Raw genomic sequence first — 144,179 nt, forward strand, 5'->3', positions numbered from 1 at the left:
CATAAAAAAAATAAAAAAATAGAACTTCGTCCACATTAAAAAGAAAGAAAAGATCCAGAGGAGCCGAGGAGCCCCCGAGAGCCTAGTGAGGCGAGGAGGAAAGATAGGGTGAAAAGGAGGATGAGAAGGGTACCGGAGCAGAAACGCCAAACCGAAACCGAAACTACTTTGACCGAACCGGAACCATATCATGTTTCAAGCCGCCCTCTAGGAATGCTAGTTGTCACTGGTCTACCTGGGCCACTGGGTCCTACGGCAGTGTCATCTCGTTACCTTGTGTATGCTAAGCTACGCTAATATGACGCGGCGCAGCTTCATATAAGCCTTCTCTGGGAGCCTAGAATATTTTGCCTCGACCTTTCTCTTACTTTAAATTCTAAGCACAAACAAGCTAAACGGTTCTAAAAACCTTCTCGAATCTTCTACATACATAAAGAGAGGTAAAATGACACGCCGGGCCGGTAATCTAACCCGAGCCATCTGCGCGCGAACCCAGCGCGCTGCCGGCTCGGCTACGAAAGCGCGCGGCAATGTAATAATAACCGTATTAATTTAAAATATACTGTTTTAGGGGCGAAGCTCCTTAGGGTCTAGCCTTGTCCGTCCGGCGTCCGTGCTCACATCGATTGCCATCCCATCTGTCTTCTTAAAAAAAGAAAAAAAAATGTTTGCGCAGTCGACAGGAATCGAACCTGTGCGGGGAGGCCCCAACGGATTTCTAGTCCATCGCCTTAACCACTCGGCCACGACTGCGGCTGGAGTACGGGGCTCTGAGATGTGATAGTAACTCAAGAGCTGGGGATGTCATGGATAAAATGTTGCATGTAGCCGCTTAACGTTTACACAGGAGAGGGCGCTGCGGTCAAATGCGTATATAATCGCGTTAAACTTTGCATGCATTGGCTCAACGCTTATAGACGAGAAGACGCTGCGGTCAAATGCTCAACTGCGTATATAACCAAGATCGATATCATGCATTCTCATCCTGACATGGACCGTTGACTTAAGGGGTGTAGATTCTTTCCCACGGCCTCTAGCGGATAAAAGCTGATCCGCTGGAAGATTCACTGACTCTGCGATTCACCGACCATAAAGCAGTAATAATGAAGTCAAAACGCAACCCGGAACTCAGCACTACCTATGAGCAATAAAGAAAAATCAGCACCAGCAGCACTACCTAAGAACAATCAAATCAGTATTATCAGCACCACCAGAGCTTCGCCCCAATCATCATCATTCACCACGTGGAGATGCGGTCATATTTTCCGCAATCTCGCTTATATAGAAACATTTCATGCATAAAAGCTTGACCGCATTATAATTTAATGTCAGCTCCCTGGTGTCTCCGTCGCAGGAGGACTGCTTGGAGGTGGACATTGCAATACACAGTAAAACGTAAACGTTAAATTTTAATGGTGTATACGTAATGGAAATATTAATGCAGTATACCCCGGGCTAACTGGAAACATTTTCACGCTTAGCAGTCGCAAAACGATTTTTTACACACTTGTTCTAAGTGTTATCTTTTCCTGGCTTATAATTCGAACGTCTTAATTGTAGCCTAAAATAAGGTTATAGGAGGGTATCGAACATAAATTTCGTTCAGCTTCACAATGTTCTGAGCCTCAATAATTTCTCCGATGAGTGATTGAAAGTTTTTCCTGACAACAGTGCAGTTTTGTAAAGTCTACTGAGCATCCACAGTCCCTAAATGAATGCCTATATGTGAAAAATATTCTGTTTTGATGTTGTTTCGCTCTCTTAAGTTGTCATTTACACATCTTTCAGTCTCTCCTACATCGGGTTGACCATGATAGGGAAATAGAAATAAAAACGACTCCTTCTGTTCACGGGATGTTAGGTGTTCGATTTGTTTTAGTACAACCTCTACTGTGATTTAAGGCACACTTGATATTTTTGCATAAACCGGAGAGTTTGTTAGGTGTTTAAAAAACCACATCCAGATTTACACGGTTTTCTATTGTCTTGAGACTGCTTGAGATGTTATAAATGGAAGATTTAACTGCTGGTCTTTTCATGCTGTCTCCTGACCTGCCTCCTCTGCATTCGCTCTTCTTAAATATTTAAGTGGGTTTTCAGCACTAGAGGTGTGTAGATATGTGGGATATCTTGCTTGTCTTAGCCTAGATATATTTGCATCAAGGCTTACTTAGGTCGAATACAGGCAGGACTTATTAAGAGAGTTTTTAAAATATACGCTTATTATGCCCCTTTTTACAAACTTTAAATGTGCCTATTTAAGTTGAAGAAGTGGCTTCTTTTATTTTGGTTCACATGACCAACAGTCATGGCGGGGCAATAGAAAATGTCGGAGGCCTAGGAATAATAATAATAATAATAATAATAATCCTTTATTTGTATAATGCCCCAGAACAACCTATTGGTTACAGTGTGGTGGCACATAAAAAGTTTAAAAATAGAAAAAAAAGAACACCTAAAACAGTACACAATCTCAACCCCCCCCCCCCCCCCCGACATATGCTCTCGAAATTGAAACATTTCACAATCATAAACCAAAAATATGCATATCAAGTAGTCGTTTGAACGCAGCAAAATTTAAAAATATGTCTACATGAGTCGGAAATTCATTTAAGCAAATTTGCATTCTAGCCAAAGGGGACGGTCTCGTTTGGATAGATCTATAAAACACGCTTGAGTTTCTAACGACTCGGGCCGGTACATGAAAGTTCAAAGACGACACAAGATTGCTATCAATTTTCCCGTGAACCACTTTGTATAAAAATATAATGTCACGAGCAATCCTTCTTTTTGAAAGGTTCTGCAGTGAAAGTTCTCTAAGAAGGTATTCATAATCAAAATAACATTTTCTATCAAAATATCTATCATAAACAAGGCGTATAAATCGCTTCTGAACTCTTTCTATCCGTGCAGCGTCGGTCATTGTTAGCGAATCCTAAATCTCCTCCAGCCGGAAGCTCGCGAGTTATCTCTAACCGGTCTGAACAATCTTTAAAACTGGTGATAACTTTGGTCCTAGTGCTTGGGAAGTAGTTTTCGTTGATGTGCGAAGGTATTAAAAATCACCAACTTACAGAGGTTCACTTTCACCGGTTTTGAATTGTCGAGGCACTTATGCAGGAGTCTGTCATGATGTGCGGGATACATGTCACTAGGAGCTGGTGCAAATCATGACCCTATGCATACTCTCTTTTTTGGGGGCAGGTGTTACGATCCCACATAGCATAGGCAGTTTGTAAGTGAACGATGAGCAATTCAAGAAAACTGATTTAAGAAAGCCCTGAAAGTTTTGGAAGGCGATATCCCCCCAAAAAAGGAGTGCTCTTCGATACATGCTAAAAGCTGTTCTTGAGACAATGCTTGGTGTAAGCGCTCGACCTAAATGCTGCTACATTGAGAGAAGCAAGTACCGTATTTTCCGAACTATAGTCCGCACCCGGTGTATAGTCCGCAGGGGGAAATTTGGGGTCAAAAATAAAAGATTTTGCTTAGATAGCCCGCACCCCGTGCATAGCCCGCACCCGGTGCATAGTCCGCACCTGGTGCTTAGTCGACACGAAAATCTTCTCATAGACGGCACACGTTTACAAATGTCTGCTTTTAGCGCACAATAAAGCCTATAATGAATCATCATTAACATACACTTTCGTGCACAAAATTTGTCTCGTCATAATAAACGATCTTGAAAAACATAATTCCTGTATAGTCCGCATGCGTAGATAGTCCGCACAACCAGAAATTTCAACTTTTAAACATGTATAATCCGCGGACTATGGCCCGGAAAGAACGGTATATTAGTTTTTAAACATTTTCAGCGCAAAAACGCACAACGTTGGCTGTTCATTAATAGTGGTTGCATTAGAAATATGCACCAGTGAAAGGTCAGTATTATATATTCACAAAAAAAACGAAACTTCCAAACCATTCACGACTCTCTTTCGCTAAACAACTCAAATGAGGTCATAAGTTTTATCAGTAAGCATAGTGAGGACCACTCCCAAGCATTTTCTAATGATATCCAAGACTCATATTAAGCATTGCCTCGAGGACAGCTTTTAGCATCTATCAAAGACTGCAATAATACTTTTCGTGCTATCACCTTCCAAAATGCCTAGGGTTCTTATCAAAGCAGTTTTCTTGAATCGCTCACCGTTTGCTTAAAATTTACCTATACTACGCGGGATGGTGAAACTTACTTTTAAAAGGAGGGAGTATGCATCGGATCATGCATGGCACCAGTTCTTAGTTACTTTTCTCTCTCACATCATGGCAAACTCCAGCGTAAGTGCTTCGGCAGCTCAAAAGTGGCGAAAGTGTACCCCTACGTTTATGGTTTTATAATACTATTAGACATCAACAAAAATGACTTTCCAAGCATTCTGTTCAACGTTCCCACAAGTTTTCAAAACTGTTAATACTAGTTTTCAAAACCATATTGGAATAAAAATGGCAGTAACCTTAGATAATCATTGGCAAAATATCGGAAATTTCATTGGCCCAGCGTTGGAGGAGGTTGCACCCCAATATTGGGTCTAATATCGGAATCCAATCAATCCGATATTGTTTCAAATTTAGGCCAACACTGGTCCGCTGCTTGGGGCATTTCTCTGGCGTACTAGCGGTGCTAACAAAGGCTGTCCCTATTTAAGGGTAAGAATGGTAAAAATGATTCTTTCGTCTTGTAAATTGAAATCTACAACCCGCACACATTCTCTGCTAGAACTCACAGTCAAGGATAACGGGCAATAATGGCGAGATATCCACTGAGCAATAATGAGCGCGCATGTTTCTACTTGACGAAATAATCACAATTTGCTTCGTGTTACAGACCCTTCTTATAAGGTACAAGTAATTACCCACTGCACGTTCACCAGGCCTTCAGCATTAAGTTCACATATTGGGCACATAGCGGCCCAACTCTCCCCAAGGGGACAAGCTCGACCAGCGACTGTTTTAAAACAATCATTCTACAAAATACATTTATTTTGTAGTTTTTATATACTTGAAGAATGTTTGACGACATAATCCTACTTACGTTAGAAAAAACATTTGCCTCAACCGAAATATAATTAAATCCACAAGAAGAATGAAATATTATGTCGTCATTATTTGGCTCTTTTCTCCTCTCCTTTTGGCCTAAAGAAGTAATCCGAAACTCTTCTTGGCGCTCTTGCCGCATTGCACGAGTCACACATAAACTATGCAGTTTAAAGATTTGAGTCAGTCGTATACGGCATCAAGCGAAACCGCGAAAACCGAATGTCGCAATTGTTGCCCCGTCGTCACAGCCTGGCCGTCGTTGCCGTCCCATTTCGATGCTGGAGGCAAGATAAAGGTGACGCCGAGGAGGTAGTTGTGCGAAAGTTCGAAAAATCCCTTGTTGTACGCGTGAGAGAAATATAGCAAGACGAGCGAACACAAGAATACAAACAAGAACCAAAAGAAAGATGGAAAACGAGTCAGAATTTTAACGGAAATGGCCAGCTGAGCGAAAATAAACCTACACATTACAAAAAAAGGTACTCAACATAAACACCAAGAAGAATAGACGTATACGCTGCTGGACTAATGATTATGTTTTTTCTATCCTCCTCTGCCGCTATAGACCCACGATGTGTGAAACGGTTTCTCTTTTACTTCTTTTGTTTCCTCTGAATTTACGCCGAAGGAAGATTTTCTTCATTTTTTTTTTCTTGCAGCTCGTGGCAATGTCTCTAACGCAGATGTTCTCTTGAATGGTAAGGGGGTTCGGTGGCCGAATAGTGTAGCGCACACCAGCTCGGAAAACATGGAGCGAAAGCTCGCCCTGCTGAACCCAGGGATCCTGGGTTCAATTTCCACTCCTGCCCGTTTTGATCTGAATGAGCGTCGTGCAGGAGTGAGGTCGTGTATCACTATTGCGTCATGTACGTTAAAGACCCCAGTCTAGCGGTTATACCACACTGGCTAAATTTTTCATCTACAGATGGAAGACTCGTCGCCCCTTGAAGTAGACTAAGTTCTAGGGTGTATAAACACGCAGAAAACCAAATTTTGTTTCTATGGCAAGTGCCTTATGCATTTTACGTGCAAGTTTGTCTTGTTCCTTGCTAGGATGTTCCCGTCTTAGAACCCTGCTGAAGATTTTGGTTCAGCTGGCCATTTCCGTGAGCATCACGAGCCATCTAGCGCAGCTTCAGCCCGACTCAGAATTAGCGCGTAGGTGTCCGCATCCGGTCGCTTGTTGGAGTTGGGGCTCACATGTCTGGGAATCACGTCGAGCGGCCCCGTTGGTTCTTGAACTCGCGTGGTTCCAAGTGATCGTCGAGGGAAATTCCGAAAGAAAAGCATTGACACACGGGTCGATGGAAGCGGCATTGCCCAGACCTCTTCCCGTGGCACACGCTTTTCGAGCTGATTAATAGTCTAATGGTATAGTCGGCAGGTCGCTATTCAGCCTCTTGGAGCGCTCTGAAAATCCGGTGTGCATTCGACTTCTTGATGCCAGGCGCTCCAAGTATATTCGGGTGGTTTTTCCGGAGCGCTCCCGAAGCTCCGACTCTCGCCGTCCTCCGAATCGGAGCGGTTTGAGGCGCTCTGACATGGAGGTGGGAGCGCGCCAGAGATCTGGCTGCCGACCGGTCACGTGACTCCAGCCATTCCGCCGTTTTGCTTTTGGGTCGGAAGCGGACGGCGAAAACGCAGCAACTCCGCAGAAAGACGAAAAACAGCCGTCAGTCTCGACGCCGTCATCGTTGTGTTGTGCCCCAGGAATTTAGTTGAAATGTCGTTGAAACGAAGATGTTTAATGTTAGGGGTAGCACCTTCAGTGCTGCTAGCTTCGCTAGCAGACAGCGAAGCTAGCAGACAGTGACAACACCAGCAGCTTGGACGACGACGACGACGGCCGTGTTTACGAAGCGAAGTTTGGCGAGTTGTTTGACGCACCGGACGCACCTTGTACGCTGTCCAAGGTCAAGGCCTATGTTTCTATAGTGCGAACCTACTCGGACAAAGAGGTAAGAACTGCCATTTTTCAAGGATTGACGGATGGATGGATGACTGAATACTTCTGAACCCTTTAAATCCGAGCAGCAAAAGTTCCGCTAGAGAGCGGCTCGCGCCGTCTTCTAGTGGCGCAGGCCACCCTCTATCCGCTCGGCTTGCCGCTCTGAAAATTTGAGGAGCTGTCGGCTGGGCGCGCCGATTCTCTCGCTGCGGTGCGGAGCCGCTCCGGGATCTGGTAGCTCCGACTCGGATGATTGGAGCGCTCGAAAGTGACCAGCCAAATATACCATAAGACAACCTCTGTGGCCATGCAGTCAAGCCATGGACTTACCTGCCTCGAGCGCCGGTCAGAGTTGTGCACGCGCACAATTTACTTCTTCTGAAATGGCACAGAAAGTTGCCTGCGAATATAGCGACGCAGAAATGTGGGTTTCCGGTCCGGCAACACAGTGCACTTTGCTACGTTTCCACTGAAGTGCGAGGCAAGCCAGAGTTAGGCGCGCGAGCTCGTGTTTTCAACAAAGATGCTGTTCGCGTGTTCGAGCAGTGGTAGCGCTCTTCAAAGTTCGCACGCAATGAAGGTGGAACTAGAGTGCCATCATACACACGCGCGCTTTTACTTGAGTGGTCTCAGCCATTCAAGTAAAATCTCAGCCATTTTCCCGCCCAATCGTTTTTTTATGCATTTTGAAGCGCGCACAATCCGGTGTCACTCGGCTCGTGCGCGTAGCTTTGGCTAATGCCTAGACGCCATTTTACAGCTCAAGTCACGCACCGAGTGCGCCAGGGCGTCAAGCGCTGGCACATTCAGGGCAACAATGAATGTCTTCACCCTGAGACAGACAGACATGTAGGCACCCTAGGTGGAACTAGCGTTAGCGCACCGTAGCATGGGGCACAAGGAGTCAAACCTCTTCCTATTTGCTCCGAACGGCACGAGCAACGCACCGGCTTGTGTTCGTGTATAACTAATGCGTCTGAATATTCTAGCCCTCGTAAGGTATGTGCCAAATGTCTCGTATGCAGTGCGTAGTACTGTCGTAATACTCTCGTAGATGACACTAACGTTTCTACGCGCCTAATATGACTAATTTATTGAACCAAAATATATCCGAAATAATGGTTTAACAGGCTTTTAAACAGCTTTCAACCATTGACAGAAATAGGTTGTTCTGACCATAGCCTATATAGAAGAATGTTCTATATATAGAAACGATTGAAAATAGAAACCCTGTCCTGGAAGTATAGAATCTTAAGACACAACATGAAGAAACTCGTTCCTTCCCTACAACGGACACGTCAGACACCGCTTGTGCTCGAACTTCTGCTTGATGGGTAAAGTCTAAATTTTAAGCAGCAAATATACTGTGAACCAAATCCTGCCAACTTTCAGAATGCGTATCCGTCACCGATTATTGATAAAAAAAGAATTCAGCAAATTCGGCGATTCGCCTATAGCAAATTTCAAGTGGAGAAATGGACGAAAATATCCGATCGGTCGTCCACGCTTTTTGTTTTGGGACAAACTAAATAGAAAATCGAAACACAACAGAGCCAGATTCGTTCTTTGGAAGGAATATCAAATTCTGTGTGAAGATGTTTAGTCGGCTGTACAATGGGATTCCAGAAAACCAAGCAATGTGCTAATAGATGTTCACGAATCGCAAGTACTAAGGGTTTGTTAAAGGGGAGCTCCGGCCGTTTTTTGAACTACCCGAACATATTGTATTTTTTGAATACCAGGACTTTAGTCTTCACAGTATGCTACTTATTTTCTCAAAATTAAATATAGCTATTGAGAAAACCGTAAACGAAGATAATGCCGAAAGCAGCAGTAAAAATTCCGCGCGCTCTCCAATGGCGCGGCGTCACAAATGGTAGACTTTCAAGCCGTGCACGTAGTTTAAAACAAAGCATGTCGAGCAGTTTTCCAAGCTGTTCCGTAAATAGGTTTCCAATCATTCCTTTCACACCATAAAACGACTCGTAATCATTTGGGAACGTGGTTTACTGCCCACTTTGTACCAGTTTTGACGTCACCCACTAGATTGTTGCCACTAGGAGGTCCAGCTTTCCGACACACATTGAGAACGAAGCTCAGAAACATAATAATTTCGCGAGTTTTAGGTTGTTTCACAGAATTTTTGGCTGACTGGTAGAGCTATGTCTATTCGTGTATAAAGCAAATTTTGAAGCGAGTCAGCGGCCACGAAAAGTTTTTCGAGTACGCCTTTAATCCACACCAATTTGGAGCCTATGGAGCAATAGCTGGCACTGCAGAAACCAGGGGACATGGGCTGAATGCCCTCTAGTGACCGATTTGGTATGGATGAGCATTCCGCCGGAGTAGGGTTGTGCATCACTACTTTGTGATACACGTAAAACACCATAGGGTGCTGTTGTACTGCAACAACGAATTTTACTATCTACAGGTAACATTTGGGGTTTTTACGTGCCAAGCCAACAACGGATATCTGGCACGCCCAAGTGGAGGACCGAAGATTAATTTCGACAACCTAGGGATCGTTTTATGTCCAACCGAAAGCTCGGTTACATGGCGCCTTCTCCTCAACCCCTCCGTCAAATTGCGGGCACCTCGGCCGGGATTCGAACCCGCCACATGGGGATCCGTAGGCCGGTGGTTTGCCTCGGAACCACCAAGGCAGCTTAACCAATGCAGGAATAAACCAGACGGTTATCGGAGATTGACTAACATCTGACTTTTCATAGAAAGCTCAATTTAATTGGGCAAGTACCAAGTTGATAAAAATGAAGATTCAAAGACATACAAAATGTCACCCCACTTTGACTTGTACGGCATAACGCCCAGAACTACAATAAAAATGGGCTTATGAAAGCACATTTGAAAGACCTTAAATTTTTAAGAGAGGAAACCAGGCAGCAGTTGCGGGGCTTACCGCCGAATTCAGAAACCTCCCTCAAACTACACTCAAACTGAAGGGCCCCTCCACTTCCTCGAGGGCCGGCGCTGGCCAATCGCGACGGCGGATCCGTCCTCGCGATTGGCCAGCGCCGGCCCTCGCGCCTTCCTCGAGGAAGTGGAGGGGCCCTTCAGTTTGAGTGTAGTTTGAGTGAGGTTTCTGAATTCGGCGGTTAGGCTTCCTATTATTCTCCATGAAAGCATGCAACAGAAGACCCAAAACTACATCTAGGAGGGAGCAGTCTACTTCTGTATCCCTGGGCTTTTGATTAGATGTTCGACAAGGCAAAAGCAAAAAATAGAAAGCCTTCTTTATTTTTGATAAGAAGCTTAATTTAATTGGACAAGTACCAAGATCCAAAATAAAAATAGAAAACGGGAGGCCGGAAGCCGATCACCAACTCAGAATAAAGGAAATAGTCAACCAATAATATAAATATTGCTTCTACTATTCAAAACACATAATACATAATTTATAGAAACATAGTAAAATATATTAATATAAAAGAGTAATAGTGGAAGATGAATAGAGAGGTAAACAATAAAGGGGAACACACTAATCGAGAGGATGGATGAGATGAAGAAGAAAAGAAACAGTTAGTTGTTTAGAGAAAAATAGCATCTTTTGATATGTAATATAATTTAAATAAATACTTAAAACTATTTTTTAGCATTGTTGGGCTTTGTATTGTTGAGCTTAATTTTGTTGTATCGGCATTGTTGTGTTCAGTGAGGGGAGCAAGACGAACTGACCTTTTGCAATAGACGTATTGCTAAATTACCCAAGCATTAAAGGGACCATGACGGCAATTTAATTTTTTTTTTAAAGAAGGTGTTTTCGGAAGCATTGGGGTCCTGGCATGCCACACAATTTTTTCTAGTACGTTGTGACTGTACCTGCAAATAAATTTGCGAAACTGAAACAAACATTCAGATTTCTTCCCTTTTTCGCCTCTGGAAAGAGCAGGGAGCACTGTTGGCATCGGTAGGATTTAGTGCACACTCCGTGTGGTTCCCGTGGTTCGCTCTAGTGCACGGCGGTCTGTGAAGAAAACCTGGAAGAAATGGACGACAACGCCGCGCTCGCAAAGGAGTTTGAGCACCCGTTCAGCAACCTCACGCCGACTGAACGGGAGATGCTGCTAAGGACGCAGAACTCTGGATTCGCGCTTTACGAGGGCGCCCCAGACCTACCACCAACTCTTCGGTCGCCGCCTCCGAGCGGGAACTTCATGTTTTTACCCAGACTCCGGCTGACATGAAGGTGCTGCTCAAAGTTTTCTGGTCGGAAATGCAACGAACAAATCCTGACGCCGCTGTCCACAGCTCTACGCAAGACGACGGCGCGCATCCGAATGCTGCGCATTGCTGCATCGGTCGGCAGTTTATGCAAACTAACGTCGCCCGATCGACCGCACGTCTTTAGCCGACCTTTCGCGCAACCTACTACTGCACATAAACGCGGCATGATTGGTGAGACACCAGTTCGCAAAGGGAACACGAGACGACGCACGAAACCGAAACCAAAAGTCCGCCGCCCCCGGCGCTCGTATACCTCTTTTTCCTTTTTTTTTTTGTCCATGGTTGCTCGATGCTTGTTACGCGCCCGAGGTAGCAGTGCGGGATGCGTTCAACCAGTGACAAACGGAGGGATCGCTTCAGATTATGCTTTTATACACGGTATGAAACCTAGTAATTCCCAACTACAACTTCAAAATTTTCTTGAACGGGAGATGCTGCTAAGGACGCAGAACTCTGGATTCGCGCTTTACGAGGGCGCCCCAGACCTACCACCAACTCCTCGGTCGCCGCCTCCGAGCGGGAACTTCATGATAATATATCAAACGTTCAAATAAAAATTTTTCATCACATCTCACCACCGAAATTGAAACCAAGAGCGCGTCTATCGTTTGAACCAATCGCCAGACGAGGAGCCCGTTGTCGTCACGCTTCGTCGGCGCACTTTAGTTCACCTTTCTGCCGCCGCCTCGGTGGGGTCTCAGGCATCGTTCCCGGCGCTATGATTACCGCGCCTGTTTGCTCGATTGGTGCGGCACCTAAACTTTTGTTCGGGTTAGAACTCGGTCAACAGTATCTGAGACGTGCCTGACATCCATTTCAATCGTCGGATAAAACTTCAAAACTGCCTTCATGGTCCCTTTAAGGAGAATGCAGGGATTGGTGCTCCACGTTCCGCACGAGCAGTCTTCCCCGTATAAAAATTTTGAAGCAAATAACCAAAATAAAGCGTTCACGAGCGCGCGTGCAAGATGTAATTTGTTTTAGGCATTTGCTTTAGAAGACATACAACTGCTGAGGCCAGCACATACGTGCGGAGCGTGGAACACCAATCCCTGCCTTCTCCTTAAGGATTGGGTAATTTAGCAATATGTCTATTTGTAACAATAAAAGAGGAGAAAACATCTCGATGGCACATCTCATAAAGATTCCAAATCTCTTTCTAAAACACCAGTAAACTAGCAATTCATAACATTGCTCTAACCTATCTTTTTTAACACCAATATAACTGTGTTTCTAGACCTTACATAGTCCCATTTGTAAAAATTTGAAACCTTAATAGAAAATCGGATCACGAAAACAGTACACATACTCACACTAGCTGAGATTTCCCAGGCTCACGGATTTTGAGTCTGAGTTTGAGAATGTTTTCTTCCTGATAATATAGCAAAAATTCATACCTAGTTACAAAAAAAAAAAAATAAACACATTAAACTGTGTTAAATTAAAATATAATAATTAAACACACCTGGAATTCATACACATTTTGGTGGGCATTGCGATGCTCGGCCCTCGTGATTTTAATAAGCTGCAAAAGTAACTTAAATACATAGTTCACATATCCATATTAAACACGGTAAAATAAGATATACATATATTAATTAGTAATTTCTGACTCCATGTTTTTTCTTGAAATAGGAGAAAAAATATGGAGTCAGAAATTAGTAATTATTATATAAATTACTAATTATTATATTTCTCCTAAGCAGGACCATTTCAAGAAAAAAACATGGATCACCCTCGTCGTAATCTTCCAAGATTACCAAAGGACACAGACGAAGAAGGATAGAAAATCAATATTAAGAGCAATAGACTCTTCAAAACCGAGATGATTTACATAATTTACAACGCATGCCCGAATGAGATTCTAGATCCTTTCCTGGTCCCGTGGTTTTGATGCCCTCAGTTTTTCGTTAGAATTGGCTTTAATAGCATATTTCCCTTTTGGTCATTGGACCATATTTATTTATTTTTGATTGATTTAAACCTGTTATGCCATTTGGCGGTGCAGGCTGATGGATAGAATTTTTTTTATATTTCTTTATTAGCAGCGAGATGTTTTGGTGGCGCCCTCCTATGGTTCCCCCTTGTGACGTCATTACCTTGCAAACAACAAGTTCGATGGTGTTTGTAAATAGCATGGTGGAAGCTTGAAATAATTGCGCTCTCAAAGGAACACTGCCAACACCGTCAAAATGAAAGTTTTTTCATTCCTCTTATTTCCGTCGATGATAAATCCTTTTTTGACGTCATAGCCAGCGTTCGGCCAATCGTGGAAGGCCGACCACAGCGACGCTTTCGGTCGAGCACGTCGCCAATATATGCTTCTACTAAAAAATCGTAAATTGTAAATTATGTTAACACACCAAGTACTCAATTTATTTCTAGGTTTGGCTAGAATCGAGGTAAAACGGTATCATGATAATATATCAAAAATATATCTTGAAATTGAAATTCTCATTAGCAATAGAAGTTTTGAACTGTATATTTATGTATCTGAGGAAATACAATTTTGGGCGTATACCTGGAACCGATATGTTATTCAGCTACGGTGTGCAGTCATGTCTCATCAATTGACCCCATAAGTGATGACGTCACAGCATGGCGTCTGGGTCCAAACAAACCGTTGGTAGGGACGTTGCTATGGACTAATGCATGGAGACTCCACACGAGGCTAGATTTTCGCTGATAAGTAAGTAAATACTTTTTTGTACGCAACCTAACTTCTTGATATCTAATTGTGAAGATGTTCTTGTCGTCTCAGTGTCATATTGTAACGATGAAAGACATTTCTGAAGTATTCCACTCCGCTTTGCTTTGGTAGCAGACGACACGATAGATTTGCTGGCATCTGTTGCAGCGGCCGTCTTCATTGAATTGCGTCGGTAAACGAGCAACACAAGCAAGTGCATCGCCATGGCCGCAGAGGCCTCCGCAATGTGCGTTTTTTTCGTGAAGAACCTAGCTTAGTTTAGAGGGGCGAAATTTCCGCAAAATAACCACGTCATGCAGATCAGTTACGACGACGACCTGAAGTGCATACCGGCGTAGTGCAGGCCAGCATGAGAAACAAATCGTACGCCGTCGAGGTAAGTTGTTTGTTATTATTATTATTGAGGTTGTCAGGTTATTAAAATATTGCATGTCTATCGCAATTTCGCAATTTTTCTTTTTTTTTTTTGTATACATTAAATTTAGTGGATGTGCTCTTTCGGTGAAGATCTCCATCGAACCCGCGATGAGAGTGCAATCTGTAATAAACTCACGTTATATTTTTTATCCAGTTCTTCCGCATTTCGGGGTTTTCCGGAAATCGGAAGAAACTGCAAGAATCTTTCTCCACGCAATGGTTACAACCAGGTACGAAGCGCGAGTCCGCAAACAAAATTTAGGATCTCTAACGATCGCCTGAAGTACGTTTCTCACGGGTGCATTGCGATCTTTTAGCAGACGATCATCTCGATCGACGCCCGGACTTTCGATAAACCATATTTTGCATCGCACCCCACTACGAATTCTTATAAGTGTCTGAAACTCATTATATTTCAAACAAATGCAATATCGGAATATTGTCTTTATTCACCCCATTCAGACGCCGGCGCCGGCTTGGCCGGCGGGCGTGTGGCAGACGGCATTCTTCTTGAATTCGTTGTCTGCTGCAGGCATCTTGAGGACCGGAAGTTGCAGTCGTAAATATTTTCAGAAACAGGCGATTGCCGACACACTTCTGTGGAAACATATATGACATTCAAGCTTTCTATATCTGTGGTTTTTAGAAGTTTAAATCCTACTCCCGATTTTTGAACGGTCGAGTTTTCGTAGCGAAACCTAGCCACATGTATTTGTTCATAACAACGACCCTAGCAACGGTTTGTTTGGACCCATGACGTCACACCTACGGAGTCAATAGGGAATGCGCTAATATGGACACACAGCGATATGAACATCATCTTCAGGACGAACTGTGTAAATTCGTGATTTTTTGTCTAGCTATTTTAGAGAATTCCCAATATGGACATTGTATGTGTGTGTGTGTGTTTGTGTTTGTGTGTATGTGTGTGTGTGTGCGCGCGCGCGGGGAGGGTTATATTAACGGGACATGACTGTATCCTGTTATTCTAGAAATTGCTGCGCTTTAAAAACATTTATGAAACAAAAACAAGAAAAAAACTTTCTCTTCACTTGAGGCTGGAGGCTGTTATAAAGATATGTTGCGTTGTCGTTGTGCAGGTTCGTTCGGGGCGTTCTTTATTCCTTCACTTTATATTTATTTATCTTTAATCAGGTACCTACTTCTCTATCTGGCATTACAGAAGGGGGCAATACAAGCGAAATAACACATGATACAAAATGCTACTTATTAAGCGACTGAAAAATGTGTAATTAGAAGTGACCGTGCGCGATGGAAGGGAATTTTAATCACGCGTTGTCTTTGCAAAAAAAGTGTCGCGGAACGTCAACCCTAATAGGAATTTCTCTACGGTTTAAGGCAAGGTCGTTTTACGGGCGTAGAAAATACTTTTATATATTTATCTTTTTCTACAGCTGTTTTTTGGTGACAAATATCACGAAAGAAGTTTAGACACACGAGCTTTCTACGATCACCTAATATTGCGCATTTTGGCTAGTGTTTGCACTCTGTCATACTAAGTCGCGAACCATGATTTCCTAAAACAAACATTACAGCCATTTTTTTATGTGTTTCAAGTTTTTAAATAAACAATGCGGTATAAGGGCCCTAGACAACAGAGACATATTCAAGAATAGAGCGGACACGCGTAAAATAATGTGTTTATTTAAGCGAGTGATGTCGATACAAATTCATACTCAATGAATAGGTGTGTACATTGTGCCCTAACATATACCTGCCCATAGGACATACACATATCAGAATCTTCTGGGTTGGGCAATGACATCACACATTGCACAATATACATAACCTCAGTCAACCTTTGAATCACCCGAAGGCCTCAATGCAGGCAAAAATGAAAAGTGGCTCATATCACAAATTTTTTAGTTCACTTCATTACAATGCAAAAATACTTTATGGGAAAACTAATGCATGACTACATCTACATTGTATGCTGTAGTTTTAGATGGCATACGGGACAATAACCAGCTTAATGTACTCAAGATTTGCAACTGTAAAATGCGGTTCATATATTTTATTTTATGTAGTTCACTCCGTTGCAAATGTTTTGTGGAGAAACTATTGCCATGTCTACGTCTACATTGTATCAGGCTTGTCTATTCAGCCATTTAGATTCCTATGAAATTTGGGCGATCTGGAACAATGATATCTTAGTCTCCTTAGAGCTACTTCTTCTAGCAGATCACACAGTTCTGCCATCATTCCTTTAATTTTTTAAAACATCCTGCGACACTCTCCTTCGGAATCACCATCGACTGTCTCGTCATATTCTCTAATCTCAATAATAGCCAATAACAAATTGCCTTTCAAGTGCGATTTTTGCTTTCGGAAAAGCCAGAAGTCATAGAGAGCCATGTCTGGTACCCCTGAGTGACAAGGAGTTTCTGCCTGAAAGCCCTGCACGAGACGTGACGCAATGTCTGGTACATTGTTGTGAAGCTGTCAGTCACCAGCTGCCCACAACTACCATCGTTTTTTTTCTTTTCTTACGGCGTGCCTGAGACGGCGAAAAACTTCCATGTAGCATACTGTTTATTCACTGTCTGGCCTGAAGGACCCTACCTATAGCAGATCTCTTGTTTATGATTAAAAAAAATGTTGTCAAAACTACGTTCGTGTAGCTGCGACTTTTATGTGCTTTTTTGTAATGTGGAGACTTGGGTGATTTCCATTGGCTTGAGTAAGTTTTTGTGTTATGGTCACATTTCTTAATTAATGACTAATCTCAAGTTTGAACTTTTCTTAGAAACAGGGTCGTTTTGAAAGTGCTCTCTGTGGAACGGCCATGTCTACTAATTCTTTTACGTTCATCGGCAGCTATTTTTGATAGCAGCTCACGCGCACTTGAAGTTGCCAGGTTTTTTGGCGACCAAAGGCCTTCCGGAGCATGCATCCTTCTCAACAGCATGCCGACCATCTATGAAGGGTTATATGAATTGTCCCTGATAGCGTCCGCCGATAAATATTGATATATAAAGGAAAACTAGATATGTACTTATTGATCAACTCGTCCAGTCATAGTAAATCTGAAGATCACACAGCGCTTCGCCTCGTTCAGGGGCATCTTGCTGCCGACCGCTAAGGCAAAAAGAGGAATGATTTTTCACGCATGTGCAGAAGGGTCCCGTGTGACTGTCAGCCAATTGACATTGCAGCTGTGCCCCGAGTTAGCAAGATAATAAAATTGTCTGATTACTTTACGCACGTACTTCATATGTTGTACTTTTAAATGCTAGGGCACTAACTACCTGGATATAAACAAGGATTGCAAAACATGAAAACCTGCTTATGTTTACTCTATGCGTAGTGCACTTCAATGCAATACAGTAATGCTTTGTTGGAGAACAAATACCCCAACTTTCTCTACATTGTTGACTGTCATTTTAGATAACAGAAGGGGCACGAACTACCTCCCCTGATTTTGCAAAAAATGCCCCCCCCCCAAAAAAAAAGAAAAAGCTGCACATATTTTTCATTTTGTTCAGTGCACTTTATTGCAATAGGGATGCCCTTTGTGGCAAAACTTACGCCATGACTATCTCCACATTGTAGATTGTCATTTTAGATAACATTAGGAGCCGCGCGGTGCATTATGGGAAATGTCCCATTATGCACCGCGCGAGCCCCCCCCCCCCCCCCCCCGCCCCCGCGGTCACGTGAACTGGGTTGTCACGTGACCCCTCCGAGGTCACGTGACCCCTGAGGTCACTTGACCCCCAGGTCACGTGACCTCCCCGAGGTCACATGACCCCCCTCCCCCCGAGGTTACGTGACCCCCTCCCCCCGAGGTCATGTGACCCCAAGTCACATGACCCCCCGAGGTGACGTGACCCCCCGAGGGCACGTGACCCCCTCCCCGAGGTCACGTGACCCCATTCCCCGAGGTCACGTCACCCCCTCCCCCCCGAGGTCACGTAACCCCACCCCCCCGGAGGAGATTCAAGAATGAGGGGAGGAGGAGGATAAGGAGGTGAGGAAGAGGGAGGAGGGGTATACTCTCCCCTCAGTACCCTTCCATCCTCCTCCTCAAGAGCTGCGCTCTAATTCGCCGTTACAGGGAGTTGTAAACGGCTTTCACTTTTTGTCTCTTCTACGTTTTGATGTTTGTTCTTTACCCCAGCTTCAGGTGATACCAACATGGCTAAGCTTTGAGCAATTACAAAAAATAGTTTTTGTGATATCTAAGCTATTAACTTGGAAACTGAGTCTAACCGAAGAGAAAATAATTGAACAAGCAATTGATCTCAATATTTTTAATCAGAAGAAAAAGGCTCTACTTACATCAACCTCACAGTCCCACGTTGGATGCTGTAAGTAAGTTGGAGCCTCCAAGTCATAGCCTATACGTTCATAGCGAACGTATAGATATTGGATGTCGCATCATCAAGAGGAATTTGATAAAAGCCAGCATTTGCGTAAAATTTACTAAAAAACTCAGCTCGCCCAACTCACTCTCAATGTCCTCCCGACGCGGAAGCTCATAATGTTCTCGTTTTAGGTCTTGGTTTACATGATGGGAATCCATGCATATCAGTAAACGACCACTTTTTAAGCACAAAAACGAGAGGGCTCAGCAAATCTGAAGGTTCGTCGATATTGGTGATGATTCCCGCTGCTTCTATCCGCTCTAGCTCTTGCTTGAGCGGCTCTCGAAGAGCATGCGCACGCGTTTTGCAGGCTGGAGAACTGACCGTGCATCTTCCTTTAGAGTCATCCTATAGACTCGGTGCGAACATTCTAGTCCTTCAAACAACTTAGGGAACTCATTGACAATCTGCCGTTTCAGTGTCTCTGCAGTGGAGAGCTCATGCACACGTGAGACGAGCCCATAAGCTTCGCTGGCTTGAAGCCCTGAAAGAGCTTTGCCTCTTTCGACAAAAAAAAATTGACTAGTTCTTGTTTACCTTGCATTTGTATGAGCAGAGCCGCCGTGCCAAAGTGTTGAATGGCACTTCCGCCGTAGTTTGTCAGCTGCGTGTTACACGGACGCAACGTTTTGTTTTGACAGATTTTTGTGATTAAGGAAAATGGAAGCAAGTTAGCTTGAGCTCCTGTATCAACCTTGAGATGCACAGAGTGCTTTTCCAACATTCCTTTTACAAACAAATCACTCTGGCTTGACACCTCTCCTCTACTGATCTCTAGAATTTGAAAGTCATCTTGTGGCTCTTCTTCGTCTCTTGAACTTTGGTGCTCCACCTCTTGAAGTGTTTTCTTTTGCCAACAACAGGCGGCGACATGATTTTTTTTTCTGCAGATTCCACAAGTTTTACCCCCAGGCTGAGTATTTTCTCGGCTGGTGGGTGCTGTTGCAGAAACCGCATTGACGAGTTCGTCTGCGCTTCTCATCGTTGTGTTGTTGGCCTGGTTGTTTCTTGAGAACGTTTAGGATTTCGGCTTGAACACTTCTGACACCATGTTTTAGATATGAGACGTCGCTGACGTGGATTAGAACGGCAATGAAAGAATTTTATTGGATCATCGTCTTTGTCGGTCTGAACCCTTGCGCATGGCCAGGCCACTGCCAATACACCTACAATGCTGACGAATTACTTTTGAACTTTATTTGAATGTAAACAGGCTCTAACCACAAGTAATAAAGATTTTAACGTTTGAGGCCAGCTCGGCCCCTTGATCACGGGTAGTTGGCTTTGTCCTTTTCGTCGTCTTTCACAGTGCCCGGTGTTGTCGTCGCCTTTCACCCTACTTTTTGCATTTATTCTATTCCTAACCAGGTGGATATCCGCCAATATGTTTACTTTCAGAAATTTACCTGAGAATAACTTTTGAAATTTACTGTATAGCCTCCCGGTTTGTGCTTGTGCTGCTGTTACTGTGTCACCTTTGTGATCCTCCCAATTCTCATTCCTTCAACTTTTTTCTTTTCTCTTGCAAGTTATCCATTAGACAGTGACGTTAGTAAGCTGCCAACCTTTTCAAAACCATCAGTATTCTCTCTCCCTCTCTCCCTCCCTCTCTCTTTTTCTTTTGTTTGGCATTTATTTCAAAATTCAAAGCTGATGACCAAAACTACTGGTCTGGTTCAAAGCCCTCATTGAAGGCACTAACCTAGCTGTAAAATCTGATGTTCTCCAATACCAGTTGAAGCAAAATGCAAAACAGCGCACATGTTTTCACGCTAACACGGTCCCGCAGGGTACATCTCATGAATGGAGGACGCTCCTGTACTTTGGAGCCGTTTTACATGCTTCACATAAGTGCCGGCAGGGGCGCCACCACCATATATTTAGATGTAGACCTGTCTAATGCCCTTTTATACGCAAAAGTAGCAACATTCCTTGAAGGGTAGAGACTGCTATCTGGAGCGATCTAGGCAGTGATACCTTCAATGCCAGTGTGCTAAAGTGCAAAAAATAACGATAAACAAATGTGCACGGGAAAGGAGGTGTTACACACTAAACTTCATTACAGCCTCAAGGGTGTAAATGGCTTGTCCTAAAACTAGCACCCTTATTGGCGCCGCAAAACGCCCTAAGTTCGTAATTGGTAACACCCCTAAAGGAAGGCGTTAATGCAATCACCCATAAATTGATTTGTGATTCCACAGTACACATTTTTATTACGGTGTTATCACTGCAGTACGCCCTCTAAATTGGGTGTACCGCCGCCAGAAAGGGTAGAAAAAGGCGCAATGAACAGGACCCACAAAAGAGGTTGTAATAACCCCGAAGAATGCGCGGAAAAATGACCACGAATGAGCCGAAACATCCTTGGTTCACTTTTCGTTTTTCAATCAAATGTTCCACCAGGTTCTACTAATCCTCTATAGATAATTGCAACCCGGTCATCTGGCCGCCCCCCTGTTTTTACTCACTTAGATTGTGAATACCAGCTGAACTTACAGAAAAGGGTGAGGAGAGAAAGGAGGAAAAAGCATCCGATCGCTGGACTACCAACTATTTATTAACCCTCGGCTTCTTCTTCTACTGGTCTGGTGCCTGTCGTTAATAAATAGTTGGTAGTCCAGCGATCGGATGCTTTTTCCTCCTTTCTCTCCTCACCCTTTTCTGTAAGTTCAGCTGGTTTTCACAATCTAAGTATGTACAACCAACTAGCTCAGCTCCTTCCCATTGCATGTTTTTGCTCGTGCGGGAAAGTACGTGCAATTACAACCTTGCCAAAGGGCACAGCTACGTTCAATGCGCGTGCTGCACATGCTTGCACGTATGGGGCACCAGTGAGACGCCATGCTTGGAAGCCTATCCTATGCCGCCAACGCTAATCATAGCCAGTGCTGGCGGAAACGCATTACAACTAACGGCGTTACCGGCAACGTGTTACTTTTTTCGGTAACGCAGAAACGTGCTCGTAACTTTTTCATAACAGTAGCGGGTAACGTACTTACGTTACTCATTTCAAGTAACGGGAAACGTACTTACGTTACTTCCTCTTCCAAGTACTTAACACAAATTGCACTTTAATGTTTTTCTTGTTTTTAGGCACCAAGACGTGTACATTTTTTTTATTTTTCGTGCTTTTTTTAGTTTTTCTGTGAGTATTTGGGTGAAACCGTAAAAAATAAAATAATTATGTTTAGTTTCTGCATGAGCATGTTTCTTGAAATGTGGCGCTTACGCTTGCCTGTACGGTCAAAACAGTAAAACGTTTTAATGCATGATTAAAAAAGTGACGCAACCTTGTTTCCAAAATGCGCTCGTCAGTGTTCTGTTGCTTACGTTCGTTGCAGACGCGGCCGTGGTTTTTCGTCTTTAACGGCCGGAATGCTACTGTGCCAATTTCTTGGCAAAGGCCATTTTTTGTCGCCGGAGTCCGTGGAATTCTTGTGATGTGTTTGTTGAACAAGCTTCGACAAAAACTGCTCTTCGCCGTCGACGAGACGTCAGTTGAATGGGCGCAACCTTCTTTCCCGAGTGTGTTTTTGGGATGCCCGAGACGTTTTATGCATCTATCAAGGATTACATAACATCGCTTTGTACTTAGTAGGTACGCTGCAAGCATACTTCTGATAGTAGCTCTGCTTTTCTCTCAGTCTCCGCGGCTTTTTGTGTTTTAATTTATGAGTCTTTGCTTGGATGAAATCAGTGTTAATTTTATTTTATAGTTTGCTTTCCGTTTTAGAGAGAAGTATAACCTTTGTAAATATGTCGAGAATAAGCTGTGTGTAATGATATTAGTTTAATACACTTCTGGGAGTGATCGCAAAAATGTTGCTCCTCCGTGTGTGTGATTGATACGCAACAAATGATGTGCAACGTCCTATACAACAAAGACCTGCACGACATCCGGCCAATTCGGAGCAGACGCATCGTAGAGTACTCGCGCGATATTGCGAGAACACTAGGCAGGGAAAAGACTACTCTACGTCAATATCTGCTGGATATGAGACGGTGGTGGAAAACGGGACATTTGAGCGATAGTGGAACCGACTTTCGGCCGGTACTGGAACTATGCTGCCAAGTATCGCCGTGCTGCTTGGGAACGGAGATGATGACATCTGATCATCGTGTTTCAAATGCCTATTTAATTTAATTTTTCTTCTTGAGCGCGTGAAAAAGCACTTCTGTCGCACACCAGACAAATTTCAAGCTTCGGCAAGCCCCTGGACTTTCTTTGGTACTTCAGTGGCCAGCTAGAGAAGAGCTAAACTTTGGCATGCCCTGAATCTCCAAATTAGGATTTACTTCCGCAGTTATGACTCAAGTCTGGTACTTTGGCACAACTGTGGCGGTTCAGAAAAAAAGCCAAACTTTCACATGTCTGAAATACCCAAATTAGATGTTGCTTTGACAGTTAAGGCTCAAGTTTGGCACTTACTTTGGCACAACTGTGGCGGACCAGAGAAAAGTCAAACTTGGCATGTCCGAAATACCCAAATTAGGCGTTGCTTTTTCAGTTATGACTCAAGTATGGCACTTACTGCGGCACTCCTGAGGTGGACCAGAGAAAAGTCAAACTTTGGCGTGCCCTGGTATCGACCAACTAGGGCCCTATTTGGCAACGTAGTTTGGCACTGACAAGCACCTTGGAGAAAAACCTAAACCTAACTGGGCCTAAGTTAGGCCCTTACGTTTCCCACACTTTCGCCCAAGTTGGGCGTTTCTCTGCCGTGCTACCTGGGCTGTTCTTCAAGACGAGAACAAACCCATCGAATGTATAGGATGGACACATATCCGGAGTGTGCACAGACGGCGGATCATCACCACCGACGTGATATTTGTGTGTGATATAAGAATGGCCTATGCGAAGACGATAAAAGAATACCTCCTGTAACCGATTCTTTAAGAACGCACTTTCTCACAATACAAAAATGGGCTTGCGGAAGTGAAGCTTATTTCTCGATTCTTTGTTACATTCTGCCTGCCTAACACGAAAAAGTTGACGCCCTCACGACTGGTTTGATGTCCCGGTAGCGTTAAGAGGCTGCTAAATGCAGAATGTTCCTGGAGGATGAAGTGAGACTATCAGCTTTTTAGCCACCCATTATACCCACGAGACTTGGAACCAAACAAAGCACAGCATAGTATTCGCTCTGTAAAGCCCGCTCATTCTTGGCACGTACAAGTTGTACGAGCATATTGCAGGTGTCACTGATGAAGATAATGGAAGAAATCACATTTTGTGTGTCTTCAAATATGATTGACCTTACTAGTATCTTCAGTCTAATCCCTTACGGAAAGGGCATATCTGGGCTTATATATATATAAAAAATATGGTTATATAAAAAATTGGGCATATCTGGCCATATCAAGCACATCAGTTTATATTAGGCATATCTCGCCTGATATGACCAATTTTTTATAGATCTATATTCGGGTCTGGCCAAATACGGGAGTGAGGAGTGGTGCTTTCCGCCACTCCTCATTTTGGTCAACTTAATTCCCAGGAAAAGCGGGATTATCGACATTCGCTTAACGAATGACAATGAAACGTTAATGTCGACGAAACGTGTGCCCATGAAACGTGTATCCACGAGAAGGTGGCCGCAGTACGTGTTATCACAAAACGCAGGGAGAATAAAAAAATTACAGATTTCTACCTGCTGTTGTGACATGATTTTAGAATTTCGGAGACATTATTCTCCCGGCTGCCAGGAGAGAGACATGGCTTAATTCTAGAGGTAATCTGGAAGAGTACCTTTAGGAAAACGATCAATTGTCGCGAAGTAGGTTGCAGCGCATTTACGTTGATGAGACGGGACTTGAAAGGTGTAATCCGAGATATGTATAGGGCAGACCGGTTTGCCGGTCTGCCCTATATACTCCCCCCCACACGAAAAAGGGATGGTAGAAACCACCTCCTTCCTGCACTTAACAAACTGCTGTCCGTGCTTTTTGTTGCATAGGGCAGACCGGCAGGTGCCTAAATGAGCGCCTGAGAGAACACTCGCGGGAGGTGAGCGAACCCCCCGACGACTCCATGCATCCGATAGTCGTACACCGTATGACGTGCGACGGTTGTTCGCCCAGATACGAAGGTACGCGCGTATTGGGAGGACACCGGCAGAGATTCGGCAGGGAAGTCGCAGAATCGTACGCCATTAAGAGCTCGGTCACTAACGTTGCTTCGGCTTCTCTGGCCCTTTCCGACAGGGAGATGAAATTCCTCCGTCCCGAACTGGGCGGAAGGGACCAGAGGCCTTGAGGGAAGGCCGCGAATAACCCGTTTTTCCCCCCTTCCTCCCCTCCTTCTTTTCCTTCTCTGCTCCCTCCCCTGAACCTGCTCGATGGCCGTCGTTTGAACGGAGACGAAATAAATGTCGTTGAGAGTTGAAAGAGTTGTATGCGTCTGTTTTCGTCCCGAATTTGTGTTTATTCTTTCCGATTGTTTAAGTATATTTACCAACACGCTCGTTTTAATGTTAATCAAGTTTTGTGAGCTACATGCCTTGTCCTCGTCCGATGGTCGGCCAAACAGCGTTTGACCCTAACACATTCTTCCAAGCCGCCTGTTTCATCTCCAAAATGAACTTTCTGCGTTTACGACTCCGAGAACTTGGGCTGTGTTTGAGAAAGAGCAAGCCCCATCCATCGGTCGACTTGCTTCTGGGATTGCGCTCCCACAACTGGGCATCAAGCTACAGGATTATGCAGATCTCGAGGAAGGAGATATCGCAGGAGTTGCAGCTGATGAGTAGGATCCTTCCCGGCCACATGACAGCGCTCTTCGGACCGTGATTCGGCTCACACCCGTCGTACCAGTTCATCAGGCGGTCCGCTGTTCATCTCCTGGAATCTGCTTGGATCAAGATCCTGGCTGAGTACCGCGCCCTTCATCAGGGAATTCACCCGTTAAGCTGGATCCTCCTGTGAACCTCTCGCACACGCAGCTTTCACCGGACACCGTGCATCTCCTATCGCACGGACCCAAGTTTGCTCCTGACCTGCCCGGATCACGAGTGGATCAGCTGGCCTCCGTATACCAAGTCGCCGCCTCCATCCCGGAACAGGACCGTCAGGACTTCGTGGGGTCTGCAGTTAGGGCCGTGTGTGCCCACCCACCTCCTTCACCAGGCAAGTCTTTGGTGCGTGCGGCTGTAGAAGAACTCCGAAGCTCTAAGCTTAAACTACTGGAGTCGGACGAATCGGGAGTGTTCGTCATCATGGACGAGGGATGCTTTGGTGAGAAGGTGGAAACCGCCCTGGGGAAGAACTTTATAAAGTTAAAAAGACGACCCTCGGGGTCCCTCAGGTCCGAAGCTAAAGATCTTTGCATGAGTTTAAACTTGCCCTCCCTGAGGAACGCGATTGCCTCGCCAGCTAAACAGTATCTCACTGCGTTCATCTCGGCCAAGACACAAAAACCCGGTGTCCCGCTTCGCACCATTATTTCCGAAAACGGATGCTGGCAGAAGAACTTGGCCACTTTCTTTCTCGGAAACTTGTCGTCCCTGACACTCTCCCAGCCTTTCCGTGTTAGTAACTCCACTGAGTGGGTAACCCATCTTGAGACCCTGCATGACTCTCCTACACCACTAGCAATGTTTTCTTTGGACATAGAGGACATGTTCTACAGTCTAGACAGCAAGTTTCTACTCGAGTCCGTGAAAAACGCCATTCACGAACATGGAACCTGCGAATTTCAGAATTCGTCGGGAATACCTGTTAGTGGTTTCATTTCTCTCCTTGAGTTATACTTTCGCTCGACACTGGTGGAGTACGAGGGAAACGTTTACATTCAGAGGACCGGCGTATGCCGGTCCTCTGACCGGCGCTCAACCCTGGGTTGAGCGAGATTTTTCTGATGTATGTGGACTGGGCTATTAGGAGCCAAATGGAGGAGACCGCAACGGAGAGCCGGGTGTTCCGGTATGTAGATGAATATCTGGTCGTGCACCGAAAGCAGACCCGTCCCGTTTCTGTCATTGAGGCCTTCGCTTCGAGCCCCACCGGACTCTCCTTCAAGAGAGAAGACCCGTCTGAAGACCGTCTTCAATACTTGGACCTGTACCTGAAGATGCGCCCCGATGGGATATGCTGGGAGTTCAGGCAGCGCACACAAAAGCCGGTCCTGCCGTTCAGGAGTGCCCACTCCAAATCTGTAAAACGAGGTCTCGTGAAATCACTCCTAAAATCATCTGGAACAATGTCGTGCCCCCATCTCACCGCGCACAGCGTGTTACTACAGACAGAGAGGCTAAGGAGGGCAGGGTACCCTGAAGACTTAGTGGCAAATACATTAAAAAGGCTGATCATCGCCTCCCGGGCACCGCCAGCCGCTCCTGTTCCTCGCAAAAAACGTTTTGCAGTTATCCCCTACTCGCACAACACAGCACATCGCCTTAAGGGACTCGCCTCTCGCTTCGAAGTAGGGGTAGTGTTTAGCTGCAAGCAAAAGCTTCAAAAAATGTGCAGAATGGTGTCCCAATGCAACAAAAAGCACGGACAGCAGTTTGTTAAGTGCAGGAAGGAAGTGGTTTCTACCATCCCTTTTTCGTGTGGGGGGGAGTATATAGGGCAGACCGGCAGGTGCCTAAATGAGCGCCTGAGGGAACACTCGCGGGAGGTGAGCGAACCCCCCGACGACTCCATGCATCCGATAGTCGTACACCGTATGACGTGCGACGGTTGTTCGCCCAGATACGAAGGTACGCGCGTATTGGGAGGACACCGGCAGAGATTCGGCAGGGAATTCGCAGAATCGTACGCCATTAAGAGCTCGGTCACTAACGTTGCTTCGGCTTCTCTTGCCCTTTCCGACAGGGAGATGAAATTCCTCCGTCCCGAACTGGGCGGAAGGGACCAGAGGCCTTGAGGGAAGGCCGCGAATACCCCGTTTTTCCCCCCTCCTCCCCTCCTCCTTTTCTTTCTCTGCTCCCTCCCCTGAACCTGCTCAATGGCCGTCGTTTGAACGGAGACGAAATAAATGTAGTTGAGAGTTGAAAGAGTTGTATGCGTCTGTTTTAGTCCCGAATTTGTGTTTATTCTTTCCGATTGTTTAAGGACAGCACATCTTCCGACTTTCAACACACGATGAATCGCAGACGCTCGCAAACGAAAGGTTGCGATGCTGCGCGAACGGTTTTTTAAATGTGCTGCCTAGGGTACTCCGGGCGCGACGGCTTCGCCGCCGTTCGAAGGGAAAAGAATTCGGGACGACGAAGGAATTTGTGTTTATTCTTTCCGATTGTTTAAGGACAGCACATCTTCCGACTTTCAACACACGATGAATCGCAGACGCTCGCAAACGAAAGGTTGCGATGCTGCGCGAACGTTTTTTTAAATGTGCTGCTTAGGGTACTCCGGGCGCAACGGCTTCGCCGCCGTTCGAAGGGAAAAGGATTCGGGACGACGAAGTAGCGTCTTGCATCTTCAGTAAGCTAACGGTTCGTGTTTCCCCACTCAATATCGAAAGGAAACACGAACAAAATTAGTTTCACTTCTAGAATTCGCGGGAAAATTGACGGCACGTGACATAAGTACCAATTTAATTACTCGCTAAATTTAGCGGGGCGGTTACACCGATGGCGACGCCGACACCGGTCAACTCGGAAGCGGGCGCTAAGAGCTGCGATCTTCAATCCATTATTTGATTAACTCGCTTTGCGATATATGCGCTTCGCCATATTGTCAACCGTCAAACATAAAACCAAATTTTATTTTCTTTCAATCTTCAAAATGCGCAATTGATTAATTGGTCCAAATACCTAGAATAACTTAATTTTAAGGATTTTAGCAGTAGTTAACCAACTACATGAGACTCATGCAACATAGATCGATCCTTTGGCGATTACATATGACGTTTTGCTTGCAAGACCAAAACGGGGCCAAACATCATTATCAGGGGATATATTTTTACCCATATAAGTCGTGTATGGCAGTATTTGAACTTTTATACAGTAAAATAGGCTGTATTTGCACGCGTATATGGCGATATATGGCCGTATTTGTTTCGTTTTACGTTCTCTGGCGAAGAGCACAGACAGACAACCTTTCGTGCCGGAGTCAGACTGAAGACTGACCTCTCGTTTATTAAATATAAAACGAAATAAAAGAAAGGCGCCTCTGGTACGGGGCGCTCAAGTTACGCACGAAGCGGACGAACCAATGTTTATATCTGGGGCTGCGCGCGAACGCTTTTTCTCGGTCGCTTTGGACTTTGGTTTGAGCTTGCTAGCGTCGGCGCGTCGGCGACTCCATAACATCCCTCTTTTTAAGGGAGCTTCGAAGAAGTGCCGAAACGGTCTGGCTCTTTTACACATCGGCCGTGCCGAGAATGTTTGTGGGAGGTGTCGGCACACGTTTCCTCGGGCCTCGTGGTTGTTCCGGGGAACTCTTTGATGCATTGTTTTTCTTGTCGATCGGGAAAGGAATTAAATGCTTGCGATTTCTTTGGATCTCTTGACCCTCGGACGTTATCCAGTAAGATCGTGGTGTATGGGCTTTCTTCTGAACAACTCCGGTTTGCTTTAGGTCAATGACCCAAACTCGCTGTCCAGAGCCGAGTGGATCTAGTTGACGCACTCCGTGTCGCCGGTCGAAGTATTGCTTTTGTTGGTTCCTGTTTTCTTGCTCATAGCGACGCAGTTCTTTTTGGTCGGGTAGCTTTGGTTCCAGGAGCTGAGTGGCGATCGGTACGGTTGCACGCATCCTTCTCCCCATGAGAAGTTCTGTCGGACTGCATCCGTTGGGCAGAGGCGTTGAACGGTAGATCATGAGTGTCTCGTACGGATCTTCTGTTTTGCTGAGGGATCTCTTTAAGATCTTCACCGCAGCCACCGCCATCCCATTGCTCTGCGCGTAGCGAGGGCTTGTTGTGATGTGCTTAGATCCGTAGGTCTGTGAGAACTTTGTGGATGCTGAACCTGTGGTTCCCGCAAACTGAGGACCATTATCAGACATCACTACTTCTGGGATGCCATGCCTCGCAAATATCGATTTGCAGTGCATTATTACGCACGCTGCTGTGAGGCTTTCCAGTCGAGCGATTTCGGGGTAGCGAGGGTAGTAGTAGACGACGACCAGTCACCATTTTCTGTAAAGGAAGAAGAGGTCCATCGCCACTCTCTCCCACGGTCGACTAGGAAACTCTGACGGGATGAGGGGGAGCTTTCGGTTCTGGCCAGTTTTTATGCACTTTTCGCAGTTCTTGACCAGGCGCTCGATATGATCGTTTATCCTCGGCCACCACACCAATACATTTGCTCGCGCTTTGCATTTTCTATGACCATGTGTCCTTCATGAAGTTGTTGCAGGATATGTGGACGGCAGGATTCTGGTACCACTATTCTAGAACCATTCATGAGAAGGCTCTTCTGCACGGCAATGTGATGACGGTACTCGTAGTACTCTTTGAGGTCTGTTCCGAGATCTCGACGATTTGGCCAACCTCTATGGCTGTAGCTGGCGAGTCTTTGGCAAACATGGTCTTTGTTTTCTTCTGCCGTTATCCATTGGAGACTCGTTTCCGTTGCTGGTAAGGATGTCTCTATGTGTCGAATGAAGCAATCGATTTCTTCTTGCATCTCTCTGTCTTGCCGCTGTGGCAGAGGGCTTCTTGACAACGAGTCAGCTGCTTGGAGTTCCTTGCGCGGATCGTGAACAACTTCGAATGAGTAGCGCATTAAACGTATGCGCAGTCTCTGAAGCCGTGGGGTTAGGTTGCCCAATGACTTTGATCCGAACAGAGAAATGAGTGGTTTGTGGTCGGTTTCCAGTACAAAGTGCGTTCCCAAGATGTAATCTCGGAATTTTTCGCATGCCCACGTGAGTGCCAAAACTTCTTTTTTTTTTTATTTGGGCGTACCTCTTCTCTGTTTCGGTGAGTGTTCTGGACGCATAGGCGATGACGCGATATGATCCATCCTCCTGCTCTTGACGCAGCACTGCTCCCAGACCGTAGGATGACGCATCTGTTGATACAATCGAACGTTTGTTGGCGTCGTAAATTCCGAGAAAGGGGGGCTTGAGAGGATTTCCTTCCACTTTGCGAACACACTCTGCTGAGGATGATCCCACACGAAGTCCACTTTGGAACAGAGCAGTGGCGAAAGTGGATGCAGTAGGTCAGACAGGTGTGGCACAAATAGTCCTAGGTATGTCGCCATGCCCATGATGCGCTTGACTTCTTGCTTTGAAGTCGGTATGGGCATCTGTTTCACTGCATTGACGGTTGTCTCGTCTGGACGGACACCATAGCTGTCTACTTGGTGACCTAGCAACTTGTCACTCGAAAAACGCATTTATCCTCGTTTAGCGTGAGTCCTGCTGATGAGAGTCGCCTGAGGACTTCTCGCAGACGTTGCTCGTGCTGCTCGGACGATGACGCCCATATCAAGATATCGTCCATGTGGCAAAGTACTCTTTGCATTTCTTGAAGTTCTGTGATACGTCTCTGGAAGTGTTAATTCCAGTGCTGACGTGATTCCGAATGGTAGGCGATTAAAACAAAATCTTCCAAACTGAGTGATGAATGTCGTCAGGAGTCGTGACTTCTCTTCTAGAGGAATCTGCCAAAACCCAGAATTCGCGTCCAGCTTTGAGAAGATCTTGGCTCCCGCTAGCCTTCCCAGCGTGTGCTCCACTTATGGGATAGGGTGATATTCGCGCTGAATGTGTTTGTTCAGTTGTGTGAGATCAACACAAATGCGAATTTTGCCAGACGGTTTGGCGACGATGACCATCCGCGCGCACCATTCAGTAGGTTCTTCTACTGGAGAGATGACACCTTGCAACTGCATGTCTTCTAGCGCTTTCTGCGTTCCTCGATACAGCAAAAGTGGTACGCTTCTCGGTGATGCGATAGCAAACGGCGTCGCGTTAGGTTTCAGCTTGAGAACGTGAGCACCTTCGAGAGATCCCAGTCCTTGAAACAGGTGAGAGAACTCTTTCTTCGGTTCTCAAGCTTTGTTCGCAGTCATGCAGATTTCAGGGCAAAGCCGAAAGTTTTCGATTGCTGGCTTACCCAAGAGAGGTTTGCGAAGTCCTTTCACGATGTAAACTTCTTCGAGTGCTTGTTTCCCACGACAGTTGAGCTTGATCCAAGCTGATCCCATGACTTTAAGGGGTAGTCCATCGGGACCATGAAGTCGGCGTTGGGGCTCGGAGAGCTTGTGGCACTTTGCGAAGACCTTTTGAAAGATGGCAGCTGGTAACACCGTTTCATCTGCTCCAGTGTCTATTCGGAAAACAACAGGAATTTTGTCGACGAATATCTCGATGTCCCATTTTGCTGTTTGAGGAGAAGCTGCAGCTCCTACGAATCCTTGTTCGTGTACGAGGGAGCTCACGGTAGGTGAAGATTTGCAGACTGTTGCAAAATATCCCATTTTCTTACACCTGTTGCAGCCTGCTTTCTTCGCCGGACACACGCTCCCCGGGTGAGCTTCTCGACCGCACCAACGGCAGGGTTTGCCTTTTGGTTTGGGTGTCGCGGTCTTCTTAGGAGGAGTTCGAACATTTGGACGTTCAATTCCTCGCTGAGCAGGTCCTGCTGCTGTCCCATTTTTGGCTGCTACACGGTCAACGTTGGCATCCTTTTCTTTTGTCAGTCGGAGTTCCACTTGTTGCTTCTTAATCACTTCCGATTGTCGCGCCGCAGCGATGGCCTTCTGGAGGTCCAGATCAGGATTCAGTTCAAGTTTTTCTGAAGTCCTGCTGTCCCGAAGACCAACAATCAGCCTGTCGCGGATCAATTCTTCCTTCAGTGGTCCATAGTTGCCCGTAGTGGCTAATCCATGGGGAGCAGTGACGTACTCCTCGACGGTTTTCCGTCTCCAGTTGCGATCTTGTGTTGAACATGGCTCCCTCATACACCACGTTTCGACGAGGAATGAAGTAACGTTCGAAGTTCTCCATCACCTTCTCGAAATCTTGGGCCTCGGTGTCGGACAGCTTGAAGCTCTGTAAGACGTCTTCAGCTTGGGGTCCCATGATGTAAATAAGAGCGTCGACTTGGTGTGATGATCGTTGAGATGCCAGTCGTGAGGCACTGTGAAAGCGCTTGAATCTCTTCTTCCACGCCGGCCATTCGTTAGATGTTGTAAAACTGAAGGCTTCGGGTGGCGAGATGCGAAAAGTTGCCGTTACCGTTTGTTCGGTAGCACCGTTGTCGGCAGAAGTTGAGGGCTTGTTCATTGTTCCTTCGTTTGTATTCGATCCTGCGCTTTACTAATTATTAGTAGACTCGCGGAGCGATCCCGCTTCTGACACCATGTTTCGTTTTACGTTCTTTGGCGAAGCGCACACACAGACAACCTTTCGTGCCGGAGTCAGGCTGAAGACTGACCTCTCGTTTATTAAATATAAAACGAAATAAAAGAAAGGCGCCTCTGGTACGGGGCGCTCAGGTTACGCGCGAAGCGGACGAACGGATGTTTATATCTCGGGCTGCGCGCGAACGCTTGTTCTCGGTCGCTTTGGACTTTGGTTGGAGCTTGCTATTTTCGGCCCGTCGGCGACTCCATAACAGTATTTACGCACTTATAAGGCAGTATATGCCCACTTATATGGCAATATCTGGCCGTATTTGCTCCTATATATAGCGGTATATTGTAACAGACTTGTACCGTACGCATTACAAGTAATCGAATTACTTGTAATCGATTACTCTTTAGAGTAATTTTGTAATCAGTTAATTACTTTTATTAGGCAGTAATCACAAGAGTAATCTGATTACTTTTTGAAGTAATAAAATTACTTGTAACCGTTACAATTATTTGTCCACGGCCCTCCCCCCCCCCCCCCCCCGGCACACGCCTTTTTTTTTATGAAATGACAAAAATAAAATTTGGTTTTTTTTTCGATCAAAAAAAAAAAAGTTTTGGCGGAGCTGTAGGAAACGAGGTCAATCTCTTTCTATGTACAGTTTCTGTGGAATGTCCGTTTTTTTTTTTTTCTAACTGGGGCTGGGAGTGGGAAGCCCCTGGGAAGCCACAATGCGTGACAAAGGCCATTCAGGGCGAAGTTTGAGGAAGCAGAATGCAGCTTTGTGAGTCCTTCGTTCAAACTAGCCCCCTCACGCACACACACAGAAATAAAAAAAATAAAAAATCCTGCTTAGGGTACCTACTCGCAGCCCGTAGGAGAACCAGAACCGAAGAATGCCTAAAGCGGATGCAAAATATAACAAAGGCAGTTGAAATATTTCCCCATTTCCCCTACGTGGACTTTGTGACAAGCAATGTTTCGAGTTGAGAAGTGGTCGGGGCGATCTCTTCCGCTAATGGATACTACACGTGATCCGTTTCAAATCTTGGAGTTGCTGCTCTTTTGTATAACATGCGAGCTCGTCCACATGTGAATAATAAAATGAGCGACGCAAACTTTGAGCGACAACCCTTGCTCAAGCTCAACAAGATCTAGAACCCCCCCGCTCCCCCCCTCCCGCCCCCCCCCCCCTCGCACACACAGCCACACTGGCGAACGCCCAAATCATTAAACGTCTTCAAACGAATTCTAGGCTTGTGTCCGCATTGTGAAGGTGCAACGACCACGAAGAGGGAGCCAGTTTTTCTTCTTCAATACTTGTGCAAATGTGAAATATAGTTTGGAAGTAGTTCATTGTTATGAGCGCTAAATATGTCTCTTCACACAATAAAGTAATCGGAAAAGTAACGATTACTTCTTTAAGTAATGTCCAATTACTTTTGCCGTCGAGTAATCAAGTAATCTAATCGAATACTTTTTAGCCAAGAGTAATAGTAATTGTAATCGATTACTTTTTTTTAGTAACGTGTACAAGACTGTATTGTAATATTTGACTCCTTATATTATCATATATGGCCATATATAATGTATATCAGGGCCATATGTCACATTTTCGTACGGGATTTAATAAAACGACCCAGAGTTCTCCAAAACAGTCATCTCAGATTTTATTTCTGCGCGGTACGACCACGTGTATCTGAAAATAGAAAAACAAAAGAACTACAGGTATGATACCGAGTACATCGAAATACATGTTTGCGGGTGGACACCGGCTCCATCCGCTATGTCGTCTGGACTTGTAATATTTGTGTTCTCCGCACGACGCTTTTATTCCAAGCCCTCTCGGTGCACTGGGTCAGCTGGTCTCACACTTGCTGTCATTATGTCCAAACGATGCAGAGTGAGGCAATAATGGGACACTGAGTGGAAGGGCATATTCAGTTGATGATGCCCTTGAGCCAGTCCAGGTAGCTGGTCACCCTGGTGTAGATGCCCGGAAAGCCCGGAGTGGCGCAGTCCTTCCCGGACGACACCACGCCGAGCACGTAGTAGCGGCCCTCGAAAGGAAGCACCAACGGACCTCCGGAGTCGCCCTGAATGTGGGAAGGCAGAAGCAGAAATGTGCCAACGTCGGAGTAGCGAAGATTCTTCGATGTACTGATTTACTGGACCAGAATGCGTGCCTTAATAATGTAACACATCGGTGAAGGTACCTGAGCTTCGTGCATCATCTGATATACTCCGTTTCATCGGAACTTAGCAAACGACGGAGGCCATGGTCCTAGTGAGGCCATCAGCGCATCGGAGGGAGGCACGTGACTATACTATGTCTCCTTAGCTGTGCGCACTGCTGTCAAAGCCACGAGCGGGAGAAAAAGGAAGGCGGCTGTTGTAGAATGTTTGAGCGACAGGCTAATCTTTGAGGTAAAAAAACAAAAGTGAACTCTAAGACAATAAAAAAGGGTCCGGGTAGCAGCGCCATGTTTTGGCCAGTCTCCTTCTTTGTCGGCGTCTGAAGCGCTTCCTTGCTTCTGAATATCCAGTACCATAGCCTCCTCTATAGTACTGACAAAGCCTGACAGATCGCCACGAGACGCGGCCGCCGAAAGTGAAAAGATAGTGCGGATCAGAGGAGAGGCATATAACCGGCGCCCTGCTGGGTCGAGACGCCCAAGCACATTTGTCCCGAGAGATGGAATGTCCGCTCGTGCTCCTCGCGTTCTTCGCGCTACCACTTATTTTCTCATTCGGGTTTTAAAACCATGTTTCGGGTCCTTGCCGCTGCAGAAGCTGTGCGCTGAATACCAGAAATTCTCTCTGCTACAATATCCTTGCGCTCCAAATTTGCGACCGTGCACTCTATGCTTCCGTCATCGAACTGCCTGGCTTCGTGATTATAGGGGAGGCTAAGCCACTGCCAACTCGCCTGACAATCTACATTGATGAAATAATAAGTGTTCCTCCTTCTCCTCTTCTCATCGCATTTGCTTGGGTTTCGCTCTCGTGCCGTATCTTTGGTATATGCGGTGATGTGCTTCACCTCAGTTGCTTTGATTTGGTCAAAGGGGCCGCAGCGCTCGATCTTCGCCAAGTTACGATGAAACCAAGTATATGAAAAAAAACAAAAACAAATCGACGCTGCCTTGGGGAAGAGTGCGAGGTGAGTAACAGGGAGTGGAAGGCAAGGAAATCGACGCTGCCTACCCCAAACACACACCCTCAGAAAGCCAATGGAAGGCTTCGCTGGTTACGTTCAAACCGCTGAAAGAGGCCGGCACATTTCAAAACTCTGGGAAAACCACACCTTGTTCCTCTCTACTCTCCTCAGCAAAATGCTAAAAATATCGATTAGTACCACAAAATAAAAATGTTATTTCGTTCTTCTCATTGCCCGTGATGGCTGCAGTATATTGAAAATAATCTGCAGCTGAGGAACTGCTGACCCTTTCTTTATATTTGCCGCAATATCTATAGAAAGCATTAGTATAATTTGAAATCAATGCGCGACAGAACCCAAGAAAAAAATTCCGTTAGTCGATCCGACATGTATTTCCTTTACTGAGCCTGAAGGACTACAACAGTGACATCTTGTATTTTTGAACGGCATACTGAAAATCTCTAACCGTTATATTTCCGAGGATTCGAACAGCTTTGAACTAATAGTACGCACCTCGAATAAAGTTGCAGTATTTCCGTCTATATTGTTTATTTACATAAGTATAAGAGAATGTCCTGCACTTGTTTAAAAAGGCTTAATGACCCTCAGAATTAGTGAAGAAACTAATTAATGCGACCAAGGCTTGCGGGTGGGTATAGGACTCCATCAGCGGTCGTAACCAGAGAGAAGTAGCTAGAAACTTGGGTGCCCTTGAGTTCTAGAAACTTCGGGAACGCATGAGATTACAAGAAAGACAGCATACTCAGCGTGACGCTTATCTACACAAGGCGGTTCAACCTACATAAAAAGTATTGCTGTGTAACGATTGAGCCGGCAGTTTCACTCCCGAAACAATAGTATTGGGGATGGCTGTGCTCAGGCTTATATGGTTTCGATGCAAATGCCATCCCACGTCTTTTCCTATTATTGCAAATAAATTGCCAATTTGTCTTAAATTTATAGTGCAGATAGTGATATGCTTCTAAAAACGTAAATCAAAGGGCACATTGATACATTAAACCCATATTGTTCTAAAAAAATAAAAACAAATCCATTTCGAAACACCGGTCTAAACATATGCCTTTCGTGTAAGGCGTGTTAAATTATGGGGCGCTGGAGAAAACCCGCTTTCTGCGTTAAGTCCTTATTTTGAACTCTTTTTGTTCGTGTTCCGCCCATTGAGAAGCATGCGGCAAGGGCTTCAGCACGCACCTCGTATCGTTGCGCCGCAGGGTGCATCCGCATCTGAAACAAAGGGCTAACTTACCCTTATTAGACGCCAGGCGCAAAGTCTCCCGTCTGGCGCTCATCCACAATATTTATTACTTTGATATTAACCTTAAGGAGCGCCTATTTTTTTGCCTCCCCCTCATCGCATCTTTCTCAGAACCAACTTCGCAACTCACCATTACAGCTTGCCATTACATAATGGAACTCATTGCCCTACACGTTGTAAATATAACTGATAAAAATGAATTTAAAAGTACATGCGGACGTTTGTTCCACTTTTTCCAGGAATGAGTCATAGGATGGTGACCTTTTTGTTTTTCATGTGAGAAGATAGTTTAATTTCTTTTCCTGTAGCCTGGTTGGCACGATGCTCCCTGTTTGTGTACGAGTGCACTTTTTTCTTGAGTTGGTATATTTGCATTGTGTCCTGCTTTTAAGCAAATATGTGCGAAATTTATTGTTTTAATATTTTTGTCAAAAACGGGTACTGCCCCCTCACACAATGCCCGAAAGGGCGCTTTTAGGTATAATAAATAAATAAATAAATAAATAAATAAATAAAGGCCGTCTGGTTTCACCGCCGTCACTAGGGAAACAAACGCCTATTTCCCGAATGCCGTCTGCTAGCCAAAGTTTAATAGTTTTGTAATGAGCAGCCGCAGACTGTCGCCGCGGAGAACGCGTGCTGGAGGAGGGGGCGTGGGGGGTCTTTACGCTTTTTAGCAATAGAAGCACCGTCCGAAAAAGTTATTCGGCGTTCGTTGCCATGGTGACGGCGATGAGAGCAGACGGCCTTTGTGCTGCGGAAGAACACAGCGGCAAAGCGATACGATGTGCGTGCTGAAGCGCTTCCCACATGCTTTTCGATGGGCGCATAGCGAACCAAAGGAGTTCGAGATAAGGACTTAATACGCAGAAGGCTGTTTTTTTCCATCGCCTCATCATTTGACGAGCATTACACGAAAAGCAGAATTCTTTCGGCCATCCCGCGCCCTGTTTTTTAATCCGTAACATCGGTCTAACGTATCAAACTTCTAGTCAAAGTAAAAAAAAAAAAAAAAAAAGAGTGGAAGTTTTGCTATTCCTTAAAATATGCTTTGACACAACAAAGTAATCTTGGTTTTTAAACGTTAACACAACCACGCCACGTTCTAACATTTTAATAAATAGAAAACAAACCCATGCGGTTTGCTCTCAACAACATTTTTATAAAATTGAATGCGTGATACCTGGATAAAACACTGTAACTCAGCAAAAAAAATAAAATTAGGAGTTTAGGGATTTCTTAACCAAGGAATTTGAGCACAAAAAGTACCAGAAACCCTACGCCAGTCGTTTTGTAGTACAAAGCGCTAGAATATGACAGAAGTTTTAACAGTTTATTCCACGAGATGTAAGTTTTCTTATAGAGCATTTTAACGACTTATCTCCATTTGTTATATGCATACTAGAGGATCTACGATGGTTATCTATAGGGCTAGCGCCCTATATTTGTAGTCGGATTTAGTAAAATGATTTAAATAATTGCAAAATTTTGAAGCTCGACTCCTTATGTGAAATAGTTATTTTGAAATCGTTTTTGTTACACGACCATTCTGAAATTTAAATCAAGCCAATACTGAAGATCCGGTTTTTCTTAGTCCGTATGTGCTTCCTTGAAAATTTATTCGCTTTGCCTTCTGGGGTTTGTACGACAGGTTAGAGCTGAGCAAGGTGGGTCATATCTTTGGATAGAACCTTTCTTTTTAGGTGTTCAGCCGGTCCTATCCATAAGGTGCTTGTGCATACAAACATATTTTCGAACTAAGTGTGAAGGTATATACCTCACTAAATTTAGCGATATTTTCGTTTAATGCATTCTTGTAACATATGTAACTCTCCAAATCGGTTTATTTGTTTGAGGTATCTCAGTAACAAACGTACCGATCAAATATCCGAAATCAACTACAATATTCATAGTGTTTAGTTCACTTCTCGCCGTTCTAGCATTTGTTTTCTTTTGAGAGATTTTCACAACATCCTCTCCCTACCAGCGCAGAAAGCCTGAATTCATTGTTTATAAATATTTGAAATAAGGAAAGGGGGGCTATTCACCCAGAAAAAATGTTTTTGGGAAGGCCAACTGCGTTTTATGACGTGTATCTTGAGTTCAGTTTTCTCAATTTAAAAAAAAAAATGTTCTTGGAACATTTTACCTCAAAGCTAGAAGCGATGCCATCATTCAGCTTTCCGGAGTGAGCTCGGAGAGCGCAGGGATTGGCCTTGCGGGTACTACGCGGCAGAGTACACTCGGGCTGGGGACATTTTTAGGGCCAGAGCTACCAAGCAAGCTACGCTTAGAGTACCGACACTTCCCCAATTGCCTCGAAGGCGGCACCATTTTGTTACCAATTGCAGGGTGGGCTCAATAAATCACTAATGTTAAACAGCGCACAAAACGCCGGCGGAATAGAAAAGGACTGTAGAACGAAAGAGCTAGTCCTTTTTTCTTCCGCCGACGTTTTGTGAGCTGTTTAATATTAGTGATGAACCGGCTAGCTCAATTTTACTAGGACTCAATAAAACTTTTCTTTTTTTTCAAAAATCTAGAAATGGCGCGTGCAATGTCGTTCACGCTCTTCCTGGCTCCCGTAACGTGGTCACGTGAAACTGACGAGAGTGAGAATTAAAGAGAGGGATAGCAGGTCACTTGCTCGCCTGCCGCTTTCCAACGGCCACCGATTACTTCCTCGATTCCTTCGTCTGCTACAACCGGCTCTGTACAGATAGTTCTCGTTATTCTTTTTTAGCGCAGCAGACGGTGCTGCACACTTTTTAGCACATTCAACGGGTCTATGGGGAAAGTTACGATTCGAAAATGCGACGTTCTGAGCTATAGATGCGAAGTTAGAAAGCACAAACAATATCGTATCGCGGTCTAATTTAACATTTCTCATGAACGGATAAGTGCTTCGTGCGGTATCGGATAAGATACCGGTAAGTGTATCAACGATTTGAGGCAACAAGCCGACTGAAGTGCCGTTATACTCTGAAGCGGTGCCTATTTGGTGCTTTCAATGTAGGGGCGTATGAGTTGGTGAGAAGGGCGACTGGCGACGCCAGGCTTACTTGGCAGGAGTCCTTCTTGCCGTTGGCGTCTCCCGCGCACAGCTGAGTCTTCTCGATGGGCAGGTGTCTCTCGTACGCCTTCCGGCACTCGGCCTCCTCCCAGATGGGAATCTGGGCTTCCCGGAGCACGCTGCTGCCTTCCCCGGCTGTGTGGAGAAAAAGAAAAAAGCGCGTTGCACTCAACGTGTCTTCTATACAATCACAGCTCTATAGTCCCTGCTTAAGGAAAGGAGGGAGTGGTGAGTTACACAGCTCCTGTAATGACTGTGCAACCACTGCGAGCACCTGCTGATGAGACGGCCGCAGAATGAATCACAAACGAAATATTGCGAACATAATCAGCCACGCCTTGCGTTTAATTAAGCTGGCACTGATTATAGCTATACATCACCGGTGCTCATTTCGCACCAAAAACAAACGGGAGGCGTAAGCGATGAAAATTTTCCCGTCACCACCAAAAATACCCTCGAAGGCGTTGCATGGTCAAGTCATTAACGAATTAGAACAAGAAGTAAATGATCACGATGAAAAACTAAAGCACAAAAAGACGAGGACCGGGACAGGAACGCAACACAGAGGAGAGACAAGCCCTAGATCACAACTCAAATGTCCGTTGAAACGAAGAATGAATTGTGAACATGCGGCTGGCTCGACGAAAAAAACACCGCCACAAAAGGCGAGGCAAGGACATAAATCGTATTCACCATTCTTAAAAAGAAGTAGACAGGAATGTGCGACAGGCTTGGGAGAAGAACTACCGGCAAGAGGCGCGCGGCAACGACTTCAACCACTCTCAGGACTCTTTAAAAGAAGAAATTGACGTGCCAGTTTGCGACAGAGTGGGCTGGCTAAAACAGCGGTCTCCCAAAATGGAGATTCTAAACGCTTCAAATACTTATCTTGTGCGTTAGTTTGCGTATCGACCTAATGCAGTAGTTTTATTTAAGCAAGGTACACGAGAGAAGGTCCTATAATGCAATAGAAGGTGACCCTCACCATAGACTAGGGAGAGAGATTATATTCCGCAAACCTATCATTAAACACCGTTCAGTTTGACCGAAATAAGGTCTACCACAGGAAAGGGAGATTTTATATAAGTGGACCCATGTTTCTTTAAGCATGTGTGTTTTGAAGCGTTTTCTGCTTTAGTTCAAACCTTAGGACCAATTTGCCTAATTGTTTAGAGGGCGTAAAGCACTAAGGGGACACCATACCGATTGGCGACCTGTTTAATATTATGGGAATTCTTATGTAAGTACGGCATGACCACCATCCTTCTAATCTCGGCATCTCGCTTGGTTTTTTAGGCCCCTTTATTTGAGGATATCATCACTTCTGTTAAAACCTGAGACGTACAACCAGATGATATTTGTCGTCCAATCTGAGCGTCAAAACTGGCTTTCATAGCATAAAAACCGGACTTATTTAGTGCCCATGATAGGCAGGAAGTAGGTATGACATGATAGGCAGGAAGTAGGTATGACCCTTTTTACGACATTAGATTGTGGGAATGTGTAATGTAGGATAACTTTTTCCCAATAGGGTGACAAGGACCAGCAGAGGTGATTAGATACCGGAGATATTGAAAGAAAAAAATTGCGAAATTCCCCCGTTTTGGGTTCTTCCAAAATAAATGAAAATTCAAAACCAATGCTCGAAAAAATGTTCAAACATTACGAACTACATTGTTTTCTGGGGATCCTTTGTAAATTAGTAGGGAGTCATCTACATATCGAAACACATTTGCAAGTAGCGTGAAATGAATGAGGAAATCAATAGAGCGGACAACCTTTGAAAAAAATAGTTCACTAAACGATCAGTTTACATCTAAAAGACAAGAAACACACCTATAAAAATAAACATTATTTTTTTAAAGCATGAAATACTTTTTAACGCTACCCCGAATCCCCAAATGTTGTCCGTCCGTCCGTGAATTTTCCGCTAAATTCAGCGGGAAAAATGTTGTCACGTGACGTCACCTGACGTGAGGTGACCTATACACGCAGGGAAAGCTGCACGTTACCTATATGTCTACTTAGCTTCTGCGCTAAATTTAGCGGGAAAATTCACACCTTGTGGCCAAAATACCAACTTAGTCTCTCTGCTAAATTGAGAGAGAAATTGACGTAATGTCACCCAACACCTGTTTCTTTACCAAATAAATTTAGCAGGAAAATCCACGTTTTGTGATCTAGACCAATTTCCTCGCTTTATTTAGCGGGAGAATCGGACGTCACGTGACCTATACAACCGTTCAGTTTCCTCGCTAAATTTAGATGGGAAAATATACATCGCGTGACAAACCAGTTCCCTCGCCAAGTCTCTATAACGCATTTCATGAATTATAGGACTTTGAAGATAAAGGTCGCTGACAATATTTTGCAATATCGTTTACGAGAGTCGAGTATTTGCGAATCGTATGTTCCGATATCAATCACACTGTTCTTGCTTGTAGACAAAAAGAAAAAAACAAACAAAAAACGACAACTATCACCGTAATTATGGATCACAGTTATTCGAAACGTAATTGGAAACATTCTCTCATTCATTAAATTGACATTGATTTCTAGCTTTGTGCCGGTGATGATTATATTTTATGGCATGTAACACTAATGCAGCTGAAATCCAAAATAAGCTTTACAGCGTATAAGAGGACCATTAGGTAGGGTTAAGGTTGTTACAAAGTACTTTCGAGGAAAAACAGCCTATCCATTTTGGTTTTCACTTTCCCTTCCCAAAACGAAAGAGCACGAAAATACGCATGTGTCACAAAACGAAACAATTGCCAAACCGAAACCGTAGTGGCATTGTTGCTGAAAGAATACACACGCAAGGATAACGCACGTTTGCGGTCGGTCACATGGAAATACTAGTCTTAATGCGTATTCACTGGTGTTTGTCACCGAGCTCACTATCACCTACATTTAACGCACTCTTTCGCAGATCCTAATTTTTTTTTTTGTGCCGCGTTTCCCAATTACGGTGGGTTATGGAAGAACAAATAAGCACACTACTGAAAAAGTATTAAGACACGAAATACTATAACGTCTTTGTACTATAATCCCAAGCAAAGCCCGGAGAATAACTAAAAATCCTGAAGATATAATGACAGAACGAGCGGGTTGGTTGGGATAATTAAACTTGAGGAAGAAAACGTCTTCTTCCTCAAGTTTAATGATCAAGATATTTGCCCTTGTTCCAACCTTTCGTACTCTCAAGGCGAGCAGGCGCACCACATATCACTGAACTGCCAGTATTCTCTTTATCGATATAAATCTTAAAAATCGTAAGTTCAAGCTTTAAAAACTTCGAAAACACTTATTACAGAATTTTGTGCGCGCCATACTCACCGCATTTTGAGTTGCGTTACACATTAAAAAAATTGAAGCCGTGCGCAGACCTACAATCCTAGCTCCTTCCTGTTTTTATTAATTTTTTTGTTTCTAAATGTGTATACGACCGCAGTATGGTTCTTAGTTTTCCCGTGTCCGGAAACGAAGTAAGTGTTAGCCTTAGCGTGCTTCTTAGGCCAGACATTTATCTGATCCATTTACAAGAAATTGATTAAAAGCATAATCTTACAAGGAAAACCTGTCAGCTTATTTTTAATATTGATTTCTGATAGTTTTACAGCAATGTGCGACGTCACGTTTCCACTGTAGAGCTGCTGCGAATGCAGTGCATGCGTAGGCGCTTTAATGCACCTGAACAATGCGAGTGTGCTCTACCCACACTTGGGGCTAGGAAACGCGGACATTTCGCAGGCAGCGTGTTGGCTTTAGTCATTTTTTGTTGATACAGAAAGTGTATACATACTAATATAGATACAGGTTACTCCAACATATTACACAGTGAGTTATCAAGTATTTTTGTCTTGCAGTCTGCATAACTAGGTTGTTAAATCTCGCAGCAACGTCCAGCAGTGGAGTCCTGTGCGCTGATAGAGGTGTCAGCTAAACTAAGTCGCGGAAATTCACATAGATGCTCCTTTTAGGCGCTGTACCCGGCTCTACTCAAAAGTTGTGTCGGATGAATGAATGAATGGATGCAAATGGCTGAACCCCTTAAATCAGGCGGCGGCTCGCGTCACCCAGCCACTGTTTTTAATACCTATGTAGACGGTTATTAATACCAGGGCTAGCTTTATAATCTTCTGGATATTGGAGCCTGTACACAGTGATTCCAAATGTTCATTAAAGCTGTAATATTTGTGCCGTATATAACCTTGTCAAACTTCAAAGCATATGTCTATTTCTATAAAAAAAAAAGAAAAGAATTTAATTCAGCAGAATTGACCGACTCGAAGGCGGGTGCCGACGCACACTTCGGAGGTTACCGAGGATTGCATTTGTGACGCCACCTCCCGATAGGCGTAGCGAGAAGGTGACGCCGTCATCTACTTTCGACCGAGAGTGTCGTTTGCTTGCTGAACCTATCGGGATATGATACCACAAGGCCTCGACATTGCAAAATAACGCTAACCAGCATTTTACGAGATCAGATAAAGTATTTCTAAGCTCGATCTTCGCAGCTCTCCAGTTGGATTTGGATAAACAAGGTCAAGGTTAGATTAACATTTGGATAAAAAGGTTGGATAAACATCTGGATAACACCAGAGCCACGACACTAGAGCGCCGAGGGAAACCGCAAGACAGGGGAACGCCGCAAGAGTAGAGGACAGGAGAGTAGAGCGCCTTGGCAGGAGAGCACGTCTCATTAGAGTACCCGCCATGTGAGCGCGTTTGTGCGCTGCTGGAACGATAGATATTGGGGTCTAATGGCAGCCAAGAAACATACAAAACGCGTGTTCACAACGTAAGAGAAAAACTCAATGGAGGAAACCTCCCCGGAGTAATGCACACTGCGAAATTGGCTGATGAGGAGGAAGCTTGCCGCCCTTTTGACGAAAGCGGAAAAAGGCACACGCAAAGCATTGGAAATGCGCCAGAACTCAATGTTCGTCCTATTAAATTAACGGCGAAATACTCGAAGAATTTGACCGAGCTATGCATGTGACCTACCGGCGAGCGCAGTAACATATACAATCGGTCAATATAGTTATTGCGTTATTGTTCGTGTGACGACTACTTTTAAGACCCAATAATCATTTGAGCGAATTAAGTGCGCACTGAATTGAGCTAAAAGCAGCCTTGTGCGACAAATTAAGCTGGGCGAAGTGGCACAAGTGTGTTAAACATGCGGTGTGCCTCAGCACCGTATAATGACTTTGATTTTATGATGTTATCTCTCTTAACTCAATACATTAGCGCGTAGTTGTCATTGCTGCCACTCTTACTGTGTGTTTTTGTTTAAATTGTTCGCTACTTTCTTTATTGAGTCAATTCTACTTTTCATTTTCGGCCCCCAGAAACAAAAATAGGGTTTATATAAATTTGGGAAAAACAAAAAATCGGTTTGGCGATGAGCTTTGTTCCAGGAATGCAATTTTTCTTCATTATTGAGAGTAAGGCTACAGGAGCCTACCGTGTTCGCAGGTGTTACGTAATTATCCTGTATTATTCTGGCAAATGTGGGCAAAACGTCGAATTTCACACGCGCTAGAAATCAATTCGTTCGTTCCTAGGATTAATGATGAACTATGAAGCTACACTCGCATATTGTGGACTGTAGGCTCTCACGTAACAGTTAATTCAATGTATAACAATGCAGTTACTACAGACGGGGATTCGATAACTCAACGTTCTCCCACTGGAAAAGGTTTTAGTCACTGCACCTGCGCGCCTGCCGTCGGCGCTCTCGTGTTGTGCTAAAGCCCCTCTATCCTGGGAAACGTGGCGTCACTCATTGTTGTGGAAATGCTCGAGACACGTGCCGGACGCCACTTCTGGAAAGAACGTGGCGTAGGAAATCTAGCTAATCTAGCTTAGTGCTGCGCTGTGCCGACATGATATTCCCAAGGGCTGCACGTTGCGCATGCCTCGGGCATCGACGCACCTTGCACTACCTTTGAAACATAAAGGGGCTTTAGTGCTTTGCGCTCTTGCGGCGACCTCCCCTGTGTGAGTATAGTTGAGCCAGGCTAGGACCAGTACGCCTAAGCAAAGTCATGGACATTTCATCCCGATATTATTTCCTGGCACCTTTAAAGGAACCGTGAAACGATTTGGCATGATTTTACTGACTAAATCTTCGGCCGAAAAACCCAGTACAGCTTTTTGCTATCTGGATTATGAAACTGGAAATCTATCTGGATTCTACTGAATTTCAGGTTTTCAGAATTCGTTCCTTTATGTACAACCTAAATTTCAGGTTTCCAGAAAAAAAATTCCAGTTCAACAGGGTGTCACAAAAAAAATTTACACGGTCTTTATTACCGCAAAAATCAACTGGGCATCGCCGAACGCTCATTCTCCGCCCAAACGTAGCGCTAGAGGTCACAACCAGATGTCAAAGTTTCAGCCCGATCCGATAACTTAATCAAAAGTTAGAAGTGATTTTCTGAAAATTTCAATGGGAAAATGGCGTCCGACGGAGATTTCAAACACACGGGGCTCTATGGCACCTGAAACCGAAAACGAGCAGAAATGGGCTCCTTTTTCCCATTGAAATTTTCAGAGAATCACTTATAACTTTTGATTAAGTTTTCGGATCGGGCTGAAACTTTGGCATCTGGTTGTAACCTCTAGCTCTACCTTTGGGCGGAGAATGAGCGTTCGGCAATGCCTAGTTTATTTTTGCGGTAAAAAACCGTGTACATTTTCTTTTGTGACACCCTGTATATTCCAGATAGTTAAAATTATACTGTGTTTCTCGTTACTGTATCATTTATGGCAATAAAATAAAAGTTGTAGGCGAGATTATGAAGTATAAATAATAATTTGTAGCATAAAATTTTGTCAAATAAAAGCGAACTATATCCTATACCCTCTCCCTCGAACGATCACAACGATTCTGATTGTATAAATGTGTGGATAAATAAATGGTCTGGCACAATTTTTTGTAATTTCTTGCACGACCTAAAAAAGGAACCGAAACATCTACAGTATCGAAATCTTTTTTCCTCTAGTTTTCTTTGCACGTCAGTTGAGTTTAGCTTCCGTATTGGATACGGAAGCTAAACTATGCGCGCAAATGATAAAATTGTAGATGATAACTCTCGACGGAAATGACCGAGTTCGATCACTGGTTGCATAAGCCGCAGCGTCAACGAGAGCAAGAAAGGTTTCTTTATTTACCCTCGATAAATTGTATTAGCAATTTATATTACTTTGTTTCCTAGGTTTTTTCGTTCCCAGCCGGAATGTGAAGCTACCATTCTGTATTGAGTAATCGTCACTCGTCAGCGGCCGGTTGCGGCGCCGAACCGCTACAGCCTTCGTCGGGCGAGTTCTCGTTTTTCCGCGTGGTCGTCGCGGCGTACGGAACAAGACCCATATTTTCGCCATACCAAAACATTTTAAGCTGCCCTTCATTCAGCTGCGACGTATCCGTAGCCATGGCGTCGATCGCACAAGCGTCGCAAGCCAACGAGTCCTACGAAGCAATCTGAGTTCATAGAAACCTTAGTAGGGTGACGTCGTTTCGACATTACTGCGTCAATACGTCGATGCGAAAATGTCGTTTACACTCAACGCGACAATTGACTGACGCGGCTCCCTCATTCGGCAGGGAAAACTTCCGTTTCCGGAAGAAATGTAAACTTTACATCACGGCCACGTGGTTTGAGATGTTGGTGGCTGAGTCCGGCCGAGTCGAGGAGGAAAGCAGACGTGAGTTTCAATGTTTTGCTTTTGGCGGAAATTTATAAGCGATAAAACGAAAACGAATAGCTGCTCCGAGTTCCATGAACATTGCAGATTAACTGGGTTCTTCATTTGGAAAAAGAGGGAAAATCATTCCCTCTTTCTCTTTAAGGAGAAACGCTCTCAGAACGATGACGTGTTATCGGGATGTATGGATTACGCATTCAGAGGACGTTTGAAATTCCGACACACTTCCTGGTTGCCAGACTACTAGTAGTGCTGGCTAGATTGGCTTCGCCTAGCCCTCTTGTCAACGCCTAGCCGCGCATGGTCGCGTACAAAACTCTCCCATAGCGTCGCGGAGAGGCTTCATGACCAGTAGCGTATTGAAGGAGTCCGGTTTAACTCTGTGAAGCGTTTTCAGAGGTGTAATACTGTTCATACCTCAGCTAAAAGTTTAAATAAAACCCGAAGCCCTCACGGTCTTAGATACGGTGCAGTACATTATCAGAGAAAGGGGGGGGGGGGGGGGGGAGAGAGCAGGCGTTGAATACGTTGCATCATATCGCAGTTAAAAGAAGAAAAAAAAAGAAGAAACACTGACACTCACTAAATTGCGTGGCTCCCCAGCCGACGATGAACCCGTGGTATCCGGTCACATCCTTCTTGGAGATTTCCCCGAAAGGCAGGCACACGGGCTGCACGAACTGGTTGAAGGAGACCTCCTTGCTCAGCTCGAGCACAGCTACGTCGTTGCTGTATGTACGGCGATCATAGCTGGGATGCCTGTGCACCGCGTTTACATCCACGTCAATGGGAAGAGTGTTGTCGTCTGCCGACGAGAGGTCGTGGTCGCCCAGACGCACGCTGAAGAGCCGCGCCGGAAGCCTGGACAAAAAAAAGGCGACCTTAGATTCAGCCCACGGGTTCCAATAAGCCGCCTTTATTTCTCATCGGAGTTTAAGAACAGACTCTGATGCGCCAATGTTTCAATGAATTTTTTATAACGTATTCTGAATTTCATTTTTTTTGGTTGGTTGGTTTCGATAAAGTTTCAACCTTAATTTATGGGTGTATTTACCATGTCATTTTCTTACGCAATCACTTCAAAGCGCTTGTTTTTTTACATGAAATACGCGAAAATGGTGAATAATGTTACCTATTATGATACAAGGACTTTGGTGTGACCTACTTAGTAGCACACAAAGGTCACATCGAACACGCATGATTGTGCGTTGGAAAATATAATCATGCGTGTTTTTTAATAAACAATCCAGTTAAAAGATGCGCTCAGTTGTCGTCTCGTTCTTTGAGTCGCTTATTATTCTTACGACAAAAAGGCGATGGCGGTCAACGTACTTTGTGGCGCGCACACCGACGCTGACGCAATGCGCGGCCGTCAGGATGTGCTTGGGGGAAACTAAGGCGCCTCCGCAGCCGATCTTGCCCTTGTCACTTGTCTTCAGGTAGATGGCTGCCTGTGCAAAACAAAGGCAGCGCTTAGCAGCCATCTTGTGATCTGGATATTTATTTAAACACTCAACGTGTCGTGGGTTTTCAAACTTAGCTCTTACCCCTACTAAAAAAAATTATGAACCACACCTCCCATAACACATAATAGCCGATACAATAATCGTATGAGCCATAACATATATTTTTCCCACCAAAGAACAAACAAGGGAATTTCATGTCTGGAAATGGCTGTCTTCTTTACCGTTCCTGTCAAATGGGACATACGTGTCATCGTCTTCATCTGCCTTTGTTCATTCTCGAATTAGCGATATTTTCTTTCCATGGATGTGGCACAGAGCAGCCGACGACAGTTTGCGTTTATATGAAATAATAGCTGAAAACACAAAAATAGACTACATTGAACCATTTAAAGTTATCAAATTTACTAATAAATCTACTTAATTTATATTAGTTTTCGCGTTACCTTCGCTGGAAAATTTTAGTTAGGAGTCGTATGGTTTGCATATAATTTTCGCTAAGGGACAGCCTCCCGTAACAATATTTTTTTTAATTATTCCTCGTACATTACAGAATTAAGGCGAAAACTTTCATTCAGGCAAAATAACGAGTGTGCGCTTCTCTGGTATAGGTAACTATTTTTCATTCATATGAAAATTGTTCAAAATGCATTTGAACCCTTAGTTGGATTGTCGTCAATTTATGACGAGACATAAATAAATAATTTGCGTCTATAACAGCAAAAATTCGTGAAGCGTTTTTGTTAAAGATCTGCAGCATGCCCAGTGCAACGTGATCGCAAGTGCGTAACAGTAGACGCGGATAACAATCTAAGCCTGGGAAGTGCTGCTTTTAGTCACGATGACCGAAAAAGCAGCGCGAGCTTTAACATTCCGTACTCTCAATCTGCGGTGCATCCTACTTGAGCGCTGAACGTCAACTACTGTATGGAGAAAATATATTGAGAAATAAATATCAGAACTTAGAGAGTGCCAGGAAGCTTGTTAGGAAATGACATAGACGAGAGAAAAAAAATTGACAAAAAAACACGGAATCTCCCTTCGTCTTCCCCATGTCAGGGTTCACAAACAAACATGTCGTCTAAGGAAAACCTGTTTTGGGGAGTTCGCCTTCACATCTGGTGAGCACCACTCAGAAGCGGGGGAAATAAAGCTGTTTCCGGATGGCACTTATACCGTTAACAAAATACAATCTAACGAATACAAATTTGAACTACAGTATAAATCCAAGCGAACTTTTTTTGGTTAAATATTTTCTACGTAGTTATCGCTATAACATGAAAAATTTCCGTACTATTTTATATCACTCAAGTTTTGCACACAAGCAGGCAAGATTCCGGTCACTCTAGACGTAAGTAAACGAAGGCTCCCTATTAAAACACAGCGTACACAAACAGTGTAGTGTGAAGCTACAGTGGCTTAAAGGGGGTAGTGTAACGAACGAAACCGGAGAAGCGGCACAGCGTTGGAAGACAGCCGCGGGTGGAGCTGGCACTTGCAGTACCGTCGTTCCGCCTATGGCTCCGGCTTAGCCGTTTGGTCAGTTTGGCTCCGGCCAGCTCTGGCCGATTCGCAGCTGTTGACTACACTGTCGTCTGCTAGTTTCACATTTTTATCCGCCTTCAAACACAAATCATGTCCTTGGAAGTTCACTAGAAACAAACGATTGTTTTTGAAGTATTTATATTAGTTATGAAGCGTGTTAGGGTACCTCTATCTGCCGGCCGATTGAGGCATCCTAATAGAGCTGCGGATCGAAGCGCCACCTACACCGTCTTCCAAGTAGCGGCCGTTCCCGACGCATGGTGGAGGCTACGCGGTAACTACACTACCCCCTTTAAGTCACCGTAGTGAAGCGGTCTTAACGGGTATGGGTGCCGATAGCAGGTAAGAAGGGGAAGTGTATTAAACGTTTCAGTGCAACTTGCAACATCGGGCCACTGTACCCCCGAATATTAAGGGATGTGCACTGCAGCACTGGAATGCAGGAAGGTTTCCTCGAGGGCCACTAGAGGTCCGAGGACACTCTAAAGATTTAAGATATCACGCTCCCTGAGTATCATGAGGCGTATCTCACTCGAATGGACATTTGGGTTAGTTGGTATACGTTCATAATAAAAAACAGCGCAAAATGCAGATCTGTGTCCTCGTGTTTAGCACTGGTTTTTTTTATTATAAACTTATCTCATTCATCACAGTTATTCGCAGATGCCTGCATTATCCGTGGTACTATCACTGTAGCACGAACTCTACATATCCGGATAAATATTAACGTTGTTCTTGCCAACAGTCCGTATTTTTGTTTTAGTCAGTTTTAGTTACCTTTGTGTAGGACGCGCTTGACATACTACTACTATGATTTGTGTCAGAAGGGAGAGAAAAGCACGCACTCAGCCAAGCTAGGCTAACTAGTAGAGATTGCAGACTAAACGACGATTGCACTTCTGCGAGGAATGCATTTCCAGTTGTAAAAAAAAAACAAAAAAAAAACAAAGAAAAAGTAAAAAAAAAATAAAAAAATTTGCACGTGCACTCGTTTTAAATTAATCTCGCAACTCTAGCATCCCCGATCAATCATGCGCCGAAAGAGTGAAGGAGAGGAGAAGAGGAGAGCGCGCAAGAACGTCAGAACACCGAGCTCTGATTGGAACGATTTGAGGGTAGATATAAAGCTAGCTGGCTTCGTCATCTCTGCACTTGACGAACGCGCTCGAATGCGAAAGTCAAAATGCCCGACGCCTCCGTTCCGCGTGCTTACGCGTTCGACGGGGGCAGGGCAGACAAAGGCAATTATATTTAATTATATCCAGTAATCAATGCAGCCGGAGCTCGGCGTCCCGGCGTTCTGACGTCCCCGGGCTCTCTTTTTTCTGCTCCTCTCCCGTAGTTTCTCGACTCATAGGCACTGAAAGAGTAGGAACGGCTCGGAGGTGCTTCAGTTTCAGCGCGTGCTTTTTGGCTTCGGTGACAGATTTCGTGAGCTTGGATCTTACACGCGCAGCGAAGGCACGGCGCAAGGCAAGGGGCGCCTGCTAGGGTTCGGGCGTTTGAAAGGGACGCCTTGCGGTTCTACCCTTGTCAATAAATATTGCTAGCACACTTGGTTTCCGAGACACTTCCGTACAGCCGCAGTGTTCCCCGACAGATAGGAGAATCGACGAACCATCCAAGGCCAGGCCCCCACTTCCGAGATTTTTCCACCGACGATACGGGAGTTGCTGATGTTCGAGATTCCACAGCCTGCAAACGTATTGAGAGAAGGAGGAGATCGGATCGAAACATTAACGGCACATACATTTCCTAGACAGCGGACAATGTTGAAAACCGGCGTGCCGCCTGCGGGTGAGAGGCATTTTGAAAAGCAGCCGTCGGAGGAAGATCTGCATTCCGGTTGCTTAATTGTACCACGACCAGCCGCGGACATTGCTGACCTTTACCTCGCGCCCGAAAACGGCGTACCTCGCCGTATTTTTCGTATATTCATTCACGTGCACACGTGTTGCAGTACGCATAACTTCATCTTCGTGGCTTTATCAGACAAAGGTATTGAAGGCGAACCCAAACTGCGTCGAAACAACGGAGGTGGCAGAATAAGACGACTTAGCAGTGATAGCCAAGTGAAAGGCTGTGTGGAAAGCCTGAAGTCTCGACGTTAGTCTTGGGGCTGGACCTCCTCAAAGTTTATTGAAGTCGAAAACAAACACACACACACACACACCGCGTTGGTGCGCACCGAAACGTACTCCGATCACCGGTACGTTTAGCTTCATTGTTGCCACTTGGTTTGTTTACCCCCTGAGTGTTTACAGTCTAATAAAGTCACGAGAGCAGTAGCAATAGTAGTAGTAGTAGTAGTAGTAGCAGTAGTAGTAGTAGTAGTAGTAGTAGTAGTAGTAGTAGTAGTAGTAGTAGTAATAATAATAATAATATTTAATGTCGAGGGTACATGACGAGAGTCCAATGTTTGTGATTGGTGAAACCAACCAAGGACTTGTAGGAAGGGAACCAGTATTCAAAATTAGCAGAGTAGAGGGTAGCACATAAGCACGTGCATGCACAAAATATGCACGTACGGACACACATAAACAGAGACGCAGATGGCCATGTCTCGCCACAGTGGAGTGGAGAAGTTGAAGTTTGCTGCTAGAGTAGTGGCAGCTTGAATAGAACTGCAAACATACATAAACAGACAGTCAAATAATGACGCTCTATAGAATTTGGTTATAGCTCAGTGTGAGACGGAGGAGTTGTCAAGGTCAGTATGTATGCGCATTGGTGAAGAAAGTCCACACAAGCACTGAATTGTTTATCACAACATATATAAAAATAAAAGCATCGATTAGTACGTTTAGTACGTTTAGTTCGTCATGTTAGTTCGCACGGTCACATGAAGCAAAATTAAACAAAAGCAATGGCGCAAACCAAACTATTTTTTAAGGAATGTGGATGCGGAAGTGTTAATGTCGAACAGGTCAAGGCCAGCAAGGACTTGTAAGATCAGGCCCAGTTTTATGGCAGAAAAACAAATTGCTAAGTGAAAGCAAAAAATTAGGGTGTTTACAGAATTCAAAGATTAGCCCCACAATGAAAAAGTGTACAGCAAGTTGGAGACAAATTTTACCATATGAAACTAAGTTGAATATGACACAGGGGCGCACGCACATTACCAGATGCAGAGCGCCAGGATAAAGAGAGATGCGCTTGTCGGAGATGTGGATGAGAGAGTTTCACATCGTTATTTGAGAACAAAAACTCTCTCTCACACACACTCACGCATTTTCACTTCCTACTGTGACGCAGTCTTGAGAAACAAATCTTACACACATGCTCACATCCTACTCCGATGCGGACTTAATAATTCTTAGAGGTTTTCCCTAAATAGTTAAATGTTAATTTGAGGGGAAAAAAACACAGATACGCAAGTTCACCAGAAAAGGGACAGTCAGTACAGGAACGAAAAACAAAAAGTTAATATATTTGAAATTCCGAATCCGTTTAGACCATTCAATATGCTCGTCTGTAAAAATAACAATAAACAAGGTGAAAATAATGAATCCGGAGCAGGATTGGAAATGTTTGGCGCATAGAATGCGCGCAAACTTTCACCATCACGAGTTCTCGTTTTCGGAATTTGGAAACGGGGAACTGCTCGAATCTCAGGATGTGGGGCGGATGTGATTTGAAACCCGCTCTCTCAGAAGTGTTTCCAGATGACAGTTTGCACAAATAAACGACGGCAATTCGAGAGAGGCGACCAAGTTTTCACTTGATGAGTATTATGTGCGGCAAGCAGTACTGTTTAGAATACATCTAAAATTGCGGTCGATCCCTGCGTGCCATAAGCGAGAACAATTGGAGAAGACAGTATTGCCATACCACAGTATGCTATATACTGCGGCATGCCTGATATTTCTTCTTGTACTTAAGAGTTACGAAACAATTTATATTAGTCTCTAGACAAGAAACGATTCTCGACCGTTGACATAAGTGCGACATATGTGTGCTCCACGATAAATCACCAAGTGGTGCCAAGATATTTCATGGAGCTAATATTATAAACGGCTTCACAATTGGTGCATATAATAATAATAATAATAATAATAATAATTAGTCCAGGAGAAACATAAGGATAAAAGTGCCCGCCAATCCACACACACGTATACTTTTACTGCGTCACTGCACATGTCTATCATTCCAGGAAAACTACCGGCGAGGAACGCTGCGGCGAAGTGCGAGGTAAAATTAAGGGAGTTCTGTTATTGGTCAAGGTACGATGGAGGAAACCCAAACTCATTTCTTCGCTCACAAGTGTTTCCCATAATGCCCCTCAACAAGTGGGGTCGCTACGGTTTTCCACATTGTCCATTTGTGTCCAGTTAGTGCCGACGCTCTTGTGTTTTGAGTTGTTTTCACGGAGTCATATGGACGTGCTTGTTTGTATGGTGGAGCTATTATATTCATTTAATCAAGCTGAGCGCTTTCGGGCTCATATGAAAGTTTCTTCACAACTAGAATGTTTGTTCATCACTAAAATGTGTTCACCACAAAATGTTTAACATGATTGTAAACCTGAGACTGGGGCAGAAAAGAGAACACAACAGAAGGTAGTAAAAGAGGAGGCAACGTCTCAACGAAGGTAGTAAAGGAGGAGGCAACGTCTCAATGAAACTCAGGTTTACAATCATGTTCAACTTACACCAGCTCGCCTGCACTCTGACTGTTTTTACAAAATAATTGCTTGTTTACCACTCCATGTTTGTTCACTAATAAATGGAGAGCAATCAAGTCGAACCAGAAGTGACAGTAATCAGGAGTTTATATAACATTATTCGGGCAGTAAAACCTGTAGCATGATCATTTATGTTGATCCTTCTTAGCCATCGCTCAACGGGCTCCGCGTTTCTGCTGTAATGCGATCCCGTGCATCAGTCATAAAGTTGCCTAGACAAAATCTTAGATTACGAGACAAGACTTCCCTTCCTTATGAGCCAGTGAGTAGCCGCAGGATAGAAGACTGAAAATCTCAAGCAGTCCGGTCAAAGACGTTTCATGTGATTTATAAAATTCGCTGTAGATAAAACGTAACTAAATCCGTCACGTTGCATTTTCGACGCTGCTTGACTGGCGCCTTCTGTTCAGCGCTAAACGCGGTCTGAGTTGTGTTAAAATCAAGCGCACATTGAAAGGGTGCCCTTTTTTGCCCACAATGTGTGAATAAGTTAAATCGATAACTGTAGCACATTTTCCCAATGCGGGCAAAGCGGTGCCGTCACAAACCTGAGGAATGTAGGCGACAATAGCATTTTGCCGCACTGCGCGAACGTCCTAAAGCTATCGCTTACACTTCTAGGCACATTTACAGAAAAACCTGTGCCGAAGCAGGCGAAGGCGCTGGCTTTCCCTGGGTTTTTGAGTGGATTAAAGTTGACGTTCAGCGATGAGCGGACAGGGGGACGCATGGAGAGAAACGAGGCAAAGCTCTGCGGGAAACGTGGGCAGAAGGTGACCAGTTTTGGCAGAACATATTTTATTTTTCGAGTTGCGTTTGAGGGGTAGAGATACTACAGTGAAATCGAACTCGGTGGAAGTTTCTAAAACTCTGCAACATTACGCGTCGGAACTGGAAGATGCCAAAGTGGGATTTCGTTTAACGCAAGTAGTGTTTGCAAACACTTATTTTTAACTTATCGTTACCAGGTGACGGTTCCTTGTGGTCGCGCCCATATCGACGGGTCGCCGGGGCTTTTTGCTCATTCTTCTTTGCGCGGCGCGTCCAATGCGAACATCCAACTTCTTTTTATTCACGTCATCAAGGAAGGGAATAATATATTTTTTTTTATTTTGCCACTGCGATGACAGACAACAAACACCGACACCGAAATTTCTAAAAAGTATCACAGGTAAAACTATCGCTTTAAGGGAGCTGTGAAATGCCATTGGATGCACCTCCGGTCAAGGCGTAAGGAACAATAAAAAGAGACGATGAAAAAGTAAGTTCAAGAAACATTGTTGAAGACTTCCATCTTTAAGAAAATTGGGAAAGGTTGGCACACTCTCCATGTCCATATCAGATTGAACGCACCATATGAGATTGGAACGCCCTCCCTTACAATATATTCATAGCCCCTAATTTTAATAAAGCACTTGATGATCATCCATCCTTTTTAGGTATTGCCATTGTGCTCTTGTGTTGTGAATATTTTTGAACATATGTTGTACAAACTTTTTTCCCCGTTGATTGTTAGTTATGAGAGTGTTAATTACTAAACATTATGAAAGCCATGTGTAATGATGGTTTACAAAAGGTAAGGGCGCAAACGAGCTGGTGGTGGTTAAACATTTCGACAAAAACCCCGAGACTTTGTGTCGAGTGTTGTGTTTTTGAGACTTTGTGTTTTTCCGTCCCTTTTTGTCCCAGTCTCGGGGTTTTTGTCGAAATGGTTTACAAGTCTTTTGTACCCCACACCTGCAAGGGCCAATCAAAAAGCCTGCAGTATATAATAAATAAATAAAATAAAATAAAATGCCATGTACACAGAATAAGTTATAGCCGGATACAAATTAAAGATGCGCGAAATAAATTACACCACGTATCAGCCACGGTACTGAATCTCACCAAGGAGGTTATAATGGGCAGGAGGTGGCGTCCCTATCCCCAATGCATGGAGCGAAGTGTAACGGAAGTAGGCGTGGCCACGAGCCTCAACGAGCATTTCTCGACGAATGGGAAGCCTAGTGAGTGGGCGCCGCCATTAATTTCGGTGCAAACAACCGCGTTGCGATGACATTTCCGTGGCAACACGACTGTGTGCTCCGAAAGTAATGTCGGCACCCACTGTTATTTGAAACAGCGCTTAACGGGAGACTTTTAAACCGGTATGGTCGGAATTGGATGAGATTATTATAAACGAACGCCTGGTTGCCCAGCAGAAAGTAAGTGACCAGAATTGAGACGCTCTAGACGACGCACCGTGAAGGACTGGCGGTGCGCAACGCATGTTTTAATAAACAGCAGCAGCAGATCGCACGAGCGCGCATGCAAGCCAGGAGCGCACAGAACAACGGACTCGCGTCCAGTTCTGACTTCGCTCGCACATAATGTGGAACTAAGTATAAACACTCACGCTGCAAAGCATTTGCATCGTGGACGCCCACGGCGGACGCCGACCGCATCGAAAGCTAGCCTCGTGAAGCACACGCCGGAGCAGATGAGAAAGAAGACGAACCGCCCGTGCGCTACCCCACGGCCTCGGAACGGGTGCGCAAGGCAGTCTGGGATTAAACGCCTCTTCCGGCTTCACTCAGGCTGACGTGATGCCGGGCCCTGTCTGTTTAAACGTCCTTGGAATCGCACGCTGACCAACAAGGAAAGGCAGTAGCCATGTTGAGTTACGTGACGCCGAGGCTCGTAGAAGAGCTGCATGTCGCAGGAGGGAACGCGAGGCGTGGGCCCGGTACTCAGTTAAACGGCCTTCTCGGTCAAAGGTATCTTTTGTCAGCAACCTGCTTGTATTGTTCTGTTTTGAGAGTGATGACTCTGCATTCATTTCTACAGACTTCAGCGCGTCGGGGAGGCTCGCATTGAACTATTTGCGTATTGTGGAGGAACACTGGCTGGCAGTAAAGAGGGTGTGGGTGGATTTTCTAGCGCGTTCTGAACATGTACTGGATTATAGCCAATACTTTCACTTACCTCCTGGTAGGAAGCTCGGGTAGTTCTTAATGGGTTTGGGTGGCTCGAGCGGCTTGATAGCGGCGCCAGAGTTACCGGCCGCCTTGGGGGCTATGAAGGTGAACGGCGGAGGTTCGGGTGCAGCGGAGGGCGATGTGGGCGCGGGCGTGGTGGTGGTGAACAGCTGGGCAAAAGGCTTGCCCTCCTGTGAGGTCGTGGGGCAGCACAGCTTGGGCTTGTTTCTCCGAAAGCCGCATACGTATCGGCGTAGCACCGTCTGGTTTGTGATGACGTTGTCCAGAGTTGGGCAGGACCCCGTCAGCACGCAGCTGCCTTCCTCCTTGAATGGGGTCTGACAGTCTGTGGGTGGAAAGACGGAGGCCATTGAGACATCTCAGGCCTATTGTATGTGGTCTATGTGCGCGTTTCTTGGTTGTCCCTGAGATGAACGATGAAACAGGGAAAGGAAATATTGCTGACGCATCGTAATTGCCGATGAGTTCGCTCACGACCCGAATGCCCTCCAATTCTATGTGATAAGGCGAAAAATAAATGTTGGAGAAAATGCTACTCTTCTGCGAGCGGAAGAGTAATAGTAGTATAAGAAGTACAGCATACAAAAAATGGACGGCTTTTGCAGAAAAGCGTCCACCCATTTTATTAAAAGTTGGCCGGCACGACCGGGCAGAACGGGCTAAGGGTAAAAATTAAACAACTGAAATATTGCGCATGCGGGACACGACAATTTTTAAATTAATATGTATATATACATATATATATATGCACGCCAGGAAAGCGCACTTGAGGTGGTTGTTTGGAGTTGTAAAACATATTATTCATAAACATCGTGGACGTTTCGGCCTGAGAACGACCTTTTTTAAGACCCATCAATTTTGGAATAACACATTTTAGACACTACATAATTTGCCAGAATATTGGGGAGGGATCTAAATCAACTTATACAGTCATAATGAGCTTTTAATCTCTAGAATAAGCTGTACACTACAATTAAACTAGGCACTATCCGTAGTGGCAATATATGAAACAGATTATTCGACTGAGCAACCTGCAGTTTCCAAGTTATGAAATACGTTAAGATGGTGGATGGACCTTGTAACTGCAAGTTAGCGCTCGTCCTGTGTCCTACTTATTCTTTGTCCCGTCTTTTTTGCTCAACTTTTTTACCATGTACACATCATCATCCTGAAATTTTTGCACGAGATTAGCGGTCTAAGGTAGAATGAAAAAGTACTATGGCAAATTGTTCGAAGCGTGACGTTTCCGTGTTATGGCCAAATTTGTTTATTAAATACATGAGCGGTTATGGTAGTGCTGCCGTAACCCGCTAAGAGTTGGCGCAAGCATACGATGGCACATACTTCTGGGGATGTAAAAAGTTGTCATTCCCTTTTGCAGAAAAACTATGTTTTTTATTACTTCCTACAAAACACCAGCTCAGAGTTGAACCGCCTTGCCGATTCATCGCCTTCTTTAAAGACTTCTCATCCTCCTAGACCGCAATAACTGAACACCTCTCTAAGCTTGCACTCCTTATTTTTTATATTTGGTTTGTTTGTTTGATCATTATACTCCTTGTTTATGCATTTCTAATACCATGTACCAACTCTCTTTGTAACGCTGCTGGGGGCTTATCGGTATCATAATAAAGAAATAAACACGAGCGTGGTCTGCATTTTATTGTCTGCCGCCTTTCGCTGCATTTACCTCACTGTAGACCTTTCAACATCTCGGGCAAAAGCAAAGAGGTCATCGCATATCTATGTTTATCCATTGGTATTTTTAGAAGGAGGGTGTTAAGTATGAGCAAACATGCATCGATTGGAAGAGACGTTTCAAAGCGCTTATTATGTAGATGTATTTATGTCATTATTATTGTGCAGTGCCTAATTTTGACTGCAATAAAAGGACTGAAGCAGTGGGCTCCTGTTTGAAGGTACACAATACCAGTACTTTTCAGTTACCACCATAATAATCCCCTTTCAGCTACTCAAGATTCTCCTTAGGCGCTATACTGAATATTTTACCATCTATCTGTTTTAGAATGCTGCTGCCGAGTCGTACCTGACCGAGATGTTTTTTTTTTCACTTTTAGAAGAATCCTTGCATTCTGAGCCCCGACTCGAGCATTAAACATGAATTTAAGGGGAATTTTCGTCGCATTAGCGCTGCGCGGTAAATGCTCCGGGGAGCTTTGATTGCATTGTGCCTGTCTTGAGTAGGTCAAACTTCGTTAGCAGCCAGTGTTGCCGAATAAACGCAAATCTCGCTTGTTGGAATAGTCCAGGAGGTGGTCTGAAAAGATCGCCTTTCACTGTGGACCCGGAATTTCAGAGTGGTTCAATCCAATGTCTGGAATATGCGTTCGACAACTCGAGGAACTAATGATTTATGTGCGGCTGTGCTGTCAAGCAGTTCTAAAGACGGGCCGTGTTATCACGCGGTGCATGTACCGCAAGCGGCCGTGATTTTGTTCTGAGTAGATGTAAGCTGGAAACCCCACTTTACGGCGCTGGTAGCCTTTCATTACTGTTACAAGTGAATAGCGTGCCCTGTTTAGCGAGATTGTTTTAGAGTAACCCTATATAGGTAACTTATGAAGTTCTTCCCGTGGTTGTTTCTATACTGCTCTAGGTCTCAAGGTTGTGCAGCCCCTCCGGCGAGTGAAATTCAACATTTCTCGGGAGCGTTTTGCTTGCGCGTTATTCCGCTTTTTTATGTATCTCGCGGACGCTAATGTGGCAATATGTTATTGGTTGGTAAATATTTTCAGACAAAAGACAACAAGAAAAAAGAGACTAAATAAAAAAAAAGATCTTATTGTCTTGATCGTAAACAGATGCTGACGCTCCCCTGTAAATGATTGTGAATCGTGGTTGAGTGAACGCTGCAGTGGTGCTTTATGTTCGATGCAGGCATTATATTGGAGCGTCTTAAGGGCGCGCCTGCGCCTCCTAACCGAAATAAACAGGCCTATTTAAGCCCTCTCACTGAAGCGACCAAATTATTTACAGAAATGCCCCTCTCCACGATCCCCCTCCCTCCCTTCCCACGGTTACTGGGCCAGTAATCTGGGTGAGACACCGCATGACGAAACAGCAGGTCGTCTGTTTTGAAGAATGTGCACAGGAAACGCGAAAGAACGCCGAGTGCACCACCTGTAAGCAATATGGCAAAGTATTGTCGCGAATGTAGAAAGTAAGCTATATCATAACTGGTCCTCCAAGTAAGCATAATCACCTGACAACAGCCTTACTTTTTGACAGCATATCTCGTTTTCTGCTTTTCTACAAATGCATGCAGAACAGCACAAAGCTTAGTCAGTCTTTATTTAAAATAAGACACAGTTTCGGTAAAACTAGGCTAGTTGTGACCCACTTGGAAACAGAAAACAAAATGCATTTCTTTTTTACTAAATAATAATACCCAGATTTTCCCTTGAAGGTGATTTCAATGAGTCTTCTTTTCGCTCGAAAAACTTAGTTGCGGTGAAAAGACGCCATCGCTGAGGGACCCCAATAAATATAAATGTCCCCCAAAATGACCTGGTTGTCCGCTGTTAAAGGGATGCTTCGCTTGAATCCTGGTAACGGAGCCAGATCTTGAGTCTCTTGCTTATCTGAGCCTGAGTCCAAGCAAGTAAATATTGCACGAGTGAAGTTGGCTAAATATGAATAACCAAACAGGTGTGTTCTTGCAGTTTGCATGTGACATATAGTACAGTTAAACACCAAATTTCCTCAAAGGGTCGGCGTTGCCTTTTCCCTTAAAACAACACAAAACAAACAAAATAATTACGTTACGTAAGGTGACCTTCCGGAATTGGTGTGTAGAGGTCATGTTAGGTGCCCCACTGAGCGCAATGAGAACACGCCGTTAGATAAGGATGCAGGCCAGTGGTACCATGCATTGGGTGGTGTGGGAATTCAGCAATGGCGAAGGAGCAGCTTGCGGATTGCCAAGGTTAGGAATATCGACCGGATAAAAGAGCATCTGTCTTTGACTGTGACTGTATACGTTATGAGCACGTGTTCGCTAACAATACATGTCGCTTATCGCGCGCGCAAAAAAAGTCAAGAACTTACTTCCACTCGTCTGTTGTGCCACAGCTTGATGCGCCAGGAACACAGCCAACACCATAACATAAGTTGCCATCTGAAACAAATAGGGCATCGTGAAAGACAGCTGTAACTTTCTGAGCCAATTTAAAATGTGCCTTCGCAGGTAGTTATTTTATGAAAGAGGTATACTTAGTACTACCTTATTTAAGTAATTTAGTGAATGATCCTATATTTCAGTGATAATCTGCATAACATGTTCCACAACAACACTACGGGTCGTTTGGTGAAAGTGAGACTTGGCAGAATCTCTGATGTGCTTCATTGAAAAAAAAAAGAAGCTGCCAATAATGATATTCCCAGTGGAAGCAAGAAGAAACGGAAGAATGCAAGCCCAGTTCGGTTTCCCGTCTGAAGGATAAGCTGCGGACGGGAAGGGAACGGCTGCCTGAAAGGAAGAGATATGACAGCAGGTGAGTTCCTTTAGGGGGATGGTACTACAAAGTATAGGTGCTAGAATTGCAGTTGATATGCAAAATGTTTGCTTAAAAAAGCAGCTTGTTTTATGGACCAGAAAAATTAATTAATTATAACCGCGGAGTCCTTTGATTCCGTTTTAAATTATACCTACTGCCGTAGAGAGGTTAATAACTTTGTAGATGCTTTACCGCAAGCACGGGCTTTTGCCCTCCATCGGGTTTTGGCCAAACGTGCGACCAGGTGTTATCTAAGGGAGAAGCTCCATCTCGAGAAACCATCTATACGCTACTTAAACTGTCACCAACTGTAGTTATTAAAATTGAATTTATTGTCAAAAGTTAGGTTTACCTAATACAAATATATAAAAAGCGGTTCCTAAATTGTATCCGCCCATAGAAGTTTGGGCCGTCGCATGTTTGCGCCATAATGCCGCGCGCGAAGCTGGCCAAGCAGGCAGCGCGCTTGTGGCAATATGGCGCAAGCATGCGGCGGCAAAAACTTCTGTGGGCGGATACATTTTGGGAACCGCATTTATATTTAGAGGGTTATGACTACCCTCATATAGAAGGACATGTAATTAATACAAATATATGACAAAACACCTTAACGTTTCACTTTTGAACAATTTGCCATGTGACTGGTTTAATATATTTGATATGCCATATTTTTTGTGACGAAATTTCAAGATGATAACTCAAGTCCTTGAACCGAAAAGTGTTTTAGGTTTGCCACCACGGATAGTATCTTAGTTGTTCGAAGTATAATGCGTTTTTACACCAACATACTCGATATTATTTTACGTTTTAAGTAAAATCCTTTTCCATTACATGTCGAAAATCGTGGTTCCTACCATGTTTCTTTACATGCATAAAACATTTTGAGAGGCCGCTCTGTCAAATTTTTGACAAACAGCCCAGTTTATACGCACGAAATTTAAAGATGCAACGAAACAAAACATTCTCAATTCAGATATTGTTACCCAAAAGAATCACTAACGTGCAGAGTACCTTCAGTTTTTCATCAATTTATTCGCTTGGGTTTCTGGGACTGATTTGCCAAACCAGGTGACTCTCAAGCGGATTCCTAGATGGTGTATTTATGGTGATAAATCAATCTACATGCTCCAAGCATCCAAAAAACCCGAAATTACACTCATGAAGGCACTTGACCTACTACCAAAACTGGTAACGGACAGGAGACGCTAATAAACGATGCGGCAGAAATGAACCGGAATCAAGTTCTACTCGACAATTAAATTGAAGCCCTGCTTAAGAAATTCACTGCGATTGAAACAGAAATACCTTTTTTTTTTTTTTTTAATAAGCTTCAAAGGTGATATGCACGAAATAGGTGCCCTCTTAACCAGTCTATGAGCGAACGTTGCTGCGGTCTCCTCTAGACTGGATGACTTGAAAAATAGATCAAGAAGAAACAATTTGTTGATTTTATGAATCATTGAGGAACCTAATGAAACATGGTCACGTTCTGAATTAAAAGTAAGTGAGTTCGGTCAAAAGAACCTAGAGGAGACCTTGGCAAAGAACAACATGGAACGTGCTCATAGGCTAGGCCGCACAAATCTAGAAAAGCCAAGACCATTTATTGTTAATTTCTCATCCTTGAAAGTCAAGCAGCGCATTCTATCCCAAGGATTCCAACTCTTAAACAGTGTCTTTCTAGTCGGCGAAAATGTTTCGGACAAGACCAGACTTGAACGCAAGCAGCTGTTGGAGCAGGCAAAATCTCAGGAAAGGCCATATAAGCTACGTTCCAATAAGCTCAGCATTTAAGGGGCCATGCAAGGACTTTTCTACTGGTTTTTAATTTCCACCGAACCTGAGCGCACTGAACGTAGTAGCTTAGTGAAACTTTTCTTTTGTCGAAATTCGCTTTATTTTAAAAGTTATAGGCTAATTAAAATTACAAAAACAAGCAAAAAATAACCTCCCTCATGACGTCCTTGGTTGCTTGAGTGGCCGTGAACTAGAGGAGGGATAGTAAGCTCAGCGAGCGCTCACGGCTGCCACACTGCGTGTCGACGACGCGAGAGGGCGCCACTAAAGCGTGTTCTCGATAGGCTGTATACAGCGGGCAGCCGGAGCGGCTCTCATTGCATTTTCTGCGCGATTAAACAATAATTCGGCATGACACTTCATTGGCCACAAACGACACCAAACACGGGGTAAAGATCAGTTCAGAACGGGAGCCACTTCGCGCTGCCGTACCGCGAAAGGGCCAAAATGCAAGACGAAGCAACTCGCTGAAGGCCTTCGGAACGCTTGGAGCCGGTCGGATTTTCCTGTCCGTAAACGACCGCAGCGCCGCCGTGTGCATCCGGGATCTTTCCGTGTCGGCGCCTGATCCCACTACTCTTTTCTAGTATGCGCCGCCTTTTCCACCGCTTGGTGGCGGGTATGTCGACGGGTCATTTCTTGTGTCCGTACTTTATAAACTGCATTTGTTTCTTTTCTGATCTAAAATACTGAACAAAAACCTCTATTATAAATAATTTAAACGGTTCGCGTCACTTATGTTTTGTATTTCGACTAAAAAGAAGCTTTTAGCGGCTCTGACCAGTAGTAAACCTAGGACCTAAGACGTCACATTTCGCGCGCTTTCGGTACCGCGGGTTTCCCCCGTCGGTGGAGGAGGTTTCGCGTCGTCCGATTAAAATATGACGCACTGGTATTTAGTTACTCTCTCCGTTCCCGCTGGCTTGCCCGAACCCTAAGAGACGTGGAAACTGCAAAAAAGGTAGACGCTTAAACATGATTGCAGGGCCCCTTTAATGGGGGAGTCTAGATTTATGCTAACACCGAAGGATGCGTAAAAGAAAAAAATGCCTAGCAGCTACCGTTTTAAACTTGGTATACGATAAGAACCACGCGCGAAATTACAATTATGATTATAAATTGTTGTAGTTTCAAAAAATAAGTGGAAGAGTTTGCCGATCTTATCGCCCTGACAAAACCGAGTGTTGTCATTGGTACGGAGTCCTCACTGGATGACACCATTCGTGATACTGAAGTTTTTCCTTTCGGTTATGTTGTGTACCGCCGAGACGGAAATGTGCATGGTGGAGGAGTTTTCGTGTTAGTTCATGAATTCCTTCAAACCTTTCAGATCAGAGTGAATGGTTTGAGATGTGAATCTGTATGGTGTAAGATTACTACAGAAAATGGAGAATGTATTACTGTCGGTTCTTTCTAAAAACCTTCTGGTCGTTACGAACGCGCAATGTTTTTTTTTTTTCCATTTGATGTTCTGTCAACCATAGACACAGCCAATCAGGTGCTTGGTGGCGATTTAAACTTCCCAGATTTGGAATGGGCAGGTGGTCAACCCGCAACGTTGAATACCGCTAGGTCATATAAAACGTTCCTCAAGTTTGTCTCGAGTTCTGATTTTCACCAGAATCTATCTTTCCCCACAAGGTTAGGTACAACAAGGGCGACAACTTTAAACTTGCTTTACTTAAAAAAAGAAAAAAAAAATCTCAGCAAAACGACCCTCTTGCATTTTCCCCACAATTCCAATGCGAGGGAGAGAGGGTGCCTGGGGACTCGTCCTTGGTGCGAGGTACCATAATTACACACCCAGTCCCCTGCTCGTCTCGGCTTCCCCCTCCCCTCGCGTCGGCTTCGAGTGAAGGTCGGTAAACGGGGAAGCGAGAACTTCCCTGTTGCTTTATAGCAACAGGGAAGTTCTAATATTAACTGTCTCTAGCCTTCCTGGAATTAGTGATCATCAAGTCGTAGTTGAACGAATAACCAATATATTTGAAATCAACAGGCCATATTTACCTAGGAAAGTCTTCATTTATGAGCGCGGCAACTATGACGGTATTTAAAATAACCTATGTGGCTATTTTTCTGAGTTTAGAGAGCTCTCTTACCAACTCTACTTGGAATCTCTTTGGAAGCTTTTCAGAAATAAAGTAAACTTCTTAGTCAACGTATTCAATCCTTCCAAAGTACTCGGTTGCAGGCGACGTACAAACAAGCCGTGGGTGAATGGGGTATTACGCAGACTTGGACGTAGTTCAACTACTCTACTCAAACTACTGTAGTTTAACTACCTTTTCGAGTAACTTGGTAACTTTCAATTACAACTTGATTTGGGTAATTAGTAGTTTAACTTAACTACTGTTTTCAGGTAACTTCTACTCAAATTACTAACTGCTATCGAAATTATATAGTCCTAATTTTGCCCATCACGAAAGTTTGAGCGCAGAAATGAATAAGACGCCGGCAGATGAAGTGGCATTCCCGAAGAAGGGGCCCCCTTGTTCGGGGAGGCGTCCTTGGGCCAAGGTGGCGACGAGCAGCCAAAACATAACACCGGCACACACGAACGCAGGAAGAGATGCTTAACAAACCTTGGTCAGGTATTGACCTAATCCGGTAATGCACGCAGGCGCCGCGTTTCCAGCTGCAATCGTAAAAGACGGGTACCCGAGAGTTGTTGTTTTCGTGTTGCCTGTCTTTAGTGAGTTCTGACTCAAGCGGTAGGTTCCACGGGAGGGCCACTGGAATGACCTCGCAGCTGGGCGCCTGTTCCCATGGTCGCCTTGTCGTCAGCGCATACGCCTTTGCAAAGCCGGACTCCCCCGCTCACAAGCCCTGGTACGGATAATCTGTTCATGGTAGCGCGTTTCCGCTTCCAGCTGCAACTGTATACGAGCGACGATGCTTGTTCACGTAATCCTTTGCGTCCTTCCGACCATCCATGCCTGGGAGACCTCCTCTTTGTTAAAAACGATTTACTTAATTGTCAGGCGTGTCAGGCACGTCAGAATATTGTAGTCGGCGGCGAGTATTGCGAGTTACCCTTGGGAGATCCTTTTGTTGGACCTGGCGTCAGCGGCGAAGTATACTTCGGTTCCATCTTCTGTTAAACCAAAACAATTCTTTTTTCTGCAGTAGCGTAGCACTAGCACTACAACGGGACGCGCAGTCGCCCGGATGATCTCATCGTCGTGGCGCGAGACTTGAACCCTTGACGGTCTGGTGCACTTGCTCTGCGTACTCTCAGAACGACGTCGGAATAAATAGGGGCCAGTCATAACAATCTCAACTTGACGAAGAAAAATGAAAAAAGGAGGAAAGTTTGTTAAAAAAGACCCTCTACCCGAGGCAAACCTCACATGTTTCGTCATGAGCACCTAAGATGCCGACACTCGCTTACCTGACCCTGCACAGCCTGTTTCTCAAATTCAACGCTGCCGTTCCATCCAGCCCGTCGGTGGAACGTCTATTTAGCTTGGCTGGGGACGTCTTTAGAAGGAAAAGGGGAAAACTTTCATATCAAGAACTTTGAAGAACTGCGAGCGAATAAACTATTTTGGCGAAAACGCAAGCCAGAAATAGACTGCATTTACTTTAGGCTCGCAGGGTTTTTCATTGATCGAAACTGTTGTTCATTTTGCTACCACAAAAATATTAAAAAGTAACTTCGAAAGTAACTTCAAAGTAACTCGCTACTTTTTACAGTAGTTAGTAGTTTACTGAATTACTATTACAAATGCGTAATTTCTACTCTACTCCAATTACTTTTGGCGTCGATACTCAGTAACTTAACTTAACTACCTTTTCTGAGTAATTTGTACATGTCTGGTATTACGTTCCTTGGTTAAAAAGAAGACGCATGCATACCTGAGATATTGATGAAAGAATGACTCATTTTCACGTTTACAATTAGCCGAAATAAATAAACAATTCAAAACCAAATCGGATGAATGCAGGCTAAAATTGAATTCGCCTCTTGATGAAAAACTGAGAAAAACACCGAAAAAGTTTTGTAAATATGTTAAATAGCAAAAATAAGACCTCAATCGGCATTCCTCCTATTAGTGATTGCGGACAACTTGTAAGTAAAGAAGGAAAGAAAGCCACACTCTTCAATATTTATTACCATTCCGTATTTTCATCATCTCACCAAGGGTTCCTTGAAAAAAAAATGGATGAAATCGAAACTTCTTACGACGGAATACTACATTTGATGAACGGATTACAGGTCAACAAAGCAATTTGTCTCCACGGTATACCCGATCTTTTTCTCACATCATGCTCTGGCATCATCCCATCAGATTTAAAAGTCCTCCTTAAAAAGTCTATATAATGCCCATATATAAAAGCGGTCCAAAAGACCAGGTCCAAGATTACAGAGACATTTCCCCCCTTTGGACGTGCTGCAAAGTAATGAAACACATTATTTACAGCAACATTTTCAATCACCTCGGAAAAAACTGATATCTTGCTACTGCACAACATATATTTATTTAGAAAATCATTTTCCTGCGCCACGCCGTTGCTTGAGTTCTATCATGACCTTGCAACTTCATTTGACGAAGGGCTACACGTAGATTGCGTTTTTCTTGATTTTCAAAGAGCATTCGACACAGTACCTCACGCGTTCATTGTCCATAAGCTAGCTACGTTAAACGTTCCATGCAACATCCTTACATGGCTCAGCAATTACCTATATTAAAGAAAGCAATCCGTTTAAATCAGCGGCAAAATCTCTCGTGATGTTGGCGTTACGTCCGGAGTAACACGGTGGTAGGTATTGGGACCACTTTTATTCTTAATTTCCAGCAATTATATCATTAACTCCGTACAATCAAAAATACGCCTTTATGCTGATGACTGCATACTTTACTATGAAATTTATAACACATCCAATCGCTTTTCTTAGCGGAAGGATCTCTGTCGTATTTCCGCCTGGTGCGAAACATGGGGAATGATTTTGAGCATAATCAAGTGTAATCATGCATGTTTGACACGCAAGACCCATCCCGTCTCCTTCAAACGCATCATCAGCGGAATGTCTTTACCAACTGTGTCTGAAGTCAAATACCTAGGTGTATATTTTACAAAACACCTTTCGTGGGCCAAGCACGGGGACTACACAACCCCAAAACCAACCAGAATGGTGAACTTTATTAGACGTAACTTTAAGGATTGTCCCAAGCTCACCAAACGAACACTGTATCCAAGCTATATTAGAGCGATTGTTGAGTACGCCTGTTTCTCCTGGGGTTGCCACCAGGCCTATCTTGTCGACAAGCTAGAGGCAGTTCAAAATAAAGCAGCAGGTTTTATATCGGGTAATCATAACTTTGTATCAAGTGAGACTCAACTAAAAATACGATAAGGATAGATAACTGGGCGAGTTGGTGAGAGTTCATGTTGAAAAAACAGCGCGACTAAGACGAGGACACAGAGACGAAGAGAACACAAGACAAAGCGCTGACTATCAACTGGTTTGTATTACACACTAAGGAAGAATGACAATGATATGAAAAACATGGAGTCAAATGTTCGCGCGCTTGCTTGGCGCCTCGTGAAATATGTCCCTTTCTTCTTTTTTCCCCGATCGTAGATTGGTCTTCTTCCTTCTTTCCACGGGAGCTTTTGTCACCCTGAATCCAAAAACTTCATCTCGCTGGGAGTTAGAGTCACCGATGGTTGGCTCACACACGAACTGTTGTTCTTCGTGATGTGGTAAGCTTCTATCATTTCTCGACATGTTTGGTCGCGGTGTTGAAACAATATACTGGTGTTTTCGAAGCGTGGTTCGCAACCGCAATCTCTGCAATGTATCGCTAGATGGGAATTAGCGGTGCCCTTCAAGGAGCTATGGTGCTCTCTTAGTCTGATGTTTAAGCACCGGCCAGTCTGCCCGATATACCAGTGCCCACAAGAGAAGGGAATGCGGTAAACCACGCCTTTTACACACGACACGAACTGCATCCCATGCTTTACCTTACATGTGTTATATTCTGATCTTGCTTTACCCTCCTTGCGTGCACGTACAGCAGAACATAATCTACTTAGTTTGTTTTGAGCTGAAAAAACAACGTTCACTTCGTATCTGGACGCGACTTTTTTAAGTCCGTGTGAAATGCGGTGAAGATAAGGAATGACTGAAACTTTCTTTTTTTCTTTTTTAACTGGTTCTTCTAGCATGGAATTGGAACTATTCTTTACGATTTTTATTAAACTATCGCATGCTGATGAAATAATCGAGTCTGGGTATCCTGAATCCCTAATCCTTTGAATTTGGGAAGTGAAGCTAACGCCCATTGTGTGAACACATGATTTTGTTAAGGCGGATTTCAAACAAGAATACACTATCCCTCTTTTGACGAGTTTCGAATGTGCTGACTGGTAGTTTAGCAAACTCTTTGATGTTCTAGGATGATACAACCAACAAATGTTGGTTGTATCATCCAACATTTGTTGGATAAAACCAACAAACAACAAACGCAACACTTGGCAACACGCCATCTCGGGATATTTACAAAAACAACGAAATTCCCTTTCAATCGTTGACCCTTTACGCATCCCCAACTCCAAGGTTGTTATCGAATTTCTAAGAGACAGCAATCTAGAGGGGTGCACAGCATTCAGCATTGATGTAGAGGACTTATACTACTCTTTGCCTCATGATGACCTCATGGTAAGCGTTCAAGAGTGCATTTTGGAGTATAACAACGAAACTAAGTTTAGAACGCAATGCGGAATAACAGTTGAACATTTCCTTGAACTATTATCCATGTATTTAAAATCTACTTTTATAGCGTGGGAGGAGAAAGTGTTCATTCAAAAGTCAGGTGTTTGTATAGGGTCGAGAGTAGCGCCTGTACTGAGCGATATTTTCCTCGGGAAGATAGGCAGAGCTCTAGTTCAAAAATTGAAAAATCACACCATTAAGATCTTTAGGTATGTTGATGATTTTTTGGTATTTGTTGAAGACTCCAATTGTGAAAAAACACTAGAATACGTCCTTAAAGTATTCCATGAGCTTGGCCAAGGCCTTAGGTTCACTTATGAGACCCCAAAAGAGAGTCGAATTCAATTTTTAGATCTCCTCGTTGAATTTAAAATAGAACACATTTGTTGGTTGTATCATCCTAGAACATCAAAGAGTTTGCTAAACTACCAGTCAGCACATTCGAAACTCGTCAAAAGAGGGATGGTGTATTCTTGTTTGAAATCCGCCTTAACAAAATCATGTGTTCACACAATGGGCGTTAGCTTCACTTCCCAAATTCAAAGGATTAGGGATTCAGGATACCCAGACTCGATTATTTCATCAGCATGCGATAGTTTAATAAAAATCGTAAAGAATAGTTCCAATTCCATGCTAGAAGAACTAGTTAAAAAAGAAAAAAAGAAAGTTTCAGTCATTCCTTATCTTCACCGCATTTCACACGGACTTAAAAAAGTCGCGTCCAGATACGAAGTGAACGTTGTTTTTTCAGCTCAAAACAAACTAAGTAGATTATGTTCTGCTGTACGTGCACGCAAGGAGGGTAAAGCAAGATCAGAATATAACACATGTAAGGTAAAGCATGGGATGCAGTTCGTGTCGTGTGTAAAAGGCGTGGTTTACCGCATTCCCTTCTCTTGTGGGCACTGGTATATCGGGCAGACTGGCCGGTGCTTAAACATCAGACTAAGAGAGCACCATAGCTCCTTGAAGGGCACCGCTAATTCCCATCTAGCGATACATTGCAGAGATTGCGGTTGCGAACCACGCTTCGAAAACACCAGTATATTGTTTCAACACCGCGACCAAACATGTCGAGAAATGATAGAAGCCTACCACATCACGAAGAACAACAGTTCGTGTGTGAGCCAACCATCGGTGACTCTAACTCCCAGCGAGATGAAGTTTTTGGATTCAGGGTGACAAAAGCTCCCGTGGAAAGAAAGAAGAAGACCAATCTACGATCGGGGAAAAAAGAAGAAAGGGACATATTTCACGAGGCGCCAAGCAAGCGCGCGAACATTTGACTCCATGTTTTTCATATCATTGTCATTCTTCCTTAGTGTGTAATACAAACCAGTTGATAGTCAGCGCTTTGTCTTGTGTTCTCTTCGTCTCTGTGTCCTCGTCTTAGTCGCGCTGTTTTTTCAACATAAAAATACGACTTGATGTAATTCCATTATCCCAGAGAAGGTGGTCAATGTGGTCAAAATTTGATCACAGCACTTTTAATAATTATTTCGGCATTGACAAATATAAGTACATGCTCCCTGCCAACTACTCATTAGGAAGGCATGATCACTCCGAAAGAGTGCAAGAGTATAAATGTAGAGCGGATGTGTGATACTCCTTATTTTCATGCACAGCAAGCACCCGAAATTCGCTGCAAGAGGAAATAATTGCTACAACTTCTAGTACTTCATTCTTCAACCATGTGTCAAATGATGCTTCATAGACCTAAAACCAACTGATTTTATTGTTTTCATGTTCGGCCTCGCGCATTTTGTACTTTTGCTTAAATATTTGTGTGCCTCTTCCTCGCACAAATGCCTTTTTGAGGCGATGCGATGTATTCTGAATGAACAAATACACCCAGTTATTTTCTTTCACTATAAGAGTCTCCGTCATTAGACATAACATGCTTTCTTTGGAACTTACTACTGACCCATCTTTAATAAGTTCTTTGTGTCCTTTCGATGGCATTTGCGAACACTAAGATTTTCATTGCTTTATAAATATTAAGAAACCGAAATTAGTGGGCATGAAAAAAAAACAATTGTTTAGTATGGGGAACTATGACATGATAAATTCTAAGCTCTTGGACTATACTTCGTTACTTTTAATAAGGAGTTTAATTATCATAATTTCAACGAAAATTGGACACAGTTGAAAGACAAACTATCTGACACTATCGAACGTTACATCACGTCCACAACTATTCCAGCTATTACTTCTAAGCAGTGGTTTAACCTTTCACTCCGTCGCCTATCGAACAAAATGTTAATCAACAACCCAGGTAAATTTTGGATTGTTACTCGTCAAAAACCCTTTTCAGACATCAAGCTAGTTTGTAGTTGTGGGGAATATATTCTGATTGATGAGTCTACGAATGTTCTTAACAGTGTATTTTTAATGTCTTCCTTGTATCCCAGTCAATAACTGTGGCCCCTTTAGTAACTTCTAATGTTTTTTCCTGCGGATCCTATTGTCCTTGACTTAAATGGCAAAATCAACAATCTAAAATCACTAAACTCTCGTCATCGTGTGCAATAGATAATATTAATAACGAAATGTTAATGAATACCAAACTTTCATCCCAACGGTTCCTCACTAAGCGTTTTCAGCAGTTCCTAGAAACAAAATTGGAACCCTCCGATTTAAAAACTGGCAAGGTTATACGAGTGTGCATGTCCGGCAGTAAATTCTTTTCACTAAATTACCGCCCGATATTACTTGCATGCATTTGCAGAAACCTCCTGGAGCACATTATCTACAAACACCTTATTAACTTCCTGGAATCCTGCGAATTCTCGACAAACGCACAGCATTGCTTCCGGAAAAAATCATTAGTCAACTTCTCCTTTTTATTAACGACTTGTTTAAAACTCATGACTCTGGCCTTCCTACTGAAGCCGTTTTCCTTGACTTCGCTAAAGCATTCCACAAGGTCCCTTATAGTCGTTCATTGTTTAAACTCTCTTTACTAAAAATAAATATCCAAGTTTTAATATGAATTGAATTTTTTTTGCCATCGCTATTAATTTGTTTTCTGCTAAAAACATTGTTTCCTCCTTTGCTTCAGTTGCTCCCGGTGTTTCGCTGGGAACTGTCCAGGCCGTCTGCTTCGTTTAAATTATATTAACGACCTCGCTCTTCAACTCTCGTTAACCACTCATCTTTTTTCTGATGATTGTGTTATTTACCCACCAATAAAACCTCCCAACTTTCATCGTATTCTACAGTATGATATTAAAAAAAAAATTGTTGACTGGTGTTGTGCCTGGCAAATATATTCGGACGTTACCAACGGCATGCATCAATCTATCTTTTACGAGCTTCTATCCATAACTTCATTAGCAATAAACGGCGTTTCCCTTCAGAATGCTAGTTATTATGAAATATAAGTGTGCATTTAACGGTGAACCTATCCTGCAATGTTAATATTAATAAAACATTTTCGTCTGAGGTAAAAACACTTTCCTGCGACGGATACAACCAATCACTTGGTTACATCCGTCGTAATCCTAAATTTGTCGCTTCTCACCCAAAAACAACTTCTTTGTATTCCTGTTGTTCGTCATAAAGTAGAATATGCTTAATGTATATGGTACCCTCACCAATCTGGGCTAACTAATGCAATCGAAGCAGTTCAAAATCGGGCTGCTCGCTTTCCGATTGCTTCCGTCTTTTAAGTGTTGATCCGATATAATCACAACTAACCCTTGACGATGTTTCGTGGTGTCATAAATTTCCCGGCTTTGCCTTCATAGAGTTTATTATTCTGCACCTAAGAACGGTAAGAGTTTCTTCTTAGCCCTCCCAGCTATATTTTAGCAAGACCCGAAAACTTTTTCAAGGTTTCGCGGCCCAAGACTACCTTTACAGCATTTAAGAAAAGAGACTGGAAGTACTCTAGCCAACTGGTTTAAATTTCCCGACGTTTCGCGGCCTGCTCGGTCGCTTGTTCACGAATGACTTATTTGGCTGGCAGATTTTGCCGAAAACCAGGCAGATTTTGCCGAACTGTTTACTTTTCATCCACAACATTTCAACATTCTCTCCTTCCCGCTACCATTAGGGACTGGAATGGCCTACCCTGTGGCATTGTCACCATCCACGATAACACCAAGTTTCGCATCGCACTAACCACCGACTCCCCTCTCTAATGCCCCTAGGGTAGCTGAGTGTATTTGATAATAAATAAAAATAAATAAGTATACTTGAGTCCCACTAGTGCAAAGAAGCTTGTGTAAAGTTAAAGAAAATATTTCAAGCGCATATAGTAGCCCTTCAAGAATTATTCAGGAAGAAAGGAGCGTGAAAAACACAACCTTTCTAAAGCTGTCGCTGACATCGGTGTCAAGTCGCTAGCCCCTGTTAAATAAGAAAGAACCAAGTCAAATCTAATCCAGAATCTTCGGCTTTACCGTGGCTCTAGACTTTACCAAGTTATGCTGAAACTCCGTTCGGAATTTTCTGAACAAAACGTCCAGTTAAAGTGTATATTAAGAATAGTTTTAATATGTAACGTATGCGTTTAAAATATTGTAATTTAAATGTACTTTGTATTTTATCGGTGCGGTCTGCGCGTCAGCCCTGTCTGTCAACCATAGGTGTACATATTAAAAAGTATACCTTTAAAGTATCATTAGTAAATTAAACATAAACATTAGGCGCACTTCACGAAGTGCTTTATAAAAGTACAAAACTAGTACACTTTTAGTGATAATTTTTGCCAAAGGCGACACGTTATGAAGGTGTACTAAAATAAGAAGGAAAATCTGAAAAATGTGGCTCTAACCAAATCTCAAAGGGAAACCCAACGTTCCGAAATCAGCTCGGTTTCTTCTTTAAGTGTGACTGAGAGCACGCGGAACAGCTGCAGCTTCTAACCTCAACGTCTTCACGAAAGATATGTAAAAAATGAGAAAACCTAAAAATCATATTTTTAGTTATGGAGACGGTCACCCTCTTCAGCCTTCCTGTCAGGTCGCGGAGGTCATGTGCGTACAGAAAGGGCAAGGCTCCCAGGCCTGTTTAGGTTTCCTTGTATACGCTGGCTTTGCCACGACTCCCAAAAATACATTTTTCGGATATTTGGCTGTTTGTCAACCACGTGCGCGTTCGCGAAGTCATTGCAATGGTCTAGGGTATCTCAATATTAGTACGCACAATTCGCGCGACAAGGTACATACACGGGAAAGAAAGAGAAGTCAGGACAATGCGCTTTTAACCAACTTTTAACAAACTTTAACCAAAACCAACTAACCAAAGTTTAACCAACTAGGCCATCAAATTCTTTTGCTATCGCAACACTCAACGTCGCTGCGCTCATTGTTGAACTTCCGCACGTCGTTCTTGTGTTGGCGGATTCACTCAGGAAAGTTCTTCGCCTCGCGGATGTAGGTTGCGGGGCACTCTGCGCATGAAAGAGTGTGAACCACGCCCTGTGCTCTTTCTCCTGCCAGATCTTTAGATCTTGGCCTGAACCTTTACACTGTGACGGGAGCTTGTGGGTAACTAAAATTCCTTCTGTTCCCAGCACTCACGCCTGCGCTGCGCTGGTCCCCTTTGGCGTAAACACAGAAAAGAAAAGGTATATTCTTACACACCTGGTTGCATATAATACACCCCAAAACTTCAGTTCAACCTACACCGGACTTAAGTTGAACCGACGTTAACAACTTTCACGAGCAGCTTGATAGCCGAGTTGTCAAACTTATTAGAATAGCTGCTGTACGAGTGACTGATCGCAAAACGTAATGCGGAGGGCAAGTTCGTCTGCTTTCTGCGCAGGGGGTAGCGGTGACGTCAGAACACCGAGCCCTGATTGGCTCATCGCGACCCCCTATCTGAGCGTCGTCTGCTCCTTTGCAACGTCGTCTGCTCGCAACGTCGTCTGCGTCTGTCTTGCCTTTCCTGCGACTTTCGGAAGCGCAGAGGCCAGATTCACGAAACGATCTTACGCCAAAAATGTGCGTAAGACTAAGCTTAAGAACAAATTCGTATTCACGAAACAAAATTTTCGTAAGTTTTGCGCAGGTTACGACGAAATCCTACGACAGCTCCGAAGCTGTCTTACGCACTTCTTACGATCAAACCAGCATGGCCGACAGCGTCGCGGCCGCGACGACCAACGGACGTTTATTTTTCTACGTGCGCTTCTCACGCGTCCCGACTTCAAGCAGCTAGAAAAAAGTAAAAAGTACTTGAAACAGAACAAGAACGCTGGATCCACAAACACCCGGGAAAAGCTCCAACGGCCACGATTCCACCGAACGCGACCAAGCGAGCTCGGCAGTTAAGCCTAGCAGGCACTCCGCGACTCGGCGACCGTCTGCCGACGACCGGCTGGCGTGCTGAATGGAATATGCCCGCGCGACCCTTGCCCTTCCCGTATTATACTTTGATCGCTGACCTCAATTTTAGATTAAGAGGTCAATTTCTTCCTCTTGTTATCTCCTTGTTTCCCGAGGCAACGGTGACTCTCGCCGGTGAAAATGCAGTGAATCTCCGACAGACGCAGGAAAGGTAAAGCAGCCATCGCTTTGGCTAGCAGACGTAAAGCAGACGACGTTGACTGCGCCAACCCGCCGACGCCGTTAAAGAATGAGGGGTCTCGCCGCACACGAAAGGAGGGAAAAAGTATGTACACGCTCACCTCTCGGTTCTTGGCAAACAAACCTCGGCGCCTCGGGACACCTCGCCAGTGAGTCCTTTGACTTCCCCCCTTGATGCGCGTCTGCTAGTTGGGAGACAAAAACAACGTACCGCTCGAGTTATTTCGTCTGCCCTCTCTGAAAGGCGAAGTCGAGCTCGCTCGTAAAGACCTGCACTTTCGAAAGTCGCAGGAAAGGTAAGACAGACGCAGACGACGTTGCGAGCAGACGACGTTGCAAAGGAGCAGACGACGCTCAGATAGGGGGTCGCGATCAGCCAATCAGGGCTCGGCGTTCTGACGTCACCGCTACTTCCTTTCTCATGCGCAGAAGACAAAAATGAGCCCACTTGCGAGGCGTACTGGGGTTCTCTCGGCCGTACAGCCAAACCTCAATGTTTCTGTAGCCTTTTTACGTAGTTTAGTCTTTTAAAATGTCATATCCTACCGTCATCAAGCCTGTCGCAAAAGTTGGGACCTTCACTGGGCTGTACGTTGAACTGAAGCTTTGGGTTGTCTTATTTGTGTGGCAAGAGGTGTAATCGCTACACCCTTTTTTAGAGTGTAGGGGACAATGATGCGCGCGACTCGGTGGGGCTGTCTTCTTTTAGTGGCTTCTGGTTTTCTTTGGCGAGACCTTGGTGTTGGGCGATGCGTTTAATAAAGCTACTAGAGCAGTGGTTTTCAAATAAGGGTTCGGAGACCATGTAGGGTCCGCGAAGGTATTCTAGGGGTCCGCGGAGCCCTGTTTAATCAGTGAGGCGCCGCAAGAAAGGTTGTGCTCTTTCGGATTGAGACGAAACGTCCCAATTTTGGCTGAGGTTTCTCGTATGTATGTCGATGAGACAAGTCTACTTCAGACTAGTTCTTATTTGTATACATTTACTAAATAATTATAATAAATAACCCATATCGTTCGCTTTCCCTCACCACGAACAGGGCCTTCCATCTTCTCCGCCGATTCATAAGGGAACCCCAAAGCATAAATGGTTGGGAACCACTGTACTTCTAAGTAACCATTTTTCTTCAGGTTTACAATTTTGGTCTCCTCCTTTTTATTGGTTTCTGACGACGAGATAGTCGTTGCCCTACGCAGGAGTGTCAATACCACTGACGCCTTATAACTCGTTGGGTATTTGTTTTTTAATTTTCACAACTAGTATACCTTATTTTTGGAAGACGACGAGGTTAGATGCTTCTGCTGCTCCACCTGCATTTATTCACCCTCAAGGAAGAAACCGAGCTGGTTTCAAAACGTCGGGTTTCCTTTCGAGATTTGGTTGGAGCTACCATTTTTGGACTTTAATTGTTACCCAACCAGACAGATGTTTGCCGAACATGCGTACTTTTAAATAAAAAGAGTGTTAAAAAAGACTGATGTCGCTGCCCTCCTTTACCTCTGTGACTCAAAATATATATTTGTTGCTACGCTAAAAGGTATGTTTCGGTTATTTGGCTGATGAGGATCTTGGATTAAAACAGCGCGAAAAGACAGGGAAAAAGTTAAGACGAGACAAACGACAACGCCGGCTATCAATTGAAAGTTTCTTTTCACCACGACCGTTTGACAGCGCTGCGTCGAGAAGCGAAAGCGAGTGGCTGGTGCATCTGTGGTTCGTATGAAACTTGGAATCCAATTCAAGGATCAGCTTGGTACGCAAACATAAGAAGCAGGGATGTCCTGCTTCCTCGCAGCCGCAACGCAGTAAAACGCGGTGAAACTCTCTCAAACATACTGCGTGTAAGGGTGTTTACACTTCGGTGGCAGCTTCTCTTTTCTAGCAGACTGCAGCGCAGTCAAACGAACTAAAACGCAAATGTGCGTATCGGCCTTTATATCGCATGGTGCTTGGAACGCTACTCCGATTAGTTTGTTTAGCGTCATGTGCCTCCCACACATCAAACTGGTCCCTAAGTAAAGTAACAGAGGTCGGAGTGTCGCGCTGTCGGATGTCGCAGTTATAACGGATCGGTGCGGATGTTCATGGGAAAAAAAAAACACACACACACACCAGCGAACGCGATTGTCGCTTTCATCGCGGCATTCACACTCCTGTCTGCTGAAGCTTACGTAGACTGTCCTGCTGGAAAAGACCTGAAGCAGAACAGGCATCTGCCATGTTCACCATTATTGTTGTGACATCGCCAGGATAGCGGGCGCGAGGAGCATGAGACTCGCATTACATAATCAGCCGAAAACGGAGTGAGCGCTTTTCAAAACTCGGTAAACGCAGCGGTCGGAGAGGCGTTCCAGGCACCACGGTGGCTTCAGTAATACAGACAAAGTGGAGTGACGCCAGTTCGCCAAAACACTTGGCTTGGGCGCATTACATAAGAAACGACAGCGCGCTGATTCATATTTCTTCTTTAGAAATAAAGTAAGTATTTCTTTCCTTGTAATTTCTAATCATAACTGCTTAATCTAATTTACTATCGTCCAAACTGATGTTTCCAGGGCATCATTTGACAATTTTATGTTTTATTGAATACAAAAAATAGGTTTCATTGATTATTTTTGAGTCCGCGCAAGGCCCTAACTTACTATTTAGATTAACAATTCAAAATCTCCATGCCATCTGTCTCGAATAAAGTTTTGCACTTGTCTTATATAATACGAAAATTCTAACTTAACTCAGAATTTATGAAACCTTGTTTTCTTTCAGGCAAGGGGATTTTTCCAGAGTGCACAACACAAATAAGATCAACTTGCCTCAAGAAACCTCAAGTCTTCATAGTGTTCTTTTATTGTCGCCACTGAAATGAATGTACATATGTGCTAGCTGCGCATACACTCTAACAAAAGCCCGTGCGTCTGCTTTCCCGCACAACACTCGGAGAGCCTATCACCGCAACTTATGGAGAGAGCTCAGCAAATGACAGTTGCGAAACATTTGTTTAGACCAAAAAACGCAGTCTGAGTTGTGACATTAAGCAATGCAAGCGTGACGTTTTGCATTGCTTAATGTCACAACTCAGACTGCGTTGTTTGGTCTAAACATATGTTTTGGCAGTGTCATTCGCTGAGCAGCATCCATAAGCTGCGGTGATTGGCTCTTCGAGTTTTGTGCGTGAAAGTAGACGCAGAAACTTTTTTTAGAGTGTAGGACTAACTGTAGAACCGTGAGATGGAAAAAGGCGTGGTACTCTTTACTGTAAATTTCACTCTAGTAATAGCTTCAAAGCAGAGCTTTCCATTTAGCTTCACCTTAAGTTAGGGCATATCCGACGCTAGGAGCCGATGAGATCAATCAAGCACCGTCAAGAGCGTTTTAGCGTTCGTCATCTTTAATGCGCGTTCTATTATCTGATAAACATATCAAGTACATTCAATGGCGGTTGACTTCCGCTTTTAGAATGTGCCCCAGTCCTCAACTGCGCCTTGACTTACCATGAAACGGAGTACAGTAAACAATGACGACGCCACGCCAACGAGGCAGCCCTCTCGGAAGGAAGGCTAAGATTCGTCGTTTGCGGCCATCCTTTTGTTTGCAAAGCAGAGTATCGCTTCCTTCCGTTCTTATCAGGAGCAGACACCTCGAGAGACGACGGACGAGGATGCGTCTTTCCGGCAAGGAGTGTTCCGGTGGCCATTGTGCTGAACGAAAGGCTGGTAATAGTGGTAACAGGTGTATCTTTTTTCTTTTTTCTTTTTCAGAAGAATCGTGGTGCAGCGGAAAGGCAGGTAACCAATATCATTAAAGCATGCGCTACCGAATTTAATATTGACGTTAGATACAGTGTACAGATGATAAAGAGGTGTTGATGACATTTATATTGAGCTTGATTGCGAGGATGGCGGGATGTTGTGTAGGGTATAGAGGACCTAGTGTTGTTTAGTGAGTTGCTCACTGGCGCGCTCTCCTGTTCCAGCTGGTCTCACAACTCACAAAATATGGTGGCGAGTTTTATTAGATGCGCTAGCTGAACTCAGGGTCGGACCCGGGCAAGCCCTCCAAGGTGGTGTCCGGAGGCTTCACCATGCGTTAGGGCTTGGAAAGCCCTGGCGGGTTGGTGGTGCCATCGCTCACTTTAGTAAAGGTAACGGGCTCGAAGGGGTAGCCCAATCTTGGTAGATGGCTACCACTCTCAAGATATTCGTGTCCACGGCTTAAACGTAGCACCGCAGTCACCCGGTGTAGCATCTTTCTACTGTGAGTTCCTCTACGTGGTATGGTACTAAAATATATGATTCTCAAGACTGCAATTTAGCGTAGTATGTTAGTGAGGGTCTCCTTGTATGGTATGATCCGGCCAGTCGCGGCCATTTCAGTTAGTAAGAAAACCGGAAGCGACAGAAATAACGTTTCACCCGTTTCTTTCACGTATAGTCAGGCAAGGAGTTAATAGTCCACCTTTAACGTGTCTCGACAAAAATCTCGCCTCATTTGTTTACGTTATGTTGTCCTCACGTTATTAGGCACTAATTCTATTAAATTACTTATCCATTACTTATTAAATTAGTTATACTAACCGAGGTAAATTTACACGAGGCATCTTGTGCGTCCTTTAGCCTAGCAGGTTTTCATTCCTACAATATATGCAGAGAAGGCAGAAGGGGTGGGAGAATCTTATTATACATAAATAACAACTGTTTATCCGATAGAATTGATGTAAAATCGGATAATGCAGAAATCTGCGCGGCAGTCGTAAATAAGGATAAGTTCTCCTATGTAGTTTGTGCCGTTTAGAGACCACCCAGTTCCAAATTAAACATGTTTTGTGATGTATTATCGAAGCTGGTTCCGAAATTGGATAACAATAAGTATTTAGTTTTTGCTGGAGATTTTAATGTTAATGTTTCGAATGAGTTAAAACCTAGAGTGTTGTGCTATCTTGACACCCTTTCTGCTTTTGGGCTTGAAAATGTTATTCAGGACTATACACGGGAAGAACATTAGGTGATAAAATAACAAAGACATGTATTGATATTAGGGGAACATATACCTGGAAACCCAACAGTGCAGGAACAGTATAAAACTATACTAGATAGCAATAAAATTGATAGTTTTATTCAGAAGTACGATTGGAATTCTTTGCTAGACTATGATCACCTAACAGTCTACGAAAAGCTGGTTCACCAATTTCAGGATATTTATGCAAGCGCTAGTAGAAAGGTGAAATTAAAAAAAAAAAGAAGGCCCGAAAATATTTGGATAAATCCGGAAATATTAGAATTGTGTCATAAGAAGGAGAGTCTTTGGAAGCGATGCAAGCAAAATCCTGGTGATATTATGCTTAAAAAAGAGTTTCATGAAATACGCAACAAGGTTACAGCTATAATTCGTTTGGCGAAACGGAATTATTATGTAAACCAGAGTAAAGCTTCAACTAAAAATCCGAAAGAAACGTGGAACTTGGTTAATCAAATAATTGGCAGGAAAACTAAAAATATTATTGATGATACGATACAAAAACATTTTAAAGAATCTAGTTCCTACAGCGAGTTAGCGGAAATGTTCAACAAAATCTTTATGGACGATGTAAAAGAAATTAAAAAGAATATACCGGCGACCAGCTTAAATGACGTTTTCCCAACATGCTGCGTTAACTCAGCTTATCTTCTAGATATGGCAGAAAGTGATTTGTTGCGTATCATCCACGCTATGTCAATAACAAAAACGCTAGGAATCGGCAATATCCGAGTTAGAGACGTACGCTACAATTTCGATTAAGTCAAACACATTTTGCTTTAAATAGTGAATGACACACTGCACACCGGAAATATTCCTAAGGGTTTAAAAGTATCTGTGATAGGGCCGTTATACAAAAAAGGAAAGCAGCAAGAGGTCGGGAGCTACAGACTTCTATCAATCCTACCATTCATGACACACGTAATCGAAAAATGGGTTCAAGTAGCAATGAATAATTTTTGCGATAAATTTTCCCTGATAAGCACTATGCAGTACGACTTTCGGCAACAGAAAAGTACCATTACTCTGCTGGAAGATTTCGCTGACTCCATTACCGAAACACTCAATAAAAACAAAATAGCCCTAGCTCTCTTCATAGACCTGTCAAAAGCATTCGATACCATCAATCATTCGTTATTGTTGGAAAAATTATATAGCATGGGGTTTCAAGGTCCTTTTTATCAATTTTTTATGAATTGCATCAAGGATAGATTCCAAATGGTTAAGATAATGAATAATCTTAGCAGACCGGCTTAAGTGCGATTCAGGGTGTCACAAGGCAGTACGTAGGGGCCTATGTTATTTAACATTTATATGCATGGGTTAGGATTTCTGCCCCTTCAGTCAAAAACGTTTCAATACGCGGATGACACCGTATTAGTTTTACCACATGAAAAGTATGATGAAGCAATTTCTGTTTCTTAGAGAGACATTGATATGATAATTAGATGGTTTGCTGCGAATTTTATTTCTGTGAATGGTTGCAAAAACGAAACTGATGTGTTTTCGAAATCCGCACAAACAGATAGTAATATTTCCAAATATTTGCTTGCACTCGGTACAGTGTCTGGATTGTAGCTGTAAACCTTTAACTTAAGACAGTTCAGTTAAATATTTAGGCGTCTTTGTTGACGAACACATGCTGTGGAATCCGCAGGTGGAACGTGTTGTAAAAAAACTACGAGTCATATCTGCGTATTTGTATAAACTCAAAAGTATGTGCAGCTTGAAGTTAAGATTACTTGTGTTTGAATCTTTGGCGGAAGCTGCATTACGGTAAGGTATTACACTGTACGGTCATTGTTCAGAATACAAATCACGAGCGATACATAGGATACTAACACACATGGTAAACAACATATCATATGGAACTTCATATCAAGTATTGGAAACTCAAGAGAAAGCTAAAGAGCTGGGCATCCTGTTTTTTAAAAGCTTTTTTACATACGTAGCAATAAAAAATAATTATTTCAGTAATTCCTACAAAGCTGTCGTAAATAAAAATAGAGATAGAGATTTGAGGCGTACTGAAAGATACGTCATTCCGAAAATATACACACTGTATGGAAAGAAAAACAGAAATCACTACATTCCTTCCTTATTTAACGAACTCCCAGAGTCCCTTATGAATATAGAATCCACTATGGTACTAAAAAGGAAACTAAGGAATTGGTGTCAAGCATCTGAGCTGTAGATATCGTAGCCTGACCGTTGGAGATATTTCGTACTTTTATTTCATGGCTGCGTGAGTAGACTTGGCTACAAGCACCTATATTTCATGCTCTAAAATGTTCCTTTTTGTATTTATTCGTGTTCCTAATTTTGTGTTCCTTTCATTTTTTTTCGTGCTGCGGAGTGTTTTCTTAGTGTTTTCTTTTCCTTTTTTTTTGCAACAATATGTATTCTAGTTGGTCGCCTGGCCCCACATACAAGAAGAATGCTGCTTTTGTGGGCCAGCTCCTTATTTTGTATGACGATATTAAAATAAAAATTGAATTGAATTGAATATGTCTCTTGGGCGGTACAGTGCTTCAGGTTCTGTAACTTTTCTGTGATAGGACCATTGAAGTAAGGGGAGGTCAGATTAGATGCGAAGTCATTAACACTGTACGGGTGTACATTTTGCTAACCCGAGTCACAGTTTAACTGAAGAGCCTATCTAGTAAAAACGCTTAGGTCACGTGACTGGCTGCTCCATAGAGACGTCGAATGGAGATATGTGCCTTCACAGATAGCCTCATTTTATAAAATGTCGTTCTCTGTTAATAAAATCACGGCAATAATATGAAGTGGAGAAAGTGCTTTTCCTAGACCGTCTGCGCCGTCTCACAATGCTCTCCGTAACCCGCTGCGAGACCGTTATTTCTGTAGAAAAAAACTGGTGGCGCGCATGCGCTGTATTGGCCTCTTCGTTGCGGGGAAATTCGAGGAGGGAGAAAGAAGGTATAGCGATTGCAAGCGTCCTTTGTCTTCATGTTCTGTAATGCAAGGAATGCTGTATTTAAAGTGCGATCATTGAAATTTGTTAAGAAGACGTTGAACAATCATTTCGTGGAGCGAACGAGAACTCACTAGGTAAATAAGTTCTCCTATATTTAGCAGGAAAATATACGTTACGTGACGTCAGGTGACGTGACGTCCTATTGTTATATGAAACCACGAGGACACTATGAAGTCATTTACCCCGCTGAATTTGGTGGGAAAATAACTTCACGTGACCTGACATCACGGGACATCACGTGTTGTGACGTTACTGTGTCAAGTCGTAACGTCACGTGATACCATGAAGTCACGTGACGTCCGTCGCAACGTGGCGTGACGCCACAGTTTGAAAGAGTTGTGTTGCGTCATAACCTTGCGTCAGGGTGATACTAAGAAGTTAACTTCCCTGCTCGAATGAACGAACGGACAAATTTCTGGGATGGGTTCCGTTAAAAAGCACTCCATGCTTTAAAACTCTTATGTTCGAAACCGTTCTTCTTAAACAACATCCTCTGCACTGACTTGCGGGGAATTGACGACATAGTCAATTATGTGGGTTTACAATAGAGTGTTTTCCAAAGTAAACTCCATTCAGTAGCAACTGCGCCAATCCCTCGAGTCTGACATTGTTCGGACAGGTATTCTGATCATCTACTGGACGCGAGAGCGGCGTCCGCATTGGGCGTAAACTCGGCTCAGCTTGCATCGAAAGAGTGTGCTGCTGCAGCTTTCGGTGAAGACTCGAATTTTTTCGCACACTTCGTGGCCACCAAATGGCCACCACCGATGTTGCTTGATAACCTATATAAAAAAAGGTCTGTTCTCCTTGTTATTCAGTCGTAATAAACAGCAAATTTCTGTTAGAATATGGACAACTGTGTGTCTATAAGTTTTGTTTTTGCTAGGATCAAGCATTCCTACTTAGATCTTGTGAAAAAAGCGAGGCAGTCAAGACGGCCAAAATGCTGATGAGTTAATTGCTAGCCATTTGTGGCTAGAAATTTCGGTGAACAGTCTCACACCCGTATTCATGACGAGCATAAATGTATTTTTAACGTAGGTACCATTGGAATTGGTGAATCAGTCCGCGCTTTTGAGTGGCGAAACACATCTTATGCGTGAAGGATCACGAACAGATAGCAGCTTCCCATGAAGGTCGCTTATGATCTTACACAATTACACACCAAACACGCTTATGATCGTGTGTTTGGGATATAACACCACCACCCAACTTAACGTCTACTTGAAGGCGATAACGTCGCCTGAACCTTTGCGATTAAAATGTAGCCATTTTATTTTGCGCTCGATCATTTGAACAAAATAGTACTATTTACATAAAAAATAAGCTCGTACTGCTTTTTTTTACAAATACGGCGTACCAATTTGTTCGATAATGCAGTTGCTAACAAATTTAGGATGTTTATGTACGACAAATTGTGGTATATAACTGGGAGGGAAATAGGAACTACACAAATTTCCCAGCATCGAATGTAGATGGTGGCTTTACTTTTAGTCAAGTTTTACAATTCCTTTATTAAGAAAAACATATCAGGAACATTGATTATTAAAGTGCTAGACTATTTAAATAAAATACCTTTATGGCACTATTTGTGACAGACGAACAGGAACCCTCGAAAATGAGAACGTGTCTTCTAGCTAAATGCAGGCATCACGCAGAATAAACAGAAAGTGGCGGTTTTGCCGTACATTAACAGATTGTCCCATAATCTCAAAAAGATAGCCGGACGTTTCGTCATTCCTGTAGTGTTTGCAGCACCGTCGATGTTATCCAGATTATGTCCAAGGGCGAATAACAAGTGACGCAAGGCGGAAGCATGCACAAAAAAGCATGCCAACAAAAATGTAGAATGCGAAACAGCGGTGGTTTACGAGATACCAACGTCATGCGGGAGAACGTATATAGGGCAGACGGGGAGGTGCGTCAACGAGAGGGCCAGGGAGCATGACCTTTCTGTTAGGCGGTCACCCTCGGGAAACTTGGCCGTTCATTGTGACCGGTGCCCATGTTCACCTGCACTCGATAAAACGCAGATTTTGGGACGATATAAAGCAAGAACAGAAAGAGGAATCTTCAAGGCTTTTAAATTCAGGGTGAAGGGCGATGCATGTATCAGCACTTCCTCGGTCCTTTTATCAGATAAGGAGTTTGAATTCATCTCACGAGAAGTTTGATAACAAGCAAATGGTTGCTTGGGTGCGTATATATGTTTGTTTTTCCGAATAAAAATTCAGTTGACAGAAGCGCGTCGTTTCGTCTATTCCTTCTATTGTCCTTGTTCTCTGGCGCTTTTCGAATCTAATCTGTACTTGAACGGTCTATTACTCTCAATGGAACACGCGTCATTCTGGGAGTATTTGGGTATACATTTTACAGGCTGTCGTAATAAAAGTACATCAAAAAGATAAAATAGTGCACTAAAAGCACGTGACATCCTAAAATTCCCTATTATAGACCCCTTAAACCAACTTTACGAGCATAAAGCACTTCATAAAATTAAAACTGTGAAGCACTGCCTAGCGTCCACACCGAAATGAGCTAAGCACGAGGGTTGAATTCGGTTGTAAAGAAGCCAGCTTAGCGCAATTTACATACCACCGAAAATTCGAAGCTAGTGGTGTCTTCTTAAAATTAAAACCAAACTTCCTCCTCCAGAAAAAAAAAAAAGACCAACCAGCCCGCCCAAGCAGCACAAAGTGGGCTCTGATAGGGGTTCCGATATGGGTCCCACTTGGTCTCCCCACGTGGGTCACATGTCGAATTTGCGAGTCCGGCCCAAGTGGTGCCCACTTGAGGGGCCCACCTAGGCTGCCTCGGGTGACCCACAGAGGGCCTACTTGGCCACCCTGCATGGGCTCCCTTTGTGGTACGCACATTAGGTCTACTTGGGCAGCCCCCAAGGGCTCCCTCGTGTGGCCCTCGGAGGCCTAGGTGGGCAGCCGTCTCTGGGGTTTTCCTGGGGCCCACAGTGTGCATACGTGGGCCGCCCACATGAGGTCCTCCCGCGAACGTTATCACGTTCAGGGTTATTTCATCATTTCTTTATAATGAGGGCTATTGCAGTGCGTCCCAAATAAACCGATCTCACTAGGGTGCCTCATGTGCGCTTTGCTTGTTGTGATGCCATCTGGTATTTTTGTTCCAAACACCTTTTTTTGGTTCTGAAGCGTGAAAAAGCGCGTCCCCGCACGTGCCTTGTGGCGCTACTACTACGGCGACATTTTTTCGTCAGTCATTTCTTCGTATGTTCTCTTGGAGCACGGGCTGTCGATGTGGGGTACTCCAACGGATGGTATTGAGGCATCCTTTGGACATTAAGGCATCCTAGATCTCGCCAGCCACTTTGACTATGCAACCGCTGCCGCACTGCATCAAGGGAACTTTAGTCTCTCTGCACCTCCGACGACATCACTGGCCTTACTTTACACCTTCTCTGCCTAGCACGTGTAGAGCAGGAGAAGGCACGAGTCTTCTCTTGCACTGCCGTTTGCCTCTGTCGAAATAAACATATGGCGGCATGCATCGAACACTTAGAAAAATTGGTCTTTTGAGAATGCATCAGTTTCCTTTTGTACCAAATAGAAATATAAGTACTAAATTTGATACAATTTAACAGATCAAAAAGACATCTTTAGCTAGACATCGGACATTGGACATTTCTAGTGTACGAAATGGAACATAAAATTATGACCATTTTCGTATAAAATCCTGCTGGATTTAAATGAGTCAGAATGCATAGCCAGCTTGAGTCGGCAACATACACCGAGTTTTATAACAGATGTCTTTGCGACGAACGTGTTTGGAATTCAACCTCAAATTTAAAACCACTCGACGTAAAACAGCCTTCTCTACATACACGAAGTAGCAATTTAGTAATAAAGTGGGCAATCCTCAAATTGATATTTTACGCTCAAAATTGAACCCCTCGGTGATCTGATATAACATTAAGCCGATCTCTTATGTTGAATTTTCAGAACATGCACTAATTCTTCATATAAGTGAAAAATGGCATAAAATGGCATTTTGGAAGTTACACAGGTAGTCTGTAACGAGCTTTGTGTGTTCGTGTTAAATTATTATGGTAACATAAACAAAACGAGACAAAATCTGATTTGAGCAATGTTTTAATATAAGAAAAACAAAGAACAAAGCAAGCAAAAAATAAAAGCGAATTATTTACAGCAGAAATGATAGTGTTCGGATTCTTCTGGCGGAGGCGTTCCTGTTTTGACATCAGTCTTCGCTTTTTATTTGTGACCGAAGAAAGAATGAAGTTCCAAGGCTCACGGTAGAGTGTCGGGCGACCTGCGGTTGATTTCAGCTGGTACGGGGCGTTTATGAACGGAGCGGCTGTGTCGGCGACTTTCGGGCTTTCCCCGAACAGAGGTGTTCCTGGTACGCTGCAATCCGTCTCTGACCTGGTTCGGCGGGTTCCTGATTTCCAGGGACTTGCGGCCCAGTTCCGGTTCCGGCTGTTTGACTGAGCGCCATGGCCTGGCTGTCGATTGCCGGCTGACCCTCAAAGAATCCATCTCGTGCCATTATTTCGTTCCAGTTTCGTCGTCTTCTCTGATAATTCAGCATGCACATCCTCGCATAGTCTAAATTTGGCATGCCCATTCTGTGCCCCTTGGTGCCCAAATTTATGCTAACCCTGCCGCTGTATCAACGAGGTGGGACTTACGGGGGCATTCCATGGGCAACCTAAGTTGTACATGCCCTCCAGCTGCCCCCAGGACAATACATTTCTGCTTTGTCCCCATATAGCTGAGGGCGCACCAACGGGGTCATTGCATGGGCAGCGCAAGTGGGCATGCCCCAGTGGAGCCCAAATCGGTGCTACCTCTGCCCCCCTATAACCGAGGTTGGACCAACGGGGCCATTGCGTGGGCAAGTAAAGTGGGGCATGCCCACGCTGTGTCCCCGTGTAGTCCACGTCTGGGCTAACTATTCCATCAAAAAGTGAGGTGGGACCCATGGGGTCATTGCATGGACAACCCAAGTTGGGCATGCCCGCGCGTTGCCCCCGTAAAACCCACCTCTGTGCGAACTCAGACACCGCATAGTCGTGTTAGGGTTCACAGGGGCATTGCGCATGGAGCCTAAGTTGGGCATGCCCACGCGCTGTCCCCGTGGAACCCACCTCTGTGCTAACTCCGTCCCTGCATAGCCGAGGTGGTACGGACGGAATTAGTTTATGGTCAGCCCGAAATAGGCATGCCCACGCCACACCGACGTGAACCACGGGGGAATTACAGTGTCTGCACCAGCCCACTTTGCCCGCATGGGGCCCATGTTCGACTTCCTTCTAGTGCTACCTGGGCACTCGCATTTTTTTATAACGTACGTGAGACCTATCTTCAATTCATTTTAATTACCTACTAATTTTGCGTTACCAATATTAAATAGTTCCAGCATTATAAATGAACTTTAAGGCCGCACTATGACTCGTTTTTTTCTCCTCTACTTTCCATGACTGTCTAGGACATTTAGCCGGTCATCGTTTCCATCTTAACGCCAAGCTATATTCATCTACAAAATTGTATTATAAGCCTGGTTTCAGTTGTTAATAACTTTCTCGGTGTTTTAGGAATCTTTGGCTGGGTGCCCGAGCGATTAGGACGGCTGGAAGAGTACCGGGAATGTCGGAGGTAACGCTTTTTCCGCTGGCTGCGAAGCTTATGGAAGGGTCAGAAGGACCCACCGGGGAAGTCACTCACATACTCACTCACTCAAAAGAAGTCAAACTCACCACGCGATCAAGACTGACTTTCAAGGTGGCACGTGAAGGAGGGCCAACGTGAGTCTCCCGTGGGCAAAGGGGGCTGGGGCAGTTTCTGCAATACCCCCGTGGGTCCAGGGATTGTTGCGGGCATGCCCATTTCGGGATGTCTATGCAATACCCACTCAAGTCTCACCTCGGTTATGCAAAAAAAAAAAAAAAAGTTAGCGTAGGTGTAGAAAAGCGTGGGCACGCCCTCTACACCTTCGACGCGGTGCCCCGTGGGTTCCACCTCGGCTACGGATGGCCTTGCCCAACTTGGGCTGCCCGTTCAATGTCCCCAAGTAATCCCATTTCGGCTTTGCAAGGGCAGAGTTAGCAAAGATGTGGGTTTAAAAATGGAAACTCGTGGGCATGCCCATTTGGGCTGCCCGTGCGATGCCACAATAAAACCTTCCACGGCTATAAAGCCTCAGAGTTAGCAGTGAGATAGGCTCTAGTGGGGCAACGAGCGATCATGCCCAACATGGGCTTCCAACGCAAGGTCGGCGTTGGTCCTACAACGACTATACGGGTGTAGAGTTAGCAAAGAGGTGAACTCCACGGGGGTATGCCTATCTTGGGCTGTACATGTAATGCTCCTATGGGTACCACCTAGTTTACGTGGGGGAAAAGTTGTTACAGAGGAGGGCTCCACGGGGCCAACTTGGGCTTTGCACGCATTACCGCCGTGAGTCCCACCTTGTTTATACGAGGATGGCTTCACGAGCGCTTTGCTTAGAGTGATGACATATGGCAATGCTGTTTCGAACTGTTTTTTTTTTCTTTAACGCGTTTGCTTTGCTTTAAAACGTATTTATTTAACGACCAAAGAAGTGGGCGTTATATGCGCCCTGTTGTTTGGTCATAAAAATGCGTTTAGACGTCTCGGGAGCTTCCAGGAAGAACGAGACGATGAGTGGCAGCGATCATTGGACTCTTGGGGCTTTAGGAGTCTGGAGCCAAGTGGAGGTGCCTCGGGGTCTTCCAGATACGTAAGGAGCGCCTGTGATGCTGCGAGGACCCGGTAAGGGTCGGGAGGGGATGGCGGGTTGAGCCACTCAGTGAGAGCCGAGGGGGAGGAGAGAGGGTTGAGAGAGCGTGAGATCGGGCTGTCCACTGAAGGAAGCTTTCCCACAAAAGATGCGAGAGCGTAGCGGGTGTGTGGCGGAGTGTGCACTCTGGGTCCAGAGGAATTTGTGGGTACATCCTCTTGATAAGGGTAGGAGCGAGAAGTGCTCCTGATCTGGCTTGGTTTAGGAGGAGGTCTGGCAACGAGTCAGGGGAAGGCGAGAGAGGGAGGGGAAGTCGAGGGGATTGGCCCGACTGGATAGGTATTGACGTCGTTGACTGGTGCGCCTCTAGCGGGCTTCGTGGGGACCGGGTGGGAGCTCCGGCGGTATTGAAGAAGTCAGGTTCCCGGCTTGCGCGGAGAGAAGCTTAGCTCGCGTAAGGCGGTGGGTGCTTTCATTACCGGAAAAAAGTGAAAGAGCGCCTCCCTGCACGCGTTCTTGGTGGTGACTCCTCTACAGTGGCTTTTTGTTTTCAGCGAGTCTTTGTATTTTTTCTGCGAGCGGGTGCTGCTGGCATCGGGTAGTACAAAGGGGGCATCGCCCTGTACAAAAGACTAAACGAAGGCAAAGCTAGTATAGCTTTGGGCTCCAAGCGGGCAAACTGTAAGCGGGCTCTAATCGGACTACCTGTGCAAGATTAAAGACTAAAACAGCGCAAGGACACGGACAAGAACGAGAAGGTAGACAAACAGCGCCTTGTTTGTCTACCTTCTCGTTCTTGTCCGTGTCCTTACGCTGTTTTAATCTTTAATCATGAAACACCAACTAGCCCAAACTTCTACTTTACCTGTGCAAATCGGAAAATTGCACTTTCCGCTGATACTGAGCATATTTAGTGTGTGTTCGGGAAATGAAACATCGAATATCGTCCTAATGTGACTCCAAATCACCGAGGATTGTAATTTTAAGCCTGAGAGATACCTTGTAAGTTTTGCATAACTTTACTAATAACTTACTACTCAGCATCTATGTAGAGAAAGTCATTTTATGTGGGGTGGATCCTTATCCCAGTGACGATAGCCAACGCCTCACGATCGGTCTGCGAAGAGTTTCTTTCGGCTTTTGTCATTGTTCTTGGTATAAGGGGCACGGGGAATTCTTCACCCGACGGTGACACATGGCTCATGACGAAACATAAACGATACGAAGAAGCGCCGCAGGCCTATATTAAGGGACGCTCGACGTCGTAATATGCCAACACGGTCGAAGGCTGTAAAGTATGTTTGGCTCGTCGGAAAGGTACCGCTTCCTCTTCGTCTCACTTGCACGATGCACCTTGGTCCAGCAACCGATGTAGGGGTTTTAAGACGTGAGCAGCGCCCTTCAAGGAACGGCCGTAAAAGTTCAGAAGTCCTAGGAAGATTGCAACTATAGTTTATCTTATGGTTCTGCAGCGGTCTGATTAGCCTGAACCTTGTCTTCAGGCGGAGTATGCCTTCCTTATCAATGTTGCATCTCAAGAAAGAAACTTTAGGCAACTTGAAACTGCACTTGTCCTTGTCCGGGCGGAGCCCGTCTTCATTGATTCATTTCAGCACTGCCGGGAGGCGAGACTCATTTTTTTATCGTTCTGACCGCCAATCAGAATATCGTCGAGAAAAACTAAGACACCTTCGAGTCCAGCAAGGAGCTCTTCCATTTAGTGTTGGAAGATTGTTACGGTCGTAGCGACGCCAAACTCCAGAAAGGTAACCCCAATGAGACCGCGATGTGTGTTGATTGTTTGGAGGTCCGCTGTAGCTTGATCCACTACCTCCAGGTGGTAAGCCCGTTGAGGTGGCGAGTGAGGTCCGAGAAAGTACTACCCGAAATCTTGCGTGCCAGATCTCAACTACTTTGTTGTTCTTCTTCGTCGATCTCCTTTTTTTTTGTCTCCCCGAACGGCGGGAGTGAAACTAAACCATCTCCAATGAAAAAGAAGTGCACATGACCGTTCTCGCTTGCGGCGAGCTGTGTGGCGAGCTGTGTGGTTTTGAGCCACTACAAGCCTGTCCTAGATCCAGCTGTGAAGACTTCTCACACATAGCCAGCTTGGCGAACAGTAGATCGGCAGTTGGCAAAGGGTATGTTTCCCATCGGATGGCTCGGTTCACTGTGCACTTGTAATCACCACACAAGCGAATGTTCCCGTTCTTTTTGAGAATAGACACCACTGAGGTCGCCCATGAGGAATTCCGTACTGGTTTGAAAATTCCTTGCTCGACCAGTTTGTCGATGGCGTCGTCGACCTTGGGCCGCAGCGGAAGTGGAGTCTGACGCCCCTTGAAAACTTTGGGAGTCGCGGCAGGGTCGTCATTTACACTAACAGGAGGTCGCCTGCTTCTTACGAGTCCTGGCTGAAAAAACTCGGGATACTCGTCAACCTCATTGTGAGCCATAGCCGCTTCCGCCTAAGCCGGCGATGTATTGACACGAAGGAACCCCTCCAAGGAGATACCTAAGGAGCGAAACCAGTCGCGCCCTAGCAGGCTCACACCAAACCCTTTGACAAGCACAGGTTCCAATTGCATTTTTTTCTCCTTGAAGGGCACATCGGGTGTTACACTTCCGAGAACTTCGAGACTGCTGCATATGGGAGCGCAGTCGGAAGGCGCATGGTTTGAGGCAGCTCTTGATGATGTGGAGCAGGCGCATAACACGCGAGTTGATGACCGTGAAGGCCGATCCAGAGTCGATTTCTATCCGCAGGCTACGGCCATTGATCAAAGCATCGCAGAACATGGGTTGCTCAATAGGAAAGGCCTATAATCCTTCGGTAATGGTACAATCGTCTCCAACTCTTAATGCAAACAGCTGACCGTTGACGTCCGGCTCTCGCCTTTTGGCGGCATGCTGAGACAATATGCCCCTTGTTATTGCAAAAGTGGCAGACAGCCGCCGGAATGTTTTGGAGTCATACGCACCATTGCAACGCCAGCATGCATTCTGTGGAAATGCCCATGAACGCTGCTCCTCCGTGTTGCTTGTTGTGCTGGCTGTTGCGTTCGGCGGAGCGATTGGCGTCGTAGGTGAGGTAGTTCAATGAGGCGACTTTGACGCCGCGTCGCCTTTCACCCGATACATTTCTGGATTCACTACAGCCCAGGATGCCGACACGGAGTCGCGAATTTGAGTGACTTGCGACTTGGCCGCCTCGGCCGCTCTTGCCATGTCCAGGGTCTTCCTCAGCGTTAGTGTGGGCTCGACGAGCAGATGCCGTTGTAATGCGTCGTCTTGAAGGCCGCAAATGACGTGGCCCTGAGAATTTCGTCGAGCATTCCTCCGAACTCGCAGTGCTCGAACAAGCGTCGGAGGTCTGCCACGAAGGTCGCCACAGGCTCCCCTGGATGTTGGTTGCGTCTGAAGAAGTGGAAACGTGTGAAAGTCTGCGTCGGTTGAGGAAAGAAGTGCTCCTGAAGCTTTCGTGTTATGTCTTTATACGGTGTTTTGGCTGGCGAGCTCGACGGACACAAAGAGCGCAAGATGGCGTATGTTGCGGAGCCACAGACGCTACACAGGACAGTTCGTTTTTTCTCCATCGTGGTTACGTTGTACGCAACAAAAAAGAATTACAGGCGCTCGATATACTGTGGCCAGGACGCGGGGTCCCATGAGGCGAAAACTCTTCAAACTGTACGTTAGAAGACATACCTAGAACGGTTGAGCGTTGTAGCCGCCGATACTGCACGTTTACCTCGTCGCCAGTGTTAAGTACCGAGCGAGACACGACACCTTGGTGGGTTTAGCGCGATGCGCCCACTTTACTAATGCAGATATGTACAAATATGTCCTGTTCGAGAAGGCTTGGCGTGGAAGTGGCCCTGGCTCGCGTTGGCACGCGCAGGTGCGCTGACCCATTCTACACTCCAGTACACAACAGAGCTATTTCAAACAGCCATACAGCAGTGACAATCAATCATTTAGCGTTTTAAGTACAGTTAAAAAACAAAAAAAAAAGAATTCAGTGAAAAAAAAAAAACTGACAAAACACAGCAGGTAACAAAGTGTTCAATGATTTCGATAGGTTAAAATAAATGACGTCAAATTGAAAATGCTTTAATTGATGCGATTTTTGTCATTTCGTTTAAACTGTAATAACCGGAATCATTTAAATTTGTATAGCCAATGCCTGCTGGAATTTTCTATCTCAAAATGTTTTCTTCGAGCAACACTGAGTATTTTAAGGTATTTTACTACGAGTCTTCTCACTGTTCCGCAGATTGCGAATACGCCTTTGATTTGTTTGGAGTATGATAAACGCAAACCTGACGCACGCCCTTCCCCAACACACACACATAAACACACACTAAACATCGTAATCTATAAGCTCTTTGAAAACATATAAAAAGTTTTGAAGAGCAAACCCTTTTTTCCTCTTCAATTCACAAAGTCGTTGCAAAGGAGTGAAGCATGAGCACTGTGACCCCTTCTCCCATCTTGTATTCTAAGAGAGGTGACGAATAATGCAATAACCGAGCCATGTGCAATATATCATGAACCTAAGGGATGGCACCTCTACAGTATTAAGAAACTCACTAAGTCTGTGTCGTGCTCCTTTTTTTAGGAAGTATACGTAAAAAAAAAAAAAACTGAAATACCACTGGTTAATTGAATTTAATAAACCGCATTTGTTTCATTACCAGCTTAAGTGCAAAGTAAAATAGTGTGTTATATAGTATCTCACAGCCACTTATTGGGCAGTTATTTCTCCAGAATAATTTGTAACTCGACGTTTCCGAGTACAAAGAGTTCTTCGAATTTTTTGCTCAAAACTTTTTATCGAAAATACTCAGCATGTGCAACGTTTATACCTTGACTTACTCCAGGTGAGTACGCAGTGCGCACGACAGCTCGGGAAGAATGATGTTATCTGAAATAGCTCCGTTGAGAACGATTCAGTTGCTCCTGTTCTTCGGTTCATGGGCTTGATTAGTGGCATTGTAAATTGCTTAAGCAAGGTATCTACGTGTAAATAGCATCACGAGTTGATTCAGTACCGAAAGGTTTTCAGGCAAGGATAACTTTTAAGGTGAAAGCATTTTTCCGACCGCCAAGCTGTGTGCCTTACATCATGTTACCAGCATGATGCTCTAAAAGTTTGTCACTTTTTGTGTGACATATGACAGAAAAATCACCTCTAAATCATAATAAATTTGTATTTGTTAAAAAAATTGGGTAATCTTGCGTCACGGCTAGAAGCCTCTCGAGCCATTGTGTGTGTGTTATCTTTCCTGAAATCCCATTAACCGCGGCTGAAAGGAAGTGCATTGTGGTGGCTAAAGCATTAAAGGATGGCTCCGTAGCCCCGGTCTTCCCTAATGAGTCATTTGAGAAACGGGCACCCTTCCACTGAAAACCAAAACAAAGCATGAAGTCATTTAGTTTGACGTTCTTAGAAGATTTAGTTCCGAGAACTTCCCGGTGTGCAAAGTGTGCAAAATGTGACTCATGGTAGTTTGAGAGAAACTTGACTCACGATATTTCTGGACCCGTCAGAGAATAACCTTTGCTGTAGTGCAGTTAACAATACACATCCCGTCTCACCATTTGTTTATAATTTGTTTCTAAAAACTTAGGGTGCCAGATATTTGATAAGTTATATTAAAAATCCTGGTCAGTGACGTTACGCCGGAATTTACGTTTTTGATGGCACATTTCTTTAAATTTAGCAATGAAGTCATTAAAGAATATTGGAGTTAGATGAGAGGAAGGTTGTTTGCTTCCCAAACTAACATTCAGAATGCCCTAGTGACTTGTGGAGTAATAAATTACACCACACAGAAAACGAAGCATCTAATCGAGATCTTGGACGCCTATTAGAACAGGCGCCCAAACGCTCAATTAGTCGCTTCGTTTAGAGCAATGAGCGTTCGTATGATCGGGGGTACTTCCGTCGATGTTTAGGTCTGCCGTGGCCTCTGTGTCTCAAAACCACCGAGATGATTTTCTGCGCTAAATGATGACAGTTATGAAGGTAAAACGGTGAGTTGTCAGCATGTAGTACATAGTGCACTGTCGCGAGCATTATGCACGAGAATAGTTCGGTACTCGTCGTATTTGGAGCACCTGTCGGCTTTCGATGAAGCTCTGGCCCAGGCAACCTTTTGTACGCTAAGTTTGGGCCCCAGACTTTTGAATTTTGTGGCACATAAACACAGCATCAAACATGTTGAGACCACGTGCCCATTAAGATACCCTTAAGCAAGCTGGTCTTCTAATGGTACGTCCTGCATTACGGCCTACTAATCGGGCGTACTGTAGAGCTGAAATTTCTAAACGGGTGCGCGAATCTTTTTAATCAAAGTGCGTCTAATCAAAATCAATGTACCATAGCAAGTCATGTTTAACCACCTCTCTAAAGCTCTCCATCTGTTCAATATATATATATGTGTATAAATACACAAATATTCACAAGAAATAGTGAACAGTACGACACACAAAAAGAGAAGGACATAGAAAAGAAACGTGCGTGACACACACGCTCTGACTTGCATGTGGATTTCTGCACAAATGAAATAAAAGAACGTACTGAAATTCACACTTTCCCAGAGCGTGACACATACCACACAACACCATCTCACTAATGGGTCTTCGCCCCATAGTACCATCTAGGAACAGGTATCTTGTTGAAGCGGTGACACTGATATATGGCTAATGCAGGGGTATCCCAAAGTATTTACACAAAGCCCGTCCAAAGCTTCGCGTGTGGCCTTGTCACTATAATATCCAAATATTGTTCTGCCGTTGAGGTTTTAAGAACACAAGCAGGTATTGCAAATGTAGATGATGAACACCCACAATAGATTTCAGTGAATAATCATGATCTAGAAGGCGGTTATTCAGGTGCCGGCATGTTTGGCCCACATAGCTTGTACCACACGTTTTGGTATTATGAACACTACGTCAATTGAACACGGCACATCGGCGAGGCTATGACGTTTCTGGCACTTGGCTCTTGAAACGTCTTACGCTATCAAGCAAACCATGAAGCAGATTTTCTCAATTTGTTTCGGGGAGCCGAAGACACCACAGGCACATCATATCTTTTGGCTACTCTTTTTAAATTTTGCGATATTTCTTGCATATATGAAACAGCCATCTGTCTTTTCTGGTATCTCTAGGCTTTTTGGTTGACTCTTTATGATCTTACGCTCCAAGGCCCCCACCACTTTTTCAAAACCCGTGGTGGCAAGCCCGATGAGCGACGTCTTTTAACATTTGAGTGTTAAAACTGCCCCGCACGGCGTGAGAGCAGTACTTTGTAAGCCCAGACCCATGTATGGAAACTGCAATCCCCCGTTTAGCAAATTTCGAATGTGCTGACGTACAATAAAAGGATCCCCTTTTTGAACCTAGGTGAGAAACTCCGCAGATAGGGTTTGTGGGAAAAGTTAAAAATAGGTCTAGAAATTGTAACTTCCCGTTTAAGGGTTTTTCAACTGTGAGAATAAGACCAAACCTAAACCTGGAACATACGTTCATAACCGTATCAACATTATCACCTTCAGCAGACTAGGGACACACAGACAAAAAATCATAAACGTATCAAAAAACCTTTGACACTTGTGACCTGGCAAGGACGCCATCAATTACACGCTCGACACTTGGTAGAAAAATATTAAAAAAATATATAAAGTGCACTTCGAAAGTGGAATAACTTAACTATTGGCATTGTGAATTTGACGGCTCTCGATGACTTTGTAGATGCATAAAAAACCACTTTAGCAATTATTTTGTTTTTGCACCACTGAATTTTGCAATTTTGTTTTCTTTAACCTCTACTAAAATAACTTCTTGAATAGAGGTGGAAGTATTCCAGAACACACATACAAACAAATCACTGATAACGGGTTCGACGCAAGATCGAATAAACACACCTGACGGCTATAAAAAGTAAACATTTTCCACCCAATGTTTATAAAGTTAATATAGAATTGGAGAAGTCTTAGAAAGTTTTCTAAAGAGAAGATGCTAGAATTTTTCAAGAGCTCTTCAATACAGGACTTAACTGAGGACAGTAATGCTTCAAGGGGAAGGTTATAAAAAGATGTTGTGCATCAATGCTGAACAGGGAATGTTTGTTGAAATCGTTGTTCTTCACAGCTTCCATCATTGCTTCAGAATTGCGCAACCAAAATGGGGCCCTTAGTTCGCAAACCGGAGGAGAGCTTGTGAGGGAAGCTAGCCATATCGCGCTTCCATGTACGCCTCTCACTGAAAATGGCACGAAATGGGCAGGCTTCCTTGAGTTTTTTGCACTGAAGAAACCCTCAAGGTCAAGCCCTGCTGCTTTCTTGATGTTCCCAGCCATTGTGTCAAGGAACTTCGATCGCAGTGCTGTAATGCTTGCCCTTTGACTCGTTTTAGGGACACTTGCACCTGCTTGAAGTTCTTATGGTGGCACAGGTTTTGTCAATATAGTGCTTTTTTTTCGGCATCAAAACGTAGGATCATTCCTTATCAGCCTCCGAAACTGGAAGGTTATTATCGTCCAAAAAGAAAATAAGAGGACGAGTATTGTATGTATGTATAGGGTGAATATTGGTCCCTCAAAGAGCGTCGACATATTCAGCGACATGGCATGGACAATACAACGCGATTGAATTTTTTTATTTATCTTGCATGCCATTTTTCTAGGTAGCCCCGTGAGCTCCGGGGGTTGGAGAGTCGGTTGAAGGCAGAACTTGAGCGCAAGGACTAAAACCGTTTTGAGCTGAGGCGCAACATGAATGTCTCTCAAAATGGTAAAATAACCTCCAGCAAGTGGAGTTTTTTTTTTATAACCATAGTTGAACTCGACATAATAAAAACTCTGCAACATCCTATTGGACATAACTGAGACAAGGGGACTCGCAATATTTTTGACGCGCATTATATTAATAGCTTGGAGGACTTCTCCATTAGTCACCCAACAGTGACAGTCCTTCAACCAGAAACCTTGCTGTTAGTTAGGCCTATAGGCAAATACTTGTTAGTTGTACGGTGCTGTGTGCGTGAGCCACGCTCTGGCACAGCGTGATTTTCAGAGCGTTCTCTTCTTCCTTTTGCGTGTAAATTGAGTTGCGAGTCAGCGCTCGTGTCTTGCAGGTTCCTTTTCCGAGTCCTGGTCGTTTCGTGCGCTGTACCATGTCATTGTACCAACTCGCCCAGCTTACCACACTTCTGTAATCACCAGGTAATCGAGATGCAAACGCGAATACTCACTAGCGTTTTTCAATTTATGAGCATCTCAAGAACATTGTCGCAGAATAGATAGCAAGGTTTAGGAATTCCGGAGGCCCATATCTTGACGTTGCGTCCACGATCCTTGTCACTTGTAAACGAGGTGTCCTTAGATATAGTTCCCAAAGTTGAAAAGAAAAATAATTAAACGCAGCGTCCGTCTCTGTTGATAGCTTTGTCAAAATCACGTCACTTCATTGGACGGTACAAGCAAGTATCACAATTTGCATTATAAAATTTAGTAAAAAGATTCGTCGTTGCTCATCTTACCGTAATACCCACTGGTAAATTTATATAATTCCTGTAATTTTAGCGATCACCCCTTACGTATAAGTTCAACAACTATAGTAATACATTATCAAACTTTCAGACTGTATACGAATGGCACGCAGCAGGGAAGAACATAATAAGTATTCTGGTAAACAACGCTGGTGACATTTTTTTTTTTAATCTGGGACAACAAGCGTTACTAGTATTCAAATTACTTCTTTTCTCAGTGCCACAGAAAACAGGCGCCCGAACGACCGACGAGTGCCCACTTTCGCGGGATTTTTTATCGACGAGAAAAATCACTGCATCCAAAAAAACTTAGATTCCGGGATCATCCACATTACCGACTACCGACGCACGTAATCGCGTAAACCAAACAGAGAAATGCAAGAAAGCAGTGTCAGACTCACCACACTGGAAAGTCGGGACACGCCTTCCCGTCGAGTGAAAGTGTGGTCGCTATCCTGCACTCCGCCTGCAAGACACTCGATCACCGCTGCCAAGGCACGGGCGACATTCCGGTCCGTTTTAGAGTTTTACGGATCTGGACGCAGCACGAGTCGTCAGAACGGCTAAACGGCCTCAAGACGGCAACACGGACTGAAGGTAGACCGAGCAATGTTTTGCACGGCAAATCGGCGGAGGCGACAAAAGCAAACGTCGCGGCAGTTCGCCGCCGACAAGAACGTGCTCTTCGGTGCTGGAGGTGACGTCACAGGTGATGTCGTGGGCAGCCGGAGGCGGTCGTGTGCTCTCTCTCTCGTCTCGTCATCAACTGGGCGAGGGAGACCGCCGCCGGTGCGACGGCGCAGAATCAAAACCGGTCTCTCGAAGGCAAACCATTTTGTGCCAGCAGAAAAAAAAAAAGACAGGATGAGATCGCAACGTGTTTGTCGAACGACTCTCTCGCAAGGACGTACGGGGAAGTATTGGTTGACCACCGCTAGGAGCGTGACAGAGCTTCGCCACACAGGAGTTGCACGGGAAAAAACAAACATTGTTTACTAGTGCAATGTCCGAGGACTATTTGGGGGTGAAGCACGTAAAGATTGACCAGGGGCTAATAGCCATGCAAAAAAGAATAGCACCCGCTTCTCGTTTCTAACAACAACAGCAGCAAAAAGAAAGCATACGAAAACACCTGCAACATTATATTTAATTTGCATTCCTTTCACTAGTAAGCAAACGGTGGTCGTAAATTAGTTCTGGTAATACAACTCGAAAAGTTTGAGAACTGCGCCTCGTTCGCTTAGACGTTCTGAGCGCTTCTAGGTGTCCCGTACTCTTTTTTTCATAAAATACTGCAAACAAATCCGTGATATTCTCGTACCCAAAATGTTCAAAAGTCCTCTAAATTTTCTTTTTACCCTTTAGATTACCACAATGCAAACTCCATTAAAAAATAAAACTGAGAAACCACCGTCCTAGTTTGTCTTAAGAATTGTCAAACTCATGCTAAAACTGCAAGAAGTTAATATGATCTCAGGTAATATAAACAACGGATAGGATGAGACTGATTATTGCTTCATTACTTAACGAAAACGTACATTTTTTTTCAATTTGATGTATTCTAACAAACTTAGTTTTATTAAATAAGAAAGCAACAAGCGTATTTCTTCACTGCCAAGGGCTGTGATTTTGGACATAATTTCTGAAATCATCGCACACAAAATAAAATATTATTTCATTTATTGAAATCCGTTACGCATCCTCAAGTGGCATTATGTAAGGAAGGGGATTGCAAAGTAGAATAAGAGCACAAAAACAACCAAATCAACCACGTTTAAGTACACATGCATCAAAAACTTTGAAAAGTAGTTAAATCTTGGCGAAAAAGAACTTGATCACTTTGACAAACAATGTTATCGGGCAAATCGTTCCAGTATATTACAGCAGTGTGCGCACTCGTTCATTTTACTTAACATGTATTGATTTCCGCTTTAATTTTTCAGGAGCTGCGCTGTTTAGTCAACACTTTCACGGACCCGCTCATATAAACTATGTCGCCGAAAAATTCCAACGACTAACAATATTATTATCCGTCATAATCTACTTTTACTTCTCGCTTTAATATTACCATAATCAACACGGTTGATGCATTTCGGAGGTGTTACCTAGTAAATTTTTGAAGGGTGCGTTCAGATGAGGACAGTCATGGGTTTGTCAGGCCCATTTTTTTCAATTAAACATTTATATGAGGTAGCGAAACATGTTAAAACAAGAGAATGAACCTTTCTTTTGCAAAGAAAAAAAAATAAATGTCTTGTTTTCGTAAAACCAAAAATCCAGTCTGAGCAGCAGTGTAACAACGATTTTCCCAAATGAGTGTGGCCGCAACTCCTAGGGCCACATGAATAAAAATATTAGATTCTACAACGTAAATATTTTATTTGTAACGCACGTTAACTGGTCTATATGAAGGACTGAATTTATTTTATTTACGTTAATATTTTATGTGAGATAAAATAACAACTTTGCTTCCTTGGAACCCTTTCATATTTAGAGTCGATGACATGTTAAGAGTGAAGAGAAAACATCTCCTACCTCTGGGAACTTTAGCAGAGCGAACATTGGAGAGGAGGTGTCCTCCTCTCTTGCCTTCCCTCTGCTAAAGTGAAAATGGCGGGAAAGGTGCTTCCATTTTATACTTAACCTTTTACCGACTACAGGCATTTTTCGGCGATTTTCAACACATCTGAGAGGTAAGTTTTTTAAACTGAATATTTTTGTTCAGAGTGCTTCCTTTATATTTAACAAAAATGTAGGGGTGTGCAAAGAGTGATTTTTGAAACCGAATCGAATACGAATACGAATCGAGTAATTTTCGAATAGTTTTCGAGTTACGTAGGCAGCTGCCAGAGAAGAGTACAGATAATAAAATTAGTTTATTGTTCCAAAGTGTTTCTTAAAATCGTTGTAAAAACGCAAGTCTTGACGATAATGACTAGAGGTCTACAATAAATGCTAGACATAATATCACGCTTCACGTGGATGCTGAACATAAGATTACAGTTCGCATGGAACTTAATAAAAAAAAAAGGAATCTTACGCCTTTTTTTCGCAGATCAGAAAATGAGGAGACTTGTTGGATCAGTTTGAGGTACTTACTGTTCCCGTGCGAAAAATCAAGCTTTTCCGCATGTTCTCCAGACAAAGACCCTCGTCGGCTTGTCACAGTGTTTGAGCACATTGAAAACGAACTCTCGCTTGGAACCTGGGTTACCGCAATTGCCAGGTATTGTTGCGCCGCTCATTCGGGGTCTTATATTTATTTATTTTGCCTACAGTTTATCACCGGTAGAATGTGCTGTCGGTGCCTTTAAAAACTGGAGGCTGAAGGTAGTCGTATACCTTTACCTTTAGACAACTCATTGCATCCTTTTTCTTTGACAACGCCAAGCTGTTCAATATCTTCCTCACTGGTTTGAGATTGCTGTTCGACAAAACTTCTTTCGGACGTGAACTGTGTTGAGTCTGGTACATCTTGAATAATTGTACTTAGTAGGAACTCTACATTCTCTGTTTCTTCCTTGTTGTAGCAGATGTCCTTCAATGGAGGATCAAGAAAGGTGACAAGGGCATGAGGTGCCTGTGTGCTTACGTCCAGGAATCTTGTTTTAACTGATCTGCCAAAATTCTGGGAAAACGCCTTGTCTTGAGTTCCACTTGTGCATTCGGAAAGTAACAACTTCGCACAGTGAACATGTGGAACAACCATAGAAAGTGTTTAGAAAGACTCGGCAGAAACAGCTCTTGTGGCTTTTTTGATTGATTGCAGCACCGACACCGAGGCTGATACAAGACGCCATTCGTCCGTGGTAAAGTTCTCAACCGTAACGGTTTTGCCAGGTATAACAAAACAGCGGCCTTGAGCTTCAGCAAGCGTGACCCAGTGGCGTACTCTCTATTCCATCTTGTTGGTGGATCTTGTACAAGCTCAAAAGGAACTTCTATGCCCATCCTCTTTTTTGTATCTTGCAGTCTTGCCCTTGCACAGCTGCTCCATTTGTAGTGTCCCACTATAGCTCGTGCTGTGGTGCACACGCTTGCGAACCCCTTGGTTTATTTTGTGAAACCTTGAACGCAAAGCCGCAAAGTATGGGCGAAACATGCAATGTGCACCCACGCCGTTCGGGCAATCGCTGAAGCAAAGCTCCTAGCGTTATCAGTGACCACAAAGCAGGAAAGTGTCAGAGGTATGCCCCACTCCTTAAAGTCGTCCTCGATTTGAAAACACCGATTCTCCGCAGTGTGTTGTTGACGCACGCAGCGGCACGGAAGCACAAAACTGTAAGGCAGGAAGTCCTCACTCAGCGAATGGCACGTCACTGGCACATAACTCTCGTCAGCTCGTAACGTCCAGCCGTCAGTGTTGATGGCGATACACCCCACGTCCTTCCTAAGGACGCTGTGCAACAAAATGTCGAGGGAATACCTAGCAGTATCGTATATTTCCGGCACGACAGTCCTCAAAAACGTCGTTTGAAATGGAGCTTCGTACTCGGGCACTGCACATTTCATCAGCTCCAGAAGAGCTGGTTCAAATGTGTAGCTTTGCAAGCCTATTCCGATGAAGCAGCCGATTTTTTTTTGTTAGTGCCCTGGCGCAAACGCTTTGATTGCTCAGCCGTTGCCTCAAAGACGGCATCATATTTGCTGATTGAAAACCTGAGATTGTGGTTTGAAAAACTTAAACTCGTGAAGTAGAAAGAAAAAGGTAAGACAACGTCTCATTTTGAGACGTTGTCTGTCCTTTTTCCTTTCTATTTCACAAGTTTCCGTTTTTCAAACCACAGTTTCAGGGTTTCAATCATCATGTATAACTTACACCAGCTCGCCTGCACTTTAACCGTTTTTTTTCATTGATCATACTTGAATCTTCGGACTTTGAAGCATTACGTTGCTCCGCCCCAGCAGCTGCGCTTTCGTACTACTTGCAGGCCCCTGGATGACGCTTTAGGTGATTCAACACAGGCGTCGTCGTGTTTGTTGGCGTATTCAGGATGGCGTCACACAGAGGCACTTCAACGAAGCAGCGCAAGATCAGTCGAAAAACTTCCACACTCCGCTGCGCTTTCTATTGGAACAACTACCCGCTTCTACCATTTCTACTCCCTCATATTGAGCGGCGGCACTGTTGCAATCAGTTCTGAAACGTCTCCATGACAGGCTTTCTGAACTCTTGCACGAGCAATCTCGTGAAAAAGCGGTTCCTAATGGAGGCAACAGCAACGCACGAATAGAGAGAAACTGTTGCTGCCGATGATGATCATTGACTAAGTCCTAGGAGAAGAGGGTACGTATTACCGTCTTGCGGCTTGTATGGCTGGCGCATAGGTGCGTTGTGGAACGCGTGTGAAAGAAATCTCGCGGCGCGACATCGTACGGACTATTGTAAAATTATTCGAAAAATATTCGAAACGTTTAAAAATTATTTTTCGATTCGGTTAACGAATCGAATAGTTTAATATTCGAATCGTTATTCGGAAATTGCGAATATACGCACACCCCCACAAAAAAGCTAACTCTCAACCTTTATGCGTTTTTTTTACAGCGAAACTGTATATGACTCGTTGGTCAGGTTTTCTCGTGTCTGTCGACTGAGCAGTAGTCGACAGATCAAATAGTCGACAGAAAACCCACGCGCACGCCTTATTTGTTATCACGTGGTTTTGACACTTGTTTCAATAAGAAAGCCACAAAAAAGTGACAAAACCACGTGATAGACGATAAGCACGCAGCGCTCGCCGTATGCAATTCACTGTAAAAATTGCTTTTGCATCAGCTGCCGCGTTGCAAAAGCAACGCGGCAGCTGATGCTCCCCACTTCGCCCCCCACTTCGTACTCTGCAAAGGCAAAATTACGAAGTGGGGAGCGACGTCCCTAGCCCCTCTAGGAATGCAAAGCACGTAGCGCTCCACGCATTCGTTTCTTGGTAAAGATTGCGGTTACATAACCTGCCGCGGCAACCGCAGCGTACGAAGTCTTTCATGCATAAAAACTCTTTTGGTATCGTGCATTTACATTTCTTCCGTCAATCATTTGGTACAGACCATTTTGCTGCTTGCAAACATAAACTGCCACTTGCGTCGCAAGCGACAGGCGGTCGCACCGTCTTTGCAAAGCTGTTGAGCATGCTTATGTCGTGCTAGAACGCATAAATACTACACGGACAACAAAGTTGAAGATTCAACGAGGGCCTTCGATTGTACAATATTGCTTCTTGGAGAAGTGAAGTGGATTTACAGGAATACTCGAAATATCTTAACAGATCTGGTACTCCGTTGTTCTTTTGGCTTTCACCTGGAGAATTGGTGGTTAAACATTTATTCAACATTTTAAACAGCGGTGTTAAGGTGGCCTCGTTGCTATGGCAACCTGTTGTTCATTCTTCTTTTAAATTGGAAGTTCTCTATGACGTCAAAAACTGGAGCACCACTTGGTGGCGTTTGTCATAAAAAGTGCCTATCGTGCAGGTGGGCAATGGTTGCAGGTGATACCAGAGCTTCACTTTCCAACCAGCTTTACAGCGTGGATTGAAGCCTTAATTTTTTGCATTGCAACCTGGAGTGTGCAATATTGAAGCCGCAATTTAAAGAAATAATAATTTTCCATTTTCTCCAAACTTTCTCTGAGGACCCTTTAAAAACCGGTTACGTAATGTTGTTGCGTGATGCGTGATATGTTGTTGTAACGTCGTATAACGCAACATATACCATGATGCGTGATATTGCTTTAGATTAGTAAAATTAAACATTTAACCAGCTCTATGTTGGAGTCTATTACCGTTAGAAGGTCTCTGTCTTAACCCCTCGTGGCACTTGGTCACAGGGTCTTCGAAACACCATAAATTTTTATACAACAAATGAGCCCTTCTTTATTAGTGATATGGCTGATATTGGTTTTGAAAACTGAACTTTGTGGCATGTTGGGTCTTGAAGGTGTTATACTCGGTTGATTGCTCTGCACTGCGCTACTTTCTGATGGCAGTACATTAATGTGGGTAGTGTGCCGACAAAATGGTTCGATTCATTTATCTAGACATCACTAACTCCGTGTCCAATTACGAAGGACTGTAGCGGTTGTTACGAGCAATCTCAGCCAACATAACGTATCAAGTGACAACGCTTCACTGCGCCCCTCTCAAAGGTCGCGTGACGGTCCCCCTTGGCACTGGATTTAGTTGTATGGATCGTAACACCCTCTGTGGTCCATCCGGGGTTAAAGTGGAGCATATTATGAGAACAGGTTACTGATGGCCTATTCGTTAGGGATACACCGCACACGTGCAGAGCAGTAAACTCTTTCTACTTTAATACACGGAAGTCTGGTGCGGAGAGAAGGAAGCTGCCTCCTCCCCTCTAGTATTCCCTCTACCATGAACCGCACTGCACCGGTGCGATATGGGCCCAGAAGAATCGGCCGTGAGTAATGCCCCAACCAATGGAGGGAGTGGCGAGGGCAAAACAGCAACAAGTTGCGTCAAAACGAAAAAAAAAAACTAACAACAAAAATGAAAAGTGGAAAGCTACTTATCGTCATTGAACCACTATTGCGCCACCCCGCAACTGGCGTCTTTGGTTTTTGTAATGCTGCTACACATCGGGTAATGTTTGCGCCACGCAGCGTAAGGCTCTGTGCAGGCTCAAAAAAGGAGCCCCTTGGAGGAGCTGTATCTCGCTCCTCAATCATAGAAGCTACATGGGGACATAAGGTCATATTTTTTAGATTTTATTTGAATAATAATGCCGGCCTACCTTTGTAGGCCAAGGCATGTGGGCACATATGTGATATATCAACAGCATAGCTCTAGTTATACATGGCTTCAAAAAACATAGTTGAGAAAAAGTGAAAGGCGTATAGTACAAAAGCTTCCCGATAAACAGAGTTAACACTTGGCAAATGATTAGTCAAATGGATTTAAAACTCCATCTAAGGCGCTGTCAAATGAGTCAAAGGTGGCACGGCCTGTAATGTTGTGAAACAGGCCATTCCAGTCTCGGACAGTTCTCGGAAAGTACGAGTAGTTCAAAAATGTCTTTTCTACATTGAAACTTTCGAAGAAGATTGTCATGCTTCTGCCGTGTGACTCGACGGAGATTGTACACAAGATAATCTTCGAACTTCAATCCAATCTTGTCGTGTATTAATTTATACGAAAAATTCAGGCTCTTCACTTCTCTGCCGGTCGATAACTGGGTTAATCCGGATAACGCATAAAGGGATGACACGAACGTATGCATGCCGTATGCTTTATATATAAATCGCAGTGCCTTTTTTTGCACTCCCTCAAGTTTGTCGATCAACGACTGCGAATACGGATCCCATAAAATGTCCGCGTATTCAAATAATGGACGAATCAAAGTAGTGTACGCAACAAGCTTAGTTTCTTGGGTACAATGTCGCATGGTCCTTCGAAGACTCCACAGTTTACGAGACGCTTTTGCGATTATGTTCTCTAGGTGAACAGACCAGCTTAAAGTAGAAGTGATGGTAATGCCCAAACATTTATAGGAAGTGACATTTTCTAACGGTACTGAGTTGATAGAATAGCAAAACGAAATTGGAGACTTCTTTAGTGTTACTCTCATTTGCACGAATGTTTTTACGTTCAAATTCATCTGCCATGCTTGACACTAGGAAAACAAAGGTTGTAGGCTACTGTCCAAATATAATTGATCGAAAGTGCATGACACTTTGGCAAACAAAACACAGTCGTCGGCGAAAAGACAGCACTGAATCCCGGGCTTATCTACACGCAGATCATTCATAAACACTAAAAAAAAGGACCGTGCACCGAGCCCTGGGATACTCCTGACATGACTGCAAATCCAGGGACTCCGCCTTCCCAACAGTCACGTGCTGTCGACGGTTCGTAAGATAGGACTTTTTAGTGTGTCGTTTACCCGCAGTCTCGAGGTTTTTTCAACCATGTAAAAGGTAATCGTTATCGAGTTTCTGCTTAAGTTTCAACAGTAGTTTCCGATGCGACACCCTGTCGAAATCTTTCGCGAAATCTTAGAAGATAGAATTTACTTGGCCATCGTTGTTCACTGTAGCAGAAAATTCATGGAACATGTGGAGAACCTGAGTAACTGTTCGGTAACCACGTCGGAGCCCATGTTGGTCTTTTACCAAAAATTCTGCGGATTGTAAAAAAGTTACAATGTGTTTAAAGAGAAAATGTTAAAAGAACTTTGCTAAATGTGCTCAGCAGCGAGACAGATCTGTAATTCGAAACGCACTTTTTATCTCCACTTTTATGAATTGGCACAACTTTCGATACTTTCCAGTCTTTTGGCACTTCGCCAGTTTTTAAACTGCATAAAGATACTTCGCGCTCCATTCCGCATATTTATGAAGGAATGCGTTAGGAATCCGGTCCCGGCCGCATGACTTTTTAACGTCCAGTCGGAGAAGGCTATCAAAAATACCACTTACTGGCACTACTAAGTCGCCAATTTTACGATGGTCATGAGTAAATGGTGGCATTATGGAATTATCCATGGCATAAACAGTAGAAAAAAAAATACGATTCATCTCGCTTGCTGTACTGGGTTCATCGGTGAGCGTGTTGCCATTCTGGCCAAGTTTCTTGATAGCTAAATTTGTTTGTCAAATGTGCGTAAAATTTTCTGGGGTTTTCCCTGAGGAAGTTTGCCATTTTGACGCTGTAAAAATTATACGTAGATGTGCGCACGAGTACCCGTAGTTGTTGGCGAAGTGAACGAAGCATATTTTTGAAAATTTTTTGGTACCTATCAATACGATGTATTTTACGTTTCAGGTGTAAAATATCTCGTGTAATCCAAAGACTCTGCTTCTTATTTCTAGAACGCTCTGGAACAAATCGGTCAATACACGATAAAACAACATTCTTAAAAAAACCATAACTTATCAACACATACACCATTCTGATTGCTTATCTCAGAAAATTGTTCACATGCCTCTTCCAATAAATCGAGCACGCCAACACCATCCGCCCTAGTGAAATCCCGGAAACGTTTCAGCTCTTTAGTGCCGCTCGTATTTTGCCGGAAAGATAAATCACAAACGACTATTGCATGGTCAGATATGCCCTCTGCATTTGATATATTAATATTTCTGGCAATGGCCTCTGATAAGAACACAAGGTCTAGCAATGAATCACGCACACTAGACACACCCGTGGGGCATCTCACTACCTGGCTTAAGTTATTGCTAGAAGCAATATCTACAAGTAGGCTTGAGTGTGCACAGCTTCCTATAGGAATCATGTTGTCCCAGTCAATATCTGGAATGTTGAAATCTCCAGCCACTATAACACGTGAAAAATTAATTTTATTCATTTTATTTATTTATTTATTTAAGAATACTGCAGGCCAATTGCGGCCCAAGCAGGATCGGGGGTTACAAAGTGGAGTCAAAAAAGCGCAACACCTGGTAATCCGTAAAACGGGAGAAGGGAACAGGGGAAAATTATGCAAAAATTGTAATAAAGCACATGTGATAGCTCACAACAAAGTTGGGAGGGGTGGCGGTAGTGGGGAGCAGGAAAATAAAACACAATGCAAAGAGTTACACATAAAACAAACGCTCAATCGACTCCAAAACATTGTCAGATATAAATATGTGATGAGGTAGGTTTTTCCATTCTGTTATGGTTCTGGCAAAGAAGTAGTATTTAAATGGCATTTGTTCAAGCGAATACTGGAGTTATTTTATGCGGATGATCATGCCTTGTGCGCCTAGTCGAGGATGGGTGAAGAAAGAGCGACGGTTCAAGCCGGAGTTTTTTAAACCAGAGTTGATAAAGAAATTTTAGTCTAGCTAGCTTCCTTCGTGATTCAAGAGAGATGATGTTGTTACTTTGACTTAAGGCAGCAGGTGAGTCATGCGGGTGGTAGCGATTAAATATAAAACGAGCTGCTTGCTTTTGAACATCTTCCAGTATCTTGATATCTTTTTTTTGTGAATGGATCCCAGACTGCACAGGCGTATTCTAACTTCGTTCTTATCAATGTGTTATAGGCTAAAAGTTTCACATGAGAAGGCACGTGCTTAAGCTTGTGCCTTATCATGACTAGTTTTCGACGGGCAGCTGCACAAACGTGTTCAATGTGTGAGGACCAAGATAAGTTGCTAGAAATTGTTATACCAAGATATTTAAGGCTCATCGTCCGAGAGATGTAGTTATCACCGATAAAGTATTCATACTGATAAGAGGACTTTTTTTTAGTGATGCGCATGTACAAAGACTTTGCTTGGATAAGCTTCATCTCCTAACGATTGCACCAGCTAGAAACTGCATTAAGACTTTCGTTCAGAACAACTTGGTCCCTAGTAGAGTTAATATCCTTGAACAATAGACAGTCGTTCGCAAATAAACGAATACTCACGCTTTTGTCTATACAAAAAATGAGGTCATTAATAAAAATTGAATAAAGAAGAGGGCCAAGGACACTCCCTTGCGGAACACCCGAAATTACAGGAAGAGGATCAGAATGGTGACCGTCTACATCGACGAATTGTTCTCGCATTTGAAGATAAGCTGAAATCCATTGAACAACTGTGCTGGGAAGGCCAATCTCATTTAGTTTGTATATAAGACCGGAATGAGAAACTCTGTCGAAGGCTTTGCTAAAATCAAGGAAGGTGACGTCGACTTGACCAGGTCTATCTACTATAGAAGCAAAAGAATGAATAGTTGTTCATGAGCTGAGTAATAGTAGAAAGTCCCTTTCGGAACCCATGCTGAAAAGGCGAGATTATTTCATGTTTATCGAGGTAATCATGGATGTAATTAGAAATTATATGTTCCAGTAGTTTACACGAAGAGCTGGTGAGTGAAATTGGGCGATTATTTCTTAACATTGTACGGTCTCCTTTTTTAAAAACGGGTACAACCCGAGCAATTCGCCAAGCTGAGGGAACAACGCCACATGAAAATGACACCTGTAAGATAACAACAAGGAATCTAGAAATCTACTCAGCGTAACGACGAAGAAATGCATTTGGTATATCATCAGGACCATTTGACGATTTAGGTTTGAGGTTAAGTATCATAGAAAAGATACCCTCGAACGTGATGAACTCTGAGCTTATTTCAGTTTCTTCGTTAAAGGAGGAATGTCTAGTGTAAGACTTCGAGAACACTGACTGAAAGAAAAGGTTAAGCTCCGTAGCTATTTGTTGTTTGTCGTAAACCAACATTTCCCCAATTTTGACATAATCGACAGTTTTTTGTTGATTTGAGCTGAGGTGTCGCCAGAACTTCGCTGGATCTGTCTTAAAGGGGGACCTGCAGAAATATTGTTCCGCCTGGCGGAAAGTCCTCCTCGCCCTTTTTCTTTCTAGTATTGTAGCACCGGGAGACGAGGGGAAAGGTCTCCTTTTGCGCCGGCTTCTTCTGAGAGGATAAGCCGCGATAATCCCCTTTCTGAGCGACGGGCGATGGGTGCGGCAGCAGCGACCTCATGACTTACAGGTATCTTTAGCTCCTATCGCGTAATCTGCCCTATCTATATTTTTTTTTACTCTCGCCAAGCCTAGCCCCTCGGCTGTAGGTTTTACGGAGCTGCAGGGCTGCGCCCTCGCAGTCTTGCAGCTCCGTAAAGCTTTAAGAAATCGTCGCAGCGCCTTGATTATCACAGCTGACAACGAGTCACACTTATTAACGGCTTCGGCTTGCTTTATCAAGTCGTCAAAAGCAGCCATCTCCGCGGTTTCAGAAAAAGTGAGGTTCAGGCTGGGTCGGAGTTTGCTACGGTTACACTCGTATGCTTTTCCAGTCCCCCCCCCCCCCCCCCCCCCATCTCGCATACGCTTCTTGCTCAAATAAACAGGGGCATCAGACTTTTCGTTCGTCTTGGCCTTTAGCGCGACTTCTAACAAGTTCTGAAACAGACAAAGCAAAAGTGATTTAATTAACTCAGCATTATAGGTTTTGCGAAATATTTACAAAGTTCGAGGTTCCCTAGAGTCGTCTTTTGTATTCAATTCCCCCTCCCCTCACCATCACTTCCTTTCCTCCAAATAAACGACGTAGATTATTGTATGAACCACCAGTAATAGAGCGTACTCGCAAAATGTATATTTGGCGTAAGAGAGGTCTTGTTTAAATGTTCGAGCAATGAACTGGTCTTTTTACTGTGCGCGAAACAGCTAGCACGAACGCAATATTGACATTTTTACGCAAGGGCCATGCAGAATTTAGTGCATAAGAACAAATTGATGCCTCGTAAGTTAATGCCCGATGGAAGCACTCCTTAGGGAATTGCTTGTATAAAAATAACAACGTTTCAACCATAAAAACCAAACAAAATAACACCACTTTTTGGGGGGTCACTAAATTTACTGATTCACTCCGTTAGCGTTGATTGTGCAGCGGTATGCCGACATTACGCGACACTGTTAGTGCAAACACGACATCGCCGCTTTTCGCTATTTTCCCCAGCAATGTATTGGCTCGCACTAAAATCTACTGCTTAGCTGGGACACTCGCATTAACAGCTTCCTAGACATCATTCACTACTAACAAGAAAAAGGACGGGGGAAACACCGCCGATAGTTTGTTCGTGCCAACTGCGTGGCGTAGGGCAGCGGCGTAGACTTTCCATTTTCCTGAGCGGGGGGGAGGGGGGGGGGAATGCTGCGCGTTAGCTTTTCGCCAGAACTGGAGATTGAAGCTAATGTAAGCACGCTTGGATTCCATTTCCTATGTATTTTGTCAATAAAGGCAACGTGGGCGTTATTTTGTCTACATGTCACTACTAGAAGCTCATTACATGGCGCGTAAACAGCCTGTTGGTCAAAATCATAGCCCGGGGGGGGGGGGGCTCTGCCTCCCCCCCCCCCCCCGGATCTCGCCAGGGGGGCACGAGCGCCGATGCCCTCGCCCCCGTAGTCTACGCCTATGGCGTAGGGTACCTAAAAGTTTTTCACAATGTTAAATAAAATTCAGTGTCACGTTAAAAAAAAAGTGTCTGCTTTTGCTTTAGTTTCTTTGAGACACCACAAATACTTCGAAGTAGCGGCCCGTGCTATGGTACCAATAGAAGCAACCTTGAACCATAACACGACACGCTAGACTCGCCAAAAAGGGGTTGAATATTGTCTTTTCCGCTCCATAACCGAACTCGATAGAGAATGTTCAGAGCGAGTCTAGCTTACATTTCGTTGTGGGGTGGGACCGCACGGTTATCGAAATGGCTAAAAGCGACCCACTAAAACTTTCCAATATTGAATCCACCCTTGATGCCCTCTTACCTCAGGTGGTTGTTGGGAATGTGTAAATATGAATTTCATACATTTTGCTGGCCACCATGTTCTGCGAGTTAGGCACACAACAGGGCATTTTAGTAAATCGTTTTCAAAGGCCCGCTCCACTTCAGGCGCGCGCATTGAGCGAATGCATCGAAGTCGCAGCGCGAGCTCCCGCTAAATATAGCGTGGCCTGAAAACATAGTCTGCTAAAGTTCTTCAATAATTTGTGCTCGCTGCTAGAAAACAGAGACCTTCTACAAGATGCCCGCGCCTGGTACATCGGTTCCTTTTCCATCGATCCCAATTTGAGGTAGATTTGAGCGTGATAAGCCGTTTTTTTTTCTTTGAAGATGGAATGTTTTGTGAAGATGTAAGTCATCCTTACATATTCAAGTCACCACATCTCGGGCATGTGTGTTGAGCTCTTTGATTAACCGAGAATATCTATGCAACGTTCCTTCAATGGGTGTGGGGATGCATCGCAGCTCCAGAGTATGCGTTTGCTTTGCCACGGGCTAAACCATAGCCTCCTCTATACGGAGAAAGCCTGGCGCGTCGCGAGAAAAGACGGCCGCCGTAAATGGGAAAGGAGGGGCGGAGAAACGGGAGCGGAGACGGATGGATGGATGGATGAATACGGCTGAGCCCTTTGGATCGGGCGGTAGCTTACGCCACCTAGCCATTTTGTTTTACCATTTAAGCTTAGAATATTTAAATGTGAAATCTATATTCACTCCGCAGTGCAAAGAAAGTGAGGCTATGAAACCCCCTTGCCATCAGTGAATAAGAAAATACCTAGTTTTCTCTCGATTTCTGCCACCATTCACTTAATCTTTGCTTGGTAATCTCTACAGTCTTGAAATCCACTCTCCCTTCGCTGTCTCTAAAACCCAATGACTTTATTAAATCTATGTTGTCTTCGGTAGGCATAGGGTGAAGCCCTTTACAGTAGAGTATCAAGTGCTCAGCCGTCTCGTCCTCCTCTCCACAAGCAATGCACACTGTATCCATTTCCTGGTACTTCACTCTGTATGTTCTGGTTCGCAGAACACCCGTTCTTGCCTCAAACAGCAATGAGCTTCCCCTAGAATTGTCATAAATGCTTTCTTTGGCAATAACTCTTTTGTTTAATCTATAGCTTTCCAGAGCAGTCTTTGTCTGCATTCCCTCTAGCCACCGATCCCTTTCTGTGGCCTTAACTTTCTTCTTAACTGAGACTTGCTCTTCCGTATCTTCGCTATAGCCCAAAAACTTTCCTCTTAATTTCCTAGTGCGCTGTCTCCACTTTGTGTCTACACTCCTCATGTATAAATAGCTGAAAACCTTTCGTGCCCATTGCTCCCCATCCATTAGCCTCAACCTATCCTCAAATTCTACCTTGCTCACCGCTTCCCTGCTCTCAAATGATGCCCATCCCATGTCTCCTTGTACTCCCTGGTTTGGCGTTTTGCAATGCGCCCCCAAAGCCAGTCTACCTACTCCGCGCTGTTTTATTTCTAGTTTCGCATGCACTTCGGATTTCATGCATAGCACTGCGTTTCCAAAAGTCAAGCCAGGCACCATGACCCCTTTCCAAATCTCTCTCACCACCTCATACCTGTTGTAATTCCAAAGTGCTCTATTTTTCATTACAGCTGCATTTCTGTTGCCCTTACCTATTATATACTTTTCATGGTCTCTGAGATATTCTGCACCATCACATATCCATACTCCTAGATACTTGTATTTACTAGCTCTCTCAACTGTAATATTCTGTATCTTCAGCCTCTCAACTTCATCCTCGTTAAAAATCATGACTGCCGATTTTTCGCTACTGAATTCTAAACCTAATTCCTCTCCTTCCCTACCACAGATGCTCATTAATTCCTGCAACTCTGTCCTGTTGTTAGCCATTAGTACAATATCATCCGCATACATCAATCCCGGTAAGGATTGCTGAATTTTTTGGCCTAGCTTACTGTAAGAAAGGTTGAACCCAAGCCCACTCTTCTCTAGTCTATCCTCCAATCCTCTCAGATACAACATAAACAGCAAAGGCGATAACGGGCACCCCTGTCTAAGGCCTCGTCTTATCTCTATTTTCCCTGTCGCCTTTCCTTCCCATGTTATAATCACCTTGTTATCTTTGTAAATGTTCCTTAATAGTGCTGTTAGTCCTTCATCTAGGTTTAAGTTCTCCATTATGTCCCACAGGTTTCTTTGGTTCACATTGTCATAGGCACCCTTGATATCCAGAAATGCCAGCCAGAGCTGTCTGTTTTCTTTTTGCGCTATTTCTATACACTGTGTTAGAGAAAATAAGTTGTCCTCCAACCTTCTTTGTTTTCGAAACCCGTTCTGTAACTCGCCCAGTATGCCCTCGCAATCTACCCATTCCTCCAGTCTGTTCTTTATAATCTGCATTACCAACCTGTAAATAACCGGTGTCACGGTTATAGGACGATAATTTCTAATATCAGACTTATCTCCCTTTCCCTTATATATCATACTCATCCTACTAAGCCTCCATTCATCTGGAATATTTCCTTTTGTTATCATGGTACTCACTACCTCCCTTAGTTTTGCCTTAGATTTAGGACCCAAATTCTTCACCAGCTTGATAGGGATACCATCTGTGCCTGTCGACGTGCCACTAGGGACTCTTCGTTCCGCCTTTTCCCATTCTCTTTGTCCAAAATCCGCGATGTCACAAACTGGACTGCTACTTCCTTCGGTTCTCCTATCTTCCACATGTACCCGTTCCCGAAATTTCTCCTCCGTCACTGCTCCTATATATTGTATCGCATCATCTCCCTCTAATTGATCTCCCTGATGCGAGAGTATGAACCTCTGTCTAGCTTGCGTTGTTTCACCGAGTGAGTTCAAGTGCTCCCAAAACTTCTTGGCAGCATTTCTATCTTTCTTACTTACATTACTCATCCATTCCTCACCCTTTCTCTGAATTTTCGCATTGATCAAACTGGATGCCTCTCGGCGACATGTTACAAAATTGTCCCATTTTCTTTTTACTTCCGTTTCGGACTCCCCACTACGCTTGGAATACCTGTGTTCTCTAGAGGCTTCCTGACGTTTTTGTATCGCTTGCTTCACTTCTTTGTCCCACCAACTTTTTGGTCTATGTCCTTGCTTCCCCTTTCGTTTACTCTTAACTTTGTCTAGTTCTAGAGAAAAAAGCCTAGTTAGGCTCTCATAGGTCCAATCTGTATGCCATTGCCCTGAAACTGCTGCCTCTATTCTTTCAACAACTATTTCCAACTCTTTGTCGCTGCAGAAAGTTTGCTTTGAATTATGTTGTCTAGTTTCAGCATTTACTTCTCTGGCAAAATTCAGCTTAATACGTTTGTGATCACTACCAAGACTTTTGGAACCTTCTTCATCTATTTTCATTACTTGTAACTTACCATATATTTTGTGTGACATGAGTACGTAATCTATAGTTGAATGCAGATTGCCAGTTTCCCAAGTTATGTGCCCGTCACACTTCTGACTGGTATTACATAAAACTAAGTCATGTTTTTCCACCAGTTCTAGTAATATGCTTCCAGTTGAGTCCGTATACCCATCCAGACCCTCAATATGGGCATTCATGTCTCCCATAATAATTATTTCGGAGCCTTCGCCTAGTTCACTAATGTCTCTTGATATGCAATCAATCATTTTTCTGTTTTCCTCTTTAGCACCTGTCCCTGTCCATAAGTAAACCACTCCAAGGACTGTTGATTCCCCAGCGACTTTTCCTTTCAGCCACAAATGTTCGGCGCACTCTTTTCTGATCCTTTGAAAGTTCATATTCTTCTTAATAAATGCTCCAATTCCACCTCCCTTCCTCGTTCCCTCCATTCTGTTGCATTCTTCCCACACATAGTCAGGGTTGCAAGGTGGCTGCTCCATGTCTCTGAGATGTGTTTCCACAAACCCATACACCATTAAATCCTCCTTTCTTAGTTGCTCCTCCACCTCTTCCCATTTTAACCTATTTCTACCACCCTGCATGTTAATATATCCAATGTCTGATTGTGCTGATTTTTTATACCTGTTCTTACGTTTTCTCCTCTTTTTAACCCTGGGTGCCTCTCCTGACTTTGTTGGGTTTTCGGTTACTTCAGTGCCCCCAGGGCCCTCGGTCCCCCCAAAAAAGCAGTCACCGTGCGGCCCATCCTATCCCCCACCCTGTAACCCGTGGCCTCACTGTAGTGAATGCCATCTGCAAAAGGGCGGGAGCCAGCCTCGTACACTTCTCTGTTTACTTCCATTACGTCGTACCGAAGCTGTCGACTCATACCCTTAATTACTCCGTTGGCTTCGACAACCCTCCTCTCCGTTAACCCGGACTGCCCCCGAACTTCTGGAATGGTGCACACAACCACATGCACATTCTCAGACACGTCCCTCAGCTTACGTATTCCCACGTTTAGCTGCTTTCCGAGGTTCTGGCTCCTACCCTTCAGCACATCATTAAGCCCCGCATGAACTATTACTAGGTTCCTTCCCTCCCGGTTATCCCACACCCCCTCACGTGCTGCGGTCATAGCATCCACCATACACTTCCCTGGCTGGACCTCTACGGTTACCCTCTGGTCTCCCTTCACCCTGTTATGTACACCCCTCCTAACCCGTGCTACGTTAGAGCTCCCCACTACCAGTACCCTAGATCCCCCTGGTGCCTGCGCGCCTTTGTCCTGCGACTTATCTCCTGTCACCTGACTGCCCGACGCCTGCTGCTCGAAGGCGCCATTGAGCTGAGGTTCAATCAGCTCTCCAGCGTCGTCGAGCCCGCCTGCCAACAGGCCGGACTCCCGACCACCAGGGACCCCAGCCTGCAGACTGGTGGTTCGTCCCGCTAGAACTGACACTGCCTCCTTTCTTCCCTCGCTACTCTCACTCGCTCGAATTACCCCTTCCAGGCGCTCTACCCTACTGTCACACTCCCTCTTACGCTCCTCTAAACCCGCCTTCCATACTTCCCCCAGCTCTTCCGCCTGCTTCTCGAGGCCGACCCGCTGCTCCCTCTCATGATTAAGCTGCCTAGTCAGCTCCTCTACCTGGGCCTCGAGACCCACCCGCTTCTCTCCTTCTGCCTTAAGCTGGGCCTCAATCTCCCGAAATCTACCCTCCCATTCCCCAGTTACCTGCTGAAGCTTCACACAAAGCCGACACTCGAAACTCACCTCCGCCGCCACCTCCAGGCTCCCGAAACCCGTCTCCTCCAGGTAACACCACCTCCCACACCCCTCGCACTGCACCAACTCGTCCCCACCCTTGTCATGCCGACCCAAATCTAGACCCATGTCTAGACCGGGAACAAACCGTCCCTTCCCGCCAAAAATTCAAACAGAGCCTACTTTGCGAAACTAACGTTAACTGCTGCTGTTCAAACCTAATACTGCTACCGCATAGTCACTTCCAATCAACTCTCAAAAAAAGAGAGAGAAAAGAAGAAAAACTGGCACTTAGCTTCGGATGCTCGAGGAGAACCAGGAAACACGTCCGCTCACCGCAACTCAGTCGAGAGACAACCTTGCCTGCTAGCACCACAAAAGAGCGAGCGGCCAAACGCAGAAACAATCTTTTTTTTTCTCTCTCTCTCTCTTTTCTTGTCGCTATCGTGGAGAGAAGAAACTCAACGTCCACCCTTTCCCGTTTCTCCCTGCGCCCTTTCGAATCGCCGCGCCCGTTTCTCCCGGAGTACGAAAACGACGGTGACGAAAACACAAAAACAAGCGTGGTTCGGGGAGCGGCCGCTCATGACCCAAGTGCTCGCTGTCTAGGTCTGCCCTTTCTGCTCTGCGCTACCATATTAGTCACCGTTCGGCGCGCTCCTCCTCTCCTTTTTTCCTGCGGCCGCGCGCTCTGTGGCTCCGTCGTCGATGTGCCAGGCTTTCTCCGTATAGAGGAGGCTATGGCTAAACCAAAGAACTTCGACAGCTCAAATTCGGTGACCGCGAGGGCGCAGCCTTGCAGCTCCGTAAAACCTAACCCCGAGGGACAAGCTTGGCGAGAGCCAAAAAATAGGGCAGATTACGCGATATGAGCTGAAAATACCCGTAAGTCACGAGGTCGCTGCTGCCGCACCCATCGCCCGTCGCTCAGAAAGGGGATTTTCTCGGCTTATCCTCTCAGAAGAAGCCGGCGCAAAAGGGAACCTTTCCTCTCGCCTCGCCGTGCTACAATATAAGAAGAAAGAGGGCGAGGAGGACTTTCCGCCAGGCGGAAGAATATTTCTGCTGGTCCCCCTTTAAGGAATCGTGCGAGTGTATTGGAATGATAGAAGTGTTTACTTGTGCGAATATTAGCTGCTAGTGCTCGCTTTAGGCAGGGGAGGGAGTAACTGTGAACTCGACTTCTACGGTTTCTTTTTAGTTTCCGTACTAGATGAATTATTTCGCGTGTCATCCAGGGGTTCTTGCGGCGCACATATTTACTTTTATTAGGAATAAAGTTTCGAAGACAAAAATGACATAGATTTAAATTTATTCCACAAATAATTAACGTCGTTCCCAGAAAATGTATCTAAGGATAACTCAAGGTAATCTAGAACAAATTCGTCATTCGCCCTAGAAACGTCTTTAATAGTCTTGCGCTTCTGGTCCACAAAATCATCCGAGCTGCCCATGAGGCAGGAGAAAGAAACAAGCTTATGGTCGGACAAACCATCCTCCACTGATACCTGTACCTCAGACAGAGACCTACTATAAAGAACAAGATCTAAAATGGACGATGAATCACCCTGGACGCGTGTGGGTACATTAACTGCTTGAGAAAGGTCACAGGCAAACGCAATGTCGACAATGGTTTGGTCAGGGGGTGAGCAGGATGATAAATTATGCCAATCAACTTTAGGTAAATTAAAATCACCAACCAATAGCATGCAGCTTTTCGAATACTTGAGTATTTAATCATAAAGCCTAGCCAGGTATTCATTGCTTGATGAGGGTGAGCGATATACAGCGATCAAAATGAATGACTCCTTCCCGTAAGTAACACGAAGACACAGGCGTTCATGATCAGTCATTTGATCTAGCACTACAGCAGATAGGCTGCTTTTTAAAATGACGGCTACGCCGCCACCTCGGGAGGGTCTATCTCTTCGGTATATACTGTATGAACCAGCAACTATATAACGGTCATCTAATTCATCGCTTAGCCACGTCTCAGTTAATACTGTCACGTGAGGATCGTGACAAAGCATTACACTTTCAAGCTCCGCAGTTTTGTTTATTATGCTTCTGGCATTAATGTTTAGAAGGCGCAAGTACTGTGGTGGAGAGTACCGGTGACGTCACGTGCTTTCAGGTTGGTGGTGCGTAGATGAAATTTTAACCCGTGCGTTCTTGCTGTCATCCCATATAAACGTGTCGCCATCAATGCGAAGTTTTTCGTTAACTATAAGGACACGCCATTCATTAGCTTTATCACTCCTGGCACTCTCCCACAGCAGCTTACGCTTTCGAAGTGTGCAACGTGAATAGTCATTTTCAATAAAAATGTGCGTGCCTTTTAGTTTCTTAGCGTTCTTCAGTATAGCCTGCTTTTCGTTATAATCTTGGAGGTACAAAATGACCGGACGATTAGCTTTCTTTCGACCGAGTCGGTGAATTCTACAGATTGAACAACATTTCACATCAAGTGTCTTCTGAAACAGTTCCCCGACTACGTGATCTTTAAGCTGAAGGTCAGTTTCATTATTTGGCTCTGGTAATCCATAAATCACTAAATTAGAGCGATGACTACGGTCCTCAAGATCAACAAGTTTTTCAGTTTGTTGTGCTGTGTTAGTCCGGAGCAAACTTAACGTGCTGTCGAAATCATCTATTTTGGATGTAGAAGAGCTCATGAGTTGCAGGAGTCTTTCCAGCTCAGTCACTTTAGTACGAAGAGAGGCTATTACTGCATCGGAAGCAACTAGCTGTGACTTCAAGTCGTGAATACCATTAAGGATCTCAGCTTGTCCTTTGAGATTGTTATCTAACATGCAATCACTGTCGGGGCCAGGGTTTGATTCAACGTCCCCACAAAGCAGGAGCCGGCAAACAAGAAAGCAATCATACATGATACACATACAAGTGCCTGGGCATGGCAAAATAACAGGAAACCTATTGCTAGATCTTACTGAGCAATGTGCGTAACGAACCTGAACAGCGAAAAGGACGGATTCGGTCAGCATCGTGATTGGTTTCACTTCGCCATGCCCAATGAACTGGAAGTGCTGTAGGCCGGTGTTTATAGCTTCCACCGAAGGTGACGTCACTGATCGCAGCGCCACGCCGATGACGATGGGAAGATAGGTTTCCGGCAGGCGTGAAGGTACTGGCATGAGGTCAGATAAGGACAGAGATGACGAGGCAGCGGCAGGGCATCGGAGCGGCGGCGGCAGGCCAGCAGGGCTAGCGAGACCGCAGCAGGACAGGAACGCCTGAACAGCGAAAAGGACGGATTCGGTCAGCATCGTGGTTGGTTTCACTTCGCCATGCCCAATGAACTGGAAGTGCTGTAGGCCGGTGTTTATAGCTCCCGCCGAAGGTGACGTCACTGATCGCAGCGCCACGCCGATGTCGATGGGAAGATAGGGTTCCGGCAGGCGTGAAGGTACTGGCATGAGGTCAGATAAGGACGCAGATGAAGAGGCAGCGGCAGGGCATCGGAGCGGCGGCAGCAGGCAAGCAGGGCTAGCGAGACCGCAGCAGAACAGGAACGCCTGAATAGCGAAAAGGACGGATTCGGTCTGCATCGTGGTTGGTTTCCCTTCGCCGTGCCCAATCAGTTAGGTTGATTGACAAAAATTCCGATAATTTGTGAGCACTTCTATACCAGCTTGCGGGCACCTGTACAGTGCCCCTATAAGCATTGAGTGACAACCCCTACGGACGGACACGGAGACCATTTCACAATCAGAGTATTGCTCGATAACTGAACACTCAAAATTGTCATTAGACATGAGGAAGATACATAGAAAAGGGGGACGGACAACGAAGACGTTGTTCGTCCCCACTTTCTATGTATCTTCCTCATGTCTAATTACCGTTACCAACACGCTCGTTTTGTACTCAAAATTGTCGTTTACGAGGAGTGCGACCCCTCCCCCCCTAGAGCCATGATCTGGCCGAAACACATTAAACCCATCTATGAAAACTTCACTATTTGGTATTTCTTTGTTCAACCTAAGTGTCAGTAATTATTATTATATCCGGGTCGCAAGTCAGGAGTACACTTTCAAGCTCTTCCGGTTTGTTGACGACGCTTCTCGCATTAATATTCATGAGTCTAAAGGGCGACTCTGCTCAGGGCTATGGCTAATTGCGGTGTTCCCAGCACTTCCGTTGTCATCGAGTCTAAGCCGTCTCAAAAAGGGCCGAAAAAGGCAACCGTCCGGCCACAAATCAGGACACACGAGCTTATCAAACTCTTCCTCGTTTACCAACACATAGAAAGGAGCGTAGGTGTTAAACCTAGAAGACAGCTTCGTGCAAGTGAAGCGCTGACTGCCTAGCGCACAGGACACCTTTTCCGAAAGTTCGTCGCATGTTGTCTCAGGATGTAATCGTGAAATGAAGAGAGCCTTCTCTCTTGGATGCTTCGCCAAGGCACACAACTTACTGGTTTTGTCGGAGCCAACGGTGATCTTAACACTTCGAAGTGGTGGGACTTGCTGGAAGCCGTCCTCGTTGACGACTGCACTGGCCGCCCTCGTGGACCACTCTGCGACAGCTGCCTCTCGATGATCCGAGCTCGCTGTCAGGAATCCGTCTGCGTCGGCACCAGCTGACCCAGGCCGCACACTAGGCTGACGTTGACGACGCAGGTCACCCTTTTTTGAGTGGCCTTGCTACTCGGGTGGGTGGTAGACCCGAGTGATAGCCTCTTTTCGGGGGGTGCTCAGAAGCGTAGGAAACAGTTGGCCAACATGTGGCCTCATTAAGGAAAGTCGGAGCGGGCTGAAGCATCTCGAAGCTGGTAGGTGATGAAGCAACTTGATGTGCAGAACCCTGGATGTTGGCGTTCAGACATTTGCGGAAAAGGTGGCTGTTCCTGGCGAGGTGCGTTATCATTTCGTAGCGCGCTCACTTCTTTGGAAAAACCGTCAATTTTGTTGCGGAGGTCCTGCACCAACTTGTCAAGACTGGAGCCCTCCGTCGTCCCATGTCCCTACAGCTCGTCACTAACCTGGACCGAAGATGACGTTTCCGGACTTTTCAGTAGTGTCTCCGAGGATCGGCGCTTCGAGCAAGCATCGCATTTAAACGCGCTAACACCCTTTTTCACCAGAAGGTCGTAATCAGCTTCATGAACATTGACACACTCGCAGTGAAAGCTCTGATTACACGCGCCGGAGCACACAATGAATCGCTGCCGAGATATCGGAGCGGAACCACTGCCTCACGCGTCCTTCATTCTTGAGCGTCAGCCGAGAATGAAGGACGTGTGCGGCATTCTTGAGCGTCAGCCAGGAATCAGGTAACATGGCTGATAAAAAGTTAAAAAAATGTTTTTAGGTAAAGTCAGGAGGTTTTGTTTTCGGTATTGATCACATGTTTGCGCGACAATATTGGAAAGTTCGAGCACAATTGCTCATGCGCCATGTTTGAGTGTTTTTCTAATAAAATATAAGTAATGAAGTGAACAACTAATGGTGATTAGGACAACTCACCTGTACCCAGTAATGTTTCTAAAAATTAATTCACTTCTTCTAATTGCATGTTGTAGAATAACGTACCAAATTCTGTGCGTGTGGAAAGAAATAACGTCGTCAGCACGCGCCATTCCAAAACGCGATTTGTGCTTGGCGATGTGCACTGGCGATGGCGCTTTTGTTTGTAACGCAAAGCTTTTAGGAGATCTCTGCTAAATTTGCCTCAAGTAATTACTTACGTTATTTACTAGCAAGCATGACCACCGCGGCGGTGCAAGTAAATGCGTATAACAATCTATCTCTTCACGACCTACAAATTTTTGTGTCCGGAGATTCGTTTTTAGGCATATTTTTGTATTTGATTAGAATATAAAATGGGCGATGACATATAAAAAATATTTTAAAAGTGAAGATTGACCGACTGTTCAATCTAACGTGGAATCACCCGACGCCATGATGTTGGGTAATTTCAGCCTTCCGTTGCGTGATGAAACATCCCCCGATGGGCAGTGGCGTTACGAACACCAGGGAAATCACTAGCGCGATGGCGCAACGTTGGTTCAATAACGCTACGTAGCTTTCCAGGTCTTCGTCACTTTCTTAATTAATTTTTTTCAGACGCAGCCTGTCGCTGTTCTGCCCTCGCCACGTCCACTATCGGATGTGACATAAGATTACGTAACGTATTTTGTTCGTTAGCTTCGTTTTACCTTACGACGGACCACAGATGACGCTACAAGCCATACAAGCCAATCGAATGCTGTGTTAGTGTCACGCAGTGTTGTGCCCGTTACCGAAAAAAAGTAACGAAATAGCGTTACTCGTTAGTTTGGTAAAAAGTAACGCGTTATCGAGCTACGTTACTCTTTTACAAACGTAACGATATACCGTTACCGTTACTTTTCAAAACTAACGAACGTTACTTTTACGTTACTTTTACGTTACTTTTCTGTTCGAGTATATATGTTTGGCAGAGATGTATGATAACCCTCCTTAACAGGCTTAGATCAAGATAAAAATTTACAGAGTGGTTTCATAGTGTTTTGATGCGCGAAGCAGCTTAATTTTCGGCATGCAGATTAGGCATTGAAACTGTAAATTACCTGAATCTGTCTCCTTTAGTTGATACATTTCATTCAGACCTGCTGGCCATGGTGACGGACTTTCCTTCTTCATGCCCATCTCACGCGCAGAATGAGTCGGAGATGTTAGTATATCGGCTTTTATAAAATACAGTATGCGAACGAGGACTGCTGGAACACACCCAGCCAACCAACACCCCTCATCTGTAAGCCGGTTTTAGTAACAGTCCGGTTCATACTATTACCAGAGACTGATTTACTTCACTATCTGGAACAGGACACCGGTTACCAGAACACTGGATATAATCACTTGCGGCCTCTTACCAGCAGTAGCTCTTATTGTGTCTGTGAAAAAAAAAAAAAAGGTTTCGTGTTTAATAAGTTTTCTTTCCAGGTTTGAAATTTTTTTTTTAAATTCTTATCATGACCTTAGGGAATTAAAGACTAATCAAGCGAAAGATGCTTCTGTGTACAAAAGTGGGTCAGGAACTTTCAGGCAGCGAGGGGGAGAGCGAGTGTAAAAATATACCACAAAGGGTGATTCTTTTTTTTTTTTTAGACTAGAGAAATGAGCAAATCGCTTCGCCACTAGTTGTTCACTGTTGTAAACGAATGCCTCTCCACGGCTCCCCGCCCCCCCCCCCCCCCCCCCCCCGCTGTCCACTTCTGCTGCACAAAGCAGGGGGGTAGAGGAGGGAGGTGAGGAGGAGGCTGTAACGCAGTCGTTCGTTCAAGCCTTGTGAGTGGTGACACTATATAAAAAAAAAAAAGGAGGATGAACGGAATTAGCTGGTAGCCAAGGTTTTTTTCGCCTTCGAGAAGTGAGTTTTTTGTGTTTTTTTTTAACTTTACTGTGACGGATGCTGATTCCGTGCACCGATAAGCTGGTGCAGGATTTTGAGATAAGCTCGTGCAGGATTTCACCAGTTTTGGTCAAAAGTAACGAGTAACGAGTAACGAAATTTGACAGCCGATATCGTATAAAAAGTAACGGAAATACTTTACTCGTTAGTCATTCAGAATAGTAACGAGTACGTTACTGCGTTAGCGAAAATGTAACGCGTTACCAGTAACGTCGTTACTAGTAACGCGTTACCTCCCACACTGGCTGTCACGTGACCTGGGAGAAGGTGGCAGTGAAAGCGTTGTCACTTGATCTGTTGAGATGGCTGAGATAACTCGCAACAACAACCGCTACAGTCCATCGTAAGGGAAATAGAGTATAGTGATGTCTAGAAAAATTCATCCAAACATTTTGTCAGTAGACTTCCCACAATGACCTTGGGAAAGTAGCGCAATGCAGCACAATCAACTGAGCACAACGCCCTAAGTAGCAAATACGGAGCAAAAGTTAAGGGAAATAGAGTATAGTGATGTCTAGAAAAATTCATCCAAACATTTTGTCAGTAGACTTCCCACAATTCCTTGGGAAAGTAGCGCAATGCAGCGCAATCAACTGAGCACAACGCCCTAAGTAGCAAATACGGAGCAAAAGTTCAGCTTTCACATTCAATACCAACAATATCACTAACAAACAATAAAGAAACAAACGTTTTTTTTTTTAATAATGCTGAATAATGTTTTGGAAATAATGCAAAAAGCACAGCCCCTAGGGATGCGATGCATGGCACAACTTGTCGTTGAGACAGACCCTCCAATGGTAATTGACTGCAACAAAGACCTGTCGAAACGTTTTTGTTTTTAATATTTAAAACTATATAAAGCAACATGTTTCGGCGGATTTTGAGTTAGCCGGTTTTGAGGGTTCGTCGAGGGGAGTTTGGAAAAAAATCGAGGATTACTATTGTTTTTTATTGCCCCGCAGAAGTGGCGGAATTATAATATTTTTCGATATTTAGAAAGCTTAAAGGCATCAGTACAAAGCAAAAAAGCAATAGTTGAGCAACAAAATTTTTTTTTCAAAACTTATCAAAGCATAAAATACAGTCTACAGACGTTTCAGTTTAAAAGCATAAATTTAAGATGTCTTAAAAAATCGCAGAGGAATGCCTAAATATGAAACATTTCTGGAAATGGCCAGGTTTGTCATTTCATTTTACTTGAAGTATAAACAAATATAAAATATATCTAACTACTTTATGTTGACCAGTGTGCCTGATTTTTACAAAAAAAAAAAAATATTTACGCTGTACAGGTTCTTTTTTTCATTCCTGTGGGCCTCAAATTTTTGTCTACGCGTAATTGAGAAAATTGTTGTTCCACTTCCCCTTCGACGCGATATTTTGTACGAAAACAATAAAGTTCACTGCAAAATAAAGGATAATCTGTCTTATGAAGATGTTTTGCTACCTCATATAAATATTTGATCCAAACAAAAAAAGGCATGACACCCATATGACCGTCCTTCTGACAAAGAATACATTCAAAAGATATTTGGCGAAGCCTGCAGAGCCCTCCGATGGAAAATAGGGGAACTGGCTGCACAAAAGCGAATGTAGCAGACAACAGATGTGACATTGGAGCTGAGAGAGGAAACGTCGGTAAATGATTGAAGGTAAGTGAGCTACTTCTAACACCACCTAGAGCAAAGGCCGCAGCGCTCGGAGTTGTGACGTCACAGATTCACGACGAGTGGGCCGACCTGAGAGGATGGCTTCTCCGCAACAATCCTTTCTTTTGTTTTGTTTTTTTGTATGTGTTTTCCCAAGGACGCCAAGCGGCGTATGCTCCGGCCTTTGCTTTGCTTTTTTATTTTAGCTTTCCCCGAGCAGAGGCTTCCCCCGGGGCAGTTGCGCAATGACAATTTTTGTCTACTTTGCGCACGGCGGCTTGCACAAGTCTCGCCTCTTTTGTCTTTTGTGTGCATGGCGGTTAACGCGTGGTGGTTGTCAAGTTACAGGCGGCTTTCGGGCAAGCCATGCCTCATAAATGCTGTGTCCCTGGGTGCCATGGAAACGATAAAACGTCGTCGAAGAAAGTGTCTGTGTTTAAGTTCCCAGAGGATGAAGAACTGCAAAAAGTATGGGTGCGGGCGATTCCTCGAAAAAAACTGGTTCTATCGACGCATATAAGGGTAAAAACACTCATATCGTTTCAAATATTATTTTTTTCATTATTGAATTTATTACGTTCAATTTTACGCTGGCGTGGCAGCGAAGGCGACAAGCACAAGCTAAGTCTCGCAGTTAATTTTAGAAACGTATCTTTGTAGCGCAAGCTCCCGTTTTCAAAACCACGATCAGGAGCCTGTAGCCTTCTCTCTATGTCCCACTCTTGTTCCTACATCTGTGGCGCATATTATTAAAGTAATCAATGAAATCGTCGAGGACTCGAAATCTGAAAGAAATTTTGACATGGACACTGAACAAAGGAACGCGACTCAGAGACGACTTTCAAGAACCAGTGACTTCTGCAGAAGACGATCCCTGTGTAATTTTTGTGCAGTTTTTTTGACTGGCTGGACGCCTGGGAGAGCGAGAACCATTACCAGTCGCACGCTAACCAAAGAGCCTCACCAAGAACTACGTCAAACAACCCGTGCTCTTGTAGAGATCACTGAATCCTGCTTCAGTGAACTCGGGCTGAACTATGTCCTGCCGGGAAAGATTCAGCTTGGAAGAACGTTTCGGGAAATACAGGCAGCTGGCTTGCTCGCAATATCAGATATCTATAAAGCAGCTTTATGAAGGTAAAAATAAGCTGAGACCGCAGAGTACGTCGTCAACAACCCGTGTGAAGACTAGCGACGAGAGGAGCCTGCAAAAGAAGTAGACACGCCGCGGCCCAGCTGCAACATAGTATTAGGGGCGAGATGTTTGGGTGGCGCCCTCCTATGGTTACCTCTCGTGACGTCATTACTCTGTGAACAACGAGCTCGATGGTGTTTGTAAATAGCGTGGTGGAAGCTGGAAATCATTGAGCTTTTAAACCAATACTGCCAGCACCATAAAAATCGATGTTCTTACATTACTCTTATTTCCGTCGATGAGGAAATCTTTGCTGACGTCGAAGTCAGCATTCGGCCAATCGTGGAGAGCTGACCACCGCGACGCTTTCGATCGGTGACGTCGCCAATAGTTACAGAAGAGGCAGTGTCACAAGCAATAAATGAGACCCTCCCAGTCCTAGTCTACGTGGCAGGGTACGCAGTTTATGCCGCTTTGAAGGAGTCGAAATGTCAAAAATGCATAACGGCGCTTACTGAAAAAGATAAGACGGCGACAGGTTTCACTTGCGCAGGACAACTACTCTCTTCTCATGGAATTAGATCGAGGGGGCTCCTTTATCCAACTATGTTTACCGTTAATGCCGTGACACACAGTTGCGTTGTTGCGAGCTTACAATGGAACTGCTGTCTACCAACGAGACTTCTGACTTCGACGCATGTGAAGGACACACAAGCGAGCTCGTGCTGAAGAACTTGATCTGGTGCAGCACGAACATTGTGCTGAATAACTATTGTGGAAGGGTGAACGAAAAGGTTATGAGGCTAATTCCAATCAATGAAAAGAAAATGTGAAACCCTAAAATGTAAATATTTATTTTCTATCCAGTGCGATAACATTTGTCAATTGCTCTATTATTGCGAAGCGGCATTAAAGTCTACATGCCGTACATGTCCTGTGCCTTAGTGTCGCGAAAGCTACAGAGCAGCATCTAAGTTGCGTGTGTTTGAACTGTGTCAAGACGAATACAAGAAAGTATTGATACACGAGAATATACAATTTGAAGCTTTCAAATTGTATATCTATTCGTACTGTGAATGAACACGGGTCGATGTGTGGATGAAGCTTCCACAGCTGCATGTGTCTCGTACTGAAAATTACGCTTTAAGTTTTTTAATGGTATATTCGCCTGGTCACTTTCGAGCACTCCAATCATCCGAATCGTAGCTACCAGATCCCGGAGCGCCTCCGCCTCGGAGCGAGAGAATCGGCGCGCCCAGCCGAACGCTCTTCAACTTTTCAGAGCGGCAAGCCGAGCGGATAGAGGGTGGCGTGCGCCACTAGAGGATAGGGTGCCTACATGTCTGTCTGTCTCAGGGTGAAGACATCCATTGTTGCCCTGAATGTGCCAGCGCGTGACGCTCTCGCGCACTCGGTGCGTGACTTGGGCGGTAAAATGGCGACTATGCCTTAGCCAAAGCTACACGCTCGAGCTGAGCGACACCAGATTGCGTGGGCTTCAAGACGCATAAAAGAAAGATTGGGCGGAAAAATGGCTGGAGATGTCACCACTCAAGCAAAAGCGCGTGTGTATGAAGGCACTCTACTAGAGGGCGGCGCGAGCCGCCCTCTAGCGGAACTTTTGCTTTTTGGATTCAAAGGGTTGAGCAGTATTCAGTGATCCATCCATCCGTAAATCCTTGAAAAATGGCAACCGTCAACGCGGACGCTGATAAGGTCATCGCAAGTCAGCCGTGCCAAGCGGAAGTTCCTGCGAAACTATAAAAAAAAAAGACAACATTACAGCTTGAAAACTCTCGTACTTTTGTACTTACCGCTTTGTCCGAGTAGGTTCGCACTATAAAAACATAGGCCTTGACCTGGGGCACCGTACAAGGCAACGTTGGTACAAGGCAACGTTGGTACAAGACAACGTTGGTACAAGACAACGTTAGGTACAAGGTGCGTCAAACAACTCGGCAAACTTCGCTTCGCAAACACGGTCCTCGTCGTCGTAGTCCGAGCTGCTGGTGTTGTCGCTGTCTGCTAGCTTCGCCAGCAGTACTGGTGGTGCCACCACTAACATTAAACGTCTTCGTTTCAACGACATTTCACCTCAATTCGGGGAGCACAACACAACGGTGACGGCGTCGAGACTGACGGCTGTTTTTCGCAGCCCTCTTTTTGCGGAGTAGCTGTGTTCTCGCCGCCCGCTTCCGACACAAAAGCAAAATGGCGGAATGGTGGAGTCACGTGACCGGTCGGCAGCCAATTCTCTCTCGCTCTCTCACTTCCAAGTCAGAGCGCCTCAAACCGCTCCGATTCGGAGGCCGGCGAGAGTCGGAGCTTCGAGAGCGCTCCGAAAGAACCCGGCGAATATACTTGGAGCGCCTGGCATCGACCAGCCGAATGCACACCGGCTTTTCAGAGCGCTCCAAGAGGCCGAAAAATGACCAGCCGAATATACCATAAGTTGCCTACACTCGGTCAAATCAAAACTTGTTAACTTCGATCTAGGCGGCGCTTCTTCCTCTTTTTTTTTGTGCCTTTTCTGCGTTCAACTTTTCGTCTTCGTGTCTCAGTCTCGGATTAATTACTTTATAATAAACATTCGCCAGTTCGCCTGCAGTTTTGTTTTTATTATCATGTCTTTACTTCCGGTAAAAATACATTTCAACACTGTTGTAATTAAGAAACTCCGTTTGAGTCAACCGTTTACTCACTCAGACATCCAAGCAGAAGACTATACATCCAAGGCCAAAAGCATTGCGTTCCAATCGTCATACACACATCGTCCTCGTCGTTTTCAAATCAGTCCCAGCTCGTGCAACAACACAGCAGTATAACGGTGTGCCCTTTTTAGTGGCAGCACCGATTACAATCAAATGCATGGCACGCGCGATCAATGCAAGAAAACAAAGCGCGTGGCGATACGACACCGCGAATATAAGTCATGCTCTGACACAACACTTTCCCCCACACAAGATTAAAACTTCTCGCACATAAGCCGATCCGGCGTTCTCGTCGCACGAGTGCTACGCCTAGGCACTACAGGCGACGATTCATCAACCGGTCCCGGTGATGAGGCCATTTGAGTATTGCGCGGCGACACTTGCTCTGCACTCACATCAACTACAGACTGTGTTCGATCAGGTTCGACATGACGCTCGTCTTGTGACATGCCACCACCATGCAGCGATTCCATGTGACAATCAGGCATTTCGGCTGAATCATCAGGCACGAGGAACGAACGTCGCAGATGATCTGCATGTACGAGCCGTATTCGTCTGTCTACAAAGACTAAGTACGTCATGGCCGATTTCACTTCCGTGATTTTTCCTGGAAGCCATTTCACAAGTTCACCACGCACAGTTCGTACGAGTACGCGATCACCTACGGAAAACACTTTAGTAGTGCCTCGGCGCTTGTTCGCGCTACACACCTCCCTCTCAGACTTTTCTTTTATTACTGCCTTCATGTTTGGCTTTATCAAAGACAGCCTTGTACCAAGTTTACGCTTCAAGAACAGTTCGGCAGGAGTCTTCCCCGTGAAGGTGTGAGGCGTTGTTCTGTACGCGAACAGAAAGTTATCAACCCTGTGCTGAAGAGACCTCGGAATTCTGCTTCGTTGATCCTCTAATAACTGCTTCCGGAGCGACAGCTTTACCGTTTGAACTGATGTACCATTCACCCTTGATGAACTCCAGGCGTCACTCCGTTCCACCAAAAAGCGCACTGCCTCCGGACCAGACGGCATTACCCACCAAATGCTCTGCAACCTGCCAGATGAAGGTCTGCAACTGCTTCTGTCCGAGTTTAACGTTATCTGGTCGACGGGAAACGTACCTGGTGAGTGGCGTTCAGCCTGGGTTGTGCCTATCCTCAAACACGGAAAGCCGAGAACCGAACCTTCATCTTATAGACCCGTTTCGCTTACTTCATGTGTGGCAAAGCTAATGGAACGCATGATACACGCTCGACTTTCTTGGTGGCTTGAAGCTAAACTACTACTGCCCGATGTTATGACAGGCTTCAGAACTCGGCTTTCAACGGCACACAATATCTTAGACCTGCTCAGCGCAGTCGAACACAATTGGAATGAAAAAAGATCAACGTTGGCGGTTTTCTTCGATATCGAAAAGGCTTTTGACAGTGTGACCCCATCAGTTGTGCTAAGAAAACTCACATCCTTAGGCATCACTGGGGTTGTGCAACGCTTTCTTAAGTGCTTTCTAACAGAGCGAACTTTCCGAGTAAAACTCGATAAAACGCTCAGTGCCAACCGTTCTTCCCCATGCGGTTTACCACAGGGTTGCGTGCTTTCACCTCTTCTGTTTAATGTTGTCCTCTCCGGTCTCCCAAGCGCGGTTCCTTTTACCACAACAAGGGTCAACATGTCCGTGTATGCGGATGATATATGTATTTGGACGACAGGTCACAAGCACTGCAACCTGAAAGCAATTGTCCAGTCGGCAATAACATCTGTTGAGACATATCTTAAAGACTGTGGCCTGCGCATTTCCGCAGAAAAGACTGTTTTCATGATTTTTCCGGGGAAAAATCAACGATCCACCAAACTTGACCTGTGCCTTGGCGGTTCTCCCCTACGTCAAGTCGCAAACCATAGATTTCTAGGAATCAGCTTAAATCAAAGGCTCAAATGGACAAACCAAGTGAAGGCGATGACAAGCTCAACAATCTCGGCTAGAAACGCCGTCCGCCGAGTTGGTGGCGCAAACTGGGGCAATTCCCCTCGCTCAATGCTCTCGCTTCACTCAGCATTAGTAGTGAGCCGCCTTTTATATGCCTTGCCTTATATGAACATCCTACCCACGCCGGCTCTCAAACTGGAACGCATTCATCGACAAGGACTTCGCACAGCCCTTGGCGTTCCGAGAGGAACCAGCAACCTCAAAGTTTACGAAGAAGCCCGAACACTGCCACTGCCTCTAATGGCTTCCCAGCACCTCCTACTACAGATGCTCCGCCTTGAAGAAACTACTGCGGGCATCTCTTTACTTCGAAGAATCACCCGACGACCCCTATCACGATTTGGCATTTCTCTTCGCACCCTGCGTTACCTCGGGTGGAAACCAAAACCGCCAGTCATCACCAAAAAATCTACACCTCCTTGGGCTGTTCGCACGATCTTATCCCATGAGCACGTTCCAGGCGTAAAGAAGAAAAACAATTCAAATCCCCCGAATCTCAAATATTGTACAGATGAACACGTTGTGACCGAATTCAAAGATTTTCTTCGAGTATATACCGATGGTTCGGTTGACCATTTCAAAAGAAGCAGCACCTCTGCCTTCTGCATCCCAAGCCTTGGAATAGAGTGGGCTGGACGGCTAGAAAGAATGGTCTCCTCTACGACAGCCGAACTTTGTGCCATACTTGAGGCCTTAAAGGCTCTACAGACGTATCCGCCTCAGCCCACCGTCATTCTAACTGACTCCCGTGGAGCCCTTTTCTGTCTACGCAAGCAAACCCAAATAGGGGAACTCGTGGAAACAACAAGAACAGCTCTTTATGCACTAGAAGACGCTGGTTTCACCGTTCATTTCCAATGGGTGCCCTCCCACGTGGGAGTAAGCGGAAATGAAACAGCAGATCGTCTCGCTTCTCGAGCCCACGATTTCGCTCCGACACTCAAGTGTCCGACAGACGACCGCTGGCTCCAAAAGAAAGTTCGCCTGCATATTTCATCACTGGGTCCAGCGGCAGAATCAGGGCACCAACCTTGCCTCCTAGGTGGTCTCAGCCGAGCAGAAGCTACAGTTCTACTTCGCCTCCGCACTGGAAGTGCGAAAACCGGAAAAGTACTGTATCGATGAGGCCGAAGGAAGTCGCCTCTATGTGACGCTTGCAAGGTCTCAGAAGACGCCGAGCACATGCTCTGGGAATGTCCTAAATACAACTTTCAAAGGCAGAGATTCTCCCAGCAGCTTCAGGACCTTCGTCCTCCACTTGAGGAAACTGATGACATTATTTTCCCACGGGGCTCTCGAGCCCGTCGCAGACATATGCAGGTCCTTTTTTTGCGTTTCTTAAAGGACTCTGGACTTTTAGCACAATTTTAAAAGCAGCCGATTCCAGAACAGCACGTGTGTGTGTGTGTGTGGGTGTGGATGTGTAGCGACAAGTGATTATTAACACTGACCGCCGGCTTTCCTTCTCTTTCCTTCCTTTCTCCTTTTCCATCTCCTATATCCTTTCTCTGCTCTTCTTTACGTTTCCCTCTGTTCTTCGGACGGGACATCGTCGGCGTTTTTCCCGCATGACAAACTCCGTCCTCTCTACTCCTTTACGGAAATCCTCCACATCCTCCTGTCTCAGTCTCGGATTAATTACTTTATAATAAACATTCGCCAGTTTGCCTGCAGTTTTGTTTTTATTATCATGTCTTTACTTCCGGTAAAAATACATTTCAACACTGTTGTAATTAAGAAACTCTGTTTGAGTCAACCGTTTACTCACTCAGACATCCAAGCAGAAGACTATACATCCAAGGCCAAAAGCATTGCGTTCCAATCGTCATACACACATCGTCCTCGTCGTTTCAAATCAGTCCCAGCTCGTGCAACAACACAGCAGTATAACGGTGTGCCCTTTTTAGTGGCAGCACCGATTACAATCAAATGCATGGCACGCGCGATCAATGCAAGAAAACAAAGCGCGTGGCGATACGACACCGCGAATATAAGTCATGCTCTGACACAACACTTTCCCCCACACAAGATTAAAACTTCTCGCACATAAGCCGATCCGGCGTTCTCGTCGCACGAGTGCTACGCCTAGGCACTACAGGCGACGATTCATCAACCGGTCCCAGTGATGAGGCCATTTGAGTATTGCGCGGCGACACTTGCTCTGCACTCACATCAACTACAGACTGTGTTCGATCAGGTTCGACATGACGCTCGTCTTGTGACATGCCACTACCATGCAGCGATTCCATGTGACAATCAGGCATTTTGGCTGAATCATCAGGCACGAGGAACGAACGTCGCAGATGATCTGCATGTACGAGCCGTATTCGTCTGTCTACAAAGACTAAGTACGTCATGGCCGATTTCACTTCCGTGATTTTTCCTGGAAGCCATTTCACAAGTTCACCACGCACAGTTCGTACGAGTACGCGATCACCTACGGAAAACACTTTAGTAGTGCCTCGGCGCTTGTTCGCGCTACACACCTCCCTCTCAGACTTTTCTTTTATTACTGCCTTCATGTTTGGCTTTATCAAAGACAGCCTTGTACCAAGTTTACGCTTCAAGAACAGTTCGGCAGGAGTCTTCCCCGTGAAGGTGTGAGGCGTTGTTCTGTACGCGAACAGAAAGTTATCAACAATGTGCTGAAGAGACCTCGGAATTCTGCTTCGTTGATCCTCTAATAACTGCTTCAGGAGCGACAGCTTTACCGTTTGAACTGCGCGTTCTGCTGAGCCGTTCGATTGGGGATGGTACGGAGGAGTCAGAGTATGCTTTACTCCGTTTGCCAACAAGAAATCCTCGAACTCTTTCGCTCGGAACTGTGGTTCGTTATCTGAAACAACCCCAGTTGGAATGCCATGGCGTGCAAACAATGACCGGACTCTTTCGACAGTTGTTTGTGCAGTCGTCGATGTCATTATTATTACCTCTAGCCATTTAGAGTACGAGTCGACAGCAACTAGAAACACTTGCCTTCCTTTTCAGCGAAGTCAAGATGCACCCTTTCCCAACTGTTTGTGCAGCACTTCCAAGGTGTCAGTGGTGTGGCCTGTTCAGCAGATCTTACGCTTTGACAAACTTCACACTGTTTCACAGTCTGCTCAGGGCAACTGTCGATTTTAGGCCACCGCACCATTGACCTTGCAAGGGCCTTCATTTTGGTTATGCCAATATGTTGTTCATGCAACAATGACACTACTTCAGGTTCGAGAGATTTCGGAATCACCACTCTGTTAGCCCAAACTAGGCAACCGTCATCCACGGAAAGTTCAAATCGCCTCACGAAGAAAGGCTGGTATTTATCGTCTACAGCCTGAGGCCAGCCACGCTATGTCATCTCGCCTACCACGCTCAGGACCGGGTCTTTCGTTGTTTCTCGCTCAATATCTTTTGCAGTTATCGGCAGTTCTTTGACAGGCGAAAAGTACAAAAATTTCCTCTGCCTCGTCCATTGTATCTGACAGTGGTAGGCGCGACAAGCCATCGGCGTTGCTGATCTTTTTTCCTGCTTTGTACAGAATACGAAACCGATAATTCGCTAGAAACAGGACCCAGCGATTCACGCGAGCTGCAGCTACGGCACTTGTGTGATGTTTGACATCGAAGATCAAAGTGAGTGGCTGGTGATCTGTGACCACATTGAAGTCGCGGCCATAGAGGCACTTATAAAATTTCTTAATTCCAAATACAATGGCTAGAGCTTCTTTTTCAATGTGCGCATAGTTACGCTCAGCAGGGGTCAAGGATCGTGACGCCTCAACTGAATTGGTTTCGTTACGTCATACTGTTCTAAGACCGCGTCTTGGCTTAGCAACTGTTTACATAGCTGAAAACTTTCGTGACATTGACTTGACCACTTCCATATGTTGCCCTTACGCAGCAGCTGGTGCAAGGATTCTAGCACATTTGCAAGGCTAGGCAAGAATTTGGCATAAAAACTTACCATGCCCGAAAATGCCTTTATCTGTTTTCTGTTTTTCTTGGGCACGATAACAAGCAGCGTAGCCCAAGCACTATGCCTGACCCGATGCGTCACACCAGCTTTTTCCAAATCCTTTAGTTCTTTTTCCACTTGCTCGTGGAAGGCATATGGTACGGGCCTCGCCTTACAAAAGACTGGATTCGCATTCTCTTTCGTTACAATGCTTCCTGTGAATCCTTTGATGGGACCGTAACCTGGCTCAAACACATCGCGGTACTGGTCTTTTAGTCGTTTTTCTGCATCCGCAGTTTCCATCTGCCCGACTTCTTGCGCGTTCAGCACAACTTCGTGTTGCAACCGTTGAACGGCGTCATGCAGATTTATCTTGATTTTTCAAAGCCAGTCACGACCCAGGAGAGTCGGCATGCGTGGTCCTTTTTCATGTTTTGCAATCAGCAGGGGCAGGTGGTAACTTTGGTTACCGTAGCCTACATCAACCTGAGCCACTCCCTTTACGCCAATGGAGGTACCATTGTACACTCCGATATTGACGTCCTCTATTCGGTACGTTAATTTAGGGAAGTTCTCACCGAAGTCTTTCTCTGACATAATCGTCACAGCTGCTCCTGTGTCTAATTCCATAGGAATTTCCTTGCCGTTTACCTTTACTTTTCCGATTATGGGGGGCGGACCTCCATCTTTGTTTGCACGACAAATAGTTAGCAAATCTTTTTCAAGTAGATTTTCACGGACCTGGTGTACGACCTTTGTCATACACATTTTCGCGACACGGCCTAGGTTCGAACATTTGTAACAGTTGCTTTTCAAAAAAGGACAACTCACTGGTGCATGCTGTCCACCGCATCTGTGACACGCACGAACCGTCTCTGTTTCCCGCTTCTTCGCTTGTCCCTTTTTCCAGGCTGTCCGCTTGGTGCCTGAGGTTCTTGGCTTTGTGGTGTGCTGTTTGGCTGACTTTGTTGTTTCTCGCTGCCAGTTAACGTCCACGACACTTGCGGTGGCGGGGTTCGGTAGCATTTCTCGCGTGTCCTTCAGCGCTGCTTCCATGGCAGTGGCTATGTTGCAGACATGCTTCCAGGTGACCTCGTTGTCAGGCAGGGCAAGAAGTCGACATCGAATCGAGTCCGTCCGGAGGCCAGCAATAAGTCGATCACGGAGAGCGTCTTCCAAGAAACTCTCAAACGAACACGTCATGGCGAGTCTCTTTAGCTCGACCATAAATTGTGCGATGCTTTCGCTCGACTCCTGGTTTCGTCGATAGAAGCGATAGCGTTCAGTGACGATCGAACTTTTTGGCGCCTAAAGCTGTTGTAGCACTGCCACAGCCTCTTCATACTTGAATTGGGTTGGCGTGTTTGGCAGTAGCAGATTGCGCAGTGTTACGTAGGCCTTTTCCCCTAGGACTGTTAAGAAAGACTTGCAACTTCTTGCTTGCGTCGATTCCATTTGCTTTTACAAACAGCTCGAACCGTTCTATGTAGACATCGATGTTGCCGGAGTCGGGGCAGAACTCTGGCAGCTTTCCTAGGGTGGTAGTCATGGTTGGCGTCTTGAGTTTATCCCATCCTCGTCGCCATTTGTTGTAATTAAGAAACTCCGTTTGAGTCAACCATTTACTCACTCAGACATCCAAGCAGGAGACTATACATCCGATGCCAAAAGCATTGCGTTCCAATCGGCATACACACATCGTCCCCGTCGTTTTCAAATCAGTCCCAGCTCGCGCAACAACACAGCAGTATAACGGTGCGCCCTTTTAGAGCGCAGCTCTTAGGCGCCCGTTCCCGCCTTGAGTGGCGTCGGCATCGCCGTCGCCGTCGCCGTCGCCGTCGGCGTAACCGCGAGTAACCCTCGTAACCCTCGTGAGGGTTACGAGGGTTAATCTCACGAGGTTTACCCTCACGAGGGCTACGAGGGTTACTAACTCTCGTAACCCTCACGAGGGTAACCCTCGTGAGATTAACCCTCGTAACCCTCGTGAGGGTTGGGAGGGTTAATCTCACGAGGGTTACCCTCACGAGAATCACAAGGGTTACTAACCCTCGTAGCCTTCACGAGGGTTACGAGGGTTATGAGATTTAGCCTCACGAGGGTCACGAGAGTTATGAGAGTTACCCTCACGAGAGTCACGAGGGTTATGAGAGTTACCATCACGAGGGTCACGAGGGTTATGAGAGTTACCCTCACGAGGGTCACGAGGGTTATAAGAGTTACCCTCTCGAGGGTCACGAGAGTTACCCTCAAGAGGGTCAAGAGAGTTGCCGTCACGAGGGTTACTAAGGTTACCCTCACAAGGGTCACGATGGTTACCCAGGTCACGTGACCCCGTCATCAGTAACGTCACTGATGAAGTCATCGGCATCGTCACGTGACCCTCAGGTCACGTAACCCCCCGACGTCACGTGACACTCCAAGGTCAAGTGACTCCCACAAGGTCACGCGACCCCCTCCCCAGGGTCACGTGACCCTCCACCCCCCGAGGTCACTTGACCCACCCCTCCCCCAGTACCCTTCCCTCCTCCTCCTCAAGAGCTGCGCTCTAATTCGGCGTTACAGGGAGTTGTAAACGGCTTTCATTTTTTAGTGGCAGCACCGATTACAATCAAATGCATGGCACGCGCGATCAATGCAAGAAAACAAAGCGCGTGGCGATACGACACCGCGAATATAAGTCATGCTCTGACACAACAAACACATTACATTTTTTCGTGCTCCAAATGTCCACATATTCTTATAATCTTCTTTTCATTAGCTTAACATGCGAATTCAGTAACCACACATGTCATCACCAACTTTATTGTTGCTGTTATGCATTTTGGCGGGCCCCATCACTTACAATAACGTTTCAGGGCATTTATTTTTTGTTCGTTTGTGTCTTCTCTCTGCTAGAGATAATTAAAGCACCCAAGATTTGGATTCCTCAAACGAAAACCCATCTCTCTCAAAACGTCGTTATCCTTGTTCTTTTATATCATAACAATACTTCTACGTCCTAATATGCTGCCCGTGTAACAAAATATCGACATCTTGTAAACCCTGAGATGGGGAACGATAAAAAAAACGGACGAACACAACAAGGGTCAGCCATCCGTCCGTCCGTTTTTTTTTTTATCGTTCCCCAACCATTCGTTCCCCAACCATTCGCACGTTT

At 44.6% G+C, this 144,179-nt stretch overlaps 1 protein-coding gene across 2 annotated transcripts; it reads right to left on the bottom strand.

The window, feature by feature from the left end:
• Window positions 1-34,646: 34,646 nt before the first annotated feature.
• On the bottom strand, window positions 34,647-103,567 carry LOC8052611 (venom protease). 2 transcript variants are annotated; one of them, XM_002435794.5, is made up of 8 exons: window positions 103,201-103,567; window positions 62,968-63,037; window positions 58,886-59,224; window positions 52,856-52,932; window positions 49,562-49,680; window positions 48,813-49,090; window positions 40,500-40,645; window positions 34,647-35,097 (listed from the first exon to the last, which is right to left on the bottom strand). In XM_002435794.5, exons 2-8 carry the CDS (start codon window positions 63,035-63,037, stop codon window positions 34,942-34,944), a joined length of 1,185 nt encoding a protein of 394 aa, XP_002435839.3. In that variant the 5' UTR covers window positions 103,201-103,567; the 3' UTR covers window positions 34,647-34,941. The 2 variants fall into 2 exon arrangements, with proteins under 2 accessions (XP_002435839.3, XP_040066309.1); XM_040210375.3 differs by lacking the exon at window positions 103,201-103,567 and adding an exon at window positions 63,143-63,248.
• Between the last annotated feature and the right edge of the window lie 40,612 nt (window positions 103,568-144,179).

The sequence above is a fragment of the Ixodes scapularis genome, unplaced genomic scaffold (assembly GCF_016920785.2).
Source record: "Ixodes scapularis isolate PalLabHiFi unplaced genomic scaffold, ASM1692078v2 PGA_scaffold0__279_contigs__length_252992795, whole genome shotgun sequence".
In the NCBI taxonomy this organism is placed as follows: domain Eukaryota; kingdom Metazoa; phylum Arthropoda; class Arachnida; order Ixodida; family Ixodidae; genus Ixodes; species Ixodes scapularis.

Excerpts from the sequence above, each read along its gene's own strand:
- LOC8052611 (XM_002435794.5), bottom strand. The coding sequence starts at position 63,037 with ATGGCAACTTATGTTATGGTGTTGGCTGTGTTCCTGGCGCATCAAGCT. Across the intron at positions 52,933-58,885 it reads CCCGAGCTTCCTACCAGGAG|GCTGTGGAATCTCGAACATC; the intron begins GTAAGTGAAAGT and ends ATACGTTTGCAG. Across the intron at positions 35,098-40,499 it reads GCAAGAAGGACTCCTGCCAA|GGCGACTCCGGAGGTCCGTT; the intron begins GTAAGCCTGGCG and ends TCCCACATTCAG.